Source organism: Salmo salar, chromosome 01 (genome assembly GCF_965601325.2).
Source record: "Salmo salar chromosome 01, fSalSal1, whole genome shotgun sequence".
Classification (NCBI taxonomy): domain Eukaryota; kingdom Metazoa; phylum Chordata; class Actinopteri; order Salmoniformes; family Salmonidae; genus Salmo; species Salmo salar.
Window position 1 is genome coordinate 65891609 of NC_138291.1, and position 121896 is coordinate 66013504.

The 121896-nt window shown below is 42.2% G+C and overlaps 1 protein-coding gene across 1 annotated transcript; it reads left to right on the top strand.

Moving 5' to 3' along the window:
• The first annotated feature begins 30845 nt into the window (after positions 1-30845).
• LOC106605659 (VPS10 domain-containing receptor SorCS3) lies at positions 30846-109457 on the top strand. Its single transcript, XM_045720996.2, has 27 exons — positions 30846-31744; positions 66038-66105; positions 80196-80289; positions 81146-81304; positions 81528-81601; positions 82854-82918; positions 83476-83594; positions 87662-87751; positions 88759-88938; positions 89204-89350; positions 93660-93762; positions 94084-94160; positions 94282-94376; positions 101545-101646; positions 101980-102097; positions 102323-102456; positions 102998-103111; positions 103337-103508; positions 103917-104100; positions 104374-104507; positions 104716-104839; positions 105128-105240; positions 105458-105589; positions 105812-105911; positions 106829-106934; positions 107112-107272; positions 108578-109457. The coding sequence occupies exons 1-27, from the start codon at positions 31034-31036 to the stop codon at positions 108640-108642; spliced, it is 3741 nt and encodes a 1246-aa protein (XP_045576952.1). The 5' UTR covers positions 30846-31033; the 3' UTR covers positions 108643-109457.
• Positions 109458-121896: the final 12439 nt, after the last annotated feature.

Below are 121896 nucleotides of genomic sequence, written 5' to 3' on the forward strand. Positions count from 1 at the left end.
CCAGGTATGGTTTCCAATCAGAGGCAGCTGTCTATCATTGTCTCTGATTGGGAACCATACTTAGGCAGCCTTTTCCCACCTGTGTTTTGTGGGTAGTTATTTTCTGTTTTGTGTTTTACCTGACAGAACTGTGCGCGTTCATTTCGAATGTTTATTATTTTGTTTAGTGTTATGTTTAATAAATATCATGAACACGTGTCACGCTGCATCTTGGTCCCCTCATTGCGACAGTCGTTACAGAACTACCCATCACAACTGGATCAAGCAGCATGCCCGGGAGGAGATGGATTCCTGGTCTCTGGAAGAGTGGGAGGAGAGAATAGACTGGACGTGGGGGCAAGTATTGGACAGATATAGAAGCCTGCCGGGGAGGCAAGGAAGGAAGCACGAGAGGCAGCCCCCAAAAATGTTTTCAGGGTTGAGACCTGAGCCAACTCCCCGTGCTTCTCGCACTCTCCCTCCAGTGCGCCTCCACAGCTCAGTACGTCCTGTGCCTGCTCCTCACACTCTCCCTCCAGTGAGTCTATTCAGCCTGGTACGCCCTGTGCCTGCTCCATGTACCAGGCTGTCAGTACGTCTCCTCAGTCCGGTGAGACCCGTTCCAGTTCCATGAGAGAAGCCTCCAGTGATGATCCATGGCACGAAGCCTCCAATGATGATCCATGGCCCGGAGCCTGTAGGGATAATCCATGGCAAGAAGCCTGTAGAGATGATCCATGGCCCAGAGCCTGTATGGATAATCCATGGCAAGAAGCCTGTAGGGATAATCCATGGCCCGGAGCCTGTAGAGATGATCCATGGCACGAAGCCTCCAGTGATAATCCATGACGCAGAACCTGTAGGGATGATCCATGGCACGGAGCCTGCAGCGACGGTCCCCGGTCCGGAGCCTCCAGCGACGGTCCCCGGTCCGGAGCCTCCAGCGACGCTCCCCAGTCCGGAGCCTCCAGCGACGCTCCCCAGTCCGGACCCTCCAGCGACGCTCCCCAGTCCGGAGCCTCCAGCGACGCTCCCCAGTCCGGAGCCTCCAGCGACGCTCCCCAGTCCGGAACCTCCAGAGACGGTCCGCAGCCCAGAGTCTTCAGCGGCGGTCCGCAGCCCAGAGTCTTCAGCGGCGGTCCGCAGCCCAGAGTCTTCAGCGGCGGCCCGCAGCCCAGAGTCTTCAGCGGCGGCCCGCAGCCCAGAGTCTTCAGCGGCGGCCCGCAGCCCAGAGTCTTCAGTGGCGGCCCGCAGCCCAGAGTCTTCAGCGGCGGCCCGCAGCCCAGAGTCTTCAGCGGCGGTCGGCAGTTCAGAGCCTCCGGCGATGATCCACGGTCTGGTTCCTCCGGCGACACAGAAGCGGGGGGATCTGCGGGCGGTGTGGGGCCTACGCCCCGAACCAGAGCCGCCGCCAAGTATAGATGCCCACCCGGACCCTCCCCTATAGGTTCAGGTTTGCGGCCGGGAGTCCGCACCTTTGGGGGGGTACTGTCACGCCCTGACCTGTCAGAGACGTTTTTCTCTGTTTAGTTAGGTCGGGGTGTGATATGGGGTGGGCATTCTATGTATTTTATTTCTATGTTTTGGCCAGGTAAGGTATCCAATCAGAGGCAGCTGTCTATCGTTGTCTCTGATTGGGAACCATACTTAGGCAGCCTTTTCCCACCTGTGTTTTGTGTGTAGTTGTTTTGTGTTTTACCTGACAGAACTGTGCGCGTTCGTTTCCATTGTTTATTATTTTGTTTAAGTGTTCTGTTTAATAAATATCATGAACACGTGCCACGCTGCATCTTGGTCCCCTCATTGCGATGATCGTTACACCACTGGCAATCAGGTTTAAACTTAATATACAGGCCACAAACAAACTGACTGCTAGCGTTCAGGCTAGTTCAGGCTTCTTCACTGCTTGCAAAATATGTATACCCCAGGCATGGCTAGACCAGGTTTACTTTCAAAAACACCTAAGTGATACAATTAACATTAACAAGCAGAGTAGGTTGAGAAACAGAGTAGGTTGAGAAACAGAGTAGTTCGAAAATTGGAATAGCAGAAAATGCATGATTTATTGTCTCATCATTTTACGGTGAATAAATATTTCCTTTTATTCATGTGTACTTATCCTGTTGTAGTATAAGGTGATGGTTTGTAGGCTTTGTATGATGATTACCACCCTGAATGCACTGTGGGTATCTGACATCAATAAATCCTGAATTAATTAGTTAGAAAACATTTAATAGAAAAGTAAACAGTTTGCCCCTTTGTAACCTTGGGTGTAATTATTCATGTAAGAATAAAACTGCAGTGCATGACAATTCTGCATGCACAGTTAGTTTAATTTAGTGTTGCAAAGGGGGTCCTCCTGAGCATGCCCCTGTTTGATGAAGGTGCTATCACCCTCAATGAGAGGAATAATTATCATAACAGCACATTCATAAGCTTTCTATTAGATTAAGGCCCATTTTTATAGACTTCCAGCAAGTGGGGGAATGGTAGCTTAATGTAATTGGTTACAGGGTGACATGCAGGGAGGCGTCAAGAAAAACAACAACATTTATAGAGCTTTGTTTTGCTTGCTTTATTTTTCCATGCAGCAAGAAACTTTATTTCAACATTTTAATCTCTCTGTGATCCTGCAGTGTTTCATATAAATGGTTTGTGCCTTCCGTTTATTTTTCCCATCCATAATACATGGGAGTATCTAAATCCTGCTGGTGCGTGCAGGGGAGAGAGAGCCTGGTTTGCTAGTGCTGTGAGGCATGGAGGCACAGAACAAAGTGGTGGAAATATATAAGCGAGAAAATAAAAAAGAGAGGAAGCCACTCAGGGCCGACTGTTATTTTGATGGTTGACTGTTTAGTTTTTTTGTTTCTCACTCATCTGCAATCATATATATGCTAGACAGTATCAGTGCAAGATGAAAGTCATCTGTTTCAAAGAGATGAAAAATAATGAATCTCATCTTCAATATATCTTTTTTATTTAACCAGGTAGGCCAGCTGAGAACAAGTTCTCATTTACAACTGAGACCTGGCCAAGATTAAGGAAAGCAATGTGACACAAACAACAACACAGACTTAAACATGGAATAAACAAACATACAGTCAATAACACAATAGAAAAAGTCTATATACAGTGTGTGCAAATGGCATAAGGATGCAAGGAAATAAATAGGCCATAGTAGCGAAGTAATTACAATTTAGCAAATGAACACTGGAGTGACAGATGTGCAGATGATGATGTGCAAGTCGAAATACTGGTGTGCAAAAGAGCAAATAAACATACAAAAATATGGGGATGAGGTACGTAGTTGGATGGGCTATTTACAGATGGGCTGTGTACAGCTGCAGCGATCAGTAAGCTGCTCAGATAGCTGATGCTTAAAGTTAGTGAGGGAGATATGTGTTCAACTTCAGTGTTTTTGCAATTCGTTCCAGTCATTGGCAGCAGAGAACTGGAAGGAAAGGCGGCCAAAGGAGGTGTTGGCTTTGGGGATGACCAGTGAGATATACCTGCTGGAGCGCATGCTACGGGTGGGTGTTGTTATGGTGACCAGTGAGCTGAGATAAGGAGGAGCTTTACCTAGCAAAGACTTATAGATGACCTGTAGCCTGTGGGACTGGCGACGAAAATGTAGCGAGGGCCAGCAGAGCAGAGCATACACGGCACAGTGGTGGGTGGTATATGGGGCTTTGGTGACAAAATGGATGGCACTGTGATAGACTGCATCCAGTTTGCTGAGTAGCGTGTTGGAGGCTATTTGGAGCCTTCCCCGTAGCTCAGTTGGTAGAGCATGGTGTTTGCAACGCCAGGGTTGTGGGTTCGATTCCCACGGGGGGCCAAGTACGAAGAAGAAAAAAAATGTATGAAATGAAAATGAAATGTATGCATTCACTACTGTAAGTCGCTCTGGATAAGAGCGTCTGCTAAATGACTATAAATGTTTAAAAAAAATGTAAAAAATGTAAATGACATCGCCGAAGTCGAGGATCGGTAGGATAGTCAGTTTTCCGAGGGTATGTTTGGCAGCGTGAGTGAAGGAGGCTTTATTGCGAAATAGGAAGCCGATTCCAGATTTCATTTTGGATTGGAGATGTTTAATATGAGTCTGAAAGGAGAGTTTACAGTCTAACCAGACACCTAGGTATTTGTATTTGTCCACATATTCTAAGTCAGAACCGTCCAGAGTAGTGATGCTAGTCGGGCGGGCGGGTGCGGGCAGCAATCGGTTGAAGAGCATGCATTTAGTTTTACTAGAGTTTAAGAACAGTTGGGGGACATGGAAGGAGTGTTGTATGGCATTGAAGCTCTTTTGGAGGTTTGTTAACACAATGTCCAAATAAGGGACAGATGTATACAGAATGGTGTCGTCTGCGTAGAGGTGGATCAAGGAATCACCCGCAACAAGAACGACATCGTTGATATATACAGAGAAAAGAGTCGGCCCGAGAATTGAACCCGGTGGTACCCCCATAGAGACTGCTAGAGGTCCGGACAACAGGCTCTCCGATTTGACACACTGAACTCTATCTGAGAAGTAGTTGGTGAACCAGGCAAGGCAGTCATTTCAGAAACCAAGGCTGTTGAGTCTGCCGATAACAATACGGTGATTGACAGAGTCAAAAGCCTTGGCCAGGTCGATGAAGACGGCTGCACAGTACTGTCTTTTATCGATGGTGGTTAGGACCTTGAGCGTGGCTGAGGTGCACCCGTGACCAGCTCAGAACCGGATTGCACAGTGGAGAAGGTACGGTGGGATTCGAAATGGTCAGTGATCTGTTTGTTACCTTGGCTTTCAAAAACTTTAGAAAGGCAGGGCAGGATGGATATAGGTCTGTAACAGTTTGAGTCTAGAGTTTCACCCCCTTTGAAGAGGGCGATGACCGCGGCAACTTTCCAATCTTTAGGAATCTCGGACGATACAAAAGAGCTTTTGAACAGACTGGTAATAGGGGTTGCAACAATGGCAGCAGATCATTTTAGAAAGAGAGGGTCCAGATTGTCTATCCCAGCTGATTTGTACGCGTCCAGATTTTTCAGCTCTTTCAGAACATCTGCTATCTGGATTTGGGTGAAGGAGAAGCTGGGGAGGCTTGGGCAAGTTGCTGCGGAGCTGTTGGCCTGGGTTGGGGTAGCCAGGAGGAAAGCATGGCCAGCCGTAGAGAAATGCTTATTGAAATTCTAAATTATCGTGGATTTATCGGTGGTGACTGTGTTTCCTAGCCTCAGTGCAGTGGGCAGCTGGGAGGAGGTGCTCTTATTCTCCATGGACTTTACAGTGTCCCAAAACTTTTTGGAGTTAGAGCAACAGGATGAAAATTTCTGTTTGAAAAAGCTAGGCTTTGCTTTCATAACTGACTGTGTCACGATAGTCGTAAGGAGAGGACCAAAACGCAGCGGGAATATGTACACTCATCTTCTTTTATTGGGACAAAGAAGGAAAAACCCAAAACAAACACGTATACACAACACGACGACGACGACGACGACGACGACGACTAACAGGCCGGTAAGGCACAAAGCTATACACAGCACAATCTCCCACAAACTAACAGGTGAAAACAGGCGACCTAAGTATGACTCTCAATCAGCAACAACGATGTACAGCTGTTCCTGATTGAGAGTCATACCAGGCCAACACAGAAATACAAAACTAGAACAGCCCCTTAGAAAAACAAACACAAGAACATACCCAACACCCCGGAACACATAAATCAAATACCCCTCTACAATACACACACATCCCGAACCACCTAAATCAACTACCCCCTCTACATTGACACTTACACCAATAAACCCCAGAAACACTCTACACAAAATATCCCTCTATCTAAACACATACACAAAACCATGAAAACAAATACCCTCTGCCACGTCCTGACCAAACTACAATAACAAATAGACCCCTTTACTGGTCAGGACGTGACAGACTGTGTGTATTGGTTCCTGATTTCCCTGATAAGTTGCAGATCGCAGGGACTATTCGATGCTAGTGCAGTCTGCCACAGGATGTTTTTGTGCTGGTCGAGGGCAGTCAGGTCTGGAGTGAACCAAGGGCTATACCTGTTCTTAGTTTGACATTTTTTTGAAAGGGGCATGCTTATTTAAGATGGTGAGGAAATTACTTTTAAAGAACGACCAGGCATCCTCTACTGACGGGATGAGGTCAATATCCTTCCAGGATACCCGGGCCAGGTTAATTAGAAAGGCCTGCTCACAGAAGAGTTTTTGGGAGCATTTGACAGTGATGAGGGTTGGTCGTTTGACCGTGGACCCATAGCGGATGCAAGCAATGAGGCAGTGATCGCTGAGATCCTGATTGAAAACAGCAGAGGTGTATTTGGAGGGAAAGTTGGTCAGGATAATATCTATGAAGGTGCCCATGTTTAGGGTTGTACCTGGTGGGTTCCTTGATCATTTGTTTGAGATGAGGGCATCTAGCTTAGATTGTAGGACGGCCGGGGTGTTATGCATATCCGAGTTTAGGTCACCTAACAGTACGAACTCTGAAGATAGATGGGGGCAATCAATTCACATGGTGTCCAGGGTACAGCTGGGAGCTGAGGGGGGTCTATAACAGGCGGCAACAGTGAGAGACTTATTTCTGGAGAGATTCATTTTTTAAATGTTTGGGCATAGACCTGGAAAGTATGACAGAACTTTGCAGGCTATCTCTGCAGTAGATTGCAACTCCTCCCCCTTTGGCAGTTCTATCTTGACTGAAAATGTTGTAGTTGGGGATAGAAATCTCAGAATCTTTGGTGCTCTTCCTAAGCCAGGTTTCAGATACGGCAAGGACATCAGGGTTGGCGGAGTGTGTTAAAGCAGTGAGTAAAACTAACTTATCGATGAGGCTTCTGATGTTACATGCATGAAACCAAGGATTTTAAGGTTACAGAAGTCAACAAATGAGAGCGCCTGGGGACACACAGGGCCTGGGTTAACCTTTACATCACCCGAGGAACATAGGAGGAGTAGGATGAAGGTACTGCTAGTGGCTATCAAAACTGGTCATCTAGTGCATTGGCTACAGTGAATAAAAGGAGCAGATTTTGGGGCGTGGAAGGATAGATTCAGGGCATAATGTACAGACAGGGGTATGGTAGGGTACAGTGGAGGTAAACCTAGGCATTGAGTGACGATAAGAGAGGTTGCATCTCTGTACGCACTAGTTATGCTGGTTGAAGTCACCGCATGTGTGGGATGTGGGACTAAAGAGGTATCTGAGGCATGTTGAGTGGGACTAGGGCCTCCGCAGTAAACTAAAACAATGATAACTTTCCTAAACAACAGTATACAAGACATATTGACATTAGAGAGAGACATAAAGCGAGGGATAAAGCAATCACAGGTGTTGATTGGGAGAGCTAGCTAAGACAACAACGGGTAAGACAACAACAGCTAATCAGCTAAGACAGCAACAACAGGTAAAATGGCGATGAATGGGCAGAGAGGGTCAGTTAACTACACACAGGGCCTGAGTTCGAGGCTGGGGCCGACAGATAAACAAAATAAACAAAATGGAGTACCATGATTAATGAACAGTCCAGCAGGCATCAGCTATGTAGCCAAGTGATCATAGGGTCCAGTGAACAGCAATAGATGAAACAGGGAAGCCGCTAGGTAGTCGTTACTACGCTAGCAAGCGGGAGACACAGCGTTCAAAAAAGTTAGCAGGCCGGGGCTAGTAGAAGCGTCTTCACTGACGTCTGGCAAAGGTCAGTTGAGGGCACAACGGATGGAATTACATCGGCAGACCAGTCGTGATGGATTGGCGGGGCTCCATGTTGACAAAGGGTCCAGGCCAGTTGGCAAAAGAGGTATTGTAGCTGGAGTAATTTTGTTTGCTAGCCGGAAGATGCGCCTGGCTCGAGACTAACCTAGCTTCGGGACAAGGGCATTAGCCACTATAGCCCTTCAGTAGCAGCTAGCTGCGATGATCCGATGCAAAGGTCCAGAGCTTACGGCAAGAATCCGGTGATGTAGTGGATTGTAGTCGTGTTAGTGAAGAGTCCGGGAGGCATCAGCTGTATAGCCGATTGATCATAGGGTCCACTGAGCAGGCCGGGAGATGGGCCTGGCTCAAGGCTAGCTTCGGGGCTGGGCCACTCGGTAGCAGCTAGCTATTTGCGATGATCAGGAATAATGGTTCATGGCTTACGGTAGGAATCCGGTGTTGTAGTGGAGAAAAACAGTCCGGTATGCTCAGGGTTGATATCGCGCTGTCCAGACTGGCAGACTGGCAAGTATTATCCAGGCTAAAAGCGGTGTCTGTGCTAAAGGTAAAGGCCGCTAGCAGTGGCTAGCAATGACTAAATAGCTAGCAGCTAATTAGCCGGTTAGCCACTGATGGCTAGCTTCTTATGTAGGTTCTATCTATAAAAATAGCAAATCCGTATCACATTGGGTGAGGCGGTTTGCCGGAAGGTATATTTTAATTTAAAAATGGAAAAGAGATTGAAATATATACAAAAAAAGATGAAAAAACAAAATGTCTAACAGGAAACACAGGGGATTCTTTGCAATTGTTTTCAAGTTTTATCATTTCTAGCAGAGTTATGCTGTTGATTGTAGATTGTCTCTGAATATAGTGCACTGTGGGGTTGGAAAACGTGTCCATTTAAAGAATGAGTCAACCATGACATTTTGAGTTGAAGTTACCCTGATTCTTCCAGAGTTCATGTAGTACTAAAGCTATTCTTCCCCTTTGCTTTTGAAATTAACTTAAGTAAAGAAAGCAGGAAAACACAAGGCAATAACACTGTCTGCAGCAGTCCTACGTGTAGTACATTTTGATTACATTTTTGCTTTAATATGTCTCTTTCTAATCCCAGCTGTGTCCAAAGGCACTGCCTTGAATGCTGCCAAAGTTACATGAAAAGACAGTTAAAGATTATGAAAGACCAAGAGCATTTCTCACACATCTACATGAAGCTAGTGAGAACATTCAGGGGCAATGTTTTATGATACTAGTTCTTGAAAATTAGCAAATATATTGTATGTTTAGTTATGTTACAAAAACAACATCATTCATCCTTCACAGTTTCACCAATGTGATCTAGACAACCAAATTACAACCAAGTGAAAAGCTTTAAAAATAGCAGAAGTAGAAGAAAAATGAAATATAAGTAGAAAGTTGTAGAATGATTCATCTTGTGGAAAGCTTTGAGGACAGTCCTCAGCATCTACTCTGGGAACAGCTAGTAGTCGCTGTAAAATGTGTCACACCTCCTTCACTCTGTTCAGGGCACAGTCAGGAGTCTGTGCAAGTGTGTCACACTGCCGTGGCATTGTGGTAAGCCACCCTGCAGGGAGGAAGAGGAGCAGAGTGAAGCTGGGTGCAGAGAAGAGCAGCCTTTAATTTAGTCTCCCAGGAAAGGCCTCCATCTTACAAGTGAAGAATAACAGCATTAACCAGAAATCATGTCGCTACCCGTCACTTGAAAACCATCCACTCAAATCACATCTTGATGGGTGAAAATAAGTCTTCTTTGCTGTTGATATTGTTAGCTATCTGCATTGTGCCTCTGGTTTGTTTCTCTCCCTATCTGACACAGGAGTATCTTCACTGCATGAGAGTAACAGTCAGTGGTTTAGGGATTCAGAGAGTATAAATCATGTCATTCCGGATAAGACTCAGCATTCTACAGGAGGCAGTTTATGTTTTGGTAACTATAAATTCCAAGACCCTTCAGACCATGTTCATCCCCACTTCTTAAAAGCCCTTTGCTATAAATTATTCCATGCTCTGATATCTACTATAGTTGTGACGGTACTTTGTGGGTACTGAATGTGGTAAACAAGTGTTTCTTACGTGTATTAATACCATTTGCTGCCATTTTTTGAGAGAAGCTATTAACCTCTTACATCTGGACATTCCGCTAGCGGAACACCTGCTCCAATATCCAATGATAGGCGTGACGCGAATTACAAATTCCTCAAAAATACAAAAACGTCCATTTTTCAAACATATGACTATTTTACAGCATTTTAAAGACAAGACTCTCCTTTATCTAACCACACTGTCCGATTTCAAAAAGGCTTTACAGCGAAAGCAAAACATTAGATTATGTCAGCAGAGTACCCAGCCAGAAATAATCAGACACCCATTTTTCAAGCTAGCATATAATGTCACAAAAAACAAAACCACACCTAAATGCAGCACTAACCTTTGATGATCTTCATCAGATGACACGCCTAGGACATTATGTTATACAGTACATGCATGTTTTGTTCAATCAAGTTCATATTTATATCAAAAACCAGCTTTTTACATTAGCATGTGACGTTCAGAACTAGCATTCCCACCGAACACTTCCGGTGAATTTACTAAATTACTCACGATAACGTTCACAAAAAAACATAACAATTATTTTAAGAATTATAGATACAGAACTCCTTTGTGCAATCGAGGTGTCCGATTTTAAAATAGCTTTTCGGTGAAAGCACATTTTGCAATATTCTGAGTAGATAGCCCAGCCATCACGGCTAGCTATTTTGACACCCACCAAGTTTAGCCCTGACCAAACTCCGATTTACTATTAGAAAAGTTTGATTACCTTTGGTGTTCTTCATCAGAATGCACTCCCAGGACTGCTACTTCAATAACAAATGTTGGTTTGGTTCAAAATAATCCATTGCTATATCCAAATAGCGACGTTTTGTTCGTGCGTTCAAGACACTATCCGAAGTGTAAATAAGGGTCACGCGCACAACGCATTTCGTGACAAAACATTTCTAAATATTCCATTACCGTACTTCGAAGCATATCAACCGCTGTTTAAAATAAATTTTTATGCCATTTTTCTCGTAAAAAAGCGATAATATTCCGACCGGGAGTGGTGGTTTTCGTTCAAAGATAAAACATGGAGTAGACTCGTGCACGAGCCTGAGTCTCATAGTACTGTGACCGGCCACTATCCAAACGCGCTACTGTTTTTCAGTCAGGGCCTGCAAAGCCACGATTCAGCTTTTTGCCGCCTTCTGAGAGCCCATGGGAGCCGTGTCACATAACAGCAGAGATCCCCTGTTTTGGATAGAGATAATCAAGAAGGCCAAGAAATGGTCAGACAGGGTACTTCCTGTACAGAATCTTCTCAGGTTTTGGCCTGCCAAATGAGTTCTGTTATACTCACAGACACCATTCAAACAGTTTTAGAAACTTTGGAGTGTTTTCTATCCAAAGCTAATAATTATATGCATATTCTAGTTTCTGTGCAGGAGTAATAATCAGATTAAATCGGGTACGTTTTTTATCCGGCCGTGAAAATACTGCCGCCTAGCCATTAATATTTATCTATTAGTATATATTTCCCGTAAAATAAAGTCAAAATATTTCTCTATTAGTTTTATCATTTATAATCAGGGAGGATTATCATGATTAGAAGGGGACCTCCCATGCATAATAACACTATTATAAGTCAGGAGCATGTGTCTCTACTGAACACATTTGTTCATTACCACTGGAAAGCAAACACCATCTGTTATCAAAGGAAATCTCTTTGACCCACTTAGAAAAAGACACTTCAATACAGAACTTCAGCTTTATTCTTCTTTAATGTATTAGATACAGTATGTCTGTACCTATTGATTAAAAAACAGAACCCCAAAAATGTTGTGGCTGGGAGTTTCCAAGATGAGACTAAACACACAGACACTACATTTATGTATACTGTGGAAAGCAAAGCAACCACACACTAGATATTGGATTGACAAATAAATACATTAAAGAAATTCCCTGTAATGTTTGAGAATACCTACCCATTTTATTGTACAGTAGCTCAGTTCTACAGTGCATTTCCATGTGCCTTTCCTTGCCACATAAACTGAAAGGAAAAATCAATACCTTTTAAACCCCTGGCAACGTTTTGGGGATTTTTTAAACAAGTACTTTAGTTCTGGGCAAAAGATGATGTGTTCTCTCTGCTCTCTTGGTTCTCGGGTCTAAAAGAATGCAAGCAATTGGCAAATGCTGTGTTTTCTTTCTCTCTCCCTTCTCTCTCTGCAGTCAAACATAACTTAAAAACAGAATCAATCTTTTGATCAACCATGGATGCACAAAGTGTAAAATGGCATAGAATTGAATTCTAGCTGTTAATCAAATATCTTGTGCTAAAGCAACGTAGCATGACATGTTGTAAAAAATGACTTTGCATTAATCTGTCACTACTGTGTTATATATGCACACTTCTACATGAAGATATACTGTCCACATTTCTCTATGAATATATGCAGTAGGGGCAATTGGAAACAAACACCAAAGGACGTACAGATTGCATAACAAACAATAATGTAACCCCATTTCATGGACACACTAGCTTTGTATTAGATGACCTAAAACCGAACCCACAATAGAAATTGATAAATATCTAGTCATATTACTGTATATTATGCTATGTAAAAAGTAGCATTATGCATAACTGATAAATGCATTTAGAAAAAATGGTATGTTTATACTAATCAATTGTTGGTCATGGAATCAGAACAATTTGATCAGAGAAACCTATTATCAATGCAAGAAGGCCCATATCTTCAGGCAGGCTAATTTATTTGTAGTAACGAACTCAATTTCGTTGAGAAAAATATTTTTCAGTCTTGTTCACACTTTATTCAAGGTAAGAGAGGGCAATTCATTGTTACAGTCTCAGAAATATGGGCTGGACATGGCTCTCATCACAACATGTTTCTTCGATATGGTTCATAAAACATCATATAGTGCCTAGTGGTACCCTGATGACTGGAATGCAGCTCTCCTGAAATGGACACAGCATTTCCCACCAATGGACCTTGCTCCAGGCAGCTAGTTCTGTAACTGAGGTCAACACAGGACAGGGTAGTGCAAGATAAAGAGAAGGAGGGTGTGAGAGACTGGATGAATAAATTAGAGATGGCGAGTGGGAAAGAGATGTGCAAAAACATCCAGAGTATCACCATGAGGCTGTAAGTTGACCTTTTCAGTTGGGTTTCCATACTTCGATAAGAAATGTAAATACTGTAAGGGAGAGTGGGTAAGTTGAGCCAAAGGGAAAGTTGAGCTACACTTGTTTCTAGGAAACCATACACAAAACGTATAATTTGACCAAATATTTAGGAAGAGGTACTCATTTCATGGAGTCTGTGTAGGAAGAAACCACATTAGAAAAGTGGTAAGCAAGTCAAATGAAAGTATTGTGTTAGAGGTTTCATGATGCTTGTATCTAAACCAAAGTAAATAATTGTAAGATTGCTCTATACATCATTTGCAGACTCTATAAACTTCAATATGAGGTACTAAACCAAGCATTAAAGTGCATCTTGTAGCTGTGTGGGCTAATATAGTCAAATTGTTTACCTTGGGGTAAGTTGAGCCAATGGCCATGGGGTAAGTTGAGCCAATGGTTGAGCCAATGTCAAATGTAAGTATTTTCTTCCCAGGCGAAATGCAAGGTATTTTAGCTGGGATCTGAGGAAACAACAGGGCCTTTCCTATGATGAAAGTGTTAAAAAACAGTACAAAGTATTTGGTAGGTGTTAAGCCTGTGTTAAAAGATGTTTTAAATGACTAAAAGACAAAAAAGTGATTGTGATTGTGTTGAATTGTGGTAATATTTCATTCAGTACAGAAATGTATAGCTTACCCCATACCTGGGGTAAATTGTGCCACTTTTTTTGGACAAGCTATGTTCTTTTTTTTTAACTGTAATGTTTGCATGAATTCTGATTATTTCCAGGAATACACAACATCCTGAAATATGCCACTTTTTTTGGACAAGCTATGTTCTTTTAAAAAAAAACTGTAATGTTTGCATGAATTCTGATTACTTCCAGGAATACACAACATCTTGAAATATACACTACCAGTCAAAAGTTTTACCTACTCATTCAAGGGGTTTTCTTTATTTTTACGAGTTTCTACAGAGAATAATAGTGAAGACATCAAAACTATTCAATAGCACATATGGAATTATGTAGTAACTAAAACAGTGTTAAACAAATCAAAATCTATTTTATATATATTTGAGATTCTTCAAGTAGCCACCCTTTGCCTTGATGGCAGCTTTGCACACTCTTGGCATTCTCTCAACCAGCTTCACCGGGAATGCTTTTCCAACAGTCTTGAAGGAGTTCCCACATATGCTGAGCACATGTTGGCTGCATTTCCTTCACTCTGCAGTCCGACTCAACCCAAACCATCTCAATTGGGTTGAAGTCGGAGGATTGTGGAGGCCAGGTCATCTGATGCTGCACTCCATCACTCTCATTTATAGTAAAATAGCCCTTACACAGCCTGGAGGTGTGTTGGGTCATTGTCCTGTTGAAAAACAAATGATAGTCCAACTAAGCCCAAACCAGATGGGATGGCGTATCACTGCAGAATGCTGAGGTAGCCATGCTGGTTAAGTGTGCCTTGAATTCAAAATACATCGCAGACTGTGTCACTAGCAAAGCACACCCACACCATAACACCTCCTCCTCCATGCTATATGGTGGGAAATACACATGCAGAGATCATCCGTTCACCCACATCTCGTCTCACAAAGACATGGCAGTTGGAACCAAAAATCTCCAATTTCGACTCCAGACCAAAGGACAAATTTCCACCGGTCCAATGTCCATTGCTCGTCTATTCTTCTTATCCTGTTGGGGCTAGGGGGCAGTATTTTCACAGCCGGATAAAAAATGTACCCGATTTCAACTTGTTACCACTCTTGCTCAGAAACTAGAATATGCATATAATTAGTGGATTTGGATAGAAAACACTCTAAAGTTTCTAAAACTGTTTGAATGGTGTCTGTGAGTATAACAGAACTCATATGGCAGGCCAAAACCTGAGAACATTCCATACAGGAATCGCCTCTCTGACCATTTCTTGGCCTTCTATAGCCTCTTTATGGAAAACAGAGGATCTCTGCTGTAACGTGTGCTAAAGTTAGTGATAGTAACAACACTGACTAAAAAGGCACCTGATTGAAAAGGCACGTCTATACCATCAACACGTAGTATGCCTATTAACCTCTCTGGGCTAGGTGGCACCAAATCGTCCCACCTACGTAACAGCCAGTGTAATCCCGTGGCGCGTTATTCAAAAACCTCAAAAATGCAAAAACTAAAATTTTTCAAAAATATGACTAATTTACACCATTTTAAAGACAAGACTCTCGTTAATCTAACCACACTGTCCGATTTCAAAAAGGCTTTACAACGAAAGCAAAACATTAGATTATGTCAGCAGAGTACCCAGCCAGAAATAATCAGACACCCATTTTTCAAGCTAGCATATAATGTCACATAAACCCAAACCACAGCTAAATGCAGCACTAACCTTTGATGATCTTCATCAGATGACAACCCTAGGACATTATGTTATACAATACATGCATGTCTTGTTCAATCAAGTTCATATTTATATCAAAAACCAGCTTTTTACATTAGCATGTGACTAGCATTCCCACCGAACACTGCCGGTGAATTTACTAAATTACTCACAATAAACGTTCACAAAAAGCATAACAATTATTTTAAGAATTATAGATACAGAACTCCTCTATGCACTCGATATGTCCGATTTTAAAATAGCTTTTCGGTGAAAGCACATTTTGCAATATTCTCAGTAGATAGCCCGGCATCACAGGGCTAGCTATTTAGACACCCAGCAAGTTTAGCACTCATCAAAGTCAGATTTACTATAAGAAAAATGTTATTACCTTTGCTGTCTTCGTCAGAATGCACTCCCAGGACTTCTACTTCAATAACAAATGTTGGTTTGGTTCAAAATAATCCATAGTTATATCCAAACAGCGGCGTTTTGTTCGTGCGTTCAAGACACTATCCGAAAGGGTAAATAACGGTGACGAGCATGACGCAATTCGTGACAAAAAAATTCTAAATATTCCATTACAGTACTTCGAAGCATGTCAACCGCTGTTTAAAATCAATTTTTATGCCATTTTTCTCATAAAAAAGCGATAATATTCCGACCGGGAATCTGCGTTTAGGTAAACAGACGAAAGAAAATAAAGCATTCGGTCGACTCGGGCATGCGCCTAAGCCCATAGTACTCTGATCGGCCACTTGCCAAACGCGATAAAGTGTTTCAGCCAGAGCCTGCCTCGATATAGTTCAGCTTTTTCCCGGGCTCTGAGAGCCTATGGGAGCCGTAGGAAGTGTCACGTTATTGCAAAGATCCTCAGTCTTCAATAAAAAGAGCCAAGATGAAAAACAATTTGTCAGACAGGCCACTTCCTGCATGGAATCTTCTCAGGTTTTGGCCTGCCATATGAGTTCTGTATTACTCACAGACACCATTCAAACAGTTTTAGAAACTTTAGGGTGTTTTCTATCCAAAGCCAATAATTATATGCATATTCTAGTTACTGGGCAGGAGTAGTAACCAGATTAAATCGGGTACGTTTTTTATCTGGGCGTGTCAATACTGCCCCCTAGCCCTAACAGGTTAACCTGTTAGGGACAGACGTTGCGCTAGCGGAACACCTCACCAATATCCAATGGTATAGCGTGGCACGAAATACAAATACCTCAAAAATGCTATAACTTCAATTTCTCAAACATATGACTATTTTACACCATTTTAAAGACAAGACTCTCGTTAATCTAATCACACTGTCCGATTTCAAAAAGGCTTTACAGCGAAAGCAAAACATTAGATTATGTCAGGAGAGTACCCTCCCAAAAATAATCACACAGCCATTTTCAAAGCAAGCATATATGTCACAAAAACCAAAACCACAGCTAAATGCAGCACTAACCTTTGATGATCTTCATCAGATGACACTCCTAGGACATTATGTTATACAATACATGCATGTTTTGTTCAATCAAGTTCATATTTATATCAAAAAACAGCTTTTTACATTAGCATGTGATGTTCAGAACTAGCATACCCACCGAAAACTTTCGGTGAATTTACTAAATTACTCACGATAAATGTTCACAAAAAACATAATAATTATTTTAAAAATTATAGATACAGAACGCCTTTATGCAATCGCGGTGTCAGATTTTAAAATAGCTTTTCGGTGAAAGCACATTTTGCAATATTCTGAGTACATAGCTCGGCCATCACGGCTAGCTAATTTGACACCCACCAAGTTTGGCCCTCACCAAACTCAGATTTACTTTAAGAAAATTTGGATTACCTTTGCTGTTCTTCGTCAGAATGCACTCCCAGGACTTCTACTTCAACAACAAATGTTGTTTTGGTTCGAAATAATCCATAGTTATATCCAAATAGCTCCGTTTTGTTTGTGCGTTGAGGTCACTATCCGAAGGGTGATGCGCCGGCGCATTTCGTGACAAAAAAATTCAAAATATTCCATTACCGTACTTCGAAGCATGTCAAACGCTGTTTAAAATACATTTTTATGCTATTTTTCTTGTAAAATAGCGATAATATTCCAACCGGGCGACGTTGTGTTCATTCAAACACTGAAAGAAAAACATGGAGTCGTCTCGTGCACGCGCGCCTCAGTGTCATTGTTCTCAGCAGGACCACTCACAAAAACCCCTGCTGTTTTTCGCCCAGAGACTGGAGAGCTCTCATTCCACTTTCTGGAGCCTTCCTAGAGCCAACGGAAGCCTTAGAAAATGTCACGTTACAGCAGAGATGCTGTATTTTTGATAGAGTTGCCCTAGAAGGAGAACAAATTGTCAGACAGGGCACTTCCTGTATAGAATCTTCTCGGGTTTTGGCCTGCCATATGAGTTCTGTTATACTCACAGACACCAATCAAACAGTTTTTAGAAACTTTAGAGTGTTTTCTATCCAAATCTACTAATTATATGCATATTCTAGTTTCTGGGCAGGAGTAGTAACCAGATTAAATTGGGTATGTTTTTTATCCGGCTGTGAAAATACTGCCCCCTATCCCAAACAGGTTTTAAGGAAGAATCTTCTTATTTTATCTATCTCAAGTACAGGTATGTTGATCAATCACATGAAGGTTTTTGTTGAATGCTGTAACAAATGGTCCTTCTCTGTCTAACATTTTATGATGAATGATGGAGTGAAAAACTACACACAATTTTCTAAGAACAAGAAGAAACGACTTGAGTACTCCACATGGAGAGAGGGGTTACATTATAGTGCCCACCCATATAAACTGTGAGGGTTACAATAATGATATAGACCAGGGGTAGGCAACCCTTGTCCTGGAGTGCCACAGGCACTTCATGTTTTTGATTTAACCAAACTGGATACCAGGTGTGTTCAATTTAGTCAATCACTGAACTGATCAATTTGCTCAGTTGGTCTGGTGTGGTGCCTAGTTGGAACAAATCCTGCAGTAGCTGTGGCACTCTGGGAACAGGGTTGCCTACCCCTGTTATAGACAGTTGGACTTCAATGACCTTACAGAGGAACTTCTTGTCAATACAGCCGGGTAGAAGTTACACAAACAAAGACTGAAACCATGTTTTTGATTGCTTTTTTGTTTGCCAATCGAAGTAGAAGTGCATTTTTTGTCTTTAATGGGATGGGGAGAGTGTACCTTGCTGTTCATCTCAAGTGCTGGGAGTGTGAGCTGTCTGTGTGATGGCCATTACAGTTACTTTTACGTTGAGTGTGTCCACTCCATCGGGAACACTGAAGTGTTGGATCTAACAAGCTTGGGATGCAGACAGCGGATGCACAAATGGGTTTTGTTCCTGAGAGCTTCTGGGCTGCTCCTCCTCGTCTAGGCTAGGCTGGCTGGAGGCTGGGGACGAGCTGCTGTTCTGAGGGCTCGATTGCAAACCTACTTAAAGTTCTGCCCCTCATTCGAATGGGAGGATTAGATCTGATCATGAAATTAATCATCTACTCAGGGGAGGGGAGTGCAAAGCGTAGATACACACAAACATAGTTGGAGTCTGGGAGACTGTCTATTTCTCCATCTCTTTATTTGTCATGCACACAAATAGAGAGACGCATACACACACACACACACACACATACACACACACACACACACATACACACACACACACACACACACACACACACACACACACACACACACACACACACACACATACACACACACACACATACATACACACACACACACACACACACACACACATTGGTCTGCCTTCTGCTCTCCCTCATTTTTTGTTTATTTTATTTTTATTTCACCTTTATTTAACCATGTAGGCCAGTTGAGAACAAGTTCTCATTTACAACTGCGACCTGGCCAAGATAAAGCATAGCAGTGCAACAAAAACAACAACACAGAGTTACACATAAACTTACGTACAGTCAATAACACAAAAGAAAATAAAAATAGAAAGATCTATGTAGAGATCTATGAATGATCTATGTATGTACATTCTTTGGCTCAAGGTTAGAATAGATTACAGTTTTTTTTTTATTGTTTAAGCACAATTTTGAAAACAGGGCCCGGTTTGTCAAAACACTACACACAATTAGCACAACCCTACACCAAAGTAGCACAACACTTCAGATCATTTGCAAAATGGAACACTTTTGTCAAAACTATACACGACTTCATAAAAACAATATTTTGTTACCATACGAAACACACATTTCATATGACTTCAATCTTTTTGAACCAGTTACACACTGCTGTTGCTAACATAAAACACTTTTAGCAAGTCTAATTGTCAGTGATTAGAGTACTGTAAATGAAGTACACAGATAAAGTGCAACTATACAAACACTACACAAGACCAATGCTGCAGACTGAAGAAAATATCATTTATTTCTCTCCATATACCCAAATCAGTCAACATGTCAACATGTAGAATCACAACAAAACATGTCCCAGTTTTCATGCTACTACAGTAGTGTGCATAACACTGTTAGCTCAGCAGACAACAGACAAATGTAAAATACTGTATCCAGTACAGGTTACAATTACAGTAAATAACAACAACAACAAACATAAAAAATAATCAGAAAAAAACGGACAATATTGTACAGAAAATACTACAGTAAACATACTATACGTTATCTCTTCGCCTAGCTGGATCTGGCCAGAGAATTTCATCAACATCACAAGCAATATCCTCATTAGCAAGACAACGTGGGAAAAACCGTCTTGAATGTCGAATCCATCCTTGCACAGCTGCGGCGTCGACTTGGTCACAGGCGTCCTCCAATGCCTGAATGAGGGGTACCTGAGCCTGGGCTGGAGATCGTAAACCTTCCACCGCCATGCAGAGAAAAACTCTTCGATAGGGTTTAGAAACGGAGAGTATGGTGGAAGGTATAGTACTGTCAACTGTGGATGGTGTTGAAACCAGTTCTGGACCAAAGCAGAGCGGTGGAATGACACATTGTCCCAGATGACAGTGTATTGCATCTGGTGCATTTCATTACCTGCTGTGACGATGTGTTGCAATCGGTCCAAAAATGCGAGAATGTGAGGTGTGTTGTAAGGGCCCATTTTGGCATGACGGAGGAGAACCCCATGCTGTGAAATGGCAGCGCAAAGGGTGATGTTACCCCCAAGTTGCAAGACAAGATTGTGTAGTTCAGGATAGGTCTAGTATACAGTCAATGTAAAAAAGTAATGTGTGCAATATGCAACATCACAGTGCTAAAGTGAACAATACAAACCTCCACATACTCATGCCGCAGCCGTTTGACCCTCTCTGAATTCCGCTCAAAAGGCACTCTATAAAGTTGTTTCATTTGAACCTGATGTCTTTTCAGGATGCGTGCCAGTGTTGACTGAGAGACCTGATGGACATTATTGAAAATGGCATGGTCACCGATAATGTTGGCTTGTAGTTCTCTGAGCCTGATAGCATTATTGGCCAAAACCATGTTTATTATCTCTCTCTCTTGTTCTTGCGTGAATATGGGCCCCCTTCCTCCTTGTCGTTCCCGACCCTCAATCCTATGTAGAGAATAATACATGTAACTTACTGTACAATGTCACAGGAAGGGGTATCACAAGTGCTGATATGGTGCATACAATAAGCGGCTGATTACTGTAACTGTAGACAGATCTTCTTTTACCTGTTTTCCTGTCGAAAAGTCCTTATGACAGATGCCACTGTATATCTGCTAAGATTTGGCTGAACTCTCAGTCCAGCCTCCCTCAGCGTCAATCCATGGTTCACAACGTGGTCCACTAGTGTTGCACGAATGTAATTTGATAAGTTTGGTCCTCTTCTTCTTTGTGCACATTCTCCTCCTGCTTCAGGTCTTCCTCGACCTCTGGCTCGGCCTCTACCTCTTCCTCTACCTCCTTCTCCTCCTCTGTGTACTCCTCCTCTCACCCTCACTCTTCTTCTGACTCCTTCCATTTTGGTTGAAGGCAGGTGAACCTACCTGCTGCATTTTTATAATGCTTAAACCTGATTGGTGTGTCTACAAATTAGCAATCATGTGTTTGTGCACCTGATGGCTGTGTTTAACCTCTCCGGGCCAGTGGAACGTTTGCGTCCCACCCTAGTCAACAGCCAGTGGAATCGCGTGGCGCGAAATACAAATACCTCAAAAATGCTATAACTTCAATTTCTCAAACATATGACTATTTTACACCCTTTTAAAGATAAGACTCTCGTTAATCTAACCACGTTGTCCGATTTCAAAAAGGCTTTACAGCGAAAGCAAAACATTAGATTATGCCAGCAGAGTACCCTGCCAAAAATAATCACACAGCCATTTTCAAAGCAAGCATATATGTCACAAAAACCAAAACCACAGCTAAATGCAGCACTAACCTTTGATGATCTTCATCAGATGACACTCCTAGGACATTATGTTATACAATACATGCATGTTTTGTTCAATCAAGTTGATATTTATATAAAAAAAACAGCTTTTTACATTAGCATGTGATGTTCAGAACTAGCATACCCACCGAAAACTTCCGGTGAATTTACTAAATTACTCACGATAAACGTTGACAAAATACATAACAATTATTTTAAGAATTATAGATACAGAACTCCTTTATGCAAACGCTATGTCAGATTTTAAAATAGCTTTTCGGCGAAAGCGCATTTTGCAATATTCTGAGTAGATAGCTCGGCCATCACACGCTAGCTAATTTGACACCCACCAAGTTTGGGGCAACCTAAACTCAGAATTACTATTCGAAAAATTGGATTACCTTTGCTGTTCTTCGTCAGAATGCACTCCCAGGACTTCTACTTCAACAACAAATGTTGTTTTGGTTCAAAATAATCCATAGTTATATCCAAATACCTCCGTTTTGTTCGTGCGTTCAGGTCACTATCCGAAGGGCATTTCATGACAAAAAAATTCAAAATATTCCATTACCGTACTTCGAAGCATGTCAAACGCTGTTTAAAATCAATTTTTATGATATTTTTCTCGTAAAATAGCGATAATATTCCAACCGGACAACGTTGTATTCATTCAAAGACTGAAATAAAAAAATGGAGAAGTCTCGTGAATGCGCATCTCAGTCTCACTGTCCCCAGGCAGGCCACTTACAAACTCTGCTGCTGTACTTTGCCCAGAGACAGGAGACACGTCATTCCGCTTTCTGAACGCTTTAGAGAGCCAATGGAAGCCTTAAAAAGTGTCACGTAACATCACAGATGCTGTATTTTCGATAGAGATGCAACAGAAGGACAACAAATTGTCAGACAGGGCACTTCCTGTAAGGAATCTTCTCAGGTTTTGGCCTGCGATATGACTTCTGTTATACTCACAGACACCATTCAAACAGTTTTACAAACTTCAGAGTGTGTTCTATCCAAAGCTACTAATTATATGCATATTCTAGTTTCTGGGCAGGAGTAATAACCAGATTAAATCGGGTACGTTTTTTTATCCGGCCGTGAAAATACTGCCCACTACCCTAGAGAGGCTAACCATAACAAGTTAACAGATTGGCTCATAGGTGTGGTAATTTGACAGTCAGTGCTTTGGAATTGCAAGGAAGTGACATCATGATATACTTCTGTGTCTGATGTATACAAGTGTGTTTAGTGTTTTGCAAATCACTGTGTGTAATGTTTTCAAATTGTGTGAAGCTGACAATGTGCTTACAGTTGTGCAAATCTAGCCTGTTTTGCTCCTTGAGTGTAAGGTTTTGCTAATTGTGGGAAAAGTTCAATTTTAGTGTGTAAGCAATCGTAAAAAACTGTAAAAGAAAGGTCATTGATGGAGGTGATTTCTATTCCTAGTCTGCCACTTCATTTAAGGTGCATAATAGCTAAACAGAGTCTCATCAGTCCAATTAGCCTTCCATGGCAGAGGGGGTGTGGTAACAGGATTGGCCCACAGAGAGAAAGAGAGAGAGAGAGAGAGAGAGAGAGAGTGTGTGTATATGTGTGTGTGTGTGTGTGTGTGTGTTTGTTTGTGTGGCGTCCATGGCGTCCGCATGGGGCTGAGTTTGATAGCCACAACAATAACACCTGCTGCCCCGAGCCTCCAGTTGCATGAATCTCAATTTGTTTGTACAGCCATGCAGAAAGCAGTGGCCAAATGCGAAACTCTTGAGACATGGTGTCAGTGGATTCTCTTACGTTTTTTGTACATTGCACTCTATTGGGATCTACTGCAGCACTGTGGTAGGTTGTATCACCATGAATTGATTTAATGTCACTCTTATCATTCATGTCAACAACCTATCTGTGTCATGATTTTATCATTGAGTAAGTGTTACATGAGATTTAAAACATGCCCTGGGTTGCTTAAACAGACGATATTTCATAACAAGTTGGTCATAAAGAGTAACTACATAACAATTGTGATATACATATAAGTGACAAGAATGTGCTCTTACATGAGTTTCATAACTAGTATATTACAGTTTACATGTATATGGCAGGGTTTGCTACACTATTGTCATTCAATAGCTAGAATAGGAAAGAAACATTTGTAGAAAAAAGTAATAAGTGATGACTTGAATATGCAGGAATCGCCTTCAGGGCGAGTGCGGGGAGCCGGCACAGGACGCACCGGACTGGGGAGGCGCACTGGAGGCCTGGTGCGTGGAGCTGGTACAGGTTGAACCGGACAGATGACACGCTCCTCAGGGCGAGTGCGGAGAGCCGGCACAGGACGTACCGGGCTGGGGAGGTGCACTGGAGGCCTGGTGCGTGGAGCCGGCACAGGTTGAACTGGACAGATGACATGCTCCACAGTGGTGATCCTAACTGACTGAAGACAGGGCATTTTTACTAGGATTAAATGTCAGGAATTGTGAAAAACTGAGTTTAAATGTATTTGGCTAAGGTGTATGTGAGCTTCCAACTTCAACTGTCGTATTGCATGGAAAGTCTTGAAAATTACAGAAACCTACAGACTCAATATGGTTTGAAAGCACATTGTATTTTGACCTATTTATTATTCATTCTTGTCATCCAAATAATACTCAGCTTTGTTGAATGAAGATAAACTGCTGCATTTTCAGTTAGATGTCAAATCAGGATGTAGTGGTCTGGGTGTAGCTGGTGCAGAGGAGTCAGCCGCAGGACAGCAGAGATGAGTAACACAAGTAACTTAACTCAAATATTCCAATAACATGTCATAATACCGAGCCCACAATAACGGACCGAACATACATAAAACAATCACGCACAAAAACCATGGGGAAAACAGAGGGTTAAATAATGAACATGTAATTGAGGAATTGAAACCAGGTGTGTAAAACAAAGATAAAACAAATGGAAAATGAAAAGTGGACGGCGATGGCTAGAAGGTCGGTGACGTCGACCGCCGAACGCCGCCCGAACAAGGAGAGGGACCGACTTTGCCGGAAGTCGTGACAGTACCCCCCCCTTGACGCGCGGCTCCAGCAGTGCTTCGACACCGACCTCGGGGACGACCCGGAGGACGAGGCGCAGGGCGATCCGGATGGAGACGGTGGAACTCCCGCAGCAACGAAGGGTCCAAAACGTCCTCCACCGGCACCCAGCATCTCTCCTCCGGACCGTACCCCTCCCACTCCATGAGGACTGAAGGCCCCTCGCCCGATGCCTCGAGTCCAGTATGGCTCAAACAGCATATGCCGGGGCCCCCTCGATGTCCAGAGGGGGCGGAGGAACCTCCCGTACCTCAGATTCCTGGAGTGGACCAGCCACCACCGGCCTGAAGAGAGACACATGGAACGAGGGGTTAATACGGTAATCGGGGGGAAGCTGTAACCTGTAGCAAACCTCGTTCAGTCTTCTCAGGACTTTGAATGGCCCCACAAACCGTGGGCCCAGCTTCCGGCAGGGCAGGCGGAGGGGCAGGTTTCGGGTCGAGAGCCAGACCCGGTCCTCCGGTGCAAACACCGGGGCCTCACTGTGGTGGCGGTTGGCACTCGCCTTCTGACGCCTCACGGCCCGTTGCAGGTGCACATGAGCGGCGTCCCAGGTCTCCTCAGAGCGCTTAAACCTTTCGTCCACCGCAGGAGCCTCGATCTGGCTCTGATGCCAAGGTGCCAGAACAGGCTGATACCCCAGTATGCACTGGAAGGGGTATAGGTTAGTGGAGGACTGGCGGAGCGAGTTTTGGGCCATCTCTGACCAGGGGATGAACGCAGCCCACTCTCCCGGCCGGTCCCGACAATAAGACCGCAGAAACCTACCCACATCCTGGTTTACTCTCTCCACCTGCCCGTTACTCTCAGGGTGAAAACCCGAGGTAAGGCTGACCGAGACCCCCAGACGTTCCATGAACGCCCTCCAGACCCTTGACGTGAACTGGGGACCTTGATCAGACACTATATCCTCAGGCACCCCGTAGTGCCAGAAGACGTGTGTAAACAGGGCCTCTGCAGTCTGTAGGGCCGTAGGGAGACCGGGCAAAGGAAGGAGATGGCAGGACTTAGAGAACCGATCCACAACGACCAGGATTGTGGTGTTACCCTGTGAGGGAGGAAGATCCGTGAGGAAGTCCACCGATAGGTGCGACCATGGCCATTGTGGAACGGGTAAGGGCTGTAACTTCCCTCTGGGCAGGTGCCTAGGGGCCTTGCACTGGGCGCACACCGAGCAGGAGGAAACATAAACCCTCACGTCCTTGGCCAAGGAAGACCACCAGTACTTCCCACTAAGACAGCGCACTGTCCGACCGATGCCAGGATGACCAGAGGAGGGTGACGTTTGGGCCAAATATATCAAATGGTTGCGGACAGTAGACGGAACGTACAGACGCCCAGCTGGACAGGGGAGTGGGCTCTGTACGTAATGCCCGCTCGATGTCTGCGTCCATTTCCCACACCACCGGTGCCACCAGGCAAGAGGCCGGAAGTATGGGAGTGTGATCTATGGACCACTCCTCTGTGTCATACATCCGGGACAGTGCGTCTGCCTTAGCGTTCTGGGAACCTGGTCTGTAGGACAGGGTGAAAACAAAACGGGAAAAGAACATGGCCTACCTCGCCTGGTGAGTGTTCAGTCTCCTTGCTGCCTGGATGTACTCCAGATTGCGGTGGTCAGTCCAGATGAGAAAAGGGTGTTTAGCCCCCTCAAGCGAATGTCTCTACACCTTCAGAGCCTTGACAACAGCCAACAACTCCCGGTCCCCCACATCATAGTTTCGCTCCCCCGGGCTGAGCCTCTTTGAAAAGATAGCACAGGGGCGGAGCTTTGGTGGCGTTCCCGAGTGCTGAGATAGCACGGCTCCTATCCCAGCCTCGGACGCGTCCACCTCCACTATGAACGCCAAAGAGGGATCCGGATGAGCCAGCACGGGAGCCGAGGTAAACAGAGCCCTCAGGTGACCAAAAGCCCTGTCCGTCTCAGCCGACCACTGCAGTTGCGTCGGTCCCCCCTTCAGCAGTGAGGTAATGGGAGCCGTTACCTGACCAACGCCCCGGATAAACCTCCTGTAGTAGTTGGCAAACCCTAGAAACCGCTGCACTTCCTTTACCGTTGTGGGAGTCGGCCAATTACACACGGCTGAAATGTGGTCACTCTCCATCTCTACCCCTGAAGTGGAAATGCGGTACCCTAGGAAGGAGACGGAATGTTGGAAGAACAGACATTTCTCAGCCTTGACGTACAGGTCATGCTCCAACAGTCGACCAAGCAACCTGCGCACCAGGGACACATGCTCGGCGCGTGTAGCGGAGTATATCAGAATGTCGTCCATATATACACCACTACACCCTGCCCATGCAGGTCCCAGAAAATCTTGTCTACAAAGGCCTGGAAGACTGATGGAGCATTCATCAACCCGTACGGCATGACAAGGTAGTCATAGTGCCCTGAGGTGGTACTAAATGCCGTCTTCCACTCGTCCCCCTCCCGGATACGCACCAGGTTTTAAGCACTCCTGATATCCAATTTTGTGAAGAAACACGCCCTGTGTATTGACTCTATCACACTTGCTATGAGAGGCAGCGGGTAGCTGTTCCTCACAGTGATTTGGTTGATACCTCCATAGTCAATGCACGGGCGCAGACCTCCATCCTTCTTCTTCACAAAAAAGAAACTCGAAGAGGCAGGTGAAGTGGAGGGCCAAATGTACCCCTGCCCCAGGGATTCGGAGACATATGTTTCTATAGCCGCCGTCTCCTCCTGTGACTGGGGATGCACGTGACTCCTGGGAAGTGCTGCGTCTACCCGGAGATTTATTGCACAATCGCCCCGTCGATGGGGTGGTAATTGAGTCGCCCTCTTCTTACAGAAGGCGAGAGCCAAAACGGCATATTCAGAGGGTATGTGCACGGTGGAGACCTGGTCTGGACTTTCCATCATAGTAGCACCGACGGAAACCCCTAAACACCTCCCCGAGCACATTCGTGACCACCCCTTGAGAGCCCTCTGTTGCCACGAAATAGTGGGGTCATGACAGGCCAATCCGGGTAGGCTCAGCACCACGGGAAACGCAGGAGAATCAATAAGGAAAAGACTAATTCGCGCCTTGTGACCCCCCTGCGTAACCATGCTCAGTGGCGCGGTGGCCTCCCTATTTAGCCCTGACCCTAATGGTCGACTATCTAGGGCATGCACAGGGAAGGGCATATCCACAGGAACAATGGGGATCCCTAAACTATCGGCAAATGCTCTGTCAATAAAATTCCCAGCTGGCCTGAATCTACGAGCGCCTTATGCTGCAAATGCGGAGAAAACTCAGGAAAATGTATAAACAAAAACATGTGAGCAACAGCGGGCTCTGAGTGAGCCTGGTGCCGACTCACCTGGGGTGACACGAGAGTGCCCTGCCTGCTGCCTCGACTCCCAGAGGAACCTCCCCAGCACCGACCAGCAGTGTGCCCTCTACGGCCACAGATGGTACAAGGAACGGCCCCTCCTCCATTCGCCCTAAGCGCAGCACCTCCCAGCTCCATGGGCGTCAGAGCGGTGGTGCTGGGGGATGGAACTGACAGGCCCCCATCTGGACGTCCGCGGGAAGCCAGCAGGTTATCCAGCCGGATGGACAGGTCCACCAGCTGGTCAAACGTGAGAGTGGTGTCCCTACAGGCCAACTCCCGACGGACGTCCTCTCGCAGACTGCACTGGTAGTGATCGATCTGGGCCCTGTCATTCCATCCCGCGCTGGCGGCCAGGGTCCGGAAGTCCAAGGCGAACTCCTGTGCGCTCTTCGTGCCCTGCCTCAGGCGGAACAGACGTTCACCCGCCACTCTACCCTCAGGCGAGTGGTCAAAAACTGCCCGAACGTGGCGGGTGAACTCCGCGTAATGGTCCAACACCGCTTCTCCTTCCCCCCAAACGGAGTTGGCCCACTCCAGTGCTTTCCCTGAGAGACAGGAGACAAGGGCAGACACGCTCTCACGTCCCGAAGGAGCCGGATGGAGGGTCGCCAGGTAGAGTTCCAGCAGGAGTAGGAACCCCTGGCATCCGGCAGCCGTCCCATCATACTCCTTCAGGAGTACGAGCCGAATCCCACTGGGACCGGGTGAAGGATGGGTGAACAGTGGTGCCTGCGGCTATGGAACCCTGACCTGTTCACCGGACGTGCTTGTTGCACCCTCGACAACTACTATGATTATTATTATTTGACTATGCTGGTCATTTATGAACATTTTAACATCTTGACCATGTTCTGTTATAATATCCACCCTACACAGCCAGAAGAGGACTGGCCACCCCTCATAGCCTGGTTCCTCTCTAGGTTTCTTCCTAGGTTTTTGGCCTTTCTAGGGAGTTTTTCCTAGGGAGTTTTTCCTAGCCACCGTGCTTCTTTCACATGCATTGCTTGCTGTTTGGGGTTTTAGGCTGGGTTTCTGTACAGCACTTTGAGATATCAGCTGATGTACGAAGGGCTATATAAATACATTTGATTTGATTTGATTTGTAGTGGTGCCGGTGGAGGAGCTGGAAGAACTTCTCCTGTCTCCCATCGGTCCATCGTCTGCAGTACGCATTCCATGGCGGTGCCGAGATGTTGCAACATGGTCGCATGGTGCTGGACGCGCTCCTCGACCACCAAAGGGGGGTTGTCTGCTCCTGCTGACTCCATTTTAAGGTGCGTGATTCTGTAGTGGTCTGGGTGTAGCTGGTGCAGAGGAGTCAGGCGCAGGACAGCAGAGATGAGTAACACAAGTAACTTTGCTCAAATATTCCAATAACATGTCGTAATACCGAGCCCACAATAACGGACCGAACATACATAAAACAATCACGCACAAAAACCATGGGGAAAACAGAGGGTTAAATAATGAACATGTAATTGGGGAATTGAAACCAGGTGTGTAAAACAAAGACAAAACAAATGGAAAATGAAAAGTGGATCGGCGATGGCTATTAGGCCGGTGACGTCAACCGCCGCCCGAACAAGGAGAGGGACCGACTTTGGCGGAAGTCGTGACACAGGAAGAAATGTTTCCAGCTTTTCTGAACACATTGACATACACAGCAATGAGGGTTTTCTATGGTTCTGACTAGGTGGAATACAGCTATGATCCGGAGGTGACTTTTTCGTAGCAGGTTAGGATAACTTTCACAGCAGGTTTGGATCATTAACATAGCAGGTTATGTGAATTAGATTAAGGTTAGGAAAAGGGTTAGGGCAGTGATCTCCAACCCTGTTCCTGGAGAGCTACCCTCCTGTAGGTTTTCATTCCAGTAGATTAGGGTTGGAGCGAAACCCTACAGGACGGTCGCTCTCCAGGAACAGGGTTGGAGAGCCCTGGGTTAGGGTAAGCCAAAATGCTCTCATAACCTTTCATGACTGTATCCCATCTAGTCACAACCATTTTCTGTGACTCCACTCCACCTCTGCAAAAGAGACTGCCATGCTCTGGGCTGGTTTGAGCTGATTACAACTTTGTTATTCTTGAGTCGTTCCTATTGTTTTCATGGGATAGCTCACCCAAAATACAAATTTACAAGATTTTCTACTTACCTTGGCAGTTGTCAATTTATGTTGCAGAGGTTTGGAATGATACTTTTGAAGGTACTTCCATGCTAGGATATATGCCCTGATGAGTGCCATTCATTAGAGGTCTGAGGAAGCTAACGCCATGCAGCCAGGGGCTTCTGAAATGAAAGAAAAGAGGTTGGTAGAAAATATGTACATTTTTATTTTGGGTGAATTCTTCCAAATGTAGGTTCTTAATACACATACAGTATGGCAGAACAGTGGCTGCATAAACTAGCTTTAAATGTTTCTTCCTCCAAATGTTCAAAACATATCCAAAATGTGCCTCTATTATTATGTGCATATCCACATGGCTTATTGTTTGTCTCTATTATAGCTGTACACACTCACCTGTTCTGCAGAAGAAGGAATTGCAGTTGCGAAGAATTATGTGTAGGCTACTGAGATTAATTATTTGTCGGATGAACCAATAAAGCAGTGGAGGTAACTATTTCACATGGATTTGTCAAATAATGATACTGATACTATTTCAAATAGACAGATGTCGTTGCAAAATACATCAACACGTTTAGATATTGCATGCGTTTTTAACGTTATTCCTATTCTACACACCCCTCCACAAATTCCACAATCACTTTTTGTCGGGCACATTTGTCTGGTGCGCAGCGCCCGCCCAACTTGTTGTTCACTTTGACAAATTCCTGGACTTGAGCAGATCAGATAAAGCGACTCTGATCTTTGATTGTCGGACTAACGGTTTCACAGTGAGTATTTCAAAAATTGATAGAATATATTACCGACGTCGAAACGTATTTTATTTTTCAAATATTTGGCAACAGTGAGGTGAAAAACATGGTGGTTTCAGGTTCCGTTTGCTGTTGGGCTATTTTGACTTGCGTTTTAAGCTCTTTTTACAATATGTTGACAGCATACGCTGAAATAAATTGGCCAGCGAGTTCCACAACGACGAACGTTTGGTTTAACCGTATTGATACATTGCCTTTGGAGCTGCGCACAAACCTAAAATCCGTATGGGTCAAAATCCCAAAGTATATCGTCAAGGAATCTGCCTTTTCCAGAGCTTTTAAAATGGAACCAATTGATGGAAAAGCGGCGGTTCCAAAAGGTGGAGGGAGATTGCCAAAGGACTTGAAAAGAGTTATTGGGAAAGTGCCACCTGATGCTATGTCTTCTGGCAGAGATAAAACGGCGCCAAACCGTTCCAAGTATTTTACTGACGACAGAAAAAAGTCAGACCGTTTTTTTGACGCTAATGACGGTGCACTTGCTTTAAGTAACCGTACAATGACAAAGCGAAGTACAGCCTACGGCGAATATTCGGACAGAAGTCAAATTGGAAGTCCTGGTGACGCATTTTCAGCCGAGAAGCTTTTGGAGCCTTTTGGTGTTTATAGGCCGAGGACAGAATACAGACGAACTGGGGAGGACGCAAAAACTGGTCCGAGGCAAAGTGAGCCGCTTCTGGTCACCTCAACTTTCCCTCTATCCGGAGACTCTGCGCACAACCAGGCGATGGGGCACTGGGTTGGAGACAACAGCAGCGTGAGTTCAAATTGACGTTTATAATATACAAAAACACGTTTTTTTCAACATGTCTGTCACAGAATTGAGGTTACTTTGCTTTATGGCTATTTAATTATTAGTGCATAATTATAGGAGAGGGATTAGAATCAACAAATGTGAGCGCTCCTGTTCGAGTGGACTGCATGGTTAGGCTATTTGTAAGCGTTGTCTGTGAAATATTGGTATTTTCATTAAAATGCAATTAAGAAAATGTGTTGCAAGCATACAGTGAAATATTACTCGATCTATATTTTACTACTTCACAACTACAGCTCCGAATGTGCACTGTGCCTCATCCATACAATAGATACGAACTCCTTTTTTTGTCACAGACATGACTATTTTATCTGCACTCATTCCATTAAGGCCCATGAAAAAAAGATTTTCATAATGGATCAAATGATCAAATGATCACATTCTTAATCACAACAATCTGCACAGACAAAAACGAACAAAACAGAGCTCACACAGGCTGAGGCTGCCCAGGGTATACTCTGAAGAGGAGCATTTTCACCTTTTTACAATTAAGTCTTCCTTTGTCAATGGCATTTGTCTCACTGTTTTAGGTCCAACTGCCATCATCAGTAAGGTATGGCAATAGTAGAAGTGGTGGTCTAATATGTAATAGGTTACTGCAGTATAGTTGTAGTAGTCATTGATACTGTGGTCCAAACTGATCAGGGGTCTGTTGGAAACAATTTGTTGCTGAATGTTTCGCTTTCTGTAAGTTCATGCTCCTACGAGATCCACTGATGCTGATAGAGAGTATGTGTAGCACAGGTAGTTCAGTGAAATACACCTTGCCTGAGTAACTTTGCCAGAGAGCTGAAGACTCATGTTAGCTCTCAAGGATATTACCTAGGCTTTAGCTCAGTGGGCTGACATGATCTTGAGGCGCAAAGACAACCCGGGTTGGATACCTGATCAATTACATTATACATCACTGTGGAAGGCTATAATGAAGATCATGTTACTGTGTGAATGTACCCCCCAAAATGGAAATAGTCTTATATGTGGGTTTGGCAACATAATACTTTGTGGTAATTGAATACATATACTTATTACTGTGTAATTATTCCTGTAAGTACAGTGCAACAAATATTGTATTTACACATTGTTAAACGGCACTTGCTCTGTGCTTAGGGTTAGATGTTGGGTAAGGATTAGGACTAGGGTTAGGGTTACTGTTGTAAGTACAATGTAAGTACAGTGTAACAACTAGTAATTACAGTAGTTGTTATGCTGTACTTATAGGAATATGTGTACTCACACAGTATTAAGGGAACTGTAAAGTGTTAGCCTACCATTCCTATAACTATATTTTACTCCTCCAAACTAAACTCGTATCTGCCTTTATCGTGAATGATTTGTGTGAAGGGACCATAATGCAACACATCACCATGGGTTCTCAGCACTTCCTCAGCACTCTGAGATTCATTTGGCTTCACAAAGTGCATTTTATTTGACTGTCCAGTGAAAATCTCACTTTTAGAAGTTTGTAATGTTCTCTTAACTCATACCCAAATAATGTTTTTTACTCATCCTATAATCGTATTTGTGGCCATAGCATAAATTGGAGAAAACCCCCCACCTCAAACAGACCGTTCATCCATGTTTCTCAAACGTCAAATTTCGAAGTTGTTCCAAAATGCACATTTCGAAGTGTTAAGGTGAAGTTCAGGCATTAACACAATATTCTTAAGGTTAGGCATTAACTCTGAATGGTTAAGGTAAGGGTAAAGGTTTGGGATAGGCTTTAAACAAAAACATTTAAAAAAATACTTTCCATTGCTTGATTTCAACTTGTAACCTTTTAAATCAGAGGCAAATGCTTATGCCCATCTGCAATCCTGTCCACAACGCTTTAGCAAAACCGAAACCTACTTGAAGGTAACAGCACTCACTGTTGCCGCAAGTGGCCAGTTTCCACGTCATCTCCTAACGTCCTCAGACATGGATGGACGTCGAATACTGACTTGTATCACGGGTGACCTGGCTGATTTCCTCATAGAGATAGAGTATGATGTCATATTCCTGAGGAGAATGAACTGGCTAATCAGCGGTCTAGAGGAGGATGAGCTGGCCAATCAGCGGTCTACTTATGTTAATATTTTTAATGAGCAGTATACGCCCACACCATTCTGTTGTTGGTGTCAGGTCCTGACCAGTAAAAGGGGTTATTTGTTATTGTAGTTTGGTCAGGACGTGGCAGGGGGTATTTGTTTTATGTGGTTCGGGCTGGTTGTGTTAGTAGTTGGGTGTTTGATTTATTATTCCGGGTTTTTGGGCACTGTTCTATGTTAATGTATTTCTATGTTTAGTCTAGTTATTTTGTATCTCTATGTTTAGTTAATTGGGGGTTGGACTCTCAATTGGAGGCAGGTGTTTTCTTGTTGCCTCTGATTGAGGTTCCTATAAATAGGTATGTGTTTGTGTTAGTATTTTGTGGGAGATTGTTCTTGTTTAGCTATGTGTGCCTGACAAGACTGTCAAGTTCGATTTGTGTTTTGTATACGTTTTTGGTGTTTTTCCTTCTTCACATAATAAAAGAAGATGAGTGTACATTTTCCCACTGCGTCTTGGTCTCAACCCTACGACAACCGTGACAGAATCTCCCACCAACCAAGGACCAAGCAGCGGGGAAAGGAGCAACGGAAAAATTATATGGACTATCAGGGGAATTGGACATGGGAGGAGATTCTGGACGGGGCTGGACCATGGCACCAGGCTGGGGACTACCGTCTCCCACCGGAGGAGATAGAAGCAGCCAAGGCAGAGAGGCGCCAGTATGAAGCGATATACGCACCGATAAAGCACGAGAGGCAGCCCCAATATCTTTTTTTTGGGGGGGGCACACGGGTAGGTTGGCTAGGCCAGGCAGTAGACCTAAGCCAGCTCCCCGTGCTTATTATGGGAAGCAGGTGGAGAAGAGAGCGCCGGAGTATGCAGAAGTGCGCACGATTTCGCCCATGCGCACACACAGTCCGGTGCGAGTGATCCCAGCCCCTCGCAAGTGCCGTGCTAGAGTGGGCATCCAGCCTGGAAGGAGGATGCCTGCGCAGCGCATCTGGCCACCGGTGCGCCTCCTAGGTCCAGGCTACCCTACACCTGCTCCACGCACGGCAACCATCAGGCCCCTGCACAGCCCAGTTCGCCCTGTGCCAGCACTTCGCTTGTGCAGGGCTACTAGTTCCATCCAGCCAGGACGGGTTTTGCAGGAGGTGCGATCGAGACCACCAGTGCGCCTCCACGGCCCGGTATATCCAGTACCAGCACCATGCACCAGGCCTCCAGTGCGTCAGCCCAGTCCAATTCAGCCTGTTCCCGCTCCTCGCACTAGCCTTAAAGTGTGTGTCTCCAGTCTTTTAGCTCCACTACCAGCCCCACGCATTAGGCTTCCAGTGCGTCAGCCCAGTCCTATTCAGCCTGTTCCCGCTCCTCGCACTAGCCTTAAAGTGCGTGTCTTCAGTCTGGTACCTCCACTACCAGCCCCACGCACTAGGCTTCCAGTGCGTCAGCTCAGTCCCGAGCTTCCGACGACAGTACTCCGTCCAGAGTGTCCGACGACAGTGCCCCGTCCAGAGTGTCCGAAGACAGTGCCCCGTCCAGAGTGTCTGACGACAGTGCCCCGTCCAGAGTGTCCGACGACAGTGCCCCGTCCAGAGTGTCCGACGACAGTGCCCCGTCCAGAGTGTCCGACGACAGTGCCCCGTCCAGAGTGTCCGACGACAGTGCCCCGTCCAGAGTGTCCGGCGACAGTGATCCGTCCAGAGTGTCCGGCGACAGTGATCCGTCCAGAGTATCCGGCAACAGTACCACGTCCAGAGTATCCGGCAACAGTACCCCGTCCAGAGTATCTGGCAACAGTACCCCGTCCAGAGTATCCGCCAACAGTACCCCGTCCAGAGTATCCGGCAACAGTGTATAGTCCGGAACCGAGTGAGACGGCCTACAGTCCGGAACCGAGTGAGACGACCTACAGTCAGGAACCGAGTGAGACGGCCTACAGTCAGGAACTGAGTGAGACGGCCTACAGTCAGGAACCGAGTGAGACGGCCTACAGTCAGGAACCGAGTGAGACGACCTACAGTCAGGAACCGAGTGAGACGGCCTACAGTCAGGAACCGAGTGAGACGGCCTACAGTCAGGAACCGAGTGAGACGGCCTACAGTCCGGAACCAAGTGAGTCTGCCTACAGTCCAGAGCTCCTAGAGTCGTCCTACTGTCCAGAGCTCATAGAGTTGTCCTACAGTCTAGAGCTCATAGAATATAGTACAGGGTCTACAGTGACATGTGTCAGGCCGAGGTATTTGGGAGGAGTGGACTGGTCAGGGGGTGGTCTTAGGCCCGAGCGTAAGCCACCTCCAATGTAGGAGGTTTGGGGAGGGGGGGGGGGTGTATGCACGAGTGCCGTCGGTGACGGCAGACCCCTTTAGTTTAGGGGATTTATTTTTGTTTTGGAGTGATTTTTGATTATTTGTGTGAGGTGCATCAGGGGTCTGCACCTTTGGGTGGGGTACTGTCATGTCCTGACCAGTAAAATGGGTTATTTGTTATTGTAGTTTGGTCAGGACGTGGCATGGGGTATTTGTTTTATGTGGTTCGGTCTGGTTGTGTTAGTAGTTGGGTGTTTGATTTATTATTCCGGGTTTTTGGGCACTGTTCTATGTTAATGTATTTCTATGTTTAGTCTAGTTATTTTGTATCTCTATGTTTAGTTAATTGGGGGTTGGACTCTCAATTGGAGGCAGGTGTTTTCTTGTTGCCTCTGATTGAAGGTCCTATAAATAGGTATGTGTTTGTGTTAGTATTTTGTGGGAGATTGTTCTTGTTTAGCTATGTGTGCCTGACAAGACTGTCAAGTTCGTTTTGTGTTTTGTATACGTTTTTGGTGTTTTTCCTTCTTCACATAATAAAAGAAGGTGAGTGTACATTTTCCCGCTGCGTCTTGGTCTCAACCCTACGACAACCGTGACAGTTGGGGTACACCCACACCCTTCCAACACAGAAAATATGATTTTTAACATACCTAATTACAAAATGTTGGAACAAAAATGATTTATTTCATATTGTATGTAATTATAGGTCATATTTAATATAAATCTGGGGCAAATGCTGCACTTGTTTTGTTGCCTTGATAATTGATTCAACCCCCTACTTACACATGTACACACATGCATGCATAAACAGACACACACAAGCACATATGTACACACACACACACACACACACACACACACACACACACACACACACACACACACACACACACACACACACACACACACACTATGCTGTGGACTTAATCAGAGAGCAGAAGCAGGCATGTGATGAATTACTCTAATAACTGTCACAGCATAATAATGTTGAGGGGTATAGCCTGATTGTGTTGTTATTATGTATCTATTTATTTTCATTTGGTAGGAGATATTATATTATGTTACACTTGATTTCTTTCACTAAAATCTCTAAAGTTACTTTCATGTTTTAATCTGAGCGAGGTGGTGAAGCACTACTCAGCACATGCAGTGGTGTGACATTCATACATCCATTATTTCTCAGGTGCTTGGAATGCAGAGGACTTATCATTGAGTTAGGAATCCCCATACGCTATGGTGTTTTAGACATAGCAAGCATAGCTGTAAGGATTTGTGATAATGGAGTGCTGGCCTACAGCAAGCATTTAAAGTCTAATGCTGTTGCCAATCTTAATTGATGCCTGTTTAAAGATCATTAGAGTTTTTGTGCCCAAGAAGGTTGGAATTGATTGTTGAAACCTCTCAAACTGGACATTCAAGGTTTATTTGCTCAATGTGGCTTTCACCAGATTTCTGTTTGGAGGAAATGGGGACTTCACAGAAAGCTTTTCCTCACTCACAAAGACATAAACAATCAATTCAATCCATATGTGATTAGGAAAGACCAAGGTCTTTCTATAGCTAAGCCATATCTTTTTGGTTTGTTGTTTGCTACTAAGTGTTTAGAAAAATAAACAAATGTATGTCCTCTCAGAATTACAATCAATTAGCTAACAAAATGAATGCAGTCAATATGTCACTGCAGGTGTTTGATTAAAATGATTTCTTATGAATACAATAATACATTCATCCTTACTCACAATAATAAAACATGTATCACATATTGTTCTCTCATAAGTGTTTATCTTAGTGATTGCATAACTTGCTTTCACAGTCTGTCATTGATGTGTATCTGATTATTAGGGTATCATAAAATTAAAATCTCTGAAAAGTTAGAGGGGTACCTCAAAACAGCAACAGTAATCAGAGTGAGCATCACCAAATGTGTTTGGCTAATGAAAATACAGCATTTTCTAAATTAATTATTTTCTACTTCTTTTATTTTGCTATTCCAATCCGAAAAGGCAATTTACCAGTTTAACATCAAATCAAATTGAGATATTGGCACTGAATTGCCTGTGCTTGCCAGTGCAATGACATGGGTTGCAGTCTAGAGAGGACAACAGTGGCACAGTCACAGTCTATCTTCTCCTGCTACCTGCCAGCTCTGTGTTGTTTGACAATCACTGCATCTCATAATCGATTATGATGTGTGCTCTACATCATTCCTGTACTGTAGCCACATCTTTCTCAGTGGCACTGCAGATCCAACCACTGTGTTGTGTGTCAGGGCCCAATGAAATGAATGTGTTTATGTCAAAGACTAAACGAAAAAGAAAAAAGGATCAGTGGCAGCTAGTAGACCGGCGACGACGACCGCCGAGCACCACCCGAACAGGGAGAGGAGCCACCTTCGGTGGAAGTCGTGACACTTAAGGTGGCACACCCAGTTATTGAGTGCAAGGGGGCAATTACTTTTTCATGCAGGGGAATTGGGTGTTGAATATTAAATAAATTAAATAAATTAAATATTTGTAAACTCAGGTTCCCTTTATCTAATATCAGGTTTTGGTTGAAGATCTGATAACATACAGTTTCAACAATATGCAAAAATAGAGAAAATCAGAAAGGGGGCAAATACTTTTTAATGGCACTGTACATATGAGGTGGGTAAAACAGTATGTAAACATTATTAAAGGGATCAGTGTTCAATGACTACATAGATAGGGCAGCAGTCTCAAATGTGCAAGGTTGCAGTCTCTCGGTCCAGCTTTGATTCACATATACTTTCTCTGCCTTCTAGATGGTAGCGGGGTGAACAGCTGTCCGTCCTGTCTCCCTGTAGCTCTGTCTTAGGTGTCTCACAGTACGGACATTGCAATTTATTGCCCTGGCCACATCTGCAGTCCTCATGCCTCCTTGCAGCATGCCTAAGGCACGTTCATGCAGATGAGCAGGGACCCTGGGCATCTTTCTTTTGGTTTTTCAAAGTCAGTTGAAAGGCCTCTTTAGTGTCCTACGTTTTCATAACTGTGACCTTAATTTCCTACCGTCTGTAAGCTGTTAGTGTCTTAAAGACCGTTCCACATGTGCATGTTCATTAATTGTTTATGATTCATTGAACAAGCATGGGAAACAGTGTTTAAACCCTTTACAATGAAGATCTGTGAAGTTATTTGGACTTTTACGAATTATCTTTGAAAGACAGTGTCCTGAAAAAGGGACATTTCTTTTTTTGGTGAGTTTATGTTGTGATTACCCTCTGTTATGATGCAGCAAAATGCTTTATGTCTCCTTCCTTTGATGCAAAGACAGTTTGGCCTTGAAGGAAATGGAAAATCTGTTTTATTCTTTGACAGGTGATGTAAATATAACGTACATTTAGTTTTTTTATCTCCTGCATAATGATATGTTCCTTATAGACCTCCTCCACACTTTGTTCTCCTGTTTCTCTAATCAACTCTGCCATTTCCTCAAAGATTGAGATTCAATTATAGGGAGCTTTGACTGAGAATCGGACAAATAAAGAAAATAATTGTTGCCTCTATATGGATAGACTTAGAAACTGAACATTTAGAGCATCAGAATAGGATATACAGTTGAAATCGGAAGTTTACATACATATAGGTTGGAGTCATTACAACTCGTTTTTCAACCACTCCACAAATCTCTTGTTAATAAACTATAGTTTTGGCAAGTCAGTTAGGACATCTACTTTGTGCATGACACAAGTAATTGTCCCAACAATTGTTAACAGGCAGATTATTTAACTTATAACTCACTGTATCACAATTCCAGTGGGTCAGAGTTTACATACACGAAGTTGACTGTGCCTTTAAACAGCTTGAAAAATTCCAGAAAATTATGTCATGGCTTTAGAAGCTTCTGATAGGCTAATGGACATCATTTGAGTCAATTGGAGGTGTACCTGTGGATGTATTTCAAGGCCTACCTTCGAACTCAGTGCCTCTTTGCTTGACATCATGGGAAAATCAAAAGAAATGAGCCAAGACCTCAGAAAATAAATTGTAGACCTCCACAAGTCTGGTTCATCCTTGGGAGCAATTTCCAAACGCCTGAAGGTACAATGTTCATCTGTACAAACAATAGTACGCAAGTATATACACCATGGGACCACGCAGCCGTCATTCCACTCAGGAAGGAGAAGCGTTCTGCCTCCTAGAGATGAACGTACTTTGGTGCGAAAAGTGTAAATCAATCCCAGGACAACAGCAAAGGACTTTTTGAAGATGCTGGAGGAAACAGGTACAAAAGTATCTATATCCACAGTAAAACGAGTCGTATATCGACATAACCCGAAAGGCCGCTCATCAAGGAAGAAGCCACTGCTCCAAAACCGCCATAAAAAAAGACAGACTATGGTTTGCAACTGCACATGGGGACAAAGATTGTACTTTTTGGAGAAATGTCCTCTGGTCTGATGAAACAAAAATAGAACTGCTTGGCCATAATGACCATCATTATGTTTGGAGGAAAAAGGGAGAGGCTTGCAAGCCAAAGAACACCATCCCAACCGTAAAGCACGGGGGTGGTAGCATCATGTTGTGGGGGTGCTTTGCTGCAGGAGGGGGTGGTGCACTTCACAAAATAGATGGCATCATGAGGCAGGGAAATTATTTTTATATATTGAAGCAACATCTCAAGACATCAGTCAGGAAGTTAAAGCTTGGTCGCAAATGGGTCTTCCAAATGGACAATGACCCCAAGCATACTTTCAAAGTTGTGGCAAAATGGCTTATGGACAACAAAGTCAAGGTATTGGAGTGGCCATCACAAAGCCCTGACCTCAATCCTATAGAGAATTTGTGGGCAGAACTGGAAAAGCGTGTGCGAGCAAGGAGGCCTACAAACCTGACTCAGTTACACCAGCTCTGTCAGGAGGGATGGGACAAAATTCACCCAACATATTGTGGGAGGCTTGTGGAAGGCAACCCGGAATGTTTGACCCACGTTAAATAATTTTGAGGCAATGCTACCAAATACTAATGGAGTGTATGTATACTTCTGACCCACTGGGAATGTGATGAAAGAAATAAAAGCTGAAATAAATAATTCTCTCTACTATTATTCTGACTTTTCACATTCTTAAAATAATTGGTGATCCTGACTGACCTAAGACAGGGAATTTTTACTAGGATTAAATGTCAGGAATTGTGAAAAACTGAGTTTAAATGTATTTGGCTAAGGTGTATGTAAACTTCCGACTTTAACTATAAATATACAGTACCAGTCAAAAGTTTTTGACACACTTACTCATTCAAGGGTTTTTCTTTATTTTTACAATTTTCTACATTGTAGAAAAGTAGTGAAGACATCAAAATTATGAAATAACATATATGGAATCATGTAGTAACCAAAAAAGTGTTAAACAAATCAAAATATATTTTATATTTGATATTCTTCAAAGTAGCAACCCTTTGCCTTGATGACAGCTTTGCACACTTTTGGCATTCTTTCAACCAGCTTCATGAGGTAGTCATGAGGTACTGTAGTCACCTGCATTTCAATTAACAGGTGTGCCTGGTTAAAAGTTATTTTGTGGAATTTATTTCCTTCTAATTGCATTTGACCCAATCAGTTGTGTTGTGACAAGGTAGGGGTAGTATACAGAAGATATCCCTATTTGGTAAAAGACCAAGTCCATATTTTTGGAAGAACAGCTCAAATAAACAAAGAGAAATGACAGTCCATCATTACTTTAAGACATGAAGGTAAGTCAATCCAGAAAATTTGAAGAACTTGTGCAGTCGCAAAAACCATCAAGTGCTATGATGAAACTGGCTCTCATGAGGACCGCCACAGGAAAGGAAGACCCTGAGTAACCTCTGCTGCAGTTGATAAGTTCATTAGAGTTACCAGGCTCAGAAATTGCTGCAACCCAAATAAATACTTTACAGTGTTCAAGTAACAGACACATCTTAACATCAACTGTTCAGAGGAGACTGCATGAATCAGGCCTTCATGGTCGAATTGCTGCAAAGAAACCACTACTAAAGGACACAAATAATAAGAAGAGACTTGCTTGGGCCAAGAAACACGAGCAATGGGTATTAGACTGGTGGAAACCTTTCCTTTTGTAATGTCGTGTGTGTAGGTGGCAGGGAAGTCAGGCACAGGAGAATCGATCTTGGTATAAATTGAATAGTTTAATAGACTTAACAAAACTCCAAAACCAAAGTTACATAATAAATAAAAGTGGGTACAAGAACCTGTCGCGCACCAATACATAATACACAAACATACAAAACAAACAATCTCTGACAATGATATGATAGGAAACAGAAGGTTAAATACACAACATGTAATTGATGGGATTGGAACCAGGTGTGAAGTAAGACGAGACAAAACCAATGGAAAATGAAAAATGGATCAGTGATGGCTAGAAGATCGGTGACGTCGACCGCCGATCACTGCCCGAACAAGGAGAGGGACCGACTTCGGCGGAAGTCGTGACACCTTTGGTCTGATGAGTCCAAATTTGAGATTTTTGGTTCCAATCGCCGTGTCTTTGTGAGACGCAGAGTAGGTGAATGGATGCTCTCCACATGTGTGGTTCCCACTATGCGCAAGCCAGATGGGATGTCATATAGCTGCAGAATGCTGAGGTAGCCATGCTGATCAAGTGTGCCTTGAATTGTCACCATTAAAGCTCCCCCACACCATCACACCTCCTCCTCCATGCTTCATGGTGGGAACCACACATGTGGAGAGCATCCATTCACCTACTCTGCGTCTCACAAAGACACGGCGATCATTTGTTTTTCAGCTGGACTATGACCCAACACACCTCCAGGCTGTGTAATGCTTAATTGTCCAAGAAGGAGTGCTGCATGAGATGACCTGGCTTCCACAAGCACCCAACCTCAACCAAATTGAGATGGTTTGGGATGAGTTGGACTGCAGAGTGAAAGAAAAGCAGGCAACCTGTGCTGAGCATGTGTGGGAACTACTTCAAGACTGTTGGAAAAGCATTCCAGGTGAAGCTGGTTGATAGAATGCTTATCGTGTGCAAAGCTGTCATCAAGGCAAAGGGTGGCTACTTTGAAGAATCTAAAATCTAAAGTCTATTTTGATTTGTTTAACACTTTTTTGGTTACTAAGTGATTCCATATGTGTAATTTCATAGTTTTGATGTCTTCACTATTATTGTACAATGTAGAAAATAGTAAAAATAAAGAAAAACCCTTGAATGAGTAGGTGTGTCCAAACTTTTGACTGCTACTGTATATAAATATATATGTAGATGTCACAGATTCCCCTGGTACTGCTGCTCATTCCGTGCACCAGTTCCAGAGGTCTACATCACCAGCCTCTAGGCGTCACTGAACTGTCTCATTACGCACACCTGATTCCAATTCCCCTGATTAGTAATTGTATATATTTGACCTCTGTTCACCATTGTCTTGTCGGTTATTGTTCCCATGTCCGTTGGTCTGTGAGTACCTGTGCTTTATTATTTCGGCTTTCGTGCTGCGTGTGTTGTGCACTTGTTATTATGGGTCTCATCCTGTGTATTTGTGCATTTGCATTCAACAATATCATGCAACTTCGCACAGCCATTGAAGAGGACTCGGAAAACATTCCACAGGCCGCAATCAACAGCCTGATCAACTCTATGTAAAGGAGATGTGTCGCGCTGCGTTAGGCATTAGGCGCTGCGTTAGGCAAATGGTGGTTGCACCAGATACTGACTGGTTTTCTGATCCAGTCCCCTACTTTTATTTTAAGGTATTTGTGACCAACAGATGCTTATCTGTATTCCCAGTCATGTGAAATCCATAAATTAGGCCCTAATGAATTTACAGTGCATTTAGACCCCTTGACTTTTTCCACATTTTGTTACGTTACAGCCTTATTCTAAAATGGATTAAATCGTTTTTTCCCCCCTCCCCATGATGACAAAGCAAAATCAGTTGTTTTTTTGTTGCAAATTTAAATAAAAAAACTAACTGAAGTATCACATTTACGTAAGTATTCAGACCCTTTACTTTGTTGAAGCACCTTAGGGAGTGATTACAGCCTTGAGTCTTCTTGGTATGATGCTACAAGCTTGGCACACCTGTATTTGGGGAGTTTCTCCCATTTTTCTCCGCAGATCCCCTCAAGCTCTGTTAGGTTGGATGGGGAGTGTAGCTGCAGAGTTATTTTCAGGTCTCTCCAGAGATGTTTGATTGGGTTCAAGTCCGGGCTCTGGCTGGGCCACTGAAGGACATTCAGAGAATTGTCCTGAAGCCACTCCTGCGATGTCTTGGCTGTGTGCTTAGTGTCGTTGTTCTGTTGGAAGGTGAACCTTCACCCCAGTCTGATGTCCCGAGCTCTCTGGAGCAGGTTTTCATCAAAGTTCTCTCTGTTCATTGCTATGTTCATCTTTCCCTCGATCCTGACTAGTCTCCCAGTCCCTGCAGATGAAAAACATCCCAACAGCATGATGCTGCCACCACCATGCTTCACTGTTGGGATGGTGCCAGGTTTCCTCCAAACGTGTCGCTTGGCATTCAGGCCAAAGAGTTCAATCTTGGTTTCATCAGACCAGAGAATCTTGTTTCTCATGGTCTGAGTCCTTTAGGCGTCTTTTGGCAAACTCCAAGCGGGCTGTCATATGCCTTTTACTGAAGAGTGGCTTCTGTCTGGCCACTATAGCATAAAGGCATGATTGGTGGAGTGCTGCAGAGATGGTTGTCCTTCTGGAAGGTTCTCCCATCTCTACAGAGGAACTCTGGAGCTTTGTCAGAGTCACCAACCTGACCAAAGCCCTTCTCCACCGATTGCTCAGTTGGGCCGGGTGGCCAGGTCTAGGAAGCATCTTGGTGGTTCCAAATTTCTTCCATTTAAGAATGATGGAGGCCACTGTGTTTTTGGGGACCTTCAATGCTGCATATATTTTTTGGTAACCTTCCCCAGATCTGTGGTTCGACACTATCTTGTCTCGAAGCTCTATGGACAATTCCTTTGACCTCATGGCTTGGGTTTCTCTCTGACATGCACTGTCAACTTTGGGACCTTATATAGGCTGATGTGTGCCTTTTCAAATCATGTTCAATCAATTTAATTTACGACAGTTCGACTCCAATCAATTTGTAGAAACATCTCAAGGATGATCAATGGAAACAGGATGTACCTGAGCTCAATTTCAAGTCTCATAGCAAAGGGTCTGAATACTTATGTAAATAAGGTATATCTGTTTTTAATTATTAATACATTTGCTAACATTTCTAAAAACCTGTTTTCACTTATTCATTAATTGATGAGGAAAACATTTTATTTAATACATTTTAGAATAAGGCTGTAATATTACCATATGTGGAAAAAGGGAAGGGTTCTGAATATTTTCAGAAAGCACTATTTCAATTGACTGATATCTTTATATGAACTGTAACTCTATGAAATTGTTGCATGTTGCGTTTATTTTTATTCAGTGTAAATAGGCTACCAGCTAAATGCTTGATATGCGTAGCTATAGATTGTCAACTAGCCTATGTAGGATTGTCTGCATAATGAAACAATAACCTAGTCAGCTATTGTTTTGACGGTGGACTGATTGGTTTGATACAGCACAAACTTTCTATCCTAGCGGCGAGAATGTGATTGCGGCGAAGGTAGGCTATCGGCATATACCTACAGGACGGTTGTGTATACTGTATATAAAAACATTTATTGGTTACTGATTAATTTGCTGTTGCATCAAAAATGTATTTTACAATCTGCAATGTTTGAATTTCCTACTTTAATTACTAAACAAGTGAGTACGTTATTGCTGCCAGCCAGCATTCTAAATAGCAGCATTGTGACACCATAGGCCTATAGCTTTGTGAAACATAAATGTTAGGCTTAATATGAGAAAATAACGACCAAATAAATATGTATCCATTTAAGCAAAGCTATAGGCTACTACAAGGGCTAGCACCACATACTCTGATAGTCTATTGATAGGAAGCTGCGTAGATGTCGCTATTTCAGAACCATGGACAGTGATCAGTAGTCCATACTTTGTGTGTGGCTGTCACATTAGATTTTATTTGGGGGGGGGGGGGGGGGGCAAACTCCGACTTTGTGGGGCCCCAGAGAAACTGCTCTACGCCAGTGTGGGTGTTCCTTAAAATTGTATTTAAATCCTGTGTTGGGCCCCTTAGGTTTCTCTGAAAAGCACCAGTCCAACATAAAAGTGTCTGCAGTCTTCGATCCAGAGAAGGTTTGTATTTCAGTGTTCCACACTTCTCATACAAACTGGAGGTGATTCTGTCAATATGAATGATCATATCGAACACCTATCTACACCATTAGAATGAAGTGATATTTGAGGGATGTAGTCTTCTTACAGTATGTTCCAGTGGAAGATTGGAGGGATGTAGTTAGAAAGCATGACAAGTCTTATTCAACCCTAATGTTTCTAGTTTGAATTAAATAGCATTGGCCAAGTGGTCCTTCCTACCTCTGTTAAATTAAATAACCACTGGTGCAATCCATGTTTGACTGCTGCTTGGCCAACTCTGGCTACATGAGTTATTCTTGACTAAACCTCGTGCCCAAGCAACAAGAACACTTTCAATTTCAGAGTTTTCAAACCTCGGCTGGAAACCTAGTGAACTGGTAGCATGGAGAAGTGATTTTGTCAGAAGTGCGTGAGAGAGAAAAAAAGAGATGTCCAGCTGGTATCACAATGTATATCAAAATGAAATTGTCTTGAACACCTCTGTTGCCTTGGAGTCTGTCCATTCAAGCATCTCCAAAGAATCAAAATGTCTGCATTGGCGAACAGCGCTTGTAATATAACTTTAATATTTCTATCTGCTCGTTGTGCCGTGGTGTTTCACAAAAGACACAGGATTGGAATTCAATCAGGAACAAAATCAGGCACTCAGAGTCAATTCTAACAAAAACACAAGAATAAAATGTTAAGATAAGGGATGACTGATCTCCACAGAGAGTGGGAGCCATTCTGAAAATGATTGGTTGACTTTCCTCAGGCAAGGCTCTCCCCACATCAATAAAACATAAACAGGAATAAATGCACTGCTTTTGGCCTTCCAGGGTCCTTAATTTCATGTACGCAAGTGAGTGATCATATGTATTAAATTGTATTTACCTAGAAGGCTCAAAATAATTTTTGCTGCCATTCTTGTTTGTTTTGGGTATTTACATAAGTGCAATACTGCATCATAGAAATGATTGAATTTGCAATGTGCTTTCTGCAACATCAATAGCCAAGCATTACATATACAGTATGTTAGAGGTCCATTGCTGCTCGGTCCCCGGTCGCTGCAGTATTTGCATGTATAGTAGTTGTTCTCTATTGACATGAGCTGCAGTTGCTCTGGCTAACAATAATGAGAGAGATGTATGAATATTTTTTTTCCTATGATGTACCCGTGATGAATCCACTTAGGACAATTTTTCCTCTTAGTCATCTGCCTGGGCAGCCTGCTGGCCCTGCGGTGGATTGCCGTTGACCTAATTCAATGGGTCAGTGTTAGTTAACAGTCATGAAGCCAATGGGGAGAAACAAAAGATGTGGGCGACGCTCTCACAATTTAGACAACATTGTCTTCGTTGTCTATGCTTAGCCTAAACCCAAATCTTTGCCTGACACTTGTGTTAGGGTCAATTACAGTCAAATCAACAGATCATCTATGGAATTGTCAGATTTGTTCTTTATAAGTCTAATGAAGGGTGAAATCATGAAATTAATGAAAATTATGTTACAATGCCTCTGGCATCACTTAAGTTGTGAAAATGAAGGACAACCAATGCCTTTTGGTGTGATATGATATGGCTTCATTATAAAGCATTCCCTACAGGAAAGAGGTTTTATTACAGACAGATGTTATTTACCATACTAAGTATCAGGCTCCTTTGCCTCTGACCCATAACCAGCAACACATGAAGAAACGAATACTAGCCTACACTGTTTGGTGGGACTTTTTTCCTCCTCATTTTTTTCCGAGGCAATTAGTTCGAACATCGGAGCCATTTAACTAAATCTGTATTCCAAATTACTTCTGACTCTGGTGTTGGTCCTTGCAGACATGGCACATTTAGTGATCTTTCTCTTTGATTGATTGGTTAATTAACCTGGAATGGAGATGAGCTGTTGTTTGATGGGTATTTTGGGTTTTGCCATTGTTCTCTAAATCTTGTGTGGCTTTTTTATTTTAATGACTCGTTCTATGGGTCCCACAAGGTTAATGTGTTTAAACTGACTGTAATTTAGCTTTCTTTCAGTGTCCATTTTTAATTTATGATGTAACGGCACATTGTTGCTCCTCTCTTGATATTTATCTTCTGCTCTCTCTCCCTCCCTCTCTTTCTAACCCCCTCTCTCGTTCTCTTTCATGGGCATTAATATGGAGTCGGACCCCCCCATTGCTGCTACAACAGCTTCCACTCTTCCAGGAAGGCTTTCCACTAGATGTTAAAACTTTGCTGCAGGGACTTGCTTCCATTCAGCCACAAGAACATCAGGGAGGACTGATGTTGGGCAATTAGGCCTGGCTCGCAGTTGGCGTTCCAAATCATCCCAAAGGTGTTCGAAGGGTTTGAGGTCAGGGCTCTGTGCAGGCCAGTCAAGTTCTTCCACACCAATCATGACAAGCCATTTCTGTATGGACCTCGCTTTTGGCACGGGGGCATTGTCATGCTGAAACAGGAAAGGGCCTTCCCCAAACTGTTGCCACAATGTTGGAAGCACAGAATCATTTAGAACGGTTATTCCCAAACTGGGGTGCGCAATGCCGTCAGGGGTACGCTAAATAAAAATGTGATTCACATTTTCAAACAGTCCATTTAGATTTTCCAAAGGGGCTATACATTTGGGTGTTTTTTTTCTTTCCTGAGTATCCTCGTTTCACTACCAAAATTAAAATGAAACCATCTAGTGTTCAGCGAAATAACAACACAATGTCAAATGATTAACATCCAATCACATTAACTGTTGCTCTCTTGTGGGAATTCCACTAACGGTCCATATGTAGGCAAACGTAGCTGCTGCTCATTCCGTTTGCTCTAAAATTGATGAATGGTCAAAAAAAGTAAGGCCGTGTCCATAGAGACACATACCAGCTCTACTGGTAGTAGTGCTACTACCAGTAGTGCTACACCTGCACCTGTCGACGACACAAGTTGTACTGCTTTCACGAGCACATCCAGTGCCAGCGTCAGTAATTCTACATTTGTTGCTAGCATGGACACTGACAGTTGTGAATCTGATGCAACCGAAGAGCTACTGCCCCCTTACGAAAGCACCAAACAACAGACAGGGACATTGGACCATCATAGAGGTGCAAATATGATGAGAAATACATTGATTTGGGGTTCACTTATATGGTGAGTAGTGCCCTTCCTCAGCCACAGTGTGTTATATGTGCGAAAGTTCTCACAACTCGATGAAACCTTCAGTCTTGCGCAGACATTTATAAATGAAACAGGCCAATTAGAAAAATAAGCCACAAGTTTTTTGAGCAAGAATTAAGATGACTTTCGAGTTGTAAGACATGTTTAAAAGCAACAGATACCATTAATAAGGGGCTAGAAGCATCTTATATGGTGAGCTACCGAGTGGCTAGGACAGGCAAGCCCCATACTATTGTGGAGGACTTAATTCTTCCAACTGCTGCGGATATGGCTGGGACAATGCTGGGGGAAAAGGCCCAAAAAACTATACAGACAATGACTTCATCAAACACTGTTTCATGACGCATCAGTGACATGGCAGGAGATGTTTTGAAACAATTACTGCTTTGCATATAAGCCAGTGAATTCTATGCATTACACCTGGATGAGTCAACAGACGTGGCGGGCCTGGCACAGCTCCTGGTATATGTCCGTTATGTTCATGGGGCATCAATTAAGGAAGGCATCCTCTTCTGAAAACCAGGACAACAGGAGAGAATATTTTTAAAGTACTGGATAGGTTTCTGACATCAAATGGACATTGGTGGTCAAGATGTGTTGGTATCTGTACTGATGGCGCAAAAGCCATGACAGGGAGACGATCTTTCCATTGTATGATTTTTTTGTGTGCAAATGAACTCAAGCTTACGGACAATGTCAAATGTGATATAGCATAGCACCTGAGTGAGCTGGGTGCGCAAGTAAAACCTCCCTGGGCAAGGTGGCACGTGAACGTCCCACGCTATTCAACAGCCAGTGAAATAGCATGGCGCGAAATACAAAACAGCAAAAATATCATAATTTCAATTTCTCAAACATACGACTATTTTACACCATTTTAAAGATACACTTCTCCTTAATGTAACCACATTGTCTGATTTCAAAAAGGCTTTACAGCGAAAGCAAAACATTAGATTATGTTAGAGTACCCAGCCAGAAATAATCACACAGCCATTTTTCAAGCTAGCATATATGTCACAAAAACCAAAACCACAGCTAAATGCAGCACTAACCTTTGATCTTCATCAGATGACACTCCTAGGACATTATGTTATACAATACATGCATGTTATACAATACATACATGCACGTCCCGCTCCAGAGTACAGGCCTCGGTGTAATGCTCATTCCTTCGATGATTAACACAAATCCGACCATCACCCCTGTGTCGTGTCTTTGGGGTACCATTAAACTGAAGACATGTTTATCAATTAACTCCCTGTAATTATTATCACGCAATCAAACTGATTCATCGTTTAATTGTAATTAACTAGGAGATCGGGGCACCAAGGAAAATATTCAGATTACAAAGTTATAATTTTCCTAATATAACTTTCCTATACTATAACATTATATATTATATTCTATTATAGTATAGGCCGATTATCTTCTGGTTTAAATGGTGTATTTTACCTCGCATCCAGTCTCATTCCAAACGTCGTAAATTGTTGTATCTGCACGAACCCAGTCTTTACTAAAATCATCCATACATCAATTGTCTTAAAATCATTTATTTACTAAACTAAGTAATTCACAGAAAGTATACAAACAGTAATTATCATCACAAAGAATTGGTAGAGTAATGTGCCCTAGTGGCTAACAGGCATGGCAGGTGTCTTGTAGAACAATGGGTCATAAAATGTTCAGCTGAGGAGGTACACAGAGTTCATTAATATTAACAATTGACATGCTAATCAATTGCACATGAACGCTCACTCATTTGGGAACAATTGCAATCAATATATATTTACGCTCAGTGTGTCGTCGGGATCCTTGTTGAAGCGTCGTTCGGTTGGAGAGTTCTCTCTCGCTCTCTCTCTCTCTCTCGGTTAGAATGGATCTTTCAAAGCGACATTCATTAATGTCGTCATAGAATGGATGTTTCGTTGGTCTTCGCGTTCAATGATATAATTTACTTAGCTGCAGACTAATAATTAATATCAAAGACTTGTTCTTATTCTGTCGGTATCGATAGTCTAAAAGTTAACCACGTGGTATAGTTCACTTTCAGTAGAGTGCTTGGATGGTCAAACCTATTGGCCAACTCGCAATGGAATGGAGGCCGGGTCTGGAGAAATGTAAATCAGGGTGGGTTTTATAGTTACATAGAACAGCTTGTCACATGATGCCTGGTCCTGTCTGTGTCCCTGGGGGCGTGCCGATGACTGAGTTAAGCTTGGTACAGAAATATAATTCTATCACATAGCATCTCAATGTATTACAAATAGCTTTATCCTTATTAATACATTCTATACAACCATGTGGATGCAAGTCCCATCGCTGAGGCTATTATATAAACAGTTTTATGGTAATATGGCTATATTGTCTCTTCTGAGTATCACAAAATTGTACCAAGCGGACCAGTTCGTAGCTGGATTCTTCACCAATCTTTCATACCTTCTCCAGAACACAAATGTCGCTTGGCTCCCCAATTGTGTGAGTTGGAAGAATTTCCTGTGTCTCTCTATGGGCCATGTGGCAAGAGATTCTCCTCTTAGAGTTTTTACAACCCTTTCACACAGGGCCTGGGTGGGGGAAGGTAGGTTGGGGGATAGTGCAAGGGGGGAGGGGGTCAACTGTCCTCCCTGTACTCAGAGGCCAACGTCATGACACCTTGTAAGACAAAACCGCGACTCGTCAGAGAAGAGCACTTTTTGCCAGTCCTGTCTGGTCCAGTGACGGTGGACGTTTGTGTCCATAGGTGACGTTGTTGCCGGTGATGTTTGGTGAGGACCTGCCTTACAACATGCCTACAAGCCCTCAAGTCCAGCCTCTGTAAGCATTTTGCGGACAGTCAGCACAGATGGAGGGATTGTGCGTTCCTGGTGTAACTCTGGCAGTTGTTGTTGCCATCCTGTACCTGTCCCACAGGTGTGATGTTCGGATGTACCGATCCTGTGCAGGTGTTGTTACACATGGTCTGCCACTGCGAGGACGATCAGCTGTCCATCCTGTCTCCCTGTAATGCTGTTTTAGGCGTCTCACTGTACGGACATTGCAATTTATTGCCCTGGCCACATCTGCAGTCCTCATGCCTCCTTGCAGCATGCCTAAGGCATGTTCACGCAGATGAGCAGGGACCCTTGGCATCTTTCTTTTTTTTTTCTTCAGAGTCAGTAGAAAGGCCTCTTTAGTGTCGTAAGTTTTCATAACTGTGACCTTAATTGCCTACAGTCTGTAAGCTGTTGGTGTCTTAACCTCTTACATCTAGACGTTCCGCTAGCGGAACACCTGCTCCAATATCCAATGATAGGCGTGGCGCGAATTACAAATTCCTCAAAAATACTAAAACTTCCATTTTTCAAACATATGACTATTTTACAGCATTTTAAAGACAAGACTCTCGTTAATCTAACCACACTGTCCGATTTCAAAAAGGCTTTACAGCGAAAGCAAAACATTAGATTATGTCAGCAGAGTACCCAGCCAGAAATAATCAGACACCCATTTTTCAAGCTAGCATATAATGTCACAAAAAACAAAACCACAGCTAAATGCAGCACTAACCTTTGATCTTCATCAGATGACAACCCTAGGACATAATGTTATACAATGCATGCATGTTTTGTTCAATCAAGTTCATATTTATATCAAAAACCAGCTTTTTTACATTAGCATGTGACGTTCAGAACTAGCATACCCCCCGCAAACATCCGGTGAATTTACTAAATTACTCACGATAAACGTTCACAAAAAAACATAATTATTTTAGGAATTATAGTTACAGAACTCCTCTATGCACTCGATATGTCCGATTTTAAAATAGCTTTTCGGTGAAAGCACATTTTGCAATATTCTCAGTAGATATCACGGCTAGCCATTTAGACACCCACCAAGTTTAGCCCTGACCAAACTCCGATTTACTATTACAAAAGTTTGATTACCTTTGTTGTCTTCGTCAGAATGCACTCCCAGGACTGCTACTTCAATAACAAATGTTGGTTTGGTCCAAAATAATCCATCGTTATATCCAAATAGCGGCGTTTTGTTCGTGCGTTCCAGACACTATCCGAAGTGTAAATAAGGGTCACGAGCATGGCGCAATTCGTGACAAAAGATTTCTAAATATTCCATTACCGTACTTCGAAGCATGTCAACCGCTGTTTAAAATCAATTTTTATGCCATTTTTCTCGTAAAAAAGCGATAATATTCCGACCGGGAATCTGCGTTTAGGTAAACAGACGAAAGAAAATAAAGCATGGGTTCGACGCGGGCACGCGCCTGAGTCTCACAGTACTGTAACCAGCCACTACCCAAACGCGCTACTTTTTTTCAACCAGAGCCTGCAAAGCCACGATTCAGCTTTTTGCCGCCTTCTGAGAGCCCATGGGAGCCGTAGGAAGTGTCACGTAACAGCAGAGATCCTCTGTAATGGATAGAGATAATCAAGAAGGGCAAGAAATTGTCAGACAGGGCAATTCCTGCATGGAATCTTCTCAGGTTTTGGCCTGCCAAATGAGTTCTGTTATACTCACAGACACCATTCAAACAGTTTTAGAAACTTTGGAGTGTTTTCTATCCAACGCTAATAATTATATGCATATTCTAGTTTCTGGGCAGGAGTAATAATCAGATTAAATCGGGTACGTTTTTTATCCGGCTGTGAAAATACTGCCCCCTAGCCATAACAGGTTAAAGACAAGACTCTCGTTAATCTAACCACATTGTCCGATTTCAAAAAAGCTTTACAGCGAAAGCAAAACATTAGATTATGTTAGGAGAGTACCCAGCCAGAAATAATCACACAGCCATTTTTCAAGCTAGCATATATGTCACAAAAACCAAAACCACAGCTAAATTCAGCACTAACCTTTGATCTTCATCAGATGACACTCCTAGGACATTGTTATACAATACATGCATGTTTTGTTCAATCAAGTTCATATTTATATCAAAAAACAGCTTTTTACATTAGCATGTGATGTTCAGAACTAGCATGTTTAAAATCAATTTTTATGCTATTTTTCTCGTAAAATAGCGATAATATTCCAACCGGGCGACGTTGTTTTCGTTCAAAGGCTGAAAGAAAAACATGGCCACTTCTCGGGGCCGCGCATCTCCTGTCTCTGAGCCACCAGCCTGACCACTCACAAACAGCGCTCCTGTACCTAGCCCAGAGACGGCAGAGATCTCATTCCACTTTCTGGCGCCTTCAGCGAGCCTATGGAAGCCTTAGAAATTGTCACGTTACAGCAGAGATGCTGTATTTTCGACAGAGATGCCACAGAAGCACAAGAAATGGTCAGGGAGGGCACTTCCTGTATGGAATCTTCTCAGGTTTTGGCCTGCCATATGAGTTCTGTTATACTCACAGACACCATTCAAACAGTTTTATAAACTTTAGAGTTTTTTCTATCCAAATCTACTAATTATATGCATATTCTCCTTTCTGGAAAAGAGTAGTAACCAGTTTAAATCGGGTATGTTTTTTATCCCGCCTTGAAAATACTGCCCCCTACCCTAGAGGTTAAACATATTCTCCACATCAAAATTCACCTTCTTGGCAAATGTATTTAGTGTGGCATTCTGGACGATGGGACAAAAGGTGAACTTGGGCTTAAAAGGCAGTTTTTGAGGGAACAGAAACTGCCTGACCTGAGACACTGGCGTCTGTAGTTGGAGAGATGTTTTGCTTGTACCAGGCCTTCAGATGTAGAAACGAAATAGGTCAATCTTTGTATTGAATTCATTAGTTGAGTAAGTGGGGGCAAAAGACAGTCCTTTAGACAAGACCTTTACACAATCATCAGAAAGGGGTTCCCCAGAAATGTTGCTCACAGCCTTATTCTGGTCCTGCTCGTGTGGTTGAATAGTCTTGATTTCTTCCTCACCCTCCATGTTGGCCTCTTCCGTGTCCTCTCCCTCTCTTGTTGAGGTACCTGTGTGACTCCTCTTCCTGATCTAAAAAATCTTGGGAGGAGCTGGCCTCTGAGTGTCTGGGGTGATCCTCATCGTCACTGCTTGTAAAGTTGAAAGAAACAGATCAAGGCTTCCTCCTCTGCAGATGTGATTCTGAATTCTTTCGGGTTGGTTTTCTCCAGGCAAAGACCTTGCCATCTCTATAGTCTACTTCATCTCTTCTAAATTGTCTTAGCTTGTCTTGCTTCAATGTCAGAGTGAACGTGTCTACTTTCTCTTTCAAGATCTCATCACATTGTGCTTCGTTACAATTGTCACTGTTCTGTGATTTTTACTTCTTCAATTTCTGTTTCGACTACTTGTCTGTCCTTTTTAGATTATTATATTGGAAGTAGCATTAGGTCAAAAGAACACTTGTTTAGAATAGCATCCCATCTATCTCTCAATTCAGTTTTACCTTGTGCTCCAGTAGCTGGAAACTTCATAATACGGAGTCCTATGGGGATTAGGCCTTTCCTCCAATAGTTAGACAAGGTGATAGAATTGAGGTCAAGTTTGGTGTCTTTCTCCATAAGGTGTTGCAAGTCTCTGTAAGCCTTGTTTAAGTCCATTCCAGTATTCTCTGTGGCTCTCATCTAGCAATGAGGTAGTGATAATAATCCTTTGACCCTCTTCATGGGAATAGGAAAATCTTGTAGCCTCTTGGGTAAAATCCATAGTGTGAGTTGTAAAATGTCCCCAAAACACAGAAAAAGAATTGACTGTGGCGCTGCGTCCTCTAAACACTACCCAAGTGCTATGATTAACTTGTAGGAAAAAAAAGAGCTGCGCTTCCCTTCCTCCTAAGGTACAATAGTAGATTTTGGTAGACAGAAGGTGCTCTTTTGTAAAAGGGGTAAATTGGTTATCAAAAAATGCCTTTATTTGTATGGTATGTTCAATAGAAACTATGGCATGTTAATTATTATCTGTGCCTTGGTCCTATAAGAGCTCTTTGTCATTTCCCACGAGCCAGGTTGTGACAAACACACACTCATTCCTATGTTTAATAAACGTATCATATAATGTGTGTGGCAGACTTACAATGATGGCAAAAAACAACATTTGAGAGTGCGCTGACCCTGGTGCTAGAGGGTGTACGCAGCTGGAGGTTGAATGTTTGAAGGGGTATGGGACTATAAAAAGTTTGGGAACTACTGGTCTAGAATGTATGTTGTAATGTTAAGATTGCACATCACTCGAACTAAGGGACCTAGCCCGAACCATGAAAAAACATTATTCCTCCTCCACCAAACTTTACAGTATGCACTACGCTTTCGGGCAGGTAGCGTTCTCCTGGCATCCAAATCCAGGTTCATCCGTCGGACTGCCAGATGGTGGAGCGTGATTCATCACTCCAGAAAACGCATTTCCACTGTTCCAGAGTCCAATGGTGATGAGCTTTACACCACTCCGACGCTTGGCATTGTACATGGTGGTTATAGACTTGTGTGTGGCTGCTCGGTCATGGGAACCCATTTTATGAAGTTCCCGACGAACAGTTATTGTGCTGACGTTGCTTCCAGAGGCAGTTTGGAACTCGGTAGTGAGTGTTGCAGCCGAGGATAGACCATTTTTATGTGCTACGGGCTTCAGCCCTCAGTGGTCCAGTTCTGTGAGCTTGTGTGGTCTACCTCTTCACGGCTGAGCCGTTGTTGCTCCAAGATGTTTCCACTTAACAATAACAGCACTTAGTTGACCGGGACAGCTCTAGCAGGGCAGACATTTGACAAACTGACTTGTTGGAAAGGTGGCATCCTATGACGGTGGCATTTTGAAAGTCACTGAGCTCTTCAGTAAAGCCATTCTATTGCCAATGTTTCTGTGGTGATTGCATGGCTGTGTGCTCGATTTCATACACCTGTCAGCAACGGGTGTGGCTGAAATTGCAGAATCCACACATTTTAAGGGGTGTCTACATACTTTTGTGTATATATAGTGTGTATATATAGTGTACTGTATCTTAAAAAAAGGTAGGGGCCTGGATCACAAAACCAGTCAGTGTCTGGTGTGTCCACCATTTGCCTCATGCAGCGCAACACATCTCCTTTGCATAGAGTTGATCATGCTGTTGGTTGTGGCCTGTGGAATGTTGTCCCACTCATCTTCAATCACTGTATGAAGTTGCTGGATATTGGCGAGAACTGGAACACATTGTCATACACGTTGATCCGGAGCATCCCATACATGCCCAATGGGTGAAATGTCTGGTGAGTATGCAGGGCATGGAAGAACTGGGACATTTTTAGCGTCCAAGAATTGTGTACAGCTCCTTGCGACATTGGGCTGTGCATTATCTTGCTGAAACAGGAGGTGATGGCGGCGGATGAATGGCAGGACAAAAGGCCTCAGGATCTCATCAAGATAGCTTGATGAGATGGCGCTGTGCATTAAAATTGCCATTGATAAAATGCAATTGTGTTCATTGTCCGTAGCTTATGCCTGCCCATACCAGTCACGTCCATAATTATTGGCACCCTTGATAAAGATGAGCAAAATAAATAATACAAATGTGTGAGCTATTTTGCATGCTACATTTTTTTTTAACATTATTTTATACTAATACAATTGCTCAGAGAAAGAGAATTCGGTTAAAAAAAGGAATAAAAAATCTAAAAATGTGGTTGAAATTATTTTCAATACTCCAGCACCCTCCCCTTGCGAGGACAACGACACTGAGCCTTTTTCTAAAATGTTTTATAAGATTGGAGAACACATTGGGAGGGATCTTAGACCACTCCTCCATACAGAATCTTTCCAGATCATTGATATCCTTCTTCTGCGCTTATGGACTGCCCTCTTCAATTCAAACCACAGGTTTTCAATGGGGTTCAAGTCTGGAGACAAAATGTTGGCTTTGTGGTCAATTAACCATTTCTTTGTAGTATTTGATGTGGGCTTGCCACTTCCAGCAATCCTTCTTTTGAAACCAAACTCACCACTGGTGTGAGTGGCCAAACAGCTATATTTTCAAGTCCTTCAACAATTTGTAAACGCCTGGACTTTGCTAAACTCCATTGGCACTTGGATTGGAACCTGTGCTATGGTCAGATGACATGAAAATAGAGCTCTTTGGCCAAGCACACCAGTGGTGGGTTTGGCATCAAAATAAGGATGGATAAGAACCCCATATCTACTGTAAAATATGGGGATGGATATTTGATGTTATGGAGCTATTTTGCTTCCATTGGTCCTAGAGCCCTTGTTAAGGTCAACATCATCATGACCTTTACCCAGTACCAGGACATTTTAGCAAAAAACTGGTTGCATCTGCTAGGAGGCTGAAATGTACTACAGCAAAGAAATGCATGTAGAACTAGCACCCCTACATCAACATAATTGGTTAAATACTGACTGGTCAAATTTTTATATTGCAGACTACACAATGAATTTTGATAATCTGGTTTTTGAAGGAGAGAGAAGGAAAATCAAATGTTATTTGTCCTGTGTCGTAAACAATAGGAGCAGACTGACACTTAAATGCTTATTTACAGGCTCTTCCCACCAATGCAGAGAGAAATAAACACTTTAAGCTGTACACTCCACAGAGCTGGGCTTTACGGAAGAGTGGCCAGAGAAAAAGTCATTGCCTAAAGAAAAAAAATAAGCAAACACGTTTGATGTTTGCCAAAAGGCATGTGGGAGACTCCTCAAACATATGGAAGAATGTACTCTGGTCAGATGAGACTAAAATTGAGCTTTTTGGCCATCAAGGAAAACGCTATTTCTGGCGCAAACCCACCACCTCTCATCACCCCGAGAACACCACCCCCACAGTGAAGCATGGTGGTGGCAGCATCATGGTGTGGGGATGTTTTCATGACCAACGGTTCAGAATTGAAGGAATGATGGATGGCGCTAAATTCAGGGAAATTCTTGATGGGAACCAGTTTCAGTCTTCCAGAGATTTGAGACTGGGATGGAGGTTCACCTTCCAGCAGGACAATGACCCTAAGCATACTGCAAAAGCAACACTCGAGTGGTTTAAGGGGAAACATTTAAATGTTTTGCAATGGTCTAGTCAAAGCCCAGACCTCAATCCAATTGAGAATCTGTGGTATGACTTAAAGATTGCTGTACACCAGTGGAACCCATTCAACTTGAAGGAGCTAGAGCAGTTTTGTCTTGAAGAATGGGCAAAAATCCCAGTGGCTAGATGTGCCAAGCTTATGGAGACATACCCCAAGAAACTTGCAGCTGTAATTGCTGCAAAAGGGTGGCTCTACAAAGTATTGACTTCGGGGGGGGGGGGGGTTGTGTTTTTTAGTGTTAAGAAAAAATATTTAGCATCTTCAAAGTGGTAGGCATGTTATGTAAATCAAATGGTACAAACCCCCAAAAAATCCATTTTAATTCCAGGTTGTAAGTCAACAAAATAGGAAAAATGCCAAGAGGGTGAATACTTTCGCAAGCCACTGTAGATGTAACTAGGAATAAAGTGACAGATAATAAACAGTACCAGTGCCATATGTGATGAGTACAAAAGTTAGTTCAAGAAGGGTCAATCCAGGTATCTATTTGGGTAATTATTTAAATAACTACTTAGCAGCATTATGGCTTGGGGGTAGAAGCTGTTCAGGGACCTGTTGGAGCCAGACTTGGTGCATCAGTACCGCTTGCCATGTGGTGGCAGAGAGAAAAGTCTATGTCTTGGGTGGCTGGAGTGTTTTTAGGGCCTTCCTCTGACACCACCTGGTATCGAGGTCCTGGATGGCAGGGAGCTTGACCCTAGTCATTTACCCTCTGTATCACCTTGCGGTCGGGTGCCAAGCATTTGCCTTACCAAGCAGTAATGCAGTCAGTCAAGATGCGCTTAATGTTACAGATGTATAACTTTTTGAGGATCTGAGGGCCCATGCCAAATCTTTTCAGCCTCCTGAGGGGGAAGAGGCATTGTCGTGCCCTCTTCACGACTGTGTTGATGTGTGTGGACCGTCATAGATCCTTAGTGACGTGACATGGAGAATCTTGAAGCTCTCGACCCATTGAGACTGGTGCTTTTCTAGTATTATTTAATGAAGCTGCCAGTTGAGGACTTGTGAGGCGTCTGTTTCTCAAACTAGACACACTAATGTACTTGTCCTCTTGCTCAGTTGTGCACCGGGGCATTCCACTCCTCTGTCTATTCTGGTTGGAGCTGTTCTGTGAAGGGAGTAGTACACAGCGTTGTACAAGATCTTCAGTTTCTTGGCAATTTCTCACATGGAATAGTCTTCATTTCTCAGAACAAAAATAGACTGAGTTTCAGAACAAAGTTCTTTGTTTCTGGCCATTTTGAGCCTGTAATCGAACCCACAAATGCTGATGCTCCAGATACTCAACTAGTCTAAAGAAGGCCATGTTTATTGCTTCTTTAATCAGGACAGTTTTCAGCTTCGCTAACATAATTGCAAAAGGGTTTTCTAATGATCAATTACCCTTTTAAAATTATAAACTTGGATTAGCTAACACAACGTGCTATTGGAACTCAGGAGTGATGGTTGCTGATAATGGGCCTCTGTATGCCTATGTAGATATTCCATAAAAAAATATGCAGTTTCCAGCTACAATAGTGATTTTCAACATTAACAATGGCCACACTGTATTTCTGATCAATTGATGTTATTTTAAAGGACAACAAAAATGTATTTTCTTTCAAAAACAAGGACATTTGTAAGTGACCCCAAAGTTTTGAACGTTAGTGCATATGCCATGCTGATCCTCAACACGGGGCCCCTCAGAGGTACGTGCTCAGTCCCCTCCTGTACTCCCTGTTTACCCATGACTGCATGGCCAAGCACGACTCCAACACTATCATTAAGTTTGCTGACGACACAACAGTGGTAGGCCTGATCACCGACAACGATGAGACAGCCAATATGGAGGAGGTCAGAGACCTGGCATTGTGATGCCAGGAAAACAACTTCTCCCTCAACGTGATCAAGACAAAGGAGTTGATTGTGGAGAACAGGAAAAGGAGGACCGTGCACGCCCCCATTCTCATTGAAGCTGCTGTAGTGGAGCAGGTTGAGAGCTTCAAGTTCCTTGTTGTGCACATCACCAACAAACTATCATGGCCCAAACACACATTGTCCAAGACAGTCGTTAAGAGGGCACGACAATGACTATTCGCCCTCAGGAGACTGAAAACATTTCACATGGGTCCTCAGATCCTCAAAGTTACACAGCCACACCATCGAGAGCATCCTGACTGGTTGCATCACCGGTATGACAACTGCTCGGCCTCTGACCGCAAGGCACTACCGAGGGTAGTGCGTACAGCCCAGTACATCACTGGGGCCAAGCTTCCTGCTATCCAGGACCTCTATTCCAGGTGGTGTCAGAGGATGGCCCAAATAATTGTCGAAGACTCCAGTCACCCTAGTCATAGACTGTTCTCTATGCTACCACATGGCAAGCTGTACCGGAGCGCCAAGTCTAGGTCCAAAAGGCTTTTTATTTTAACAGCTTCTACCCCCAAGCCATGAGACTCCTGATCAGCTAATTGAATGGCTACCCGGACTATTTGCCTTTTCCTCCCCCACCCCCATTTTTATGCTGCTGCTACTCTCTGTTTACTATCCATGCATAGTCACTTTACTTCTACCTACATGTACACTACCATTCAAAAGTTTGGGGTCACTTAGAAATGTCCTTGTTTTTGAAAGAAAAGGACATATTTGGCAGGTTTATTAAATAGTACCCGCAAAACACCAGTGTCAACATCAACAGTGAAGAGGCGACTCCGGGATGTTGGCCTTCTAGGCAGAGTTCCTCTGTCCAGTGTCTGTGTTCTTTTGCCCATCTTAATCTTTTCTTTTTATTGGCCAGTCTGAGATATGGGTTTTTCTTTGCAACTCTGCCTAGAAGTCCAGCGTCCCGGAGTTGCCTCTTCACCGTTGTCACGCCCTGACCTTAGAGACGTTTATTTTCCTCTAGTTTGGTTAGGTCAGGTTGTGATGTGGGGTGGGCAATCTACTTTTTCTATTTCCTTGTTTTGGCTGAGTGTGGTTTCCAATCAGAGGCAGCTGTCCATCGTTGTCTCTGATTGGGAACCATACTTAGGCAGCCCTTTTCCCTCCTTGAGTTGTGGGATCTTGTTTTTGTGTAGCTGCCTTTGAGCAGCCCCAGAACGTCACATTTTTGTTGGTCTCCTGTTTTGTTTGGTTTCACAAATAAGGTATGTGGAATTACCGGCATGCTGCGCCTTGGCTGATCTTTGACAGGGAGTTCGAAGATCGTGATTGTGACAGAAGATCCCACCACAAGAAAGCCAAGCAGCGTGCGCTTACTGGGAAGATGAGCTGGACCGGGGATAACCAACATCGACGGAAGCACAAGAGGTTTTTGGGGGCACACGGGGAGTTTGGCAGAGTCAGGGTGGAGACCTGAGCCAACTCCCCGTGCTTACCGTGGGGAGCGAGTGACGAAGCAAGCACCGTGTTATGCGGTGACGTGCACTGTGTCGCCAGTGCGCACTGTGTCGCCAGTGCGCACTCACAGGCCGGTGCGATCTGTGCCCGCGCCCTGCAGTTGTCGAGCTCGGTTGAGCATCCAGCAAAGATGGGTTGTGCCAGCCATACGCTCCAGACCTCCAGTGCGCCTCCACGGCCCAGTATATCCTGCGCCAGTTCTGCGCACTGTGTCGCCAGTGCGCCTGCACAGCCCAGTTCGTCCTGTGCCAGCGCTCCGCCCTTGCCGGGCTAAAGTAAACATCCAGCCAGGACGGGTTGTGCCAGCCCTAAGGTCCAGACCTCCAGTGCGCCTCCACGGCCCAGTATACCCTGTGCCAGCTCTGCGTACCCGGTCTCTAGTGCGTCTCCCCAGTCCGGTGAGACCTGTTCCAGCTCCACGAAATAAGCCTCCAGTGATGATCTATGGTCCGAAGCCTCCAGTGATGATCCATGGCCCAGAGCCTGTAGTGATGATCCATGGCAGGAAGCCTCCAGTGATAATACATGGTCCGGAGCCTCCAGTGATAATACATGGTCCGGAGCCTCCAGTGATAATCCATGGCACGAAGCCTCCAGTGGTGATCCATGGCACGAAGCCTCCAGTGATAATCCGTGGCCCAGAGCCTCCAGTGATAATCCGTGGCCCAGAGCCTCCAGTGATAATCCGTGGCACGAAGCCTCCAGTGATAATCCGTGGCCCGGAGCCTCCAGTGATAATCCGTGGCCCGGAGCCTCCAGTGATGATCCGTGGCAAGAAGCCTCCAGTGATGATCCGTGGCAAGAAGCCTCCAGTGATGATCCATGGCGCGGAGCCTCCAGCGAAGGTCCCCCGGTCCGGAGCCTCCGGCGACACAGAAGTGGGGGGATCAGCGGGCGGAGTGGGGGCTATGCCCCGAACCAGAGCCGCCGCCAAGAATCGGTGCCCACCCGGACCCTCCCCTATAGGTTCAGGTTTGCGGCCGGGAGTCTGCACCTTTTGGGGGGGGTACTGTCACGCCCTGACCTTAGAGACGTTTATTTTCCTCTAGTTTGGTTAGGTCCGGGTCTGATGTGGGGTGGTTAATCTACTTTTTCTATTTCTTTGTTTTGGCTGAGTGTGGTTTCCAATCAGAGGCAGATGTCCATCGTTGTCTCTGATTGGGAACCATACTTAGGCAGCCCTTTTCCCTCCTTGAGTTGTGGGATCTTGTTTTTGTGTAGCTGCCTTTGAGCAGCCCCAGAACGTCACGTTTTCATTGGTCTCCTGTTTTGTTGTTTTGTTTGGTTTCACAAATAAGGTATGTGGAATTACCGGCACGCTGCGCCTTGGCTGATCTATGACAGGGAGTTCGAAGATAGCGATCGTGAAAACCGTTGACGTTGAGACTGGTGTTTTGCGGGAACTATTTAATGAAGCTGCCAGTTGAGGACTTGTGAGGTGTCTGTTTCTCAAACTAGACACTCTAATGTACTTGTCCTCTTGCTCAGTTGTGCACCAGGGCCTCCCACTCTATTATATTCTGCTTAGAGGCAGTTTGCGCTGTTATGTGAAGAGAGTAGTACACAGCGTTGTACCAGATCTTCCGTTTCTTGGAAATGTCTTGGTCTTCTGAGATCTCTTTTGTTTGAGGCATGGTTCACATCAGGCAATGCTTCTTGTGAATAGCAAACTCAAATTGTGTGAGTTTTTTAATAGGCAAGGCAGCTTTAACCAACATCTCCAATCTCGGCTCATTGATTCGACTCCAGGTTAGCTCACTCCTGACTCCAATTAGCTTTTGGAGAAGTCATTAGCCTAGGGGTTCATATACTTTTTCCAACCTACTCTGTGAATGTTTAAATGATGTATTCAATATAGACAAGAAAAATACAATAATTTGTGTGTTATTAGTTTATGCACCCTGTGTTTGTCTATTGTTGTGACTTAGATGAAGATCAGATCAAATTTTATGTCAAATTTATGCAGAAATCCAGGAAATTCCAAAGGGTTCACATACTTTTTCTTGGCACCGTATACTGTAACAGAGTCGGCTGCGGCCCTTTGAGAAGCCAGATTTAGACATTGCATATAATTGAACAGTTCCATTTAACGACATGCTGTTCATATAAATAATTTATCGGTTTCTCGCAGTTATTTATCCCAGGAAAATAAATCTTGGTATCCCTAGTTTACAGCTTATCATGAGGTATTCTAGTTCGGGTGAGCTGAACCTTGAGACTTCCTTAATGTTATAGATTGCGTACCAGCTGTTGTTAATAAAGAGACACACACCTCTCCCTTTGAGCTTACCTGACGCTGCCGTTCAGTCTTGCCGGTGCATAGTAAAACCAGATAGATGTATATTGTCCTTTTTCAGCCACGACACCAAGAAACATAGGATATTACAGTTCTTCAGGTCCTGTTGATAAGATAGTGTCGAATGGCACTTGTCCAGTTTGTTCTCCAGTGATTGTACGTTCGCCAATAGAACGGAAGGCAGAGGCGGTTTATGTTTTCGGCCACCCCGACGTAGTTTCGTCAGGGTGCCCGCACTCTCTTACACCGCCTTTTTCTTTTCCGAGTCTGGGGGATTAGGGCCTGGTACGGGTGAGGAGTATGTCCTGCGCATCTGACTTGTTGAAGTAGAAATCTTAATCCAAATTGAGGTTAGTGATCACTATTCTGATGTCCAGAAGCTCTATTCAGTCATAGGAAACGATGGCAGAAACATTATGTATAAAAAAAACTTTAGATCAGTGCGCAAAAACACACAAAATAGCAGAATCCGTCAGGAGCCCATAAAATGGCTGTTATCCATTGCAGGGCCAGTCTTGACAAGAGAGAGAGGAGAGAGTGAAAGATTGAGAGAAAGAAAGGTAGGAAGACTGGCCATACTTAGTTTTGTTGTTCACTGAACAATTTTCGGAGTCCACCGTCATGTAGGTATCATTCCACATGAGGTACTGATAAGACACTTGACAACTTGCATGGCTGTTCAGATCATTGCAACCAACAGACTGGCTGATCTAGACAACCTGAGGATCATTCATCATTGTGCTGTCATACAAAGATTATATTTTATGGTAATGTAGCAATAATAGTGTATATTCCATGCTGTTAGACACAGCAAATGCATGATGTAAGTGCACTTGATTGTAGATATAGATGTACTTGCAATTGCATACAAATAAAATGCTTTTTTGTTTTTATTTTTAGGTGATCCTGACCTTGACAAAGCAGTATGACTTTAACTTGGGTGCTTTCACTGAGAGTTCTCTCTGGAGGTAAGACTTCATGAACATTTGATGTATTCAGAAGTGCTGAACTAGTAAGGCTCTTTCTTCTGATTTTTAAACACATTATTTGTTGTTTTTTGTTGTTGGGGAGTTACAGGTACATTAACCATTTAAATGTATACATTTATAAAACATGTACCCGTAGGCTGCCACTCAAAAGAAAAACAACATTAACAAATACATACAGAGTTGAAGTAACAATAAATTCAGTATAAACGGGAAAAGAAAACAAAATGAGTGGGCCTCCAACCCCAACCTCCCATCCCATTCCCCCAACCTGACCCAGCCAAATGTCTCCATCCAACGCCCCATATTGAAGTATGGTCATGCCATTTTCATTCCTAGTTACAACACTCCGGCGCCGACAAAGATGGCCGCGTCGCTTCGCGTTCCTAGGAAACTATGCAGTATTTTGCTTTTTTATGTGTTATTTCTTACATTGTTACCCCAGGTAATCTTAGGTTTTACTACATACAGTCGGGAGGAACTATTGGATATAAGAGCAACGTCAACTCACCAACATTATGACCAGAAATACGACTTTCCCGAAATGGATCCTCTGTTTGGCCCACCATCCAGGACAATGGATCGGATCCCAGCCGGCGAGCCAAAACAACGGGGGAGAAGGGGCAGACGGAGCGGTCTTCTGGTCAGGCTCCGTAGACGGGCACATCGCACACCGCTCCCGAGCATCCTACTCGCCAATGTCCAGTCTCTTGACAACAAGGTAGACGAAATCCGAGCAAGGGTAGCATTCCAGAGAGACATCCGAGACTGTAACGTTCTTTGTTTCACGGAAACATGGCTCACTCGAGACACGCTATCTGAGTCGGTACAGCCACCTGGTTTCCCAAACTGAAATGGTCCACCCACACAGACAGCGTGGTGAAGAAGGTGCAGCAGCGCCTCTTCAACCTCAGGAGGCTGAAGAAATTCGGCTTGTCACCAAAAACACTCACAAACTTTTACAGATGCACAATCGAGAGCATCCTGTCGGGCTGTATCACCACCTGGTAAGGCAGCTGCTCCGCCCATAACCGGAAGGCCCTCCAGAGGGTAGTGAGGTCTGCACAACGCATCACCGGGTGCAAACTACCTGCCCTCCAGGACACCTACACCACCCGATGTCACAGGAAGGCCAAAAAGATCAAGGACCGCAACCACCCGAGCCACTGCCTGTTCACCCCGCTAACATCCAGAAGGCGAGGTCAGTACTGGTGCATCAAAGCTGGAACAGAAGCTGTTTTTCAGTCTCTCAATCTCAAGGCCATCGGACTGTTAACCTCTATGGGCTAGGCGGGACGAATTCGTCCCACCTACGTAACAGCCAGTCTAATCCAGTGGCGCGATTTTTGAATCGTTTGAAATACTATTACTTCAATTTCTCAAACATATGACTATTTTACAGCTATTTAAAGACAAGACTCTCGTTTATCTAACCACACTGTCCGATTTCAAAAAGGCTTTACAACGAAAGCAAAACATTAGATGATGTCAGGAGAGTGCCCAGCCAGAAATAATCAGACACCCATTTTTCAAGCTAGCATATAATGTCACCAAAACCCAAACCACAGCTAAATGCAGCACTAACCTTTTATGATCTTCATCAGATGACACACCTAGGACATTATGTTATACAATACATGCATGTCTGTTAAATCAAGTTCATATTTATATCAAAAAACAGCTTTTTACATTAGCATGTGACGTTCAGAAAAAGCATACCCCCCGCAAACTTCCGGGGAATTTACTAACAGTTTGCTAAATTACTCACGATAAACGTTCACAAAAAGCATAACAATTATTTTAAGAATTATAGATACATTACTCCTCTATGCACTCGATATGTCCGATTTTAAAATAGCTTTTCGGATGAAGCACATTTTGCAATATTCTAAGTACATAGCCCAGCCATCACGGCTAGCTATTTAGACACCCGGCAAGATTAGCCTTCACCATAATAACATTTCCTATAAGAAAAATGTTCTTACCTTTCCTGTTCTTCGTCAGAATGCACGCCCAGGACTTCTACTTCAATAACAAATGTAGGTTTGGTCCCAAATAATCCATAGTTATATCCAAATAGCGTAGTTTTGTTCGTGCGTTCTAGACACTATACGAATGGTAATCCACGGTCCCGCGCATGGCACATGGCTTGACAAAAAATGTCTAAATATTCCATTACCGTACTTCGAAGCATGTCAACCGCTGTTTAAAACCAATTTTTATGCCATTTATCTCGTAGAAAAGCGATAATATTCCGACCGGGAATCTGCAATAAACTAAACAGCCGAATTAAAATACTCCACGGGGGCTAATCGCGCACGCGCCTCATTCCATTGTCACCTAATGGGACACTTGGATAAGGTGATAATCTGTTTCAGCCTGAGGCTGCCTCGTCAACCTTCATGATTTTCCCGGGTCCTGAGAGCCTATTGGAGCCCTGGGAATTGTCACGTTACAGCTAAGATCCTTACTCTTCAATAAACAGATGCAAGACGCACGACTCCTTGTCAAACAGGCCACTTCCTGCATGAAACCTTGTCAGGTTTTTGCCTGCCATAGGAGTTCTGTTATACTCACAGCCACCATTCAAACAGTTTTAGAAACTTTAGGGTGTTTTCTATCCAAACCTGAACAATAATATGCATATTCTAGCTTCTGAGTTGGTGTAGGAGGCAGTTAAAAATGGGCACATATTTTTTCCAAAATTCTCAATACTGCCCCCTAGCCCAAACAGGTTAAACAGCCATCACTAACATTGAGTGGCTGCTGCCAACATACTGACTCAACTCAAGCCACTTTAATAATGGGAAAATTTATGTAATCAATTTATCACTTGCCACTTTATATTATTTATATTAGATAATGTTTACATAACCTACATTATTCATCTCATATGTATATACTCTACGCCATAGCATCTACTGCATCTTGCCATCTTGATGTAATTAGATGTATCACTAGCCACTTTAAACAATTCCACTTTATATAATGTTTTCATAACCTACATTATTCATCTCATATGTATATACTGTACTCTATACCATCTACTGCGTCTTGCCATCCTGATGTAATGTATCACTAGCCACCTTAAACAATGCTGCGTTATATGTTTTCATACCCTACAATACTCATCTCATATGTATATACTGTACTCCATACCATCTATTACATCTTGCCTATGCTGTTCGGCCATCACTCATTTATATATTTTTATTTTCCTTCGATTGACAATTTGCCTGGGCCAGTAGGGGAATATTTAGAGGATGTGAACCCAGCAGCCCTCCAGTTATCAGATCAATTCTGACAATTTCTTCCAGCGCCCGGCCCGGGATTCTAACCAGCCACCTATCTTTCGGCTACAGGTCCAACTCCTGCCACAAGTCCAACTCCTTCGCCGCTGGGCTACCTACCGCCAGTACTGTATAGGTTTTTGTCTGACTGGTTCCAGAGAAGAAAAAGTTAATATTTAGAAATAAGCATGACAAAATCCTATGCAGACATATAATTATTATGATGTAGAAGAACAACTTGCATGCAGTTGTCACCAGCAGCCAAAAGAGATCCTCTGCCTCTGATAGTTCTGGTTTACTACCAGACTGAGCAAAACATAGAGATATTGTTTTAAAAGTCATGTAATGATTAACTGGGCTATTGAATCACAAAGACTTACTATACATTATATATTAGAAAAATGAATACATACCTTCTCTCAGTCAGCAACAGTCTTCTAACAATTAGCTAATTGCCAAGCTAACATATGGAATTGTTTTAAGATGGTCATACCAAGGATAATTTGGCTATATGATTTGGAATTTTAGTACCATATTGAATTTGGCTTTACTATTATTAACCCATAGCAACACATTGAATAACAGATTCACACATGGAAAAACATGATATGAACAATTTGTCTGTCCAATATCTAAGAAATATCAGGAAATTCATCTTTTTTTAAATTACCCATATTTAACATAAGAATATTGGCCACTAAACTACTTCCATTCATTTTTTAAACTGGTACCGGGCTACCTTCCGACGAGTCTTGTTATGCTTGCTGGCATCCTAGAGCAAAACGACCAACATGTACATGTTCATGAGAGTCTCAACTTTCGATGGTGGGCTCATGTTAGTGTGTATGTAGCCCAAACTGTTCGGATGCTACAGACAGAATTTGGCGGTACTGACTTCAGGGGTCGAAGAGCAATACGGAGAACACCATGTTTGTCAGTCTCATCTTTCCATAGAGTGGTCATACCGTTGGCCAAACCGTTCAGTTGCTACAGACGTCTTCATGAGAAGACCGATTTTAGGGATGTCTCATGGTCTGACAAAAACCGCTATAGCTTGGCCACCTTCCACCGTAGATGTGGAAGGTCACCATACACAAAAAAACCCATCTCTCTAGTTTAATCAGATGGATTTTGTTGGGAATTTGTTGTATTGTGCTGATTAGATTTCCGCAGGTGTGGACATTATGACCAGGGGGCTAAACAAATCAAAATATTACATTTACATTTACATTTTTATTATGAATATATTTTATATTAGCCACCCTTTGCCTTGATGACAACTTTGCACACTCTTGGCATTCTCTCAACCAGCTTCTTCTTCTTATGCATTCAAGGCAAATAACCTTTAGGGTTCTAACCCTACCCTAGAGTGTAAAAACAGCTAACAAAAGCTAACCCAGTCACAACAAACTCTGAAATCACAGCTAGCATTCTCCTTTAATTTGTTTCAGCTGTTTTGCATTGACATTTATATCCATATTAATCTGGTCCAAAGAACCAAAAGTTTCTATATCCTCTTACATCTAGACGTTCCGCTAGCGGAACACCACTCCAATATCCAATGATAGGGTGTGGCGCGAAATACAAACTCCTCGAAAATCCGAACACTTCCATTTTTCAAACATATGACTATATTACACCATTTTAAAGATAAGACTCTCCTTTATCTAACCAGACTGTCCGATTTCAAAAAGACTTTACAACGAAAGCAAAACATTAGATTATGTCAGCAGAGTACCCAGCCAGGAATAATCAGACACCCATTTTTCAAGCTAGCATATAATGTCACAAAAACCAAAACCACAGCTAAATGCAGCACTAACCTTTGATGATCTTCATCAGATGACACTCCTAGGACATTATGTTATACAATACATGCATGTTTTGTTCAATCAAGTTCATATTTATATCAAAAACCAGCTTTTTACATTAGCATGTGACGTTCAGAACTAGCATTCCCACCGAACACTTCCGGTGAATTTACTAAATTACTCACGATAAACGTTCACAAAAAACATAACAATCATTTTAAGAATTATAGATACAGAACTCCTTTATGCAATCGCGGTGTCCGATTTTAAAATAGCTTTTCGGTGAAAGCACATTTTGCAATATTCTGAGTAGATAGCCCGGCCATCACAGGCTAGCTATTTTGACACCCACCAAGTTTGGTACTCACCAAACTCAGATTTACTATAAGAAAAATTGGATTACCTTTGCTGTTCTTCGTCAGAATGCACTCCCAGGACTTCTACTTCAACAACAAATGTTGGTTTGGTTCCAAGTAATCCATAGTTATATCCAAATAGCGGCGTTTTGTTCGTGCGTTCAAGACACTATCCGAAGGGTAACGAAGGGTGACGCGCCGGCGCATATCGTGAATTATTTTTTCTAAATATTCCATTACCGTACTTCGAAGCATGTCAAATGCTGTTTAAAATCAATTTTAATGCGATTTTTCTCGTAAAATAGCGATAATATTCCGACCGGGAGTTGTTGTTTTCGTTCAAAGACTGAAAAAGTAAAATGGACTCGTTCACGTGCACGCGAGCACCCGTCTCATTGTTCTCAGATCGACCACTTACCAAATGCGCTACTGTTTTTCAGCCAGTAACTGCAGAGTCATCATTCAACGTTCTGTCGCCTTCTGAGAGCCTATGGGAGCCTTAGAAAGTGTCACGTTACAGCAGAGATCTTCTGTTTTGGATAGAGATGACAAAGAAGGCCAAGAAATGGTCAGACAGGGTACTTCCTGTACTGAATCTTCTCAGGTTTTGGCCTGCCATTTGAGTTCTGTTATACTCAGACACCATTCAAACAGTTTTAGAAACTTTGGAGTGTTTTCTATCCAAAGCTACTAATTATATGCATATTCTAGTTTCTGGGCAGGAGTAATAACCAGATTAAATCGGGTACGTTTTTTATCCGGCCGTGAAAATACTGCCCCCTATCCATAAGTTATAGAACCCCAAAGAACCCTTTTTTCTAAGAGTGAAGCTGCTTGAGTGAAATAGACCTGCTAGTTGTTTCTTGTAATACAGTGAATGTCCCACATCTTAAAATAGTGTTATATGTTGACAATTATTTGAAAATAAGTAGGGCTCTGTTCTAAGACAATTGACACCCTTGTGATAATGTTTTTTTGGATCAATTCACTGAATGACGTACAGTATTTAGCTACCTTGCTATTGGGTCAATGTTGATTTCACTCATCCAGGAAACTCCCTGATATTGGTTTTGATAGCAGGATACAGTACATGCAGCGGCATTTGACACAGTATTTCTTTTTTATTTCACCTTTATTTAACCAGGTAGGCCAGTTGAGAACAGGTTCTCATTTACAACTATGACCTGGCCAAGATAAAGCAAAGCAGTGAGACACAAACAACAACACAGAGTTACACATGGAATTAACAAACATACACACAATAACACAATAGAAAAAGTCTATATACAGTGTGTGCAAATGAGGTAAGATTAGGGAGTTAATGCAATAAATAGGCCATAGTGGCGAAGTAATTACAATTTAGCAATTAAACACTGGAGTTATAGATGTGCAGAAGATGAATGTGCAAGTAGAGATTCTGGGGTGCAAAGGAGCAAAGGGTGGGTGCTGCTATGGTGACCAGTGAGCTGAGATAAGGCGGGGCTTTACCTAGCAAAGACTTATAGATGACCTGGAGCAGGTGGGTTTGGCGACGAATATGAAGCAAGGGCCAGCCAACGAGAGCATACAGGTCGCAGTGGTGGGTAGTATATGGGGCTTTGGTGACAAAACGGATGGCACTGTGATAGACTGCATCCAAGTAGAGTGTTGGAGGCTATTTTGTAAATGACATCGCCGAAGTCGAGGATCGGTAGGATAGTCAGTTTTACTAGGGTATGTTTGGCAGCATGAGTGAAGGATGCTTTGTTGCGAAATAGGCAGCCAATTCTAGATTTAACTTTGGATTGGAGATGCTTAATGTGAGTCTGGAAGGAGAGTTTACAGTCTAACCAGACGCCTAGGTATTTGTAGTTGTCCACATATTCTAAATCAGAACCGTACAGAGTAGTGATGCTAGAATGGCGGGCAGGTGCGGGCAGCGATCGGTTGAAGAGCATGCATTTAGTTTTACTTGCATTTACGAGCTGTTGGAGGCCACGGAAGGAGAGTTGTATGGCATTGAAGCTCGTCTGGAGGTTAGTTAACAGTGTCCAAAGAAAGACCAGAAGTATACAGAATGGTGTCATCTGCGTAGAGGTGGATCAGAGAATCACCAGCAGCAAGAGCGACATCATTGATGTATACAGAGAAAAGAGTCGGCTAGAGAATTGAACCCTGTGGTACCCCCGTAGAGACTCCCAGAGGTCCGGTCAACAGGCCCTCCGATTTAACACACTGAACTCTATCTGAGAAATAGTTGGTGAACCAGGCGAGGCAGTCATTTGAGAAACCAAGGCTGTTGAGTCTGTCGATAAGAATGTGGTGATTGACAGAGTCGAAAGCCTTGGCCAGGTCGATGAATACGACTTCTCCACTATGCAATGGTCGGTGATCTGTTTGTTAACTTGGCTTTCGAAGACCTTAGAAAGGCAGGGTAGGATATATAGGTCTGTAACAGTTTGGGTCTAGAGTGTCTCCCCCTTTGAAGAGGGGTTGACCGCAGCAGCTTTCCAATCTTTGGGGATATCAGATGATTTGAAAGAGGTTGAACAGGCTAGTTTTAGGGGTCGCAACAATTTAGGTGGAAAGAGAGGGTCCAGATTGTCTAGCCCAGCTGATTTGAAGGGGTGCAGATTTTGCAGCTCTTTCATAACATCAGCTATTTCGGTGAAGGAGAAATGGGGAAGACTTTGGCAAGTTGCTATGGGGGGTGCAGAGCTGTTGACCGGTGTAGGGGTACCCAGGTGGAAAGCATGGCCAGACGTAGAAAAATGCTTCTTGAAATTCTCAATTATCGTGGTCTTATCGGTGGTAACAGTGTTTCTTAGCCTCAGTGCAGTGGGCAGCTGGGAGGAGGTGCTCTTATTCTCCATGGACTTAAGTGTCCCAGAACTTTTTTGAGTTTGTGCATATTTCTGTTTGAAAAAGCTAGCCTTTGCTTTCCTAACTGCCTGTGTATATTGGTTCCTAACTTCCCGGAAAGTTTGTGTGAGATTGAGGGCATCTAGTTTAGCTTGTAGGACGGCTGGAGTGTTAAGAATGTCCAGTTTAGGTCACCTAACATTACGAGTTCTGAAGATAGATGGGGGGTAATCAATTCACATATGGTGTCCAGGGCACAGCTGGGGGCTCAGTGTGGTCTATAACAAGCGGCAACGGTGAGAGACTTGTTTCTGGAAAGGTGGATTTTTAAAAGTTGAAGCTCGAATTGTTTGAGCTGGATAGTATGACAGAACTCTGCAGGCTATCTTTGCAGTAGATTGCAACTCCGCCCCCTTGGCAGTTCTATCATGTAGGAAAATGTTATAGTTAGGGATGGAAATTGCAGGATTTTTGGTGGCCTTCCTAAACCAGGATTCAGACACGGCTAGGACATCCGGGTTGACGAAGTGTGCTAAAGCAGTGAATAGAACTAACTTAGGGAGAAGGCTTCTAATGTTAACATGCATGAAACCAAGGTTTTTACGGTTACAGAAGTCAACAATTGAGAGCGCCTGGGGAATGGGAGAGGAGCTAGCTGCAGGACCTGGATTAACCTCTACATCGCCAGAGGAGGAGTAGGATAAGGATCCAGGTAAAGGCTATAAGAACTGGTCGTCTAGTGCGTTCGAAACAGAGAGTAAAAGGTGCAGGTTTCCGTGCGAGGAAGAATAGATTCAAGGCATAATATACAAACAAGGGTATGGTAGGATGAGAATACAGTGGAGGGAAACCTAGCCAGTAAGTGACGATGAGAGAGGTTTTGTCTCTTGAGACACCATTTAAACCAGGTGAGGTCACCGCATGTGTGGGAGTTGGTACAAAAGGGCTAGCTGAGGCATATTGAGCAGGGCTGGAGGCTTTACAGTGAAATTTGACAATAATCACTGATCAAAGCAGCAATGGACAAGGCATATTGACATAGGGTCCAGTGAGTAGCTAGGCGAGCTAAAGACACGGCGATTCAGACAGCTAGCAGGCCGGGGATAGCAGAAGGGCCTTAGGGGACGTTGTGACGGAAGAGTCTGTTGAAGCCCTTCGGACGGTTCGTTGGCAGACCAGTCGTGATGGATCGGCAGGGCTCCGTGTGGGCTGTAAAATGGTCCAGGCCAATTGGCAAAATAGGTATTGTAGCCCAAGAAATTGGCTGATGGACCTCTTCAGCTAACCAGGAGGTGGGCCTAGCTCAGGGCTAGCTCTAGGCTAACTGGTGCTTGCTTCGGGACAGGTACGTTAGCCAGGGGTAGCCACTCGGATAGCAGCTAGCTAGCTGCGATGATCCAGTGTAAAGGTTCAGAGCTTGTGGTAGGGATGTGGAGATGTGGTAGAGAGAAAATTAAACAGTCCGATATGCTCTAGACAGCTAGTGGGCCATGGCTAGGGGGACGTCGCGATGGAGGAGCCTGTTGAAACCTCCTCGGGCAGATTACGTCGGTAGATCAGTCGTGATGGAACGGCAGGGCTCCGTGTCAGCAGTAAAAGGGGTCCAGTCCAATTTGCAAAATAGTTATTGTAGCCCAAGAAGTGGCTGATGGACCTCTTCAGCTAGCCGGAAGATGGTCCTTGCACAAGGCTAGCTCCAGGCTATCTGGTGCTTGCTTCGGGACAGTGACGTTAGCCAGGAGTAGCCACTCGGATAGCAGCTAGCTAGCTGCAATGATCCAGGTGAAAAGGTTCAGAGCTTGCGGTAGGAATCCGGAGATGTGGTAGAGAAAAAGCAGTCCAATATGCTCTGGGTTGAATCGTGTTGTGCGGACTGGCAGGAGTTGTCCGGGCTGAGGTTAGCTGATGACCGCTAGCAGTGGCTAACTGACTACTAGCTAGTTAGCTGGCTAGCTTCTGTTGGGGGTTCCGGTTCTAAAGTATAGAAAATGGCAGATCCATACCACATTGGGTGAGGTGGGTTGCAGGAGAGTATGTTGAAATTTAGTTTAAAAATTAAAAAAATATATATGAAAATATATACCAGGGAAAAAATAAATATATACGGGACACGACAAGACGAAGATTAAGACGTCTGACTGCTACACCATCTTGGTTTATATTTTTTACATGCCACAACTGTAGGACTACCAATCCCATTAATTTTATATCGTATGGTGAGTTACTGTACAGTATGCTGTCACATAATAAATAAGAATATAATTCATTTAGGATTATACAGAGAGTGATAATGTCTCTTGTGTTTTTTCGCTCACCTTTTTCCAAGCCCACAAGAAACTCATTTAATTTTGAATTACACCTGACAGAAAGACCATCAGTTCACCAAGCAGAGAGACTCAAATTAATTTCTGTTTTACTAAAGGCGCCGGTAAGATTTACACCTGACTTGACACATTTTGAAATCCCATATTGTGTACAGAAGGTCTTCCATCATCAAGGTGTCTGGTTAACAATAGCACTGGCAGTAAATTAAAGTGTACCTCAGGTGGTGCAGCAAAGCACTTAGTATGATATTAAAAAAGGAAAGCAGTTCAATTTTATGAAAAGAAACGGAGTAAAGGATCTCTGCAATAATAAGATACATTATTTATTTATATAGCCCCAGGGCACTCTTGATGGCAAAATGCAATAAGAAGATCAATTGGTGCATCACGAAAAGCATCTCCTGTGTGTTTCAAAGTAATGACTGCTTCCCTTAGGGAAGGAACGTGTCACAGTAATAACTTCATTTGTGATGTTGTCTTTCCAGCTACAGTTGAGGGGATTTGTCAACTGAAATGAGAAGCTAAAATAAGATGGAGGAAACCTTTGCAAACAATGTCAACAGCAAACGAAATGTTGCAGCTTAATGCACAAGCAGTGATAGCCAACTCTGGGTATCTATCCAATTATGCAATGGAATTTAATTTGGAGGCGCCCAGGTAGAACTGAGAGACGAGTGGGTTGTGTGTTTGGTGAGTAGTAATAGACCCATGAAGAATAGTAGTAGTGGAAAAAGTACCCAACTGTCATACTTGAGTAGAAGTAAAGGTACTTTAATAGGAAATGACTCAAGTGAAAGTCACCCAGTAAAATACTAAAAGTCTAAAGGTATTTGATTTTAAATATACTTAAGTATCAAACGTAAATGTAATTGCAAAAATTTACTTACTCTAAGTATCAAAAGTAAAAGTACAAATATAAGTATAAATCATTTCAAATTCCTTAAATTAAGCAAAGCAGATGGCCACATTTTCTAGTTTTTTGTTTTTATTTACGGATAGCCAGGGGCATGCTCCAACTCAGACATAATTTACAAACGAAGAATGTCTTTAGTGAGTCCCCTAGATCAGAGGGAGTAGGAATGACCAGGGATATTCTCTTGATAAGTGTATGAATTAGACAATTTTCCTGTCCTGCTAAGCATTCAAAATGTAACAAGTACTTTTGTGTCAGGGAAAATGTATGGAGTAAAAATTGCATAATCTTTAGGAGTGTAGTGAAGTATAAAATATAAAAAAGTAAAGTACAGATACCCAAAAAATCTACTTAAGTACTTTACACCACTGAAGAATAGAAAGGGAGGAAGATACTGTATACAGTGCCTTGCAAAAGTATTCATCCCCTTTGGCGTTTTTCCTATTTTGTTGCATTACAACCTGTAATTTAAATGGATTTTTATTTGGATTTAAGGTAATGGACATACACAAAATAGTTTAAATTGATGAAGTGAAATGAAAAAAATAACTTGTTTCAAAAAATTCAAAACAGAAAAGTGGTGTGTGCGTATGTATTCACCCCCTTTGCTATGAAGCCCCTAAATAAGATCTGGTGCAACCAATTACCTTCAGAAGTCACATAATTATTCCACCTGTGTGCAATCTGTGTTACATGATCTGTCACATGATCTCAGTATATATAGACCTGTTCTGAAAGGCCCCAGAGTCTGAAACACCACTACGCAAGGGGCACCACCAAGCAAGCGGCAACATGAAGACCAAAGAGCTCTCCAAACAGGTCAGGGACAAAGTTGTGGAGAAGTACAGAACAGGGTTTGGTTATAAAAAAAAATATCTGAGACTCTGAACATCCCACGGAGCACCATTAAATCCATTATTAAAAAATGGAAAGAATATGTCACCACAACAAACCTGCCAAGAGAGGGCCGCCCACCAAAACTCACAGACCAGGCAAGGAGGGCATTTAATCAGAGAAGCAAGAAAGACCAAAGATAGCCCTGAAGGAGCTGCAAAGCTCCACAGCGGAGATTGGAGTATCTGTCCATAGGACCACTTTAAGCCGTACACTCCACAGAGCTGGGCTTTACAGAAAAGTGACCAGAAAAAAGCCATTGCTTAAAGAAAAAAAATAAGCAACATGTTTGGTGTTCGCCAAAAGGCATGTGGGAGAATCCCTATGGAAGAAAGTACTCTGGTCAGATGAGACTAAAATTGAGCTTTTTGGCCAACAAGGAAAGCGCTATTTCTGTCGAAAACCCAAGACCTCTTATCACCCCGAGAACACCATCCCCACAGTGAAGCATGGTGGTGGCAGCATCATGCTGTAGGGATGTTTTTCATCGGCAGGGACTGGGAATCTGGTCAGAATTGAAGGAATGATGGATGGCGCTAAATACAGGGAAATTCTTGAGGGGAAACCTGTTTCAGTCTTCCAGAGATTTGAGACTGGGATGGGGGTTCACCTTCCAGCAGGACAATGACCCTAAGCATACTGCTAAAGCAACACTCGAATGGTTTAAGGGGAAACATTTAAATGTCTTGGAATGGCCTAGTCAAAGCCCAGACCTCAATCCAATTAAGAATCTGTGGTATGATTTAAAGATTGCTGTACACCAGCGGAACACATCCAACTTGAAGGAGCTGGAGCAGTTTGGCCTTGAAGAATGGGCAAAAATCCCAGTGGCTAGATGTGCCAAGCTTATAGAGACATACCCCAATAGACTTGCAGCTGTTATTCCTACAAAAGGTGGCTTGAATAGTCATGCACGCTCACGTTTTCAGATTGTCTTATTTCTTGTTTATTTCACAATAAAAAATATTTTGCATCTTCAAAGTGGTAGGCATGTTGTGTAAATCAAATGATACAATCCCCCCAAAAATCCATTTTAATTCCAGGTTGTAAGGCAACAAAACAGGAACAATGCCAAGAGGGTGAATGCTTTTGCAAGCCACTGTATTTACCCTTGTCATCGAACAACACAGGAAGTCTTAGCTAAGGGACAGAGAGCGTTCAGAGAAGCAAATGTCTTTCATTTGTTTGTTTCTGGAGGGTAATTCAGCACAGCCTACTGTGTGGACATAGAAGCTTAAATAAAGTTTTCCAGGGATTTAGGTCAAATTTACACTCATCCAGTTTAATAAAGGACCAGACATAACACAATTAATTCACCAAGTTGAGGTAAAACAGACTTGAATTAAATTCTGAAAGGTATATCATTATATGAAAGAATGTAATGTAATGAGACTCTCGTTACATATTGTTTTGAGCTTTATCGAGACAGGAATGAAACAGGTAAGTTAGAGAGACAGTTAGAAGGAAGAACGAAGGGATTGAACCCTGGTCTCTGATGGAGTATGTGGTTAGAGCAGCCGGGTGCGTTACCACTGAACCACAGGCTATGCATGTAGATGTCTGAGTGTTAGACTTACTCCGGCCACATCAATACAGAAAAACGTATAAAGTGGTCCTTACATGGTCTTCTCTACTGTTCACAGATCAGTGGACTATGGGAGCACTTATATTAAACTGAATAATAAGGTTGGGTCAACCTTGGCTTGCCTCTACGTCTGCCCAACCAACAAGAGAAAGGTTTGTTAAACATCTCCATGATAAAGGACTCTAGTGACAAGCAGAGTATTATGTGTTTATCCAGGATGTTTATTGTTAAGTATGTGTAGTGTATTGTTGAGTTAAGACTAGTTTCTAGAATGACGTTAACTCCAGTTAGATGGAGTAGGACTCCAAAGAATGTTACAATGTTTATTATCAGCACCAAACCATTCCATCTTGGTTCTGAACATTGTCAATCTTGGTATATTCACATTGATGAATTCCCAAGCTATTTCTGACAAAAAGGTGCTATCTAGAACCTAAGAGTTTTTCGGCTGTCCCCATAGGAGAACACTTTGAAGAACCATTTTTGTTTCCAGGTAGAACCCTTTTGGGTTCCATGTACTGTAGAACCCTTTCCACAGAGGGTTCTACATGGAACCAAAAAGGGTTCTTCAAAGTGTTCTCCTATGGGGACAGTTGAAGAGCTCTTTTAGGTTCTAGATAACCCTTGTTTTATTAGAGTTTAGTGTCGTTCGACAATCCTACCCAGACACCAGTTCATAAAGATTTCTGCTAACTAACTACCCCACACTCACTAACTACTCCACTATACCCCACACTCACTCACTACAGTACCCCACTCCCTTCAAGCCCACAATAACTAACTGCCTCACTACCGTACTAAAAAACACTAAGATATTTTACCAAAACCTGTTCTGTTGGTCAGTTTATTATTGACTAATGATTTTGGTACATCATGTTGCTTTCATCAACAATGCATTTATACTGCTATTTATTCATAATGTTGTACAATGACATGCAATCATATCCTCCACTGAGCACAATGATCTATACTCTCCCCCCCTCATATCTCTCCCCTTCTGTACTTTAGATAATGATGCTTAGCGACCCAGAGCTGGAACACAGTGTACTCATCAGTTCGGATGAAGGTGCCAGCTTCGAGAAGCATCCCATTAACTTCTACATGGACGGTCTGCTATTTCATCCAACACAGGAAAACTGGCTGCTGGCTAGCAGTCCTGACAACAAGGTAAGCAGCAGGACTTTTAATTCAATGTTGAATGGAAAATAAGTATTTCAAGTTGAAAGAAGTCCAAAGTTGAAAGATACTGCTAAAGTATTGAACAATTCTGTTTTTGTATTTTGTTCTTTCATAAACTGTTCTGCATTACAATCATAAAGGTTGAATGTACAAACTTGATGTGAAGTGTTGCATATTCCATTCATGTTTGATCACATTCATGTATTACCAGGTGTACAGCACAATGGACTTTGGAAGAAAATGGCAGTTGGTTAGTGAGAATGTGACTCCTGGACGGTTCTTCTGGTACAGTATGATTTCATTCCTGCCCGTGTTTGTCATTATTAATTTAGAAACACTCCGTTCTATAATCTCTTTATCATAAATCTAGGAAATATGAGAGAGAATGTTAGCATTTGTGTCTTATATAGAATCTCATATGCAAATTGGAAATGCTATCTTGCAGCTATCTTGAAACATATGATGTATGTAAAGCCCATTGTCTTATAGCCCTGGAATGATGAAGATACAACCACATACCAAATCACCAAGTCCAGTGTGCGGTCAAATGTATTTTTTTTAATTATTAAGATGGAGGTTATGTATGGATCCTTACTCAACTCTGTCAGATGGATTTACTAGAGTATGTCAAAACAGGTCTTGAAAGATTTTGACAACCAACCATAAAGTGTTGGCCTACTGTACTTGAACCCATATCACGTAGCCAGGAATATTGGGCTACTCTTTCTAAAGCCCAAGTCTGACATGTTGTTTTTGCTCGTTGTCGTTCTGTAGTCTCAAGTGCACGGACACAAGGCAGTGAATATTGATGTGATGCAGTTTATCCTGGTCTGTCATGTTGTGTGTCAAACCCAAGTGCCTCTCAAGCTAAGAAAGAAAGGACATTGTTTGGAGCACACCCTACAGGAACAGCAAAAACAATTGATGAATAAGGACAGCATGTGGGGAATAATGGCAACCCACACAAGACTATAATATGCTTGGACAATTTATGATTTTACATATGAAATGTTTAACTGCTTGTATTCACTGCCTGCATTAAATGCTTTTGCATCTATATAATGTTTATAGAATTGTACCATATAACAGAGTTTACCTTGCCTTAATGTCATATTACAAATTATTGATGAGAGAGAAAGAAAGAAGACCACAAACCTAAATAATTGTTGTGTAGTGTGGAGACTTACCCGTCTCTGTCTCCCTTTCTTTACGTTTTCACAAATTACAATTAATTGCTGAGGCTGGCACAAATTGGAAGTTGCCGTAGGACTACAAGAAATGGAAATGTGTTGTCTGTGCTGTAAAGGGAAGCACACTGTAAGGTTGTCCATCACGGGCTGCCACTGTTCTCTTATGGCGATCCCCCTGCGTCTAAATTGCTCCTCTTCCTTCGCATCTTCCCCACTATGCACTTCCCCCTCCTCTTGACCATATTCTTATTTCCCCTCTTCTTCCTCTGAATTGCTGTTCTCCTCTTCCCCTTTCTCATTCTCCTCCTCGTTCGCTTTTTCCTCCACTTCTCTCACCTATGTTGCAGGGCACAAACAGGGCTGGACAGAGAGGCAGATGTGGTCCACATGGAGACCCACATCGCCAAAGGACGTGAGTGCTGCTCTGTAGCTTGCCTCGCTCCCCCGCAGTAGCAGGACCCCATGAATCCATTGCCTCTTATTTAGAGAGAGGTCACTGAAAAGATAGGCTCATTCCTGTCTGCGGGATAGGTACCAGAGGCACTGTAAAGCAGAATATGAATATCTTGACAAATATTGAGCTTTATATAATAGATTGATAGATGTATTTCCCATTTAATCAGTCCCTTATGCTCCATAACAGAACCTCAATTCTATAAAAATATTAACAATATAGACTTTATTCGATCAAACAAATTACCAGGATTCCTTGGTGGGACAAAATACTATTAGTTGTGTGATGTGAGAGAGAATGATTGAATTGTCATCACGTTTTTTGTTTTTGTTTCATTGATTCTCACAGTGCAAGAGGAATGCTATTTTTATCTTGTCCCTGCAAAATTTAGAATAGGTTTGGAAAGTTTTAGTGCCCACTAAAGACAGACAAAAGTCCATTAACTTGTGATTTTTCTTAATTGGTTGGTTGTTCTAAGATTGTTACTGACAACTAATCTAGTTCTCTTCTGTTAGGTGCTCAGTATGTTACGTGCCGCGCTCAACGATGCACAGAATCAAACAGACAATACCTGTTCCCGGGACACATAGACCAAAATTCTCTGGTTGTTCAGGACAACTATGTGTTCGTTCAGGTGTGTACCGTATCTATCAATTACTCCAGCGCATTTTAAGTGTTCACAAAAGGCTTCCGTGTTTCTGTGAACTGTTTTTCTGCCACATCCAATCTGTGTTGTACCACTGAAGTCTACAAAATGGCATTCCTTCCAAACACCTGCTGCACTTATGTCTTGATTTTCTATTGTCCAAGCTGCCTGTGATGTTGAAGGATTTTCTGTCTACTGAAAAACGTTATCACGTCTGCCGAAGGCTTTTCTTGTAATCGGGCAGTGAATCTGTATGGAGTTTGCTGTCATTATTGCCAACAAGGATGACATGAAGTTGGCTGGCGTTAGGCATTGTGTATCATTATTACTGATTTAATTATCACTCTCTCCTGTTGCCATTGATTTCCATTTAAAGTTGTCTGTTTTTCTTTGTCAGTGTTGCTGTTCATCAATTTAAACAGTTTTGCAGTGCTAATGAGGGTTCAGGTTCAATCATAGTGTAACATTATTTAATAATATGATGTTGAAATGGTTTGCTGAGACTTAAGACATACAGTAAGTTTTCTGCAAATGTTCTCTTTTAGTTTGGAATGAGACAGATATCAGATATGTGATGTGGTGTTTATGATGAATGCTGCATCTTGCCTGTAAAAATCATCTTTGTGAGTATGTAGATAAATGGTAGGATTGTACAGTGGTGAGTCTATTTGTTTCAACTCTATCAATTCAGGGATTTAATTGAAAATATTATTTAATGAACAAAATTTTGTAAATAATTAGTAACTGTCTGGGTCATAAATAATTATCCAATACAATGCCTGAATCGAATTGGAGCTGAGATGGACCTGACCCCAGCATCATAGATTTTGCTGAAAATAGCCCAGTTGGACACAGCTGACTCGTTGCAGGTAACTGTGGTGGTACAGATTACTTTCTAGTGACTTTCATTGCTTGGGGCAGTTGGATTTAACTTGACAAAGAGTAATGAGGTTATCGATTGGACTACAACAAAATAAGCAGTCTTCAACACCTCCCGAATGTCTCTTTGGGGAGAAGGAACAGCCAAGTGCAACATCCTCAGAAATCTGTCCTGGGAGAATGCAGTTCATTGATAGATTAGATTATTCCATTAGAGCCGTTTTGTTCGGGTAGCCATTTGTTTACCTGTTCAGGAGTCTTATGGCTTGGGTGTAGCAGCTGTTCATCTCTACAGGATGGGTGTCCCTATGACGGGGGGTCAATGTAAATAGTTCGGGTAGCCGTTTGGTTAGCTGTTCGGGAGTTTTATGGCTTGGGTGTAGAAGCTGTTAACCTCTACAGGATGGGTGTCCCTATGGGATTAGCATGACAGCTGTAAGTAACAGAAAACTTTCCATGGCATAGACATGTCTTATTTGGGCAGTAAGCTTACATTGTTGTTAATCTAACTGCACTGTCCAATTTACAGTAGCTATTACAGTGAAAAAATACCATGCTATTGTTTGAGGAGAGTGCATAACAACAACAAACTTATCACGGCAACTAGTTTGATACATTCACCTCTGAAGGTAAATAATCCATTTACATTCAGTAATCTTGCTCTGATTTGTCATCCTGAGGGTCCTAGAGATAAAATGTAGCATAGTTTTGTTTGATAAAATTCATTTTTATATTAAAATGTAGGAACTTGGTTCTACAGTTTGAACCCCTGCTGTCTATGGCTCCACACCCACCCCTCCCGGCCATCTAGATGTGTGAAAGTTAGTGTATAAGCTAATGAACCATCATGTATGACATTCCTGGGAGTGTATCAACTTACATTTTGTATTGCCATATAATTTTTGTTTGTTCTCTATAGTTATGTACTTGAAAATGTATCAATTGACCAATGTGGCACATTTGGGCAGACTTAACACAAAATATTGTCCAGTATTTCCATGCTTCACTGGAACAATCTGAAGCTTTGCACACACACTGCTTTGAATACAAATCTAAATTGTGCTTAAACTGCAACAATACATTGCATTACAAAGATTATAAAAAAATATATATAATTAAACGCATGTTTTTCTGTTTGTATTATCTTTTACCAGATCTAATGTGTTATATTCTCCTATATTAATTTCACATTTCCACAAACTTCAAAGTGTTTCCTTTCAAATGGTATCAAGAAAATGCATATCCTTGCTTCAGGTTCTGAGCTACAGGCAGTTAGATTTGGGTATGTCATTTTAGGCGAAAATTTAAGAAAGGGTACGATTCTTAAGAGGTTTTTAAGAATCCTTTTGGACCTAGATTTGGCTCTTCGGTACCGCTTACCGTGCGGTAGCAGAGAGAACATTCTATGACTAGGGTGGCTGGAGTCTTTGGCAATTTTTCAAGCCTTCCTCTGACACCGCCTGGTATAGAGGTCCTGGATGGCAGGAAGCTTGGACCCAGTGATGTACTGGGCCATTCGCACTACCCTCTGTAGTCCCTTGCGGTCAGAGGCCGAGCAGTTGCCATACCAGGCGGTAATGCAACCAGCCAGGATGCTCTCGATGGTACAGCTGTAGAACTGTTTAAGGATCTGAGGACCCATGCCAAATCTTTTCAGTCTCCTGAGGGGGAATAGCCGTTGTCATGCCCTCTTCACAACTGTCTTGGTGTGTTTGGACCATGTGGACACCAATGAACTTGAAGCTCTTAACCTGCTCCACTACAGCACCGTCGATGAAAATGGGGGCGTGCTCGGCCCTTCTTTTCCTGTAGTCCATGATCCTCTCATTTGTCTTGATCACGTTGAGGGAGAGGTCTCATCATTGTCGGTGATCAGGCCTACCACTGTTGTATCGTCGACAAACTTAATAATTGTGTTGGGTCGTGCTTCGCCATGCAGTCATGGATGAACAGGGAGTACAGGAGGGGACTGAACACGCACCCCTGAGGGGCCCCCATGAAGATCAGCGTGGCATATGTGTTGTTACCTACCCTTACCACCTGGGGGACGGCCCGTCAGGAAGTCCAGGATCCAGTTGCAGAGGCAGGTGTTTAGTCCCAGGGTCTTTAGCTTAGTGATGAGCTTTGAGAGCACTATGGTGTTGAAAACTGAAATGTAGTCAATGAATAGCATTCTCACATAGGTGTTCCTTTTGTCCAGGTGTGAAAGGGCAGTGTGGAGTGCAATATAATTGCATCATCTGTGGATCTGTTGGGGCGGTATGCAAATTGGAGTTGGTTTAGGGTTTCTGCGATAATGGTGTTGATGTGAGCCATGACCAGCCTTTCAAAGCCCTTCATGGCTACAGACGTGAGTGCTACGGGTCGGAAGTCATTTAGGCAGGTTACCTTGGTGTTCTTGGTCACAGTGACTATGGTGGTCTTCTTGAAACATGTTGGTATTACAATCTTGGTCAGGGACAGGTTGAAAATGTTATTGAAGACACTTGCCAGTTGGTCAGCGCATGCTCAGAGTACACGCCCTTGTAATCTGTCTGGCCCTGCGGCCTTATGAATGTTGACCTATTTAAAGGTCTTACTCACATTGGCTACGGAGAGCGTGATCACACAGTCATCCGGATGCTCTAATGTAGTGTGTTTGGTGCTAGCAGGACATCTAATACACATTTAGAGGACACAACTATTTCTAAAGTAATCGTAAATACAGTGGTATGTCATTTGGATGTCTTTGTATAAACTTGTATTGCCTTCTATGTGTTGTAGCATCAAGTCCCTAAATTATGAAAATGTTTCTGATTTGAAATTGATTTCCACATTATATTTGTTTTAATTATTGTAATGAAGTGTCTAAACTCGACTTACCTGAACGGGATTTAAGTTTTACCTAGTTTTCGACTTCCAGAAGGTAGTTTCATTCCAATGATGTAGGTCTGAAAAAGACTAGAGTTCTTCTGTGGGGTTAGTCAGTGTTTCCACCATCTTAAGTCGAGGTGGAGTAAAATGAAATGGGTGTGTTAAAATCAGTGACATTTCAAATGGATTAATTCTAATGAACGCCAGCATGCCTGAAACATCGATGATTTTAACATACTTAATCAAATTTTTACTTTACAAGCGAGAATTGTGCTTACTCGCCCACAAGAGCTATTGAAACAAGACCTATTTTTCTTCTTCAGGTTACCAATTCAGGGCAGGCGAGTTACTTTGTGTCCTATATGAGGGAATCATTCAAACAAATTCAACTACCCAAATACTGTCTTCCCAAGGTAAGCATCACACTACCCAAATACACCTTGCAATAAATACAGCAGCAGGTTGAGGACATTTTCATTTCTGAAGCCTCCCTTTACTTACTCTGAGGTACACTGCTGTCTGTGGAGACAGAATGCTGCTCATCTTGAAGCACACAGACGATGGATACTCTCTCACTTGTTATTTATCTCTGTTGCTCTACAGTATATTTAGCTCCATCCATCTGTATGACTGTCTATTTAGAGAGTTTATTTTCAAAACACTATCTGCTAATTTTTCACATTATTATTATTTATTGGAAATTATAGCTTATGGGAATCTTATTGTGTGTGTATAAAATACTGCTCTCAGATTTTAAATGAATAGATTTTCGATTCATATGATTCTTTTATTTTTTGGCAAAACTCTATATATCCATTGTTTAGCTGGAATGGAATGTTCGTATTCTGTAAATTTCACTGTGATATGTGGTTGTCTCTCCTAGCTATTTTAAGATGAATGGAATTACTGTAAGTGACTTTGGATAGGAGCATCTGCTAAATGTCTCAAATGTAAATGTTTTACACACAGATCTCATATTACTATACTATATTATTTTTTTTCTAAAAATGTTAAATATTGATGTCACAATATTGATGTCATTTGTACAGTTCTTTATAAAAATGTGTGTTATTTGTTAAATTTCACTTTGTAAAGCCTAGCAGTACTACTTATTTATCTGAGAGTGAGGCAGATATATAGAATTTAGTAAAGAAACATGATTATTTGTCTCTCTGAAATGAAACCAATCAAGTGTTAGATTTTTTACAAATGCATGTTTGTCATTGAACAACCCCATGCCACAATTAGATTGTGAAAAGACACACCAATCACACCAATTCATATTTTCTTTAAACAATAAAAGCTCATTTACCAACATTTCTGAAAATGTATGTATAGTGTTTTGGAATGAAACTCTTAATTTGTCTCTATCTACCCGCCTGTCTATTCACCCTTCCATGCTCTCTCTCTCATCTAACAGGACATGCACATCATCAGTACAGATAAGAAGCAGGTGTTTGCGGCTGTACAGGAGTGGAACCAGAATTACACCTACAGCCTGTATATCTCAGACTCTCCAGGGGTCTACTTCACTCTGTCTTTAGAGAACCTCAGGACCAGAAGAGAGCCAGGTGGAAATTTACTGGTCGACATGTATAAGGTACATTTACTATATGTGTATGTAAGACACTCTCCCTGTGGAAGGACCTCCATAAGGCGCTCTTAGTTAAACCATTTTACTATGTTAAGTACCGTTTGTTTGGTACCTCTGAAGGCACACTTCCTATGTATGATTTAATCTCCGCTGTATTTTTGCATAGTGCAAGGACTTTTCATAACCATAACCAAGTTGTTTAAATAATGATATACACTCTCTCAATGTGATGACGCTTTTCTTTAATCTGTTTGGCTTATTGTCATTCTAGGTAGAAGGAATAAACGGCATATTTTTTGCCAACAAATTGGTGGACCATGAAGTGAAGACTTTCATTACCTATAACAAGGGTCAGACCTGGGCCCTTCTGCAAGCCCCTAACACCGATGTGGCTGGAAACAGTCTGCACTGCATCCTGGTGAGCTGAAGTCATTGGAGTGGATGATACTGCTTCTTAAAGTATTCATTCATCAAATGTTTTAACCCACCGGAAGCTTGTTGATTTAATAGTAAGAGTTGTTCATGGCAGTTGCCTGGTCTCTAATCAGTTTTACCTTTTACTTATCTACATTGTCAGGCAAAGGGTCGGTAAGGGAATCTCATCCTAGACGTGTAGTTCAATACATTCCAGTCTATCAAGCGGTTCAAAATCTACATTAACCTCAAATATTTCAATTTGACAACTTAATCACTGTAAATACATCACCCTAATGAAAGTTACATTACAGTAAATGGCAGTTAGACAGTGCCCCATGGTGATCTGTGTTAGATATGTTTGATATTCATTTAAATAATCTATTCTTATATGAAAAGCGAGTTAATATAATATGCACATATTATGCATTTTTAAAAGAATGTATAATATGGCTCAGACACGAGACGTATGTGGCAGGGTCTGCAGGCAATTACGGACTAGAAAAAGAAAACCAGCCATGTCACAGACACCGACGTCTTGCTTCCAGACAAACTAAACACCTTCTTTGCCCGCTTTGAGGATAATACAGTGCCACCGAGGACTGCGGAACCTCCTTCTCCGTGGCCGACGTGAGTAAGACATTTAAACGTGTTAACCCTCGCAAGGCTGTTGGCCCAGACGGCATCCCTAGCCGCGTCCTCAGAGCATGCGCAGACCAGCTGGCTGGTGTGTTTACGGACATATTCAATCACTCCCTATGCCAGTCTGCTGTCCCCACATGCTTCAAGATGGCCATCATTGTTCCTGTACTCAAGAAGGCAAATATTACTGAACTAAATGACTATCGCCCCGTAGCACTCACTTCAGTCATCATGAAGTACTTTGAGAGACAAGTCAAGGATCATATCACCTCCACCTTACCTGCTACCTGCACAGGCATTTCGCTACACTCACATTAACATTGCTAACCATTTGTATGTGACCAATACAATTTTATTGGATTTGAGAGGAAAAATGTGTATAATTGTCACACCCTGATCAGTGTCATTTGTCCTCGTTATTGTCTCCACCCCCTCCAGGTGTCGCTTGTTTTCCCCAGTGTATTTATCCCTGTTTCCTGTCTCTCTGTGCCAGTTCGTCTTGTATGTTTCCAAGTCAACCAGCATTTTTCCCGTTCTCCTGCTTTTTGCATTCTCCTATTTCTAGTCCTCCTGGTTTTGACCCTTGCCTGTTTCTGGACTTTGTACCCGCCTGCCTGACCACGAGCCTGTCTGCCACTCTGTACCTCCTGGACTCTGATCTGGTTTTTATCTTTTTGCCTGTCCACGACCATTCTCTTGCCTACCCCTTTGGATTAATAAACATTGTATGACTCCAACCATCTGCCTCCTGTGTCTGCAATTGGGTCTCACCTTGTGCCTTGATAATAATAATGTTTTTGTCTGTCATACAAATTGCCTCCCCTCTGGGGGAATTACATCAGAGACATTAGTAATTTAGATGTATCAGTAAATGAAGCAATTTGGTCAGATTAGTCTTTGCACCTTGGATACATTTTTTTTATTACATGGCTTGTTTGCTTCAGAATGGAACAGCCAGCTCCAATGTCCTTTGTAGCCAGTTTAAATCTGTTGGTGAAAAATATTCAAATGTTGATTTGTTTCATAAATGGTCTTTGCAAACTTCCTTTTCAAAGAGATTAGTTTGAACACAGAGTCATATATAAATGAGTCAGATATACACTGAGTATACAAAACATTAAGGATACCTTCTCTTTCCATGAAATAGACTGACCAGGTGAATCCAGGTAAAAGCTATGATCCCTTATTGATGTCACTTGTTAAATCCACTTCAATCAGTGTAGATGAAGGGGAAGAGACAAGTTAAAGAAGGATGTTTAAGCCTTGAGACAATTGTGTATGTGTGCCATTCAGAGGGTGAATAGGAAAGACAAAATATTGAAGTGCCTTTGAACTAGGCATGGTAGTACGTGCCAGGCGCACCGGTTTGTGCAAAGAACTGCAACACAGCTTGGGTTTTCACGCTCAACAGTTTCCCATGTGTATCAAGAATGGTCCACCACTCAAAGGACATCAATCCAACTTGACACTACTGTGGGAGGCATTGGAGTCAACATGGGCCAGCATCCCTGTGAAATGCTCCAGGGAGGGTGTGGGGGGGGGGGGGTGTTCCTTATCTTTTGTATACCTAGTATAGATCCTTATAAGATGCATTTTATTTGATGTCTTGGTTTAGGCCCAGTGGCGATTTTAGCATGTAAATCTTGGTGGGCCCAAAAAATATATACAGTATATATGTTTTGACGCATGCCAGCAAAGCCACTACACAACACAACACTAAACAATACATTAATTGCACTAGAACGGTGACAAACGGTACCCACAAACTGTTAGGGCCTACATAAAGCTTTCCCAACAGCAGACCCAACACCTTACCACTGCCACACCTGGCTATCAGCAGAGCCTTGTCTGGCAGCAAAACAGTTCATTAAGCCTAATTTACAACTGATATGGTTGACTTGCTTAAACAAATTTGGTTTCTACTGACAATTGAGATGTACAATCTATAGCGTAAGGGGACGACGAGCGGATAAGCGGAAATCCGTAATTTCGAATAAAACGTTAATGAGCGAGCTAGGACGGACATAGTCAATATAACTATTTGTTCAGCACTTTTGAAATGTACGGTGACAGAATTCAGAACATGGACCATTTTTTACAGTATTCTCCCTGTACACCAAGTCAGAATGGTAGGATAAATAAATGGGGCATGTAAGCAGACAATGAAAGTTCTTACAATATTCAATGATTACATTTCTCTAAAACAGCGCTATAGGCTACATGTTCACCACCAAGTCAGAACAATAGGCTAAATTATAAGGGGGACATTGACAAAATTCTTAGGGTGATGTACATGGGTTACTAACAGCTTGCTACACAACATACAGTATGCTTAGTATTACAATGGTAGGGCATACAATACTGCCCTACCAAGCAAAAAGGCAGTAACTGCTCATAGTGTGGAACTGAGAAAAATGGCTTTTATTTACCTTGGTTTCACAGTAACCTAGTACAGTTACTGCTAATATGACCCCCATTTTCACCAAAACACAATACAATAGAGGCAGGATACTTGTACACATGATTAAGCATGTATTTAATGTTGCAAAAATGACAACTCATTTTCGGCCAAATGAGCAGTTACTGCCTTTTTGCTTGGTAGGGCAGAATACATTTTTGGACTCACCTTGTTGTGCTGTGCTCACTTGAACAGGAACAGGCGCGGCAGTCCTTTGTGGGCATATTTTGTCATCAAAGTCTGTCATTCTCTGAATTTATGGTGCTTTCAAGACAACTGCCAACTCTGAAAAAAACAAGGTTGAATCATGATGACGTCAGTGATCTTCAGGTCGGAGCTCTAGAAAGAGGCCTGAGTTCCCGACTTTCAATTCTGAGTTGGTTGACCATTCAAAATGTATTTTCCCAGTCGGAGCTATTTTTTTCTCCAGAGTTCCCAGTTGTCTTGAACTCATTGAAATCTGAGATTTCCTAGTTCCGAGTTTCCAGTTGTTTTGAGTGCGGCAGAAGTCATGCTGGATTGACAGCATGGCCAATGTTGAATGTTTATTCTTTTAAGCTTGGAAAAGAGACCCTTAAACCCATACTTGGACCACACACCCACTCCACCGAATAGCAGGCTAGTGATTGCTTGCAGTTAGCCACTGATTCTAAACCACTCATTGTTGAATTTGCGATTTCCAACTTGTTGTGTAATGTTTATGTCCAATGGCCAACGAGTACCGATTTGCTTTATCTATGATTTCTCTTCATTATTTATCTTCATATGACAAGGGTTGAAAAGGATTTGCCAGTAGATTGTCTGCTAGCTTGATGATGACTGCTAGCTTGCTAGCTAAGATTTTGGAAGTATAATCAAAGCTACTATAGAACGTGATTTGACTTCATTTTATCTGTGGCCAATTATCTTGAGCCTTCTTCGATGGGCACTTCTAATGTAACTCAATGGCAGCACCCATGGGGCTTGAAGTTTTTAGCTCTACCCGTAGATTTTGCGGTGATGTAGTGTCCCCATGAGTGACAGAACACTGAGCCAATCATGGCGCAACTAGAGAATATTACCAACCCCTATGCTCTGTATTTTCCGCTGGCAGCCCCACCAGCACAGAAACACCTGCATTTTGGAGCTGCCTTACTCAAGAAAGGCCCTGAAAAACGGGTCGCCACTGTTTAGGCCTATGTCTAAATGGAATCCATTGTGTTTGTTTTGGCAGCCATTTTGTTCTCTGCATCTGCACCTGGATATGCCTGTGAACCCTTACCTGCCTGGACGCATCTTCAGTAAGGACTCAGCACCAGGGATCATCGTAGCCACAGGTAGGACAGAAGCTGAAAAGGTTTATACTGCATGATATTTGAGTTCTAGCAACAAAATTGTAAAGACAGGCACAGCTGATAACATTGTGCAAGCTTTTATCTGTGGTACTGTAGAAATTTGAAAAATCTTCAAATAGAATACAGATCAATAAAAGTGTTCATAATGGGATCAAGTCCTCCAATGACTGGTGGCAGTCTAAAATAAAATAAAATGAGCTGCATAGCTATGAAAATGTTATGATCATTTATTTTCTTTGCAAATATGTATCTTTACTATGCAAATATACCGGTATATGAATTCAGATTTTCTTTTTTTTCCAGGCAACATTGGTACAGAGCTGTCCTCCACTAACCTTGGAATGTTTATAACATCTGATGCCGGCAATAGCTGGAGACAGGTGAGACCCATCTTTGCCTCAAATGGGCTCCAACTACAGTCCGATTTTCCTAAATATGCATTATGAATATGAAAAACTATTGATGTAAATCATATGTTTATTGTCTTCTACTTTTTATTAGATATTTGAAGAAGAACTTGGTGTTTGGTTTCTTGACAATGGAGGTGCTTTAGTTGCAGTGTCTTTAGTTGCAACAGTACCCATCCGGCACATATGGTATGTTCATTGTAATTACACTGTAGAGTACAGTGCCTTCAGAAAGTATTCACACCCTTTGACTTTTTCCACGTTTTGTTGTTACAAAGTGGGATAAAAATGAATTTAATACTCCCAAATGTAGAATAACAATTCTAATATTTATTAAACATTTATGAAAAATAAAACAGTAATATATCTTGATTAGATAACTATTAACTCCCTTTATACAATGCATGTTAGAAACACCTTTGGCAGAAAATTACAGCTTTGAGCCTTTTTGGGTAAGTCTGAGACCTGTGCACACTTGGATTGTACAATATTTGCTCATTATTCTTCAAAAAATAATTGAAGCTCCATCAAGTTGGTTGTTGATCATTGCTAGAAACCATTTGCATGTCTTGCCATAGATTTTCTAGCCACTTTAGGTCAAAACTGTAACTAGGCCTCTCAGGAACATTCAATGGTGTCTTGGTAAGCAACTCCAGTATAGATTTGGCTTTGTGATTTAGGTTATTGTCCTGCTTAAAGGTGAATTCATCTCCCAGTGTATATTGGAAAGAAGACTGAACCAGGTTTTCCTGGTTTGCATTATTTTGTTTAATTTTGTCTCGGATAACTCCCTAGTCCTTGCCAATGACAAGCAGACCCAGTCCTTGCTGATGACAAGCAGACCCAGTACTATGCTTGAAAATATGAAGAGTGGTACTCAGTGATGTGTTTGTGTTGGATTTGTCCCAAACATAATGTTTTGTATTCAGGACAAAAAGTAAATTTCTTTGCCACATCTTTTGCAATTATTACTTGAGTTCCTTGTTGCAAGCATCATACTTCCGGCGCCGACAGAGATGGCCGCCTCGCTTCGCGTTCTTAGGAAACTATGCAGTATTTTGTTTTTTTGATGTGTTATTTCTTACATTGTTACCCCAGGAAATCTTAAGTTTTATTACATACAGCCGGGAGGAACTATTGGATATAAGAGCAACGTTAACTCACTAACATTATGACCAGGAATACGACTTTCCCGAAGCGGATCCTCTGTTTGGTCCACCACCCAGGACAATGGATCGGATCCCAGCCGGAGACCCAAAACAATGGCGCCACAGAAGGGGCAGACGGAGCGGTCTTCTGGTCAGGCTCCGTAGACGGGCACATCGCGCACAGCTCCCGAGAATACTATTCGCCAATGTCCAGTCTCTTGACAACAAAGTAGACGAAATCCGAGCAAGGGTTGCCTTCCAGAGAGACATCAGACATTATAGCGTTCTTTATTTCATGGAAAAATGTCTCAATTGGGGAACGTCATCAGAGTCGGTAGAGCCACCTGGTTTCTTCACGCATCGCGCCGACAGAAACAAACATCTCTCTGGTAAGAAGAAGGGCGGGGGTGTATGCCTTATGATTAACGAGATGTGGTGTGATCGTAACAACATACAGGATCTCAAGTCCTTTTGTTCACCTGACCTAGAATTCCTTACAATCAAATGCCGACCGCTTTATCTACCAAGAGAATTCTCTTCGATCATAATCACAGTCGTGTATATCCTTCCCCCAAGCAGACACATCGACCGCCCTGAAAGAACTGCATTGGACTCTATGTAAACTGGAAACCACATATCCTGAGGCTGCATTTATTGTAACTGGGGATTTTAACAAGGCTAATCTGAAAACAAGGCTCCCTAAATTTTATCAGCATATCGACTGCGCAACCCGGGCTGGCAAAACCCTGGATCATTGTTATTCTAACTTCTGCGACGCATACAAAGCCCTCCCCCACCCTCCGTTCGGAAAATCTGACCACGACTCCCAACCTATAGACAGAAACTGAAACAGGAAACGCCCATGCTCAGGTCTGTTCAACGCTGGTCTGACCAATCGGATTCCACGAGTCAAGATTGCTTCGATCACGTGGACTGGGATATGTTCCGCATAGCGTCATCAATAACATTGATGAATACGCTGATTCGGTGAGCAAGTTTATTAGCCAGTGCATCGGTGATGTTGTACCCACAACGTCTATTAAAACATTCCCCAACCAGAAACCGTGGATTGATGGCAGCATTCGTGCAAAACTGAAAGCGCAATCCACTGCTTTTAATCAGGGCAAGGTGACCGGAAACATGACCGAATACAAACAGTGTAGCTATTCCCTCCGCAAGGCAATCAAACAAGCTAAGCGTCAGTATAGAGACAAAGTAGAGTCGCAATTCAACGGCTCAGACACGAGAGGTATGTGGCAGGGTCTACAGTCAATCACGGACTACAAAAGGAAAACCAGCCCCATCGCTGACCACGATGTCTTGCTCCCAGACAAACTAAACAACTTCTTTGCTCACTTTGAGGACAATACAGTGCCACCAACACGGCCCGCTACCAAAACCTGCAGGCTCTCCTTCACTGCTGCCAACATGAGTAAAACATTTAAACGTTTTAACCCTCGCAAGGCTGCCGGCCCAGACGGCATCCCTAGCCGCGTCCTCAGAGCATGCGCAGACCAGTTGGCTAGTGTGTTTACGGACATATTCAATCAATCCTTATCCAAGTCTGCTGTTCCCACATGCTTCAAGAGGGCCACCATTGTTCCTGTTCCCAAGAAAGCTAAGGTAAATGAGCTAAATGACTATCGCCCAGTAGCACTCACTTCCGTCATCATGAAGTGCTTTGAGAGACTTGTCAAGGACCATATCACCTCCACGCTACTTGACACCCTAGACCCACTCCAATTTTCTTACTGCCCCAATAGGTCCACAGACGACGCAATCGCAATCATACTGCACACTGCCCTAACCCATCTGGACAAGAGGAATACCTATGTAAGAATGATGTTCATCGACTACAGCTCAGCATTTAACACTATAGTACCCTCCAAACTCGTCATTAAGCTCGAGACCCTGGGTCTCGACCCCGCCCTGTGCAACTGGGTCCTGGACTTCCTGATGGGCCGCCCCCAGGTGGTTAGGGTAGGAAACAACATCTCCACCCCGCTGATCCTCAACACTGGGGCCCCACAAGGGTGCGTTCTCAGCCCTCTCCTGTACTCCCTGTTCACCCACGACTGCGTGGCCATGCATGCCTCCAACTCAATCATCAAGTTTGCAGACGACACTACAGTGGTAGGCTTGATTACCAACAACAACGAGACGGCTTACAGGGAGGAGGTGAGGGCCCTCGGAGTGTGGTGTCAGGAAAATAACCTCACACTCAATGTCAACAAAAAAAGGAGATGATCGGGGAGCAGCCCCCTATCCACATTGACGGGACAGTAGTGGAGAAGGTGGAAAGTTTTAAGTTCCTCGGCGTACATATCACGGACAAACTGAAATGGTCCACCCAATCCAGCTACGAACTGGTCCGTTTGGTACAATGTTGTGAAACTCATGAGAGACAATACGGCCATATTACCATAATAAGGTTTATATACTAGCCTCAGCGATGAGACTTACATCTAATGGTTGTATACAATTAATGAATAAGGATAAACCTATTTGGAATATGTTGGGATGCTTGTAAGATGTTAATGTGAGAGAATTGTATTTTCTGTTTAAAGTTTTACCAAGTCACCGGCACGCCCCCAGGGACACAGACAGGAAAAGGCATCATGTGACAGCCTTTTCTACGTTCAGTATATGATGTCAATACTGCCCCCTAGCCCCAACAGGTTAATCACGTAATAATAATTACAGAGTTATTTGATAAACCTGTCTTCAGGTTTAATGATGGCCAAAGACACGACACTTATGATAACTACAACTTCTGCTACAAGACCATGGTGCTTGCCTACGGAGCTGTGAGGGGAACGGCACCTCCGTACCTTCAGGCTCTGATCAGGCCCTACACCCAAAGAAGGGCACTGCGTTCATCCACCTCTGGCCTGCTGGCCCCCCTACCTCTGCGGAAGCACAGTTCCCGCTCAGCCCAGTCAAAACTGTTCGCTGCTCTGGCACCCCAATGGTGGAACAAGCTCCCTCACGACGCCAGGACAGCGGAGTCAATCACCACCTTCCGTAGACACCTGAAACCCCACCTCTTTAAGGAATACCTGGGATAGGATAAAGTAATCCTTCTAACCCCCCCCCCCCAAAAAAAGATATAGATGTACTATTGTAAAGTGGTTGTTCCACTGGATATCATAAGGTGAATGCACCAATTTGTAAGTCGCTCTGGATAAGAGCGTCTGCTAAATGACGTAAATGTAAATGTACAATGTTGTTGATCAATCCTCAGTTTTCTTATATCACAACCATTCAACTCTGTAACTGTTTTAAAATCACCATTGGCCTCATGTTGAAATCCCTGAGCAGTTTCCTTCCTCTCCAGCAACTGAGTTAGGAATGACGCCTATATCTTTGTAGTGACTGGGTGTATTGATACACCATCCAAAGCCTCATTAATAACTTCACCATGCTCAAAGGGATATTCAGCATCTGTTTTTTTATCTTAACAAATATTTGCGAGGAATTGAAAAACCCTGTCTTTGTGGTTGAATCTGTGCTTAAAATTCACTACTCTATTGAGGGACCTTACAGATAATTGAATGTGTGGGGTACAGAGATAGGGAGTTATTTAAAAAATCATGTTAACCACTATTGAACACATTTTTTAAGCACATTTTTACTCCTGAACTTATCTAGGTTTGCCATAGGAAAGGGGTTGAATACTTGTTGACTCAAGACATTTCAGCTTTTCATTTTTTCTTAATTTGGAAAATGTTCTACCAAAAAATTCTAACTTTGACATTAAAACCTGTTGGGGGATGGGGCAGTATTTGCACGGCCGGATAAAAAACATACCAGATTTAATCTGGTTACTACTCCTGCCCAGTAACTAGAATATGCATATAATTAGTAGATTTGGATAGAAAACACTCTAAAGTTTCTAAAACTGTTTGAATGGTGTCTGTGAGTATAACAGAACTCATATGGCAGGCCAAAACCTGAGAAGATTCCATGCAGGAAGTGGAAATCTGATTTGTGGAATCACCTTCAACACTTTGCCTATGAAACACACCGTGAGTTAGGATTCATTTAGCACTTCCTAAGGCTTCCACTAGATGTCTTTACAAAGTGGTTTGAGTCTTCTCCTGTAAAAACTGACCGAACGAGAAGGCTGTAAACTAGGTCACAGGCGGATGGCCATGTCTACTATGACGCGCATGCGTGTGGGGACCCTTTCTTTCCGAAACGTTTTATAAGACAATGCAATCGTCCGCCTTGAATATTATTGAAGTTCTGATAGAAAAAGGCCCTAAAGACTTATGCTATACAACGTTTGACATGTTTGAACGAACGTAAATATTATTTTTGGGCATTTTCGTGGCGACAAGTCCCGCGCCCTTTGGTACATTTTGAGTAGCCTACAGAACGCGCGAACAAGAAGGAGCTATTGGGACATAAATTATTAACTTTTTTGAACAAAACTACATTTGTTGTGGACCTGGGAATCCTGGAAGTGCCTTCTGATGAAGATAATCAAAGGTAAGTGAATATTTACAATAGTATATTTGATTTTAGATGGTTCCAAGATGGCACTAACCTGTATCGCCTAGCCTATTTTTCTGAGCATAGCACCTCGTTTATTGCAAAGTGTGATTTCCCAGTAAAGTTATTTTGAAATCTGGCAATGCGGTTGCATTCACGAGATGTTAATCTATAATTCTTTGAATGACAATATTATAATTTACCAATGTTTTCGAATAGTAATTTTGTAAATTGTAGCGCTGATTCACCGGCAGCATTTGAGGGAAAATATTTTCTGAATTTCACTGCCACTGTAAAATGCTGTTTTTGGATATAAATATGAACTTGATAGAACAACAAATGCATGTATTGTCTAACATAATGTCCTAGGAGTGTCATCTGATGAAGATTGTCAAAGGTTAGTGCATCATTTTAGCTGGTTTTCTGCTTTTGGTGACGCCTGTCTTTGCATTGAAAATAGCTGTGTGTAATATTTTGTCAATGTACTGTCCTAACATAATCTAACTTTATGCTTTCGCAGTAAAGCCTTTTTGAAATCGGACAACGTGGTTAGATTAAGGAGATGTTTATCTTTCAAAGGGTGTAAGATAGTTGATTGTTTGAGAAATTTAAATTATTCGATTTATTCTGTTTTGAATTTCGCACGTTGTATCTTGTCAAACAATCCCGTTAACGGGATCCGAACGGGAAGGGGTATCCCCAACAGGTTTTAATTGTTATTATGTGTAGATCAGTGACAAAAAATCAACATTTCAGCTGTAACACAACAAAATGCGGAAAAGTAAAGGGGTGTGAATACTTTCTGAAGGTAATGTATATGGTAGTATAATAATGATATTCATTGTATGTAAAGATGCATTATACTGTGCCTTATCAGTTGATTTCAGAAACGGGTGTGCAAAGCATAAAGACTAATGTTGATGTTCCCATTTAAGGACACAGTTCATTTAATTCTGATTTCAGTTTTGGTGTTGTTGTTGCATACGATTAAATGTAGCCTTGGAAATGCTGATTGGCAAGGTATATTTGCATGGCATGTCTGTCTCCATCAACTGCAACTGTTTCTCTCACCACATCAAAAGTGTCAGAATCTTTTCAACAAAGAATGTTACCGCTTTGCACTGTTCGTGGGTATTTTCGCAAATTACTTTTATGCAAATGTTGCCAAGTCCAGGTTTGAAGTATTGAGGGACTTTGTGGGCCTGGGTCTTTGTGTTGTTGGAACCCTGTCACGCCAGATACTTTGATATCCCCCGTACTGAAACAGTGTCACAATCAATTAAGATCTGTGAAGGGTGATTTAAGTCCCTCAATTTTTAGAGCGTGAGTCATATCTCTTTTTTATGTTTTGTCACCCTTGACATTTACCTAGACCTGTGAAACATTAGTTCTATTATTGAGTGCATAGTTGGGATACTTTTCCACATAGAGAACAGGTTGATATGGGTACTTCATTTTTCATCCATGATGAGAATGTATCTTACTGTCATAAGAACGGTATCACTAGGAATTTGGACTCTGTAGAAATGGTTAGAAATATTTTCTGTTAAACTCTTTTCATTGTCACACCTTACAAAGATTACAAAGATGCCAGAGAGTTACATCCTTTGAAATGGTGGTGTACATGTAATTATGCCATTACCAGCATAGTAATTAACTACATTATGTATTTAATCAGATGTTAATATTTGTTGTCCTGTGTTGCGAAATAGGATAAGTCTGGACGAGGGTAAGAAATGGGATCGTCACAGTTTCTCTCTGGTTCCATTGTTTCTGGATGGAGCTCTTATGCAACCAGAGAATCACATCATCACGTAAGTGGAGTTAGGGTTGGGTCAACATTAAGTAAACAAAGAACTCATATTCTTGGTTACAGGTCATCTGTTTATGAAAGTAAAATAGTGTTGTTATTATGCATGAATGGGTAAATAGCACCTAAACTTAATTTCTCAATTTACAATGTTTTGTTTGCCAGAGGTACTATACACATAGCTGTGTTTGCAAAGTTTTTTATTTTTGTTAATGTGTTTACGTTGAATGTCTGGGCCACAGCAGCAACACACTAGTCTGGGAAACATCTTCATTTTACAAGAGACAAAGACAATAAGGCTAATAACTTACGTAATGTTTTGTTTCGTTGATTTAAGTTTCACTGGACACTTAAGTCGTATTTCAGAATGGCAGCTGATAAAGATTGACTACAAAGCCATCTTTAGCAGGAGATGCATGGACGGAGATTATCAGACTTGGAACCTACATAACAAGGTTATGTACATAATGAAAGCTATTGATTTGATGCCAACATCAAGATAGGCATGTTTGTTTATTGTCACTGTGAACACAGCACATAGATGCATGTACACACATACAAACACACACACACACACACACACACAAACAGCTGAATCACATTGTACATTCATATAATTTCAGGCTATTGATCTGTAAAAAACATTGACTCAATGTAATGAAATGTAATGCGTTTGATAGGGAGAGCCATGTGTGATGGGAGAAAAGCAGACCTTTATGAAACGGAGGCCAGGGAACCGCTGTATGCTGACCCAGGACTACTCCCGAGTCATATCCTCAGAACCATGCATCTGCAGGGCATATGATTTTGAATGGTAAGTAAAGTTATGGTAGACTTCCTCAGTTGTTACATCAGTGAGTAGGCAAGGGGATTGTACATGTAACCCATCCCCCAACACTCTACTGGACATTAAATGGAATTGTTTCTTAATTACTGGAGCCTCACAGGACTTAACAGCCCCCCTAATCACATATCTAATCACCAAAACGATTAGTTTGCTCAACTTTATACCTCTTCAATTTCCCTAATGTTCTCCAGTTTATTGCATGTAGCCACTGTGCATGCATCCACACAATCCAATTATGGTTTGCAAATTGTGAATGTGACTAAGCTTGTCTAATTTACATAATGACAAATTATTTATTTTCATCCAATTAATAAGTAAGGAATTGCTAAATTAATTCTAAATGTATTGTATCTTTATCTCTGAAAATCTCTTCTGACAACAATCATGTCACTAGTTGTAGTCTTGCAGTCATACAAAAAATACTGACCTATTGCTCAACTACAAAATCTTTTTAGTGTCAGCGAGGGGAAAGTAGATAGTGTTTTATGACCAGTCTCATGTTTTACAGTGATTATGGGTATGAACGTCAAGCTGATGGAAAGTGTTCACCTGCTTTTTGGTTCGACCCAAACACGGTACCAAGAAGCTGTAGCACTAGCCAGAATTACCTCAATAGCACAGGGTAAGTAACTTGTACTATCCCTCATTCCTTCCTCCCTTGGGCAAAATAACACTCTTTCTGTGCAATGATTTGATATTCAGTGTTTTCCCACTCAGTAAGTATTGTTTTTGATTGAATAGGGCCCTTTGTTCAGCAAATGTCTTTCTCTGCATTGAGACTACAGTAAATCCAGTCTCACTCTCAATTATAAAATTACATCTATGCTGTGAATGTTGTCACTGGTAGGTACAGGAAGGTTTTGTCTAATAACTGCAAAGAGGGAGGAAAGGATGTGTACTCCCCCAGGAAACAGCATTGTTCCCCCAGGCCTCCCAGAGGCCTCAGACTGACCACCAGCCATGGAGACCTCACTGCCAACCTGGGCAGTAACGTCACCTTCCTGGTGCATCTGGACGATGTGAGTCTCCTCTCCCACCACTAACCAATACTGTGTCATTAGTAGGCATATTATTATTATTATTATTTCATCATGGAGCTGTGGAAGTTTGTCCTGGATTATCTTGTGCTTTTGAAGTGTTGGATGACGTGACGTCCCCAGAGTCTGAACCGCTTTTGTCTGGTTTTGGAATGAAAGAGCACTATGACTCACTACATTGTCTCTGTTTCTTTTTCTTTCTATCTTTATCTCTCACTTTCTCCTCCTGAGTTCTCTCTAGTTCGTTCTCGTCTCCAGAGTGCTTCTCCTATGTCTAATCTCAAAGCTCATCCCAAGTATTTCCCTAGACAACTCTTCCCTGTGAAAGATAATGCAGTGTCATAACAATCTGTTCTGACTAATGATGTCTGTCTTACTTCCTATCTCCAGGGAAACTCATTGTGGACATATATCCAGCTAGACTTTGGGGATGGCATCACAGTCATGTACAACCTGAGCCGGAGAGGCGATGGGATCAAACACAGCTATAGAGCACCTGGGATCTTCAGAGTGACAGCACATGCTGAGAACAGCCAGGGATATGACAGCAGCTCCATATTCTTACATATCACCAGTATGTCAACAAGAAACACTGGCTCCCTTAAGTCTCATGTGGTTTCATGATTTTCCCTGACAAAAAGCATGTTACCGCAGTAAGCCACTGACACCAGCATAGATTACAGATTATCATACATCAAGAACTATAGATTGACCTACAACAACAATGCATTTTAAGTGCTTATGAAGCTATTGGATTATGTTGGATTTGTAAATTAACCAATTTACTGTTACCAAAATGACTGCATTTGGTTTATATTGGCTAATATGGTTCTCTTTTGTGTCTCAGGCCCAGTGGAACGTGTGTATCTCTCAGCTCCTATTGTGGCCATCAGAAAGAAGGAAGCCAACCTAACTGCTGTGGTCTGGCCCGTCCACCAAAGAACACTAACCTTTTTCTGGTGGTTTGAAAACAGCTCTGAGGTGAGAGTCCTTCTCCCAATTACACTGACCATTCCTGCTGTATCTGTGTGGTTGCAACACCTTGCATAGTTCAGGTACCTTGTTATATTGTAGATTGGAATTGCTTATTCGCAGCAAGTTGTTTTGGTCCTTTGTGTATTCCATGTGTGCTGCAAAAGGCAAGGTTGTGAGGTTATCTATGCCATTCGCTTTGTCTTGCATAACCCAGTCCTTAATAACCTTGGGTGGAAGCATCGCGTACACGTTTCAGAAGGAGGGCATGAACAGGGTCATTGTCCAGGTGTCTTCTGGGTGCAACATACTTCAGGATACCAAGGTCATCATTGTTAAAGGTGAGTGGAAAGGACTTCGAAGGCTTTAATATGAATGTAACATAGGTACACAACTTGTTTTAATCACACATCTTCTATATCCATGTTAACACTGCCTTGTTAGTGAAAATATGAACGTCACCTCTACTCCTTTCTACTCACCTCTATGTCATGAGAAACAAGAGTAAATTGTAAATTCATGTTAGGTTATAAGCAATTCCAGCAAACTGAAGGATTCTTAATGGTATGTTGCCACACGGCAAAGCTTTGTGGTAGAGGGTTCATGGAATCATCCTCCATGTTTCGCAGAGTTCTTCAAATCCCTGCTGTTATCATTCTCTCCGACTTTGGACGAGCACAACCCTGACATCCCTGAGTGGAGAGAGGATGTGGGCCGCGTGGTGAGGACAGCTGTGTCACAGGTACAGGAATAAGTTCCCTCAGGAACAACAGTCGTCATGAGGTTGTCACGCAATGGCTTTTATGGTCTTAACTATTTCAAAACATGAGACATGATGAGGATAACCCTCCTTAATTCAATGTGACATTTTAAGGAAGTAAAGTAAACATAGATGTGTAGTATCATGTGTTTTCCCACGATAGCAGTGTGCATGTTTGACTGGAAGATTGCTGTTACAGGTGTCTGGGTTTCCAGAAGAGCAGCTGTTTGTATCGTTGTTTCCAGGTATTCCAACAACAGCAGAACTATTTATCCTGCCTGAGACTCAGTTGTCTGAACATGGGAAAGGGAACGAAGAGGGCTTAGTGAGTGTAAGCATATTTTTTGTTTGTGCTTTAGAAAATCTTCTAGAACTTCTTATCTTGTAATTAATCTACAAAAAATGCACATTTGTATCACCAATGGGGGGGGTTAGCTGATTTAATTTGTTTTCCAAGATAATGTTATCATCAGCTTTTCTTCAAATTTGAAAGAATAATCTTTGCAAATGCACATTTTGGGGTGGCATGTCATTTTTCAATTCTGTGAAACAGATATCAGACATTCTTATAAATGCCCTGAACCAAGGATTGATCCAGTTTGAGTTGAAACCTGACACTCAAATAATTGTTTACATCACACAGCTAACTTCGGGTAAGTTGCAGTTTTTCTTTGACTCTTTCACAGTATAAAGTGCTAAATAACAATGCATAAACAGTTCTAAATACTATAATAAGCACTGTACTGACACTCAATTCACCACCTGATGTCAACAGCTGACATTGATAGATATTTTTCCTTGAATCTCTTTTGTAACTAGCTTATTACAGTCTTATAGTCATGCAATCAATGATACTTTTAACAACAGATACCTTTAGTATGCACCTTGGAAGTCAACAGGGTCATTTGGATATTACCATATCACTAAAACTTGTCAATCAACCCAACATGACTTTACCCTTTTCATTCAGTTACTGATGTGTCTTAAATTGTGTCTGCATGGAAAGGTCTGAGATGCCTTTAAAATGCTGTAGAAAGGTCAACGACTTCACTGGTCTCCTCTTGGAAGCGAGAAAGATGGGTTGGGGGTGGGTTAATACATATTCTGAATATTATGCCTCAGCACTTAAAGCCATGACTAAGCGCAAATCTTTCAGAGGCATAGGGAGAAAGAGCGGGACCTCATGGATGGAGGCCCTTCTTAAAATGAAACATGACAGATGCTCAGTCAGACCTAATGGACACCTGCTAAGTGAATAAAAGCAAATGATTGCTGGTTTCTTCCCTTGTTTTCTCCCATTGAAATTGTTTCTGCTTTTACCAACTCTTTTTTTGCGCGTTTGGCATGGTTGGTTTAGTTTAGTTTATTAGGATCCCCATTAGCTGTAGCTCATGCAGCAGCTACTCTTCTCGGGGTCAGCACAAAACATAAAGTACATGACAAAGTACAGAACAGTTATAGACAAGAGTAACAAAGACATAACTACATTAAATTAATGATATCAGCAAAAGAATTGGCTAAAGCAGAAATCTGTAGCCTAAAGTCTTGTTCTGTCTCTGTATTTCCCCAGCACCTCTGGTTGATTCCAACCCAATTCACAGTAGCTCAGCCATGCTGATGTTGCTATCTGTGGCGTTTGTTGGTTTAGTTGCATTCTTCATCTTCAAGTTCAAAAGGTATGTTCTCGTAATAATATTGATTGGTTGGTTATAGTCAACCAATTGTTTCTTATTTTGTCTTAGTGGCATTCAAAAGCTACATTATACTCTTAACTATCAACTAAGAAGTGAAGTTGTTACAGAACTGCAGGTTAAGTTCACATGACGTCAGTAGAGTGGTGTCTGGCTTGTTAGGAAAATCCCTTGGATCCATGTCCAGGCTGAGGAGAACCAGGAAAAGGAGCCGGAGAGGATCGGCACGGTTGGGCAGAACAACACCATGTCCAAGATGAAGCACAGTGAGTTCCCCTCAGAGAAGGAACTTATGGAGAAAGAACTGGAGGCCAGGACCAGAGGTAAGTTAGACTTTACCGTATAGAAAAGTGGCGGACCTGCCTAATGGACCTAGAGCCAAGCCAAGCTCCCATGAGCCAGAGCCAAGCTCCCATGAAAATCATCACATGCCGTAGCCTATGTAAATCATCTGTCCACACACAGCAGAAGACAAATCTCTGTTGTGCGCTGTAACATATGGGCAATAGTTATATTGTAAAATGTCGTAATAGACATCAAGTTAATTTGCAATTTCAATAATTAATCACGCTAAACACATTGGTTAAAACATATAAAACGTATAATTGAAACATTGTAATACGTTTTCATCATTGCTAGGACTGCAAGTTTAAAAGCCACAAACTGCTAGCTAGTCAGTTAACTCACACATTTTCATAAAGATAGCTAATGCGTCAAGCGAGCTGCAATAAAAACGACACAGCACCTTATCGTCTATCAGAATAGGTTTGTGTCAGATATTGAGTTCTGACAGAATTATGGATTGCAATGGAAAGCACTGTATCAATATTCAGTGTCATGAAAGCATTATGATTAGCCATTTCAAGATACAAAAAGTTTCACGGTTTAGGCCTACTGTATTGTACTTGACAAACCTTTAAGTGCCTTTGTATTTAATTTATTTTGTACCATAAGCTCCTGTAAGTATTTGTATTTAATATGGATCCCCAGCAAATATAAGGCAGTTTAAACATTACAATACATTCACAGATTTCACAACACACTGTGTGCCCTCAGGCCCCTAATCCACCATTACCACATATATACAGTACAATATCCATGTGTACGTGTGTGCATAAAGCATAAAGGTCAACATAGGGAAACCATTGGGTTATTAAATCAGGGGGACTGCTGACTGTTTTTGACAATAGTGCCACTGCAGTGGTCCTGATAGACATGTGGGCGGAAGGCTTTTTGAGGTCAGCACTTTGGCCAATCTTCATTTCACAGCAGGTCTGTCCTCCAGCAGACCTTAGTGATCTGAGACAGATAGATTTCTCTTCTGTTGCGTCCCAACTATTTATTCTCAATGGGCAGAGCAATATGGGAACTTTAACTTGTACTATTAGATTCAATAATATGGCCGTTGTGTGTCTGTTAAGATTCCATGATTACTCTGATGCCTGCAGTGGTTCCTATGCTAGTTCGGTTGGTAGGTCGACATAAAGGTCCTCAAAGTGCTGCCAACATCAAAACATTCAAATGACACCAACTGGGGTAATTTGCTTTATTGGGGTGTTGGAGACAATAGTGTCTTTGGGGGCACTATTCATAATAATTATACCTGTGTTTATATATTCTATCACCAGGAGAAAATGGAAGAAATGGGGAGAGAGTGATCACAAGAGAGTTTCCTACTTGTTCTAATGTCTAAGAAATGAGATTCTGAGTACTGTAAGTACAGGTTGTGGTGTTTCAATGTACCAATTTAAAAAGCGTGGTTTTCACCATATACTTTGGTTGCTGAGAATTGCTACTTAATGTATTTCACAATACTTTAGAAATCTATATAGCAGGAGAATACATTTGGTGTATATACCTTGAGTATTGAGGAAGCGTAATATGACATCTGTGAATGTCAGAAATAGGCATAAGAACATGCCATTGTTGAAAGAGTAATTGTTTTCTTCAATTAGCATTGCTAATGAATACTTTAACGCAACATGATTATCTTACAGATGTACATTTGATAATGACAACTGTATCGACTGTACTATTACACAAGGGAGGTGGAATGGAAATAATAACATATAAAGGCATACTACAAATTAGTGTGGCTGCTTGGGAAACAATCTCTAGACTATAATTGAGGCTGTTAAAAGGTGTACAGGTGGATAAAAAGCATGTATGTCATTTTTTTTAAATTAGATTGGCCATTCTAGAATCTTGGCACACTGAACAGAGTTTGTGTTATCTATTAGCCTACTGCTAATACAATAATATCGTTCACTTTTTCTAGCATGTCATAAATCACTTTTTAACAGTAACATCTAAGATAATATGATTGGAATATTAGTAAAAGTTTTAAACCATTTATCGTATGGTCTTGTTGAAGAGTTAGCAAAAGTTGCTTAACATTGTAGTGCATGAGCTTTGCTGTATTGTTAATTTTGTTAGCTACGCTAATATCTTACTGTAAACAAAATAAAATGTTGTAATTGTTCACAATAAATGTATTTTTCTATGAAAGTAGGCCTATGTTGTTTTTTTTTACATGTACACATTGTATTGATGGAGATGTAAACAAGTATTTCAAAGAAACTAGCCTTGAGATCCAAGCTTTACGTTCTCCATAAGCACAGATTCTGATAATTGATGACCACACTGTAAAAACAGAAAGTCTTAAAACACCATGATTGTGTAATGAAACCATGAAAAGTAATGCACCTACTGTAAGCTGAGATTTGGTGTCTGGAGGATGTTTGAATGTAAACCCAATGTAAAGGTTTTAATACACAGAATGGGTTTTAAAACAGAAATGTAGTACTCTGAGTAACCCAAAGTGGTTATTAAACCTGAATATTGTTGCTTTTAGGGGTTTCAGTGCATGTAAAAGGCTGCATCAAGACACACAACAACAAAAAACGGTTTTTCATACAATCAATTAATTAGAAATGCAAATGGTTTATAGCCTACATATTGATTGGTGATACTTTACTGGCCTATAGAGAATAGTTTTTGTTGAATTCCACCTTTTATTTTTATAATGCTTTATTTTGATGTAAAACAATTCCCCCTCTCCGGCGCTCGACGTCGCAGGTCCTGGCAACCCATCATCACGCACACTTGGCAACCCTCATTACGCACACCTGGACTCCATCACTACCCTGATTACTCTCCCTTTATCTAACATCACTCTTCAGGCAGTATTGGTTCAGTTTTCATGTCCAGACGCTTCTCTTGTTTTGTACTCTCCATGTTAGTTTTTATTAAACTCACGATCTCCACCTGTTCCCTGACTCCATGCGTCTACATTACAAAAACAACCAACATACTTAATACTTGCAGCTGAGTTGTTCAGTTGCCAGTAGTTTTGGTGTTACAAAGCACCTCATTTTAACAGTGTAATGCTTTGTTATTCACCATGGTTCAGTGATAGTCTACCTTATAATTGTTTGCCACAGAAGTGATAGACAAACAAAGGTATTTCTATATGTATGTCCTCTCTGTCAGAGGAGTTGTCTGTACTGTCATCGCGACAGCCTCTAACACAAACACTCCCCAGCTTTCTGAATCTCTGTTTTACTATTATCCCCAAAGGTTTTGCACAGTGAGTCCTAGCTGGAACACATATCCCTTATATCTGCCAGCTAAGGCTAGACATGCACACTGACACACACACTTCCTGATTATCCAGCATAGGCCCCGAAGTAATCTCTTTTTGCCAGAAGTCTAAGTTTGTGTGAGATTTTGTACCCCTGACATTAAAGTACAATTTGGCCTCTGAACAGGTGCATTTTTCTTTCTCTCCTCACCACCTCATCTCTCTTTCTCTTTCTTTTTGTGTAACTATTGCAACACCACGATGTCAGACACCAATCTACATCATTGTTAAGCAGTTTCCATGTCCCTGGGAGTCTCACTCTACCTAAGATTCTCATTCCAAATTAACGGCAACTACATTTCTGTAGCAGGGACATAATGCTGTACTCAATTAAAGGAAACTATTTCACACTGGGGCTAACACAATATTGCCGCAAGCTATTGTTGTGGGATATTTTTCATTCAAGGTGCTACTCCACTTGTAGAAACCCGCTGGAGTGTGTTTGAGTAATGACAATGTGCTGTCATTACTCAAAACTTTTGAGGAAACCCTTTGCACTTAATGCTGTATTTGCTTTGTCATTATGGGATATTGTGTGTAGATTGATGAGGGGAAAAAAACTATTAATCCATTTTAGATTAAGGTTGTAACCTAACAAAATGTGGAAAAAGTCAAGGGGTCTGAATAGCTTCCGAAGGCACTGTACATGCAAAAACACAGATATTAAAAACAATTCGATTTTTTTTACATGCGATAGAGCATGCTGGGTAAAAAGTTTATTTGTTATCATAACTTCAAAAAAACTGAGATGATGTGACTTCTCATTTAGTTTTGAGTCAGTACCATATAAACATTTTAAGCAATAATGACTTTTCATTGACTTTGAGTTCAACTCACTAGAAGTATTTGAGTTAAAAAAGCCTTTTGGTTTACAGTGTGGAGGGATAATTAATTTGTTGCACAGTGGGGAAAATGAGGATCAAGTCCATTAGATACACTCCAGGCTTCTTGCTTCTTTTCATTGTCCTCCTAGTCAGCCCCCAAGTATATGTAAATGACCACCTTAGAACATAGAGGATGCTAAATAACTACTGTTACAGGTCACAATAATTGCCCTACTCTAGCTGCCCAGTTTGCAAATGGAAAATTTGTTTACATTTCCCCAAATAAAGTCTAGGAGTGGGATATTAAAACTTCTGTGCCTCTCCCAAAGAGACAACCAACCTACTGAAAACAGTCATCTCTGGCAAGGAAACTCCTGTCGACAAGAAGGGATATTCTTCAGTCTTTCAGTCCCATGTGGAACACAAGGAGATTGGATGTGAATCTTTTACCCAATAGTCCTTTGACCAAGGAAAGATGTTCCGAGGGCAATGTCTGCAACAATACCGTAAGTTGAGTGGTAGCATCATGGCATATATCCAGTGTGAGAATAAACAAAAAGAGCATGCAGATACTCTCTGTCCCTGTCTCATCTCAACTCTTCAGAAACTCGACGATTTGACAGAAATAAAGCCTGCATGGTACATCCTGAACTATACCCTTCTCATGGAGGTCCTGGGGTCTACCAGTCTCCAATTTGAGTGTGCCCTCAACTTCTGAATCGGAGTTTAAAGGGCAAAATCCAGCAGAGCCAAAAAAAGGTATTGTCTGGTATTGGTATGTACTATGTGGAAATTTCCATCCTCCTACAACCACCACATCTAACATGGATACTGTTATAATAATTACATAACACAGTCATAGACCTTACATATGCATTATGGTCTGCGTCCAAACATGAGAAACAAGTGGAGAGTTTTTTCATGAATCTCAAGTTAGCATCTGAACTCCGCGAGCTTTAAATATTCTATCAATGCCCACCAACAATTGCATCTTTCTTATACATGCCTTTCCTATGTACTTCTCAGTAGTTGGTGTTCAGACTTACCTTACGAAAATGCATAACGGGCTTTGCAAGCTTGGTTCCCTTGTCCGTACTGAATAAATGTAATTCAGCTGCTGAAAACCCTCCCACTTCCTGGCCAACAGATGATCTTGTGGAGTTTTCAGTACATGTATCTTAAGCTATCACTTTAAATACAGTGTACCTTTAATTATAATTTTGTTGACAGACTACAATACATCGAGAGAATGGGTTCAGAAAATAGGGATCAATGAATGAATGCCATTTATGCATCTTCATCTCTGTTTCAGCACCAACTGGTAGATTTCAAAAATACTCGGATCTTTTAGATTATTTAGGCAAATATAAGTATGTATCAATCATTAAAAAAACTGTTTTGGAGAGCCTTTACGAACAAAATATATTGATTAGCAGGTTTAACCTGCTCCGAGTGGTCTGAGTTCCATAATGATTCATATCCCAAATGATTGCACAACGTTAGCCTAATATGATCCACTAATGCTAGCGACCTTCAGGAACAACTTCACGTGACAGAGGAAAGAAAGGTCAACGGAATGGAATGGAATGATGCGAAATGTAAGTTACAACTTGAAGAAAACTAACACTAAAGTGATAGTTGTAAATGTATGTGGGTATTACTGACGCTGGCTCCCCATAGTGTCTAATATGATACTAATTATAAAATAAATGGAGAAAAGCACTGGCATAGGCTATAATTAAAACATTCTAAAGTGCATACATCAAAATCAAATCAAATTGATTTATAGAGCCCTTACATCAGCTGATATCTCAAAGTGCTGTACAGAAACCCAGCCTAAAACCCCAAACAGCAAGCAATGCAGGTGTAGAAGCATGGTGGCTAGGAAAAACTCCCTAGAAAGGCCAGAACCTAGGAAGAAACCTAGAGAGGAACCAGACTCTGAGGGGTGGTCAGTCCTCTTCTGGCTGTGCTGGGTGGAGATTATAACAGAACATGGCCAAGATGTTCAAATGTTCATAGATGACGAGCAGGGTCAAAATAATAATCACAGTGGTTGTCAAGGGTGCAACAGGTCAGCACCTCAGGAGTAAATGTCAGTTGGCTTTTTTTTAGCCGATCATTCAGAGTATCTCTACCGCTCCTGCTGTCTCTAGAGAGTTTGAAACAGCAGGTCTGGGACATCAAATCGGTAGGTTCAGCCCTACAGAAGCCTATACCTCTGGTGTCCAAATTTCATCCACGCAAATTATAAGGGTACACACTTAAAATTCTGAATAACGGGACAGCTATTTATAGCCTATTTCACTGTGGAAAATGGGCCGCAATACATGTCATATTGATATGATTTTCTGTTTGCTTCAATATGGCTGGTTTCACATTCATATACAGGGATCATAAGGAAAATAATCAAAATTAAACAATTGCTATGTGTATTTACAATCCCCATCTCCAAATGGATTACTCATTTACTTATCACGTATCAATAGCTCTTATCCATTTTATAAATTGCAGTACATGGAGAATGCTGTTATTTATATCGGAAAAAACAAAAGTAGATGCTTTTTCCACTTGGAACCGTTGGGTTCGCTCAACATTATTCATGATTTCCTCACGCATAAAAGTGTTGGAATTATGAAGGAATAAAGTCAAGGTCAGAATACGGCTTATCCGTAGACCAACCTCCACCACACCTTCATTTCTTAGACCCTCCCACCTCCCAACGAATAGCGGGTGAATATCATGCTATTCTCATGCTTAACCTTTGTGTTGTCTTAAGGGTCAAAAATGTCCCGCCACTATCTTTAACAGCAGAGAGAACCCACTAAATGATATTTTTTCTACTTAAAATTTTATGACTTTCCTAGAGTGACACCAACATTAGAAAAAGTGGAACATCGCCTTCATTCATAGTTCCATGAAAGCTGTACACCACCAGGGTACAAAGATAGTCTTAGGTTCATTTTTGACCCGACAGTTATAAAATCATTTACACACCAGAAAAACCACCAAGACACACACACACAATGATACATTGAGATTATGTGTGCTATTGATTGAACTCAGACAAAATAAAAACAATTTCAGACTAAATAAACATTTCAGATAAAATAAAAATTTCTTGAAAACATTGTTTACTAATGGGGAATGCAGTCAGTGGCTATAAATGTGCTTGTCACAGTTGTCGTATGAAGGAGACCAAGGCGCAGCGTGTGTATCTGTCACGTCCTGGCCAGTATAAGGGTTAATTGTCATTGTAGTTTGGTCAGGACGTGGCAGAGGGTATTTGTTTTATGTGGTTCGGGGTGGTGTGTTTGTTGAAGGGGCATTTGATTTAAGTATTCCGGGGTTTTTGGGCACTGTTTGATTTTCATGTATTCTATGTTTAGTCTAGTGTGTCTGTTTCTATGTTTGGTAAATTGGGGTTGGGACTCTCAGTTGAAGGCAGGTGTTGTCTATTTGCCTTTGATTGAGAGTCCCATATATTAGGGTGTGTTTGTGTTTGTCATTTGTGGGAGATTGTTCCGTGTATAGCGTCAAGCCTTACAGGACTGTTTATTGTCGGTGTGTTTATTTTTGTATACGTGTTTATTTTGGGTTTGCCTTCTTTCCTTATAATAAAGAAGATGAGTATACACATACCTGCTGCGTTTTGGTCCTCCATTACCAACGACGACCGTGACAGTATCGTTCCACATCTTTATTTCTATTTGAAACTATGCAATACATACAATAAACTATAAACCAAAACAACAAACCGTGACAAAGAGGTGCAACATGCATAAACTCAAAATAATCTCCCACAAACACTAGTGGGAAAATCAACAGCTTAAATATGATCCCCAATTAGAGACAACGATGACCAGCTGCCTCTAATTGGGAATCATACGAAAACCCCAACCCAGAAAAAAGAACCTAGAACACCATGTCATGACTGTCCTGATCAGGTCAGGTTACAGGACACCACAAACCTACAGATTATCTCTCAACCCCCAACAGAGGAGAAGAGATCTAGGGGTATGAGGATGTGGGGGTTTTATGACCCCTCACGCCCATGATAAATCTTAGGTCACAGAGAAATTCCTTTGTCCTCACTATGGAGAACTGGCCTCAGAACATTAAACATGCAATAAAGGGACTTTGGAACAATGGTTTCCGTCAGCCACAATGGTGGTCATAACGATAGATGGAATATGAAAATGTATGTCCTTTTTGTTTTATTATTAAAGGTTAACAGATGACGTTATTATGAAAACATTGTACCTTTAAGAGTTTTCCCAGTATATGCCTGATGTTTATACATTGTATGTTGTGTGGAAAATATCCAAATCAAAGAGAATGTTTTGGTAAAGATGAGATGTGAAGTTAGTGTCTAAAATTGGATTTGAGTAAAATCTAGGCCTTGTCCCCTAACTTGGTACGCCCAGAGAATTGCCCTAAAGGCGGTTACGCCCACTTCCGACCAGAGGGTATAAGACATGTGACTGAAGAATTAACATATCAGACTACTGACCCCAGGCTGCAGCCACGGTCTGAATGGTCAACGAACCCCAAAATGCAACACAAAGTTTGAAGACAAAGAAACCTTTTTCTACCCAAACTACGGATGAGTAGCTGTGTCTAAGCGGGTGAATTCAAGCCGAACCACCGAGCCTCCACTCTTCATCGAATCGTGGTATCTACGCTGTCTCATTCCTACGCCGTGAGCTCTGAGCTACAGAGCTGTCTGTCCTCAGAAGCCCCCTTTCAAAGCAAGGACGAGGAATCACACCACTAAGCCAAAAGGGACATTGACATTGTGAGGACAACCAGAGAGTTGCGTCGGAGCAGTGCGTCCTTAAGAAGCCTAAACGAGCCACGCGGGACGCCCCATCTGAGACCTCCAACACGTAATTACATCATTATATTCTGACCCATAAGAGCGGCAGTTCGGGGCAAGGCTAGGTTTAAATAAGCATAGCTGACAAATTAACCCAAATGTATATTTCTCTTGTGTACTTTCTTTGTTCATCTCTCTTTTAAATCCCCATTTTGGGTAACACGCGCCATAGTGTGTTGGCCCGTTATACTAAGTCCTAATCAATAGCCTAGACTGTGTTTTGTGTATGTGTATTATTTTATCATCATTTTAGCTTGCTAGTAAATAAATAATCAACTAAGATTGGTGTGGTAAACTCATTGGTGTAGCCCGGGTTCGTGCAGATTCCCGGATTATGCGACATTCAGAAATGAGACAAGAGGAAATTGATTAATTAAGCGACTGTTGTAAAATTGATATTCTCATATTCTTTGAGTTAATTTGGGAAATAGAAACTCAATAAAACTAATTTTCCCATGGTGCCCCAGGTTAATGAGTTAATAATTGCTTGATTCATTGCTTGATTCACTTAATCACACAATTATAAACCGTTAATCATTCGATGAGCAACAGTCGTCACATTAACTAATACAACGTCACGACAACAACATAGAAAATTTAAACTACACAAAAACCCCAACATAGAAAAAAGAACCTAGAACACAACATAGAAAATTTAAACTAGACAAAAACTCCAACATACAAAAAAGAAACTAGAACCAAACAAGAAATAAATAAACTAGACAAAACCCCCCAGTCACACCCTGACCTACTCAACCATGGAGAAATACGAGCTCTCTATGGTCAGGATGTGACAGTGCTGCAGATGACAGTCCCCTCAAGTTCTCTCTTTGCTAAAACCACAAGTGCACGTTACAGTGCCCAACAGGTTGTAGATGTGATATTTTTAAGATATCCAGGAGGAACAACAAAACAATGATTTAGAAGAGAAGGTATCTGAAGAAGAAGATTGGGAAGAATACAACCCAGAGGACGATGTATCATCTTCAGATGAAAAAGAAATCCCTCAAGCTAAAAGAGAGACATTTTTGTCAAAGAACAGCAAAATAACATGGCCATTGTCACCATATGACAACCAGGGCAGCACAAAATGTCATAAGGATGACCCCAGGGCCCACAAGACAAGCAGTTGCCCATGCCCAGGACATCGCCTCAATATTCAACGTGTTCACCACACCAGCTATCGAAAATATCATCCTGGAGATGACAAATTCTGACGGGTTTCCATAAATATGGAGACAACTGGAAAAGGATGGATGAGATTGACCTGTGTGCCTACAGAGGGCTGCTAATCTTAGCGGGTGTGAATAGGTCCTGAGGCGAGGCTACATGTAGTCTCTGGGATGCAGAGAGTAGTTGTGCAATTTTCCATGCCACGATGCCACTGAAAATGTTTCACACTTTCTCAAGAATGCTACGATTTGATAACTGTGAGTCAAGATCTGCAAGACGTGTGAGAGACAAACTGGAGACCATAAGAGAGGTCTGGGAGAAGTGGGTCTGCCATACCTCTACAACCCTGGGCCTGAAGTAACAGTGGATGAGCAACTGGTTCCATTCAGAGGTACATTTTTATTTTCATATCAGTTATGTACAGTTGAAGTCAGAAGTTAACATACACCTTAGCCAAATACATTTAAACTCAGTTTTTCACAATTCCTGACATTTAATCCTAGTAAAAATTCCCTGTCTTAGGTCAGTTAGGATCAACACTTTATTTTAAGAATGTGAAATGTCAGAATAATAGCAGAGATAATGATTTATTCCAGCTTTGATTTCTTTCATCACATTCCCAGTGGGTCAGAAGTTTACATACACTCAATTAGTATTTGGTAGCATTGCCTTCAAATTGTTTAACTTGGGTAAAACGTTTCGGGTAGCCTTCCACAAGCTTCCAACAATAAGTTGGGTGAATTTTGGCCCATTCCTCCTGACAGAGCTGGTGTAACTGAGTCAGGTTTGTAGGCCTCCTTGCTCGCACACACTTTTTCAGTTCTGCCCACACATTTTCTATAGGATTAAGGTCAGGGCTTTGTGATGGTCACTCCAATACCTTGACTTTGTTGTCCTTAAGCCATTTTGCCACAACTTTGGAAGTATGCTTGCTTACCAAGCTTTAACTTCCTGACTCATGTCTTGATGTTGCTTCAATATATCCACATAATTTTTTTTCCTCATTATGCCATCTATTTTGTGAAGTGCACCAGTCCCTCCTTGTAATGTGGTCTGTGTGTAGCTTGTGTAGAGGAGTCAGATGCAGGACAGCAGATATGAGTAAATAAATGTAATTTACTCAAAATAGACAAATATAATACAATAAAGCGAGCCCGCATAACGGACCGTCTTACATACAAACAATTACTTACAAACAAACATGGGGAACAGAGGGTTAAATAATGAACAAGTAATTGGGGGATTGAAACCAGGTGTGTAAGACAAAGACAAAACAAATGGAAAATGAAAAGTGGATCGGCGATGGCTAGAAGGCCGGTGACGTCGACCGCCGAACGCCGCCCGAACAAGTAGAGGGACCGACCTCGGCGGAGGTCGTGACAGTACCCACCCCCTTGATGCGCAGCTCCAGCAGCATGCTGACACCATTTGAAAGACCCATTTGCGACCAAGCCTTAACTTCCTGACTTATGTCTTGAGATGTTGCTTCAATAAATCCACATAATTTTCCTCCTTCATGATGCCTTCTATTTTGTGGAGTGCAGCAGTCCCTCCTGCAGCAAAGCACCCCCACAACATGATGCTACCACCCCCGTGCTTCAAGGTTCGGATGATGTTCTTTGGCTTGCAAGCCTCCCCCTTTTTCCCCGAAACATATCAATAGTCATTATGGCCAAACAGTTCTATTTTTGTTTCATCAGAACAGAGGATATTTCTCCAAAATGTACGATCTTTGTCCCCACGTGAAGTTGCAAACCGTAGTTTGGCTTTTTTATGGCGGTTTTGGAGCATGGCTTCTTCCTTGCTCAGCAGCCTTTCAGGTTATTTCGAAAAAGGACTCATTTTCTGTGGATATAGATACTTTTGTACCTGCTTCCTCCAGCATCTTCACAAGGTCCTTTGCTGTGGTTCTAGGATTGATTTGCACTTTTCGCACCAAAGTACGTTCATCTCTAGGAGATAGAACGCGTCTCCTTCCTAAGCGGAATGACAGCTGAGTGGTCCCGAGGTGTTTATACTTGCATACTACTGTCACGGTTGTGTGGAGAGACGGACCAAGGTGCAGTGTGCTCTGAATTCCACATATTTTAATTAGTGTAACTTAAAACACAAAAGGAAACAAACAACTAACCGTAACATCAGAGGTGCTACATGCACTAACTCAAAACAAGATCCCAGACAACACAGTGGGGAAATGGCTACCTAAATATGATCACCAATCAGAGACAACGATAAACAGCTGCCTGTAATTGGGAACCATATCAGGCTAACCTGTTAGGGCTAGGGGGCAGTATTGACACGGCTGGATAAAAAACATACCCAATTTAATCTGGTTACCACTCCTACCCAGTAACTAGAATATGCATATACATATTACATATGGATAGAAAACACCCTACATTTTCTAAAACTGTTTGAATGGTGTCTGTGAGTATAACAGAACTCAAATGGCAGGTCAAAACCTGAGAGATTCCTTTACAGGAAGTGGCCTGTCTGACCATTTCTTGAACTTGTTTTCCATCTCTATCATTTACTAAGGATCTCTGCTCTAACGTGACACTTCCCACGTCGTCCATAGGCGCTCAGAGCCCGGGAAAAAACAGAATGTCGTCATTCCAGCCCCAGGCTGAAACACATTATCGCCTTTCTCAAGTGGCCGATCAAGGGACACTGGGCTTATGCGCGTGACCCGACCGCCCCCGCCTTTGGGATTTTTTCCTCTGTTTGCCGAAAAGGAGATTCCCTGTCGGAATATTATCGCTTTTCTACGAGAAAAATGTCGTAAAAATTGATTTTAAACAGCGGTTGACATGCTTCGAAGTACGGTAATGGAATATTTAGAATTTTATTGTCACGAATTGCGCCATGCGCGCGACACTTCTTTACTATTTCGGATAGTGTCTGGAACGCACGAACAAAACGCCGCTATTCGGATATAACGATGGATTATTTTGGACCAAACCAACATTTGTTATTGAAGTAGCAGTCCTGGGTGTGCATTCTGACGAAGACAACAAAAGGTAATCAAACTTTTATAATAGTAAATATGATTATGGTGAGTGCTAAACTTGCCGGGTGTCTAAATAGCGAGCCCGTGATGCCTGGGCTATGTACTTAGAATATTGCAAAATGTGCTTTCACCAAAAAGCTATTTTAAAATCGAACATATTGAGTGAATAGATGAGTTATGTATCTATAATTCTTAAAATAATTGTTATGCTTTTTGTGAACGTTTATCGTGAGTAATTTAGTAAATTGTTAGCAAATTCCCAGGAAGTTTGCAGGGGGTATGCTAGTTCTGAACGTCACATGCTAATGTAAAAAGCTGTTTTTTGATATAAATATGAACTTGATTGAACAAAACATGCATGTATTGTATAACATAATGTCCTAGGTGTGTCATCTGATGAAGATCATCAAAGGTTAGTGCTGCATTTAGCTGTCTTCTGGGTTTTTGTGACATTATATGCTAGCTTGAAAAATGGGTGTCTGATTATTTCTGGCTTGGTACTCTGCTGACATAATCTAATGTTTTGCTTTCGCTGTAAAGCCTTTTTGAAATCGGACAGTGTGGTTAGATAAAGGAGAGTCTTATCTTTAAAATGCTGTGAAATAGTCATATGTTTGAAAAATTGAAGTTTTTGTATTTTTGAGGAATTTGTAATTCGCGCCACGCCTATCATTGGATATTGGAGCAGGTGTTCCGCTAGCGGAACGTCTAGATGTAAGATTAACAAGAAATTTGTGGAGTGGTTGAAAAACAAGTTTTAACCTAAGTGTATGTAAACTTCCAACTTCAACTGTAAGTGATTTTCACTGTTAAATGTATTGCTGTAATATAATTGAATTCTGTGATTATTTTCTGTGACACTGATACTAATTACTGATAGTAATCTCTTTTGTCAAAAGGTCGCTGTCCTTTCCAGCAGTATATGCCCAGCAAGCCAGCAAAGTATGGCATCAAGACATGAGTGGCCTGTAATGCACAATCCAGCTACACTTGGAAGATGCAAGTATACACAGGGAAGCCAACAGGTGGAGGCCTGGAGAAGAACCAGGGGATGCGGGTTGTGCTTGATGTGACAGATGGACTGAGGGGGCAGAATGTCACGGGTGACAATTTCTTCACCTCTTATGAACTCAAAATGAAGAGGAAGATCACCATGGTTGGCACAGTTAGAAAGAACAAGCCTGAGCTACCCCCTGCACTCCTCGCAACAAGGGGGAGAGAGGCCTTCTCATCAAAGTTTGCCTTCACCCCCACCCTAGTTTCTTACCTCCCAGAGAGGAACAAGAATGTGGTCCTCCTGAGCACACTGCACAAAACAGCTGAGATCTACAAGGGCACAAGGTGAGACCCAGATGGAGACACGAGGCAGATGGTTTGAGTCTCTGATATTTATTAGAATCTAAGGAGTAGGCAAGAGA

What these genes read in the sequence shown, in the direction of transcription:
- LOC106605659 (XM_045720996.2), top strand. Translation starts at nt 31,034, where the DNA reads ATGGTGGTTTCAGGTTCCGTTTGCTGTTGGGCTATTTTGACTTGCGTT. An exon ending in ACTGAGAGTTCTCTCTGGAG is followed by an intron (nt 66,106 to 80,195) that starts GTAAGACTTCAT and finishes TACTGTTCACAG; the next exon opens with ATCAGTGGACTATGGGAGCA. An exon ending in CCAGAGAATCACATCATCAC is followed by an intron (nt 101,647 to 101,979) that starts GTAAGTGGAGTT and finishes CGTTGATTTAAG; the next exon opens with TTTCACTGGACACTTAAGTC.